The following is a 141,430-nucleotide window of genomic DNA, read 5'->3' as shown; positions in this document are numbered from 1 at the left end:
ATGCCTGCTAGGGTTGTTAGACTGGTTTTTAGTTCATTCCCTTCTCCCTCAACACACACAAACATACACATACATTCACACACATACACACACTTATAGGCATTAACTCCCCTCTGTCAACTAAAATAACCCCAGCATTACCAGACTAAACTTGGTTAATAGATTTGTTCTTTAGGGACATCCTAACCTTTTGAATGCCATCCCCAGCCAGTCATGCATTCTTAGGAAAAAGAAAATTTCCATTGAGCTAAGTTTAATTTTTATCTATGATATATGTTCTTGATCAGTCATCCCATGTGGTGGTGGGGGTAGGGGTCTTTTCTCAACATTTTTTCTTTGAGCTGTGCTCAGCTACATTTCTCAGGAGGCAGGCTGGCATTTAAGATAGCGTTGTGAGGGTTTTTTTTTTTTAAGCCACAGAACATATTGTGCCTCCCACCTCTGGAATGGTAAAGAGAATGACTACCCAGACTGCAAATAACTAGAACAGAACTATTCCTCCAGAGAACTTGCCCAGTAAACAAACGACTTTATTCATTATTTGACTGATTTGTTTTAAAGTGTTCTGCTGTGTCAGATGAGAGACTGGTAATTAGCAGTTCGAGTCTTAGGTTTCTTTTGCTTGTATCTGACCTATGCAGGAATCATTGGCACATTTGAAACCAAATTAAAAATTGCCTTGTAATTCTCTGGGACAGTTTCTTCTGTGATCAGTCTGGGAACTAACCTTTAGCTCCAGTAGTTTGAAGAATGCATATCTCTCTGGCCTGCAGCTTCCCAAAATTATATATATACTGTAAATATTGAAGTTAGCCACACACAAGCTTTTAGTTTCTCTGCTGGTAGATGATGTCATTTCATCTCCTACGGAAATGCTTCTGCCCTGAAAACACAGGGAGAGGCTCCAGTATTAAGGCCAGCTCTGTTTTGCTCTACACATTGAAATAACCCTCAGTGCAGACCTGTCTACTGCCTTTAAAACCATCTTTGTTTCAGTTATCTTTTCTTATGACACTCAATTCCTTTCTTCCCCCTCTTAAGTCTATATTTACCACATCTCTTGATATTACTTTTGAACTTCTTGTTTTCCTCATCACTTTCTCTCCTTTTTCCCAAATCTGAGTCTGAATTTTCAGGAGCTCAGCAACAGTAGGTACATTTATATAGAGTTATGACTGTGACCCTACACAAATACACATTTTGCCAAGTGGCTTGAAACCAGGCCTTCCCTGTGGAAAGTGGCATCTGTTGCTCCACAAACATGGCTCTGGGTGTGGTCAGGAATCAAAATTTAGGTCTTCCTTAAAACTAGGACTAAGTAAATGATTTTTTAAAACTGTCCTGTGATGTGATGATGATGCAGTTTTGTCTTTTAGAGCAAGAATAGAGTAATAACCAGTTTGGGATTTGATCTAGTTGGCACAACTGTTTTCTGGGGTTACATTGGCAACATTTAACAATCCTGTGATATTTGTCCTGGAACACTTAGTCTTACAGTTCAGGAAATATATTGAGACTAAGTGATAGACTTGTTTATCCCTGTTCTGATAGGAAGGTATCAGTGTTGTCCTGATGACTGGGAAGCTCTCTGTGTGTGATGATATACACTTGCAACAACCGTAGTGTGATATTTTACCTGGCATCAAAAGCAGGGTGTTGGGGCGGCCAGGTGGCGCAGCGAGTAAGAGTGCCGGCCCTGGTGTCGGGAGACCCAGGATCAGTTCTGGCCTCAGATACTTGGCACCCACACAAAGTAACTGGCCATGTAACCTTGAGCAAGTTACTTAACCCCAATTGCTTTTTAAAACAAAAAAGCAGGGTGTTGAGTATGTGCAAATCATGTAGTAATGTTGGGCATCTTTGGAGCCCAAAAGTGTCAGTAGAACCTTGGCTGTTTTCTCTTGTTTTTTCCCCCTCCTTGTACCAGCCTTGGAGCAGCAGAGTGGTATAGCAGGCTTAAGAGTTTAGTTTAGTGGAAATGTGCAGCGTAACTGAACGGTGATGGCCTGGTAGAGACGAGTGCTGTGCACAGAGACTTGAGGGCTACCTACAGTGGGAAGCTTCGGTCTACAATTTCTCAAAAGAAAGGTGTGATTCTTGGGTTGGGGTGAGGGCATTGTAGTCTGCTCATGAAGCCTTCTGCCTAAGCTTTTCCTTGTGATCTTTTGAAAATGGCACACTCAATATAAGACATTACTCCATGTCTGAAAATTGGTCTATGGGACTTAATCTATTTACCTTTTAGAATTTTAGAATGTTCATTTTACTATAAGCAAGTAGAAACTCCTCAGTTTATAACTTTCTGTTTTTCCTCATTTAGGTTTCCACTTTCTGTGCTGTGGGGCCACCCGTAAGAGAGGTAGATTTGATGCATATCTGTGCTTATTGAGGCATGAGCTCCCCACAATAACTAGCAAACAGCTCCCCTTCCCTATAACCATCTCAGGTTCCTTGGAATAGGATGGAGTGGAGTATAGTCCTTCCTGAAAGGGCTGTGAATGAAGGGTTTTTGTAAGTACATTTGACTAAAGGTTCCCTACTCTTCTCCCTTCCATCATGCCTCTTGAGGAGGAAAAAAAATCCCCTCCTAATATAGAAGTATCTTTGCTTACAGTTCTCTAATACAATGTGAACTGCTATTCCCAACTCCTCCATCTCCCATCTGCCAGTGCCTCCCTTCTGTTTACCCTGGAGTCTTTTTTGTAGCATCAATTCTTATTGTTACAACAGCCCATTTCTCTGTCCTACCTCTCCTGGCTGTCTAATTTCCCTTGCTCCCCTCATTGCTTAGAAAGGCTTTGTTGGTTTTATTAACAAGAAAATTTGTGTGTCAACTAATTTGGCCTTGAACCCAGTAGTCCGGGGATTGGACCATCCTGGGATTCTAGCTCATTTTAAAAATGTAAAAACCATTCATGGCTCACAGTCCATTCAGAAAAGTCAGCTGAATTTGGCCCTTGAACTATAGTTTGTCAAGCCCTGTCTAGCTGGGGAGGCCTTCTCACCTCCCCATTTTGTAAATGAACTCCCCAGTATAGGATTAGTTGTCTTGCTGACAGTTCCTCTATACACAATGCTCCGACACTAGGGAATAGTGCCAGAGTTTTTTATACTTCACTCAGTCAGTTTTAAGTAATCTGTAAACATCCTGGTATTTAAGATAATATCTCTCTTTTGTGTCTCCTCCACAATAATAAATAAGACTGTGTTGGTAAAATGGTAAAAAGGCTTTTTGATTAAAATTCACTGTTGTTCTATTTGTTATTTGGGGAAGAAGATTGGAAATCATGCTCTGATCAGCAGAAATGCTTCTAGATGTGTGCAAAAGAGCCGAAAGCATTATGCTTTTTGCTGCAGTAAGCAATGAAAACATAGGTACCAAACCCAGGCAGAAATCTGCAATCTCAGAGGAAGGAACTATTCCTATTTAAAAAAAATTTTTTTTTGATCATTCCCATTATAAAGGGAAAAGTTCTTTTCTCCTCTGTGGCACTTTGGAATTTTACTCTCCTTGAGTTGCCAGCTCCAAGACATTCCCTCATTTCTGGAGAAACTTTGTGAAAATGAGAAACTGCCCCCTCGGGTTCAGGAGTGGCAAAAAAATGGCACTTTCTTGTATAATGACAAAGATAGTCTCTCAGTTTAATGGAGGGGAGGAACCCACCAGATTTTCATTCCTTTTGGTTAAAGAAATTACCTGCCATCACACAGGACATATAGGATGTTGGTTGTTGATTTTGTTGAAAACAAATGTTATTCTGTTGCTGAAACTGACCCTCCTCGGGTACTGAGGAGCAAGTACCTTGAAGTGATCAAAAATATGTCATCAACTTATTTATTGCAGTTTTTTTTTTTAATCCCTTGGATAAGGTACTGAATGTATTTGGGCCTCAATTTCATTATATGTAAAATGTAGGCAATGGAGTAGATAATCTCTTAAAGGGGCAGCTGGGTGTCGAAGTGAATAGAGCACCATGTGACCTTGGGCAAGTCACTTAACCCCAATTGTCCTGCCTTCCCCGCTCAAAAAAAAAAAAAGATAATCTCTTAAATTCTCTTCTAGCTTTGTGGTGCAGTGATTTCAAGAATCTTTCTTGTTTTAGCTTAGGAATGGGTAAGCAGCATCATGTGGACCTCATGGAGCCAAACTTCCAACCTGGTATATATTTTTTTAAAAGCCAGTTGTCATTAGCTGATTTAGCTATAGGTAACTGAGAAGTGACATTCTCCTAAAATAAGAGGGTCACAAGAAGGTCACAGACTGCTCATCTAGTTCTTTTTTCTCCTCTGCCCTCTATATTGAGGGCCTGGAACTCTGAATCATTGGGACTGACACTGTGTCATCCACTCCTTTGGCCAAAAGAGGCTATTTGTAGCCACTCCGTGTTTTCTGTAAAGCAGCCAACTTGTCTTAGCTTCATCTTTGTTTCCAATAAAGTTGCTGTATCTAGTCCTCTGAAATGTACTTCAGGGCCTATTAATAAAGTAGGATCCCTGAAGGCATGTTGGGAACAACCAGGAGAGGCAGGGCAAAACAGCCTGTTACACTGAATGGTACGAGACCAGGTTGGTCATATTAACCACCTTGTATAGGTAACTTTAATCTTTCTCCATTTTTTAGCTTCTTTTATTTTTCTCCCTCCCTCCTTCCTTTCCTTTTAAAAAATGTGGTTTGTTATTTTTTCCCCTGCCTTCTTTGCTTACTTCAACAAATATTTATTAAGTTCCTACCATGTGCAGGGTACTATGCTCAGAGCTGGGGGGGGGGGGGGGGGGGGGGAAAGAAATGAATGACACCTTACCCTTACATTCTAGGTCTGTGGGTTGGGGAGAGAGGTGAGAAAACTATATCAACTCAGTAGTAGTAGTCAAAATGAGGTAGGGTTCGAGGGGATGTAGTCAGCAAGCATTTATTAGGTGCCAGGCACTGTCCTAACCGCTGGAGATAACAGGAAAGGCAAACCCCGCTCTGCCCTCGCAGCGCTTACATCCTCATAGGGAAGACAACATGTAAAAAATGAGGTGGTCACAAGATAAAGGAGTTCATGGAAGGAGAATGCTGGGCCTTAATACATGTACCACACAGTTGCAGAGAATGATTGCAGGTTTTTTTTCCCCCTTGCAATTGTCAGAGTACTTCCACAAAAATATTCTAGCTGCTTTAAGCAACTGTAGCATTAGAAGAAGTGCTGGATTGAGCCAAAAGCCTCAGTTCAAGTTCCAGCTCCACCCATTCTTATCTGTGTGATTCAGACAAGCCCTGGAAACTATCAGCTTTTTTTCCTTTTCTGTAAAATGAGTTACTATCACAGAGTTGTTAGACTCAAAGTAGATAAGTGTTTATATTCTTCAAGTTCTAAATATGAGGTTCCTGTTACTGGTACCTCCTTCCCCTGTGAGGTTGTTCCACGTGCCCCAGTGACATCCCGACTTCTTTAGCACCTTCCCTGCCATTTATCTCAGGTGTTGGGGTATAGCCCCTTGCTCAGAGACCGGATGCCACTGACAAAGCACTTGGGACTAGAAGCTCAGGATGTAGTGAACTTGGATACAGTAGCTGGTATCTACTGCATCTCTGTCTTGCAGATGGTATGAAGAATAACACAATTGTGCATCATACTTTTTGGTGAAGGTCAGTGTAGGCTAGATGGATGTAAGGTAGGTAAGGACCTTGCCTGTACCAATGCTGGCTTTTACTGGTACAATTTCAAGAGTTTAGGGAAGCATGTGTAGCCAGGTCTACTGGCTACTGGCAACACCACTACTTTAGAGTCCTATATGAGAGACCTTCATTGTCTCTGTCACTTAATCACTACTTCCTGCCAGTGCTGACGCAACATGAACTCCGTTTTCTACCTGTTTTCCTTCTGTCAGATTTAAGGAGGCAGGGATTCTATCTGTGCTACACAAGCCTTAGTGGAATAGAAATGGAAAGTGTTGGCAGTGGCCTTAGGTGTACCCCAAATACACGTAGGGATGGTAATGAGTCTCACCAGCTGCTATCTTGGTATCTCATTGGCACTGAGGCTCTTAAAGGGTAGAGTTCCTGACTCACTCCTTCTGTTGCCAGTTGTGCTGATTGTGAAGAACTTCATAATTTCTCCCATTTTTGCTTCTCTCTTCTGTGCCTAATTACAATACTCTTAGATGAATGGGTTGTTGATACCCACAAACTCAGTGTTTTAAGGCACCTTCGAAGCTAGTTTTCTCCAAGATCTGTGAACCTACAAAACATCTCCCCAAATCTTACTTCAACACTAATGGTGAGAGTCATTGACCTAAGAATTGTTAGTCTTAAAAAATAAAAAATAATTTTTTAAAAAAGAATTGTCAGTCTTACTGCTGGGATTGTGCTTTCAATTTTGTTTCCTTGCAGCTATATATGCATCCTGATCTCTTTCTTGTCCTATGGGCCATATATTCCATTGGATTAATTGCCCAGAAATTATCTTGGTCATATCTTTTTCTTAAGTTGGTAACTCCCTAAAAGTCTTCTTGAAAACATAGTAAGCTTCCCTCTCATCCTGTTTCCACATATCAGTGTGAAGAAACTGGGTTTGAAAATGTACCAGAGAAGGTCAGTTTAGGAGAGTGATTCAGTTATCACATAGTGGAAGGTTGTAGAGAAGCCACAGTGGTGAAGAGGAGCGTAAGTATTTTATCTTTGAGACTCCTGGGATGTCATGGTAGAATAGAGGGGTGTCAGGCTTTGCTCAGACTTCTTTGCAACCTCCCTGGCTGAACTAGTCTCACTGGTATGTTTGGTTTACCGATGCCCACCTCCTTCGTAGGTTGAAATATGTGCTAAGTTTTTCCAAAGCTTCCCAAGCCTCAGTTTTTGGAGTGATGCTAACCTGAAAAACTTAATAACAATATTTTATCATTTTAGGAGGAAAAAAAATAAGAACTCCTAAGTGCCAGGGAGAAACCTTTCCTACTTGGGAAAAGTCACATCATTTATTTATCTCCATTCCACACTTTCTGGGTTCCCCATTCAATAAGAGGATATACTAGAACGATTGTATCCTTACCAGAAGGTATTTGAGGAAAGGTGTCAGGAAATCCATATCTTACTTAAAGAAATTCGGTCTTATGCAAAGGGATTAAAGTCTCTCCTCTCCTCCCAAGTCAAATGGCATAGTATTTCAGATCAAATACCATCCAGCTGGAAGTATCAAGCTAATATTGCCATGCTGAGTTGGCATTTTTAACAGTTTCTCTTTGAGGTAATTTCCCACACTTATAAAATGCTTAGACAGAGGAAAGAAGGCTCAATTGTGAAGAGGACAGGTGCAGTGATAGTAGCTGCTCCAGCTTGGGGTTTCCTCGATAGACCATCTCAAGTTGGCAGAACCCTAGGGCTAAGTGGGCAGTCCATAGCAGATGGTGGCCAGTGTTGGCACTCTGATGTCCATCAGGCCTCTGCACTAAGCTGGTTTGTAGCATTGAGTCTTTGTTAGCAGCATTAGCAAAATCCTATAAGTTTTCTTTTTTTTTTCCTATCCCTCCCCGGTAGTTTGGCATTCTGATCAGTTTCCTAGGGATATAACTTCCGGCACAGAGAAGAGTCAGTCCTGTTCTCCAAGTGCCATTTGGTCTGAGGGCCATTATTTAGCACCTGGCAGCCCCCCTTTCTTCCCCTTACAGCTGCACACTTCCTGGGATGAACCCCAGCTCTGCAGCTGCAGTATCCCAGCTGAAAAAAGGAGAGAGAAAGGCATCATTGGATGGAGTCCTCCCACCAATCTTAGGCATTGTCTAGGGTTAAACCAGCTCTAGATCTGGTTGGTACATGTTACGTGAATTCAAATGAAAGGGTAAGGACCAGAACCTCTTTTAAGGAGTATATGGAACAAAGTTGGCCTAGAGCCATCAAGTTCTCTCTCTTTTCTGTCATTCCGCTCTCTCTCCTTTTCTCTCCCTCTCTCCCTACTCCCCTCTTTCCTTCTCCTCTTCTTTTCTTTCTCCCTCTTCTTAGAAATAGCATTGTAAAAATTCCTTCTTTTCATTACTTTGGTCTCTATTAATGACTCATCTGTCCATATAATTGGAATATTCTCTCCTCTCATTTCCCCTCCTCCCCCCAGTGAAAGGAAGGAAGGAGGAAAGAAAGAAAAATAAAACCTTTGTAACATGCGTGATCAAACAAAATAAATTTTTGCATTGGCCATGTCTAAAAATTAGATGTTCAGTCTGCATCCTAAGTCTACCACTTACCAAGATGTGGGTAGCATATTTCATCATGATCCTCTGGAATCATAGTTGGGACTAACCAGCTTTTACAGAATTTAGCTCTCCTTTTGTTTGTCTTATTTGGGCATCTGTCTGCAAGCTCAAAGCAGAATAAGTTCTACCTACAGGATTAAGGAATGAGTTTGAGAGAAGCCAAGGCTTTGAGATGCTCAGTATAGATTCATGAGAGTTTACATGGGAGATGAACTTTAGACTTTACTCTTTGACTCATCCTTCCCACATTAGAATTCATGCTCAGTATCTTACTCCTCCCATCCTTCCCATCTAAAAGTTAGAAATAACTTTCATCTCTTTTCAAAGACTAAACCACTAAATTGAGAGAGTCAGTAGCAGGTTTACAATCAAAATGTAAATGTTCTGCCTCACAGCTTTCTTTGGAGTCCTTAATTTAGACCCTCAAGTCTCAAACTAACTTTGGTGTTCGCTCAAGTTGAGTTAATTTTTGTGAAAATTGGCCTTATATTGAAAGGGTAAAGGATTTACAGGGCCGTGGTAAGGGAGAGGTAATAGTTTTCTTTAGATCGGGGGGGGTGAAGGGAGTCTATGTTTTTCATGTTACCATGTTTGATTTTGTGTAGCATGTCTTCTTACCAGCATAGAAATGTTAAGCTTAAGAATTGGTACCAACATTCAACTCTTGGCATTTTTGGGAAGAGAGGAATGAGAACCATCTGTTCCACTTTGTTGGCTTCTAGCCTGTCTATGGGAAGGAAAATTCTGTTGCTGTGCCTTGTGGGACTGTAAACACTTAGCCTGTGGCCAGTATTGAGTCAGAACCTCTTCCCTCAGTCCTGTCTGGTCCTCAAATCTAAATCGTCTGGCTTACATAATTAGATGTAATTTTTTTTGCCCTTAAATATCCCCAAATTTCCCTCTCTCTTCTTTCTCCCGGGTCTTCACTTTCATTCTTGAATTGTCATCATAGTTGGGCTTAGCATTTACTTCTTTTTTAAGGTATTTAAACTTTTCCCCTTCAGATTCTTCAGAAGTAGGCCAAAGAAATGATTGAGTAAACCCTGAAGATAAATGGAGCTTAAAATCTTCTCCCCAAATGCAGAAACTCTCTGTCATCCTAACTTTGCTTTGGCTTCATCCTTTTCCTTGTTGGCATGTGGGTAAGGGTGGCAAAGTTACCTGTTCATAGGTGTAAGACCTGCAGCCATTTTCTAAAGATAATTGCTTCACATTTTTCGTAAATCAAATGGGTGAAAAGCCATAAATTGAAATTTGAATGATGAAGTTTGTCCATAGCAAACACTCAATATTTCTATTAAACTTAAACTACTTATATTTTTTAATTTATTGACATTAACAGCACAATAAACCAGGACAGAATATAGAAATCCTAAACAGTTCGTACATATCCTAGGTTCCTCTACATCATTGGCTTTCAGAGTGAGATCTGGAGGTCCCTGGGGATTCTTTCAGGGGGTCCGTGAAGTCAGAATGGTGTTTTAATTTCTAATGTGGTAAAATATCAGTAAATATAATGCATATGAACAAAAGCTCTTTGAGAGGTAATCAATCATTTTTAAGCATGTAAAGGATTCCTGAGACCTAAAAGTTTGAGAACCAGTGCTTTCCCATTGTACCCTTTCTCTCCTGCAAGTCCTTATTTCTGTTTTGCCATAATCTGTAGTAACCTAACTTTCCTCATATGGAGTGAACATCTTATTCTCATTTGTATTGGACAAAAGATCCTGGATTCTGAAGAAGATACTCTCTGTAGTTCCAAGGGATTTTATCAGAAGACCAATGTGTAATAATGACAGCCTACTTTGAACATGCTCTAGGTTCTCCAGGAGTATTGGTATATTCACTGTCAGTCCCCTTTCCTACTTTAGTGTCAAGTCAGAGCCACTGACTTTGTGTTCAGAGGGAATCTGAGGGGCAGTTAGGTGGCGCTATGAATAGAGCACCCCGCTTGAGTCAGGAGGATCTGAGTTCAAAAGCAGCCTCAGACACTTAACACTTACTAGCCATGTGACCTTGGGCAAGTCACTTAACCCCAATTTCCCTGTCTTCCCCCCTCAAAAAAAAAAGGCAGAATCTGAGCTCACTGTAAGAAGGATATATACTAAGAAGAGAATGAACTAAAAAATATGTGTTGGGTACAAGGTTCCTAAAAAGGAATTAGCGTCTGGAATTAATGAAGAGGTGATTGGAACTTAACTGTCATGCTAGGACCAAACATTGATTTTTAGTGCATTTAAACAAGAAACATTGTGTGTGTATGTAGTCTAACAAGTACTTATGTTTATGTTTTTGTTTTGTATTTTACAGTACAGTCAAACTTCAAAAAATCTTTGACCACTTCCTCTGAGGTGAGTGTCAGAAGATCATGAGAAAGGATTTTTGTACATGGTACCTACCTCTACTAGATAATGCCCTAGATTGGGGCAGAGTGAACTAACTCTCGCCTCTGATAGACAGAAAAGAGGTTCCTAGTGTCTAACCCATGCCACTTCTGCTTTGATTTTATCTTAGTCCTTCAGTGAACATAGAATGCAACTCTTTCCACCATATAGGAGATACTCTTCTTTAAAACTTCCTTCCTGGACTATATTCCTTGCCTTTTCCTAGTTTTTCTGCTTCCTCCGGGAGTCTGTGATAGTTTGTAGAACATACAAGTAGAAAACAACTAAGACCTATATCTTGAGATTTTAGTACCAAGCCTTGAGAGCCTTTGAAGAAACCTTTCTTCTGGGTCATTTTCCAAGATCCCTCTGCTAATGAACCAAGGATATAATGGTAAGAATTCTGGTATTGGGACTCAGGAGGTTTTTGTTTAAGTCCTGACTCAGATACTTATTAACTGTAGGACCCAGAGCAAATCATTAACTTCTAAGCCTCATTTTCATCAACTGTTAAATGGAGATAGAAGTCTACTCATACAACTTATTTTACAGGATAGTTGTTTGAAAAGTGCTTTATAAATCTTAAATCATAAAAATGTGACTAGCTGTGATTATCTTAATGAACCTATGGGCTTGAGAGGAGGCATAGAATTTTATTGTCACATAGTAGAGTAGAGTCTAGGAGACCTAATCTACATTGCTTTCTTCTGACTTTTGAAAGCTCATAGGATTAACCTTATTGGTTCTTCCCTAAATCACCATTCCCTCTTCCTTACTTGTTTTGAGAATAGAAAACTAAGTCAAGACTAAACTCCCAGCAATTTCTCTTACTGTGACTGGAGTGTTCCATCTCAGCCTTATGACTACTAAGCTCTAAATCTGCTCCTGTAAGTGAATTACTGGACTGTCTGGGTAGTGTGTGATCTTTTGATCTGACTTACTAGGGTCCATAATGGTTTGGTGATCATCATTTTAGATACAGAAAATGAGCCTCCTTTTTAATAATTTTAATAACAGCGCTGATATTCACATAGCATGTTAAGGTTTCCAAACATTATCACATTTTATTCTCTAAAAAACCCTGTGAAGTAAGTACTAGAGGTGCCATCCCCATTTTATAGATAAGGAAACTTGAATCTCTAAGAGATTAAGGGACTTGACCATATCACATAGATAGTATTAGAGCTGATAATTGAATCAAGTTGTCTCTCATTTCTAAATCCAAAATACTTTCCATTACTTAGTAATTCATCCTTTTAAAGGTCAGCCAGGGATTTAGCATAGTTTCTGGAATACCTGTTCTACAGTCTCATTTTTTCTTCCTCCCTGTTGACAGTCGAATTGTACAGTTACCCTCTTAAATCAACCTTTCTCTCTGCTTTTGTTAATGTATAAGAAATAAGCATTGATGCTTTGAGGCTTTATTAAATGCCCTTGACCTAGAAAGAAGAGCATCAGTGAGTGCATCTACTTTGGTAATTGCCTTTTGTGAATATTTACTTTTGTCTTCCTTTTCTTTTTAGGTGTCTAGCTCCTCTGGTCCAGTAAAGAAAATAGGACATAGAAGTGTCGATCCCTCTGGAGAGACAACATATAAAAAGGTATATCTAGATTCATGTGTCTCCTCTTAGAACTGGGCAGTGATAGCTCTGTTCACCCTTGTCCCCTTTTCTGATTTCCCTCATCTTCTGCCTTTGTGTAATAGTGTTACACACAGCTAGTGCCATGCAGTCTATCTCACAAAAGATAGACTGTTATTCATTTCTGTATGCTTAAATAAAGATGTTCTTAATCGAAGGTTTACATTTCCGTCCATTTCTTGCAACAGAGTTGGCAACAAGTACCAGCTTATTGTACTAAAGAAATTGGGTTTCTCTGTTCGGGAAAGGCATACAACAAGACCTTCAAGGCTGCTCTCACCTTACCTCAGGGCAAATACATCTGCTACCTTTCCTGTGTTGCCTAATGTACATGGAACTGCATGAAGAGGCCAGCTCCTTATATGGCATTTCCCAGACAGACAGCAGCTGGCCAGCGTTGCAGCCTGTCCCGTCAAGCTCCTTACTTCCAAGTGTTGTCTTTGGAATGAAAGAATTCTCCAAACTGGTGGGAGGAGCCTGAATACCTGCCCTTGAGATACCAAGTGGGATGGAAAGGAACTTGTACAACCAAGAGAGACGTGGATTGGGGCAGGGGCAGGGCAATGGAAGAGAAGATCAGCCACTTCAGGTTTTCTCAGACCTTGGCTGAGCTCCAAGCTATGTTCTTGTTCTGAAGCCCTCCCTAGGAGCTCTGTAGCTAGCTTCCTAATAATAGTACCTACCTCACAGGGATGTCAAGATAAAATGAGATACTCTGTGTAAAGGATTTTGCAAACCTTAAGCACACTATATAAATGCTCACTACCACTATGCCAGAGCTCCTTTGATTAGTATAGGAGGTGCTTAAGGCTGCCAGTCTATTGATTTGGTGGTGCCAGATTCTGCCTTCTGGTCATAATTGTCTCTTCATCTTAGTGGCATTATCTTATATCAGCACTTCAATGCAATGACATACACTTGTCTCTTTGGCTTTTTCAGTAAGGTTTTCACATAGCCAGTTCTTGAAACAGAATTAAGTCAAATCAACAAACATTTACTTACTGCCTCCTGTTTGCCAAGCACTGTGCCAATGCTAGGCACATAAAGAAAGGCAAAAACCAGTCCCTTCTCTCCAGGAGTCCAATGGGGTAGAAAACATACACAGGATAAATCAGAGATAATTGACACAGGGAAGGCACCAGCATTAAGTCGGTGTGTCAAAGACTACTTTTACAAGGTGGAATTTTAGTTGGGATTTGAAAGAAGCCAGGGGTAATTGAATCTGTGGGAGCTGATGAAATCACCAAGTGAAATAGTGTGAAGGAAGAGAAAAAAAGTTGCTTCATTTTATTCTCAGCTTTTTTGTATTGGGTGGTTTGTAGTCTCTCTTCCAGCACTGAGTAAACTGTAGTTCAATTTCCCTAAAGTCTTTAATATCTTAGAACTTTAGAGCTGAAAGGGGTCTGTACAATTATCTAGTTCAGGAGTTAATTTTTTTGTGATGTGGACTCTTTTAGTCTAGTGAAGCCTATACATACCGCAGAATAATGTTTTTAAATGCTCAAAATAAAATACATAGGATTACAAAGGAAACTAATTATATTGAAATAGTTATCAAAATGCTTTTTTAAAAAAAGTTTATGGATTCCATATTAAGAACCCTTGTCCTACTCCTTTATTTTATAGACGAAAATCTCTTAATGCTATGACAGCAGGCAATGTTTATTTTTCATTTTTTTAGTAGACAGTGTTCAGAATGGCTTATGCCACTGTTTCTGCCTCTTTTTCTCTAAAACAAGATACAAAAAGGCAAATTGTTACATAGAATTCTCACTAGAGAAATAACTTCCCCTTGTAATAGGCTCTGGATCTCATAGTACAAAGTCTTTCCTATGGAATTGGGGGGCAGGCTTTGCTTCCTGGATTTAGAATTTTTCTGTGATTTTGGGGAAGATGAGTTTAATTTATTAAGCCCTTCCTTTTTCTTTATGAAGTGATCTACATCTTTTATGTTCTTTTCACCTCCAGCTAAGAATTTTTAGTTTTGGGGGGTCCTAATCAGGTCCTGCTGCGTGCTCCTGTGATGTCTCCATAGCCAACCAGGCACCCACAAAGTGACCATCAGGGATAGAAAGTGCTTGTTGGGGAGGAGGGTGTGTATCTATTGTCTCCAGGGTTGTTAGCTTAAGAGGGTTCCTGAGATCGAAGTCTAAGAGTGAGGAAGAGATAGAATAATGAGCCCTAAAGACAGTGGAGTGAACACAGTTGGAAGGGAGCATTCTGCCTGGAGACCCAGCTCTTGCTATTCAGTCTCGCAGAATGTTCTGCTCCCTCTAGGCACTAGCAGGCCCTGCTGTAGCAGCAAGCCCAGGAGTACATGGGGAGTACGTATTTGTTTCCACCTCTTACCGAGAAGCTCTTTGGTTTCATTTCTTTCTTTAGCACTCTGAATCTGAACTTTCATAGTGTATGCCAGATTTAATAACTTGAATTTATCCTACTTTTCCTTTTTTCCAGACAACCTCTTCAGCCCTGAAAGGTGCCATTCAGCTAGGCATTACCCATACTGTTGGCAGTCTTAGCACCAAACCAGAGCGTGACGTCCTCATGCAAGACTTCTATGTAGTGGAGAGTATCTTCTTCCCAAGGTGAGACAATCTGACATTTAGGGGAACAGATCTGTTCCCTTTCTGCTAATGCACAAAATGAGATTTAGGGGTTCCTCAAGGAGTTTAGATGTGACATTTCCTGACCACCACCAACCTCCCCCAAAAAAACCCCAACCTTAATACTTTCTAATTTACTTAATTGTACACATTATATGCCTCCTGTAGAAAGTAAGCTCCTTGAGGTCAGGGACTGTTTGGTTTTTGTCTCCTGTGTAACCCTGGTGATGAGCACAATGCTTTGCACTTAATATTTTTGGAAGGTTGAACAGTTCAGTGAGACACACAAAGAAAGACCATTTCAGTTAGTTGAGTCTAGTTCACATCCTGACACTGGCCCTTAGAAGTCAAGTACCCTCAACTGTGATCCTTGATCTGGGCAGTGGGGTTTAGTCAGAGCAGAAGCTATCCACTAATGATCCATTAATGATCCTGGTACTTGCTGTACTTTGAGGACAGGAAAAGGAGGGCCTGGTGTGGTACCCACTCCCACCCCTCAGCACTGTGGCCAGAGAGTGTCCTTATTTCTGGTAATCAGTGGCCAGAGTCCCTATTGCTGGTAGTCATACACACTCTGGTTTAAAACCCTTATTTTAGAAGTTTGTGTGATCTTCATACTCTTCATACTGAATGAGGCATTTGGCAGAGGTTACAGAGTCAGGTGTCTCCCCCCAGACCCAGTGAAGGGATCATGGGTCTGACTTGTTCTTGCAGATCTTCTTGTCCTCAGCTGCTACAGAGATTTAGTTTTCCAGGCTTAATGAGCTGAAAACTAAAGCAGCTGCTGCTGTTTTTTTTTTAATTAGTTGAGTATGGGAGTAAAGTGAGCCCTCCCTCAGCCCATGCCTTAATCCCCACATTCAGCCCCTGACTCACCAAGTGACTCAGTCAAAACCTTGATTAATCCCGCTGGGAGAATGATCTTGGCTAGACTCTGGGGGGCACTGAGGGAATTCCTCAGGCTTCCTGACAAATTTTTGCAAATCTTGACTGTTTCTTTTTATCCTGTACAGTGAGGGGAGCAACCTGACCCCTGGCCATCATTATAATGACTTCCGTTTCAAGACTTATGCCCCTGTTGCTTTCCGATATTTCCGAGAGTTATTCGGAATACGGCCTGATGACTACCTGGTAAACTTCTGGAATGCCTTTGTTCCCAATGCTTTTTTAGCCCAGAATTTCATTCCCAGGTTTGCCAAGTCCTGTTGTTTCTAAAACTTTTCCCCCTTTCTTTCTGGATCCCAGTATTCCCTATGTAGTGAGCCACTGATTGAGCTCTGCAACTCCGGAGCCAGTGGCTCCATCTTCTATGTGTCCAGTGATGACGAATTCATCATCAAGACTGTCCAGCACAAAGAGGCCGAGTTTTTACAGAAGCTGCTGCCAGGATACTACATGGTAAGAGAGCTAGGTTATAATTCCCATCCATCTACTCCCAGGCCATGGTACCAGGGAGCAGGAAAAAGCAGCTTTGATGCTTTTTTCCTGAGAACTTGTTTTGGTGCTTTTTGTCCCTCCATTCCTGCCTCAACATGGTTTTAGTTTCTTGTGTCTGGCCTACCTGGAGGCCCAGGTGAGGTGATGCTGTTGAGTTGGAGGTCTTTAAGAAGCAGAAGGCCAAGCCACATGCTCATGTTCAGTTTCTTTAACTTGACTTCTGCTGCCTTTGCCCACTTTGTGTACACTCCCAGGCTTGAGGATGGTCAGGAAGGCTTCCTACTACCTCTTTCCTCCATTTGTCCCCAGGAAATTTCTTTTGTCACAGGATGATCTCATCCTTACTTGGGCAACTCCAGAGAAATATTTCCTCACTCATTCTGTGTCCTGACCTTAAATTACTATTATTGCATGGGTCACCGTATCCACAGCTCCTCTTGGTATAGTGATTTCCATGCAGAATTGAAATAAATGCTGTGGAGGATTTTGGCAAGTAGGAGTAGCTTGAAAATCCCAGGCTGACAGACCCTAAAGATCTGCCTTGGGAAGTAAATACCAGCACTCCCAAGGCAAGAAGGCAGTAGCGATAAAGAGGGTGGTGTCCCTTACCCTGGAGCTTCAATGAAAGTCATCTTTCCCTTTAACACACTTTTGCTGCATCTCTTCTTGTCTCTGCCCACTCAGAACCTGAATCAGAATCCACGGACTCTATTACCCAAATTCTATGGGCTGTACTGTGTACAGGCAGGTGGCAAGAACATTCGAATTGTGGTGATGAACAACCTGCTTCCACGCTCAGTCAAAATGCATGTCAAGTATGACCTTAAGGGCTCAACCTACAAGCGACGAGCTTCACAGAAAGAGCGAGAAAAAGTGTTCCCCACCTTCAAAGATCTGGATTTCTTGCAAGATATGCCAGATGGCCTCTTCTTGGATGCTGACATGTATAATGCTCTCTGCAAAACGCTGCAGCGAGATTGCTTGGTGAGTGCCCCCTCTCCCCTTCAAAAGGAACATCAGGATCATGCCTCAGTCTTGACCTTATGACAAGCAAGGTAGGATGATATTCCTTAAATGTCCCCTCCCTCAAAAAAAAGTCACCAGACTTCCCACTGACACCAAATATCACAATGAGCCCAGCCCTGTGAAGTTTGTAGTTATAGTAACCTCTTCATCACCTTGCTTAGCTCCTCTTTCTCTCCCTGCCACCTGGTAGTGGATTCACAAGAATCTGGTATTATAAAGTGCAGAGGGAAAGGGTGGGCAGAGAGAGGGGGTGAAAGATGGCAAGAAAGACTTGGGAGAAAATGGGGAAAATGGGGTGAGTGGCCCCAGAAGAAATGGAGGATTTAGGGAAAGATGATCTGCCATTCTCTAGAGAAGTCAACAAGGTATATTTGAGTGGAACTTTTGACCCTGAGTTAGGCCAAGAGGAGGGTGAAAGGGGAAGGGTCCCCATCCCCATAAGGCCTTTCTTTATTAGAGTCACAGGAACCCCATCTGTTTATATTGGGAAAAAGGAGAGAAGAGCTTTTTTTCTTTGAACTTTAATTTGCTATTGGTATTTTTTGTTTTTACATTACCTTCATTTCCAAATTTATTCTTCATCCCTCTCCTGTCTGGTGAGCTTGCCTTTGTAACCAAGAGTTAAGAAAGAAAGAAGAAAAAAAGGCACTTTTGGAAAACTAATACACACATCAACCAAGTCCGACAGTAATAGGCAGTGTCTCGTGCCTTCCTTTCACAAAGGAGAAATTCATTTTTTAATTTCCTTTAGGGCCAAACTTGGTGGTCATAATCACACAGCAGTTAGTTTCATTTTGTTGTTCTTTCCATTTACAGTGTTGTCATTGTGTATGTTGTTTTCCTGGCTTTGCTTACTTGACTTTGCACCCGTCCTTTTAAGTCTTCCCATGTTCCTCTGAATTCTTCATAATTGTGGTTTCTTATAGCACAGTGCTATTTTCATTATGGTAAAGTGCCACAATTTATTTAGCTAATTCCATTGTTTCTAGTTCTTTATTTCCCATTATGGTTACAACCAGTTCACAACTTGAAAAAGCAATTCACAGCTTCATCAGCATTGTATTTTAGTATGCCTGTCTTTCCATAATCCTTTCAACATAGACTGTTAGCATCTTTGTCAATTTGCTAACCAGAAAGTGAAAGAGTTGTTTTGATTTTGATTTTTTAAAATTATTTATGATAGTTGGCAATTCTTCTTTTGAGAACCATTTGTTAATAGGATAATTCTAAGAGCCCTTCCAAACTCTACCTGGGGGGGTCCTCTTAATAATTCTCATCCTCATGCTGGAATTTTCATTTCCTTTGTTCCAGTTTGGATTACGTGTGTCTCATAAAGCCTCTGGTCAGAGTTTCTTCCTTGTGCTTCCTAGGTGCTACAAAGCTTCAAGATCATGGACTACAGTCTGCTGGTGGCGATCCACAACATGGAACATGCGCAGCGAGAGCGGCTGCCCACTGAAATGGGCTCTGGGAATGACACCCGAAAACCAGCCCCACAGAAGGCCCTCTATTCCACAGCGATGGAGTCCATCCAGGGGGAGGCCCGGAGGGGAGGCACCATGGAGACAGAGGACCAGTGAGTATATGAAGGCTTCTGGGAAGTTCAGTATAAGGCAGGCCACTGTTGTTGGGAATTCAGTTTAGGACAGGACCATCTTGGGCCCCATCCAAGAAAATCTAGTTATTGAAATACTACTAAGTGAGTTTATAGTATGGGTAAAAATCTAGTGTGATTGTGATATCTATGGGCAGGGTTGGTCATTGTCCAGTGGGGCTTATTAGGGAAGGTTTCCTGAAAGGCAGGTTGGGGAGGGTTGGAAGGAACATGCCTACAAAATGGTTTTTGTAGGGAGAGGATTTCATGATTCTATATATAGAAGTATATATAGACACTTCTACAAAGTATAGTTTGTGCTTTGGTGAGCTCAAGTCCATGCCCAGATTTGACATAGGGATGGGAGGCACCATGCTCTTACCACTCTGTGGATTCCTCATTCTTTTCCCTCTTTGCATTTGTTCCAGGATGGGTGGCATTCCTGCCCGAAACAATAAAGGAGATAGGCTGCTGCTTTATATCGGTATCATTGACATTCTACAGTCTTATAGGTGAGAATCTCTTGGACAGCTAGGACACAGAAACCCTGGGTTTGGGAACTGAGAAGGGATGGGTGTTCAGTCAGATAAATTAGCCTTGCCTCCAAGGTATCTCCTGATTAAGACTCATCATAGGTTTCAGGACATGTGCTTGTTATGCAAGATTTCAGATGAGAGGCTTCATTTCCTCCCCCAGTTCACACATACCTTCTGGTAGAAAGCTAAGTCAGCCCTAAGACCATCTGTCTGCTCTTGCTTTGCATCATGTGAGTCACACTTCACTGCAGACTGTAGCGGGAAGTTACTTCTCTTCCTTTCTCACTTTCCCAGTAGGGAAAAACAAGGGAGTTTCTATAATTGGGCCAAGAGCCCTAGCTTCTGGTCCCAGTGAGAAGAGGTAAGGAGCATCTGCTGCAGCCCAGAGTTCCTCTCTCCCTCCTCCCCTGGGAGACTCTTGCGTTTGAGAATACTGGACAGCTACATAACAAGTATTCAGTATTTATTGATTTTTTTCATGAAAAAAGAATCACCTGTTTTTAGATGCCCACTAGCACCACAACAAACTACAGTCAGATCTACAGAGTCACCTCGGTCCAGATAACTACCTCATTGCTCACATAGATTGTGTTCTTTTTTACATTCTCTGATCTTACACTGTGCGTGTTCCCTCCAGCAGTGCAGATTGCAGCTCATCCGAACCTGCCCATCTTGGCTGACATCTGTGTTTGCCATCAAGCTTCCATCCAACACACTCAGTGCCATTGTTACTTTCTCTCGCCATAGCAGTGGACACAAACAGCCCATGGGGGGAGGTCCCTTGCTCTGGCGAGTGTGGCCAGCCCATCTCCTTTTTTGATCATGCATTTATTTGATGGCATCTTTACTGAAGTTCCCTATTTTGTGTAACAGCCTGTGTGTGATCTCCACAGTCTTATGCTTTTTAATTCTTTGGAGACTATATAGTTTGCTGTGAATTGCAGCCAAACAATGTCACCACTAAAATATTAAAGTTAAAACGAGGCTTTGTTCCTAGGGGAAGGTTGGTGTCATTAAAAGAGCTTTGCAGTTGGTGAAAGCCTATCCAGCCTGCTCTCTTCCTTCCTTATCATTCTGGCCTCAGCTTATTGCCCATTTGCAGTTGTCCAATTGAATTGTTCAATTCTTAGGAAGATTAACAGTTTGGATGGCTTTGTCCTCCTAGCCACCATTTACCCACCCCCCAAAAAACAAATCATAATTAATTTTTTTAGTGAGTCCATGACTCACAGGATGTCATTGCAGTAATAACTCTTTCACAGGTTCATGAAGAAGCTAGAACATTCGTGGAAAGCTCTGGTCCATGATGGGGTAAGTGGGTTGTTTTTACCTGTCTCTTCACCCTTTTGTCCTGCATTTCCCTGCTCAGTTTTCTCTGTAATGAAATGGGTAGAGTTGACTTTGAGTTTGGGAAACCCTGGGTTTGAATTCTGCCTCTGAAATATACTGGCTGTATCACTTAGCCCCTCTGGATCTGTTTCCTTGTGTGTAAAAAGAAGAGATTGGACTCAACTGACTGTCAGACTGCCCAGTTCTGAATTTATGACCCTGTGGTCCTGTGACCTGCTGGCTTTTGAACCTGGGCAGGTCACTTAATTTCTCAGTGCTCCAGGCACATCTCTGACTCTGTGTTTCGGAGAACGTTACAGCCTGGGTTGGTCAACAAATTCCCTCTTTGAAATCACCAGTCCAGTCTCACTCCCAGTTCCCTCTTCTACCTCTGTAGGTGCTTGGCCCAGGGGCAAATGGCATTTAGAACTGGGGAGGTGTCCTATTTTTCAGAGCCTTATTTCCCAAACCTGTTCTACTCCACAGGACACAGTGTCAGTGCACAGGCCGGGTTTCTATGCCGAGCGGTTCCATCGATTCATGTGCCATACAGTATTCAAGAAAATCCCCTGTAAGTGGTTCTTCCTGGATGACCCAACCCCAACACTGTCCCTACACATTGTACCCCTGCGGGCATTTGAGAGGTCTGGGGGAATTACAATTTGCAGCTTGGGTATGTGGTGGCCATGCCAACTGCTGGGTCAGACAACCAACTAGATAAGGAACAATAAGATACCTTCCCTATCTTGGGGTGGGGGTGGGAGGCATGCAAGGAGGGTGTCTTTGTCTCCTGTCCCAGGCCATGCTCAGAGGAGTTACTATGACATAACCTTACTGTGGCTCATATCGTCTCACCAGGGACTCTTCTATTTTTCCCTCTCAACACCAAAGATAGACTAGTTCATCATGGCCTCCATGTTGCTTTAGGCCCTTTCCTTTTACTCCTAAATCTACCGGAACTCATTCAGCAGGGCCTTAGGGACCTAGGAATTTTATGCAACTCTACCAAGTAACCAGGTCTTTGCTTAATTTCTGTTTATGGAATAAAGTTGTCTGGGATGGTGCAAAAGAAATCAAAGACAGCTTCTTCTTTCAAGAGGGACCTAAGTTTGAAAGAACATACAGAAATATAAAGCTTTAGAACTTTTAAGACAATATACCAGAAAAATGCAAGTAGTACTCATTGACAATTTAAGAGGCTGAAAGGGTAATCATTTTCAAGTCTTCTTGAATTTGGAGGGGTGGACAGAGTATGGGGGACAGTCAGAGAATGAACAATGGAGTTAAAATACAAAGATTATTCCATATTAGGGTTTAGGAAAAGCTACATCTCCCTTACCTTTTATTGTCCCATTTTCTTCATCAACGGAGCTGACTACTGAGGGGCCCCAAATAATGATGTATTCCTGTACAAGTTAAACTTGATCTTCCCTTTTCCAGGGATGAGGAGGTGGAGAAAGGGAAGTCAGGTACTTTATACATTTTTTCTTGGTGCTGTGTTGAGTACTAAGCCGGTCTCTCTCTCCCTTTTGAAGTGAAGCTCTCTCCTTCCAAAAAGAGTCGGATCAGTTCATCCCTTCGGCGCATGGGCCCAGGTGGAAACTCCCTCTCCCCTCCCCAGCTGACAGTCCCTGTCTCTGGAGATAACAAGGCAGAAATGACAGCACAGGTGGAAGTGGAACCAGGTTAGCACCGAGAGTGGGGGCCACTTGTTATTAGGAACCTCCCCCCCTTCCTTCCCCAGCATCTTTCAGGTTAGGATGCCTGTGATCCCAGAGATTCTGTGAGCTTCTACCACATCCTGGACTCCTTTAGCTGACCCAGTGGGACACTTGAGTCCCTATAGAGTTTTCCTCTTCTCCTTCCTCACTGGTTCATATTTATTTCATCTTTCACCTTCTAGGCATCTACTTTCGCCGTCCTGATTTACTCCCCCGAACTCCACCAGTGGATGAGACCAATAGTGACTCTGCTGCCACCACCCTTTCTACCTCTCCAGGCAGTGAGAAATTCAGCACACCAGCCAACAGGTTTGTTTCTTGGCCCTCTCTTCCACAGGTCTCTCATCCCTTTCTCCAGTTCTCTGTACTCTTCTGGGAAGGCAGTTGGTGACCCTGAGAGGTCATGGTCTGTCCTCTACTCTCCACTTAGGTTCATGGGCGTGCAGGTTCACCTTCCTGTGGGCTCAAGCTCAGAGATCCTGAGAAGGGCAAGAAACCTCAGCCTTGATCGGTGAGGGGAGGGGCGAGCCCCTAGTGTGTCTGCCTAGTCCTCTCCTTGACTGCTCTGATCTCAAAGCTCAGCTCCCTAGCTCCACTCTCCAACCCTTTCTTTGTTCAGTAACCTTCAGTCCAATACCCTTCCTGTCCCTGCAAAAAAGTGGTTTGGCCTATGTGGGATAGTGTTGTCAACCTTGTGCGAGGGTCCAGAGTGAGGATGCTGGTGCAATTCATGTTACTGTTGAGGAAGCCAAAGACCATAGTAGGGAGCTATCTAGGAAATATTGTTTTGTTTGGCTAGTCTGAGCAAAGTAAATCCCTAACTTAGCTTTACCTTAACCTCTTCCACCTGATGCTCACAAGTGATAACATTGAAATAAATAACTTGGAGGGGTAGGGGGAGCAGGGCAGTCAGGAGGAAAGATAATGAGGCCTGAGCAGAGACAACCCCTTACCCCATCTGACTTTTCTCCCCTAACACTTTTCCTCCCACAGTTCACCTCCATCAGAAAGAATTGACGCGGTAGAGTCAGAATTCAGCTGTGTGAGTGACTGGGATTTGGGGAGGTTGGTGTCCTAAGACAGTAGAGGAATATTATCGAGGTGGGGAGGGCCTGGTTGTGCTGTTAATTGCCATAATCGCTTCCCCCTTTGTGATTTAGCGATGTGGCCCATTTTGGGTGGAGAGCCTTTGTTTCTGCTGCCCAGGCTAAAATGAACTTGAATTAGTCCGAGTTCTGATTCTCTTCTACTCCTCTCCTTCCCCACAATTTTACTTATTTTTTCTTTCCCTCTCCAGTGAGAAAAAACCCAACAGAGGACCTGGCACTTGGAATTAGATTCTTCCATCATTGTGGTCCCAAGGTGTCAGCCCCAATCCCAGCGCTGCTGAGCTTCCCCTTTCCTGGCTATTGAAAAGGAGAATAGTAGAGTCTGGGAGAAGCTTCTCCCCAAACTCCTGAAGAGGAGCCTCTTCCCCACCCCCAGGATGGGCATTAATTAGTGCCTTAGTCAGTCCAGGCAGTGTCATTGTGTGGAGAGCATCCAGGACCCCAAGTTGGGTGGCCCCCATTCTGCACTTCCCAGCTCAGCTTCCAAAGTTGACTTTAGGACTGTACCCTCTCCGAAACTGAAAGTAGGGCTGGTGGACTGTGTGGTTCTCTTCTGCCTTCCTTGCCTCTTTTTTAGCAACTGGACTCTGTTCCTTTGCAGCAGGCTGGCTGACGACCCCCACCTCGGCTCTCTTCTTGGCTTCAGGAGGGGAGGTTCTCTGTAACTTTGGTAAAGGTTTTTTAGGAAATAGGGGTGTTCTACCCCCTCCTTGGCTTGGGTTTTCAGAAGCTCCTCACACTCCTCCCTCCCTTTCTTTTAAAAAAAAAAAAGATTTCAAGCCAATTTCAGAACAAGAAGTTGGACCCTGGCCACCTCAGAGGCCTCAAGCAATGAGACATCGGGGGAAGGAGTGCAGGCTCCCCATAAAGAGAAGAAAAGCTGGTAAAGCACAGGACAGTGACGACTATGACTCCAGGAGAATCCTCATTGCACCCTCTTCTCGGAGCACATTATGAGTTTCTCCTGTCTTAAGAATCTGAGATAGGAGACAAGAGCCTACACATTGCTAAACAAAATACTTACCTTGGAGTGGCCATGGGATAAATGGTCAGAGATCTGACCAGGATCTCTGCTGACTGTCAGGCCACACTGATTATTACTCTCTGCAATTTAAAATATTTTCTGGTTGTTTCCTGAATATAAAGACTTATCAAGTGAATCTTGTATCCTTCTTCAAAGGATTTCCCCTCCTTGCTCTTTCTTACCTGTTACAACAGTGTTCGCTGTCTGGGGAGCCAGGCCGGGAGGGTGGACAGCTTTGTGTATGTAACAGACAGTCCTTGCTGATGAGACGGAAGAATGTAGCGTCTCTCAAATCTGATCCCTGCATCCTCAAGAGAAGAGAAATTGGGGAGAAGGTACTTTAGACCTCTGTTCCCCAGTGACAAGGATCAAAGGTCTCCACTTCGCCACTCTGGTCTTGTGGGGATAATGGGGGCTGGAATCTCAGGCAGACTGTTGAATCCCCATTCCCCTTTTCCTCTCCTTTTCCTCTATCAGGTTAGTCTGTACCCAAGTAACTGTCTATATTAGACACCCCAACCCCCACCTGAAGCCAGTTTCTGGCCTTCTGTCTTTGCTGCCATTTTTTAAATAAGAAGGAAACAGAATTCTTGCTATTTTTTTCATGATTTACTATTTATGAAGTATTTAAGTGTTTTATTCAGGGCAGAGTTATTCTCTAGGGGGTGGGAGGGAAACAGGATATTGGAGGGGAGGGCTGGGCCTCTGTATGGCAGGTGGAATTAGAAGGGATGGGGACTCAACATTTCTATGAAGTGTAGCTATCTGCCTCTACTTTGTATTGTTCAAAAACAGCAAATGCATTATAAAATGATGAGTACCTGGTTTTAATGTATTAAAACTTTTATCAGTTATTTTAATCCCTTTTAAAAAGCTTTTGGTCTTTTTCCTTTCTGGTTCTCTTTTACCACTCTCCCTTCCACACACTTCATTCAGGTGACCCCAAACTGTTGCCTTCTTTTTCTCTGAGACTCACCCTGCCCTCTCCACGTCCCCTTTTCCTGGTCTTAGTTTATTTCCAAACTTATGGTAGAAGCTGCATTATAACCTTGTATTTTATACTCCATTTTATGTCAGGACACAGGTATGTGGGATGGATGGATGGTGGGAGGAAAGTTTACCCCATTAATGCTTGGGTTTCAAATGTTGGAATGCTATCTGGCCTCCTCTAACACTGTCTGCCCTGAATAGTGACCCTTCTCCTCAGCCCAGTTTTCCTTTCCAAGGTGCCCAAAGTATCTTTTTCCTCTGCTGTGCTGAACCTGAGTTCTCACTACTTGCTTAGAATAGGACAGATAGAGTAAAAGGAAAAAGGTGAGTTCCTTCTAATCCATCCTATGGATTGAATGAGCCAGGTTGAAAGCCACCACTTTCTTCTCTACAACACCCTTCAATAAATACTGAACACCTGATTGTTTATCCATCCTTCTGGAAGAGGACCATGACATTAGGAAGGTCATGCCATGACTTGCAAGTGAATTGGATTTAAGTGAGGAAAGGCTATGCAAAATCACCAGCCTCACTTTCTCCTCCAGAGGCATCAAAATCCAGTGACAAGATATAGATCAGGACAACTGGAGATGGCCCAAAGGACAAGTAAGACCTGAGACAAAAGATGGACAAGTTTGCCTCCTTAAAAGAATCAGTCTGAGGGAGTGGCCAGGTGGCGCAGTGAGTAAGAGCACTGGCCCCAGAGTCGGGAGACCTGGGATCGGTTCTGGCCTCAGATACTTAACACCCACACAAAATAACTGCCCGTGGAACCTTGAGCAAGTTACTTAACCCCAGTTGTTTAAAAAAAAAATCAGTCTGGGAGTGTATGTGTAATATACTTGACTTCAAGGATTCTGCCATCTAATTGGGAAGCAGAAGAAAGACAAAAACAACTTTTAAATGATAGAAGGCAGTTTTTAAGTGCCCACACGTCACTTTTATGCACTTTAAATGCCATTATTGATTTTTTTAAATGATTGTTAGGAGTTGATAGAAAGGTAAAGTCTCTGGTTGGGCAAGTTTTATGGCAGAGGTAGATGGGAACTGGGTCTTGACAGACAAGCAGCGTTTGAAGGTGAAGGGGTACCCTGAAAATAGATGTTCAGGGGGAACAATAAATGACACAGAAGAGGCTGATTGGACAGTTGGGAAAAGTAGGCAAGATTATTATGGGCTTCGATGCCAAGCTGTGAAGTTTGAACTTAATCCAGTAGACAAAGGAAGGCTTTTGAGAAAGGAAAGAGGTGTTTCAGGTAACACTTGAGAAAGCTTAATCTTTCAGTGTATTACAAGGCCCAGAAGGAGAGATTACAGTCCAGGATACTTTCATTCAGTGATTTAAGGTTTGCTAAGGACTTTGCTTACAACCCCACGAGTTAAGTGATTGGTATGTTGTCTTCATTTTAAAGATTGGAAACTGACACTCTTAGGAGGTTAAGTCATTTGCCCCATAGCCACACGTCCAGTGGGGGTTCCCAACTCTCAAATCTGTTGCTCTCCCCACTACCCTTTACTACTTTTCAGAAGGGTGCTGCTGTAAAATTCAGGGGAGAGGTGATTAGGGCCTCCAGTGGTGTGGTAGCATTGGTAATGGAAATGAAGGAACAGATTCCAAAAGAATGTGGAGAAGGGGCCGCTTGGAGAACTTTGGAAAACTCAACCACTTACTAAGCATGTGTTCCTGAGCAAGTCACTTAACCCCTCAAGCTTTAGTTTCTTCATCTTAAATTGAGATGATGTATAAATGTCAGTTACTTGTTTCTCTTGGTGCAGTGACAAGGCCACTAAATTGGGGGTCAGAGGACTTGGATTAGATTCTCCAGCTCTGGCACTTACCACCTTTGTGACCGGAGGCAGATCTTGTATTTATACTTCAGTTTCCCTCGTTTTATGGGTGAAAAATGAGTTCTCAACAGCTCAGAACCTATATTCTTTTCATTACCATCCCTTATATTCTTTTCATTACCTCCAGCCAAAGATGATTTGTGAGATTGGAAAAGGCAAAATTCCTGGCCTCAGTCACTCTGATTAGCTAAGGAGAACCATTTTTCACTCTAAAAAAATTAGGCCAAGGAAGTGCACTACTTTCTTCAATCACTTTGACTTGGGTCCCTTATGTTAGTGCTGCTTACACTGAATGGGCAGCTTAAATGGGGTTTGGCCAACTCTTGGGGGTTTCTGCCTTGTGTCGGTGGAGCCCTCCAGTGGTCAGCAATAATACCTGCTTTTTATTCCGCAGTCAGTGCTGTTTGTACAAAGGAGCAAGTCCTAACATGTCATCTTGGAACTGAGTAGGATGTGTAAAAATTAGGAAAATTAACATAAATCATGAAGATAAAAGGGTGGGAAGCCTTTGGAAGATCATCTTGCCTTTATGATGGAAGTTTTACAACTTTTCTGGTGTTTTATATTTAAATTCTTATATCCAACCAAAATTCCTCCTGAATTGACTTAAATCCATTTCCTTTTCAGTTTTTTAGAGACAGAAAACAACTTTTCACCCTCATTAAGATCCCAAAGCAGTACGTATTTCATTATACTTTGAGTTTCTACTTCCAATGAAGATAATAGTCACCCTTCATGTTTCTCTAAATTATTTATTATAAACTTTCTTTCTCTTTATTTTTTAATCTTGTTTTTATTGATTTTTGTTTTCTGCTTTTACATCCCCTTCATTTTAAAAAATTGATCCTTTTCCCTCCTCTACCTTTCATCCCTGGTAACAAAGATTTTAAAGGAAAGAAGGGATAAAAAGCTATTCTGCAAAAGCAACTAACACAATAATAGTTTCTGACAATGTATGCAATATTTCACAACCAGTCACTGTCACTCCATCCCTGCAAAGAGGGGAGGGAGGTGTGTTTTCTTAACCTTTCGCTTGAATGAAGTGAGCAGAAAGAAACAATACTATTCAGAAAGAGAAAAATACTGTTCATAGCAACAATATTGTAAAAACAAACAGCTTTGAAAGAATTAAGAACTCTGATCAATTCAATGTCCAGCCACAATCCTCTTGACGTGACCCTTGATGAAATATACTTCCCAGGTCCTGACAGGCAGGTGGTAAGACTGGAGTATAGATTGAGACATGTATTTTTGGATATATCAGTGTGGAAATTTGTTCTGCTTGACTATCTATAGTATTTGTCACAAGGGGTTTTTCTCCCTTTCTTTTTCAGGGGGACAGTGGTGAGAGGGATAGAAGGTAGATTATGATTAATTGAAAAAAAAAACCTCTGGGGTCAAGTTTGGTGATTATAATTATACAACATTCACTTTTGTTGTCTTTCCCTTTACACTGTTTGTATTGGTAATCATTTAATAATTATTTGAACCTCCATAAGGGCCAGAACCTGAACTAATTAACCATAAGAAGCACCTCAGCTAATGGGTCTGAGTAAACTCGGAGAATGCTTCCTGTGTCAGCAAGGCTGGAGGGAGCTGACCAGAGTCTTCTGCTAATGACTGCCAAGGACTTGAATAATGGGACTTTTTCTTATCTTAATATTACTTTATGGACATATACTATGTTATGTCATGTTAATGGTAAAGAAAACATATCGGGTCATAATTTCAATTGAGACTTTGTCAACTCTCTTATTGTATTTATAGCCTATTAAATTAAGAAAATTCCTTTTCTCATGCTATGGTTAAACATATATGGAGATCATAAATTTGAGTGACACAGACATGCTGAGTTGGGATTGTTCTAAAAACATAATTTAAGGCTGGTCATTCTTTTATCAGTCAGTCAGAACTTATGTTTTGGCTCCGTGCAAGCATGAATATGCTACCTTTAAGGGAATAAACAATATGAATTTATATATTATTTAGCCTGTTTGCCTCTTTTAACTAAATGTTCAGGTCAACAGTATATATTATTTTCTTGGTTTTCTTCACTGTTAGTTCATAAGTCTTCCCATGCTTCTCTGAATTTTTCATATTTGTAGTTTTTAATGATGTAGTAATTACATCCATGTGTCACAGTTTATTTAGACATTCATTTCCCTGATTCATCTCTGATTTAACCTTGGGAAGAAACTAGGTGGGGTAGTGGATTCTGCTGGACTTGGAGTCTAGAAGACTGTTCAAATCCTGCCTCAGGCTGTGACCCTTGACAAATCACTCAACTCTTCTCAGGCTCATATGTAAAATGGGGCTTAATAATAGCACGTCTCAGGTTTTTTTCTGATGATCAAAGAGACATAGGTAAAGCTCTTTGCAAACCTTAGAATGTTATTTAAATGGATGCAGCTAAGTGATATAGTAGAGAGTGCCAGTGGATCCCCTGAGCTTGGAGTCAGGAAGCCCTGATTTCAGATTTGGCCTTGACACTAGCTATGAGCAAGTCACTTAACCTCTGCCTCACTTTCCTCAACTTTACAGTGTGGGACCATAGCCCCCACCTTTCAGGGTTGTTGTATCAGATGAGATAATTGAAATGAGATTAGCACAGTTCCTAGCAAGTAGTAGATGTTAGATAAATGTTCATCCTCTTCTTCTGTCTCCCTAAAATGTTAGCTGTTATTAGTAATAGTAATTTTGGTAGGGGAGCTAGTCATATGCCCTTGACTAAACAATGGCACACCACCTCCATGAAGTCCTCTAGTGCTTCTCCATGGCATGAAGATTCCGAAAGACCATCAATAGCTCTGACAAATTTTACCACAATAGAAAGATTTTGAAGATTGTCCTAGCAATAAGATTGTGTGTGTTCCAAGGACAAAATGGACAGGCTATCATGAGTCATGTGGCAATAATTTTTTTTTTACCATGGCTATCCATTAAAAAAATAAATGGATAAGTAAACTAAATGAATGATAACTAGCATTTTTGTATATTGCTTTACATGTTTTCTCATTTGATTCTCAGACTAACCCTGTGAGATAGGTTGGTAGGTTGGTTGTCTTTTGTTCTGCAAGAAGACCAAAATAACATCACTGGGTTGGAGCCAAGGTGTGATGTGTCCGACTGTGGCTGATCAGACCAATTTGAGCTCAGAAAGCTTTACTTTTACTTTTTTATTTGGGCACAAATAGTCCATGTGAACATTTGGAGTGGGAGGTCTCTAAATTTACACGCTTCACATTTCTTTGAACTACTGCAATTCTGTTTGAGACCACAGCGACTTCTTTGATGTGAGTACAACAGGCTGGTTGGTCCTTTGCCAATGTCTCCCATGTCACTCAAGTGATTCCAGACTTCTTAAGAGAGACCTTGAGAGTGTCCTTGTATTGCTGCTTCTGACCACCAAGTGAGCACTTACGTTGTTTATTTTCCTTAAAATAATGTATCAAATGTACATTTGGCACTGGCTCTCACTGATTGGCCAGTGATAGGTCCCAGCCCAAGTCTCACTTGCTCTTTGTTTGGCTTTTGATGGCTCAGAGTGAGTGTAAATAGCAATTGTTTCTGTTCTGGCCTTACCTTCCCAGATTGATTTCTTTTATGAAGGCCAACTAGGCCATCTCTTGCTTAAATTCTTACCTAGTCTTTAATTAATGAATGAGAGTTGCCTCAGATAAACAGATCTGGGGAAGACTTCAGCTTCAAAAGGCCAAGGTCTCCCACTTCCTTCAGGGCCATGAACGGTCCTCCCAACCTAGGTCTTGCCACTGGACTCTGAATGACTCTGAAGGAGAGAGTGAGGCTGATGACTTTGCATAGCCCTGCCTCACTTGAATCCAATTCACTTTCAAGTCAAGACATCCCCCTTCTGAAGTCATTGGTCCTCTTTCAGAACAAAGGACAGAACCTTTGGCATTTGAACTACGTGGCCAGCCCATCAAAGTTGCTCTCTCTGCAGAAGAGTTTGAATGTTTGGCAGTTCAGGTCAAGAAAGGACCTCAGTGTCCAGTACCTTATCTTGCCAGGTGATTTTCAGAGTCTTCCTAAGACAATTCAAGTGATTGTGGCATGGTGCTGGGAGACTGTCTAGGTTTCACAAGGGTACAACAATGAGGTCAGCACAGAGGCTCTGTAGACCTTCAGTTTGGTAGGCAGCCCAGTACCTCTTCTCTTATACTTTCCCTCAGAGCCTCCCAAACATTGTTAGCTCTGGCAATTCCTATGTCAACCTTACCATCTATGTGTACATAGTATACTGCCAGGTAAGTGAATTTACCCACAGCATCCAATATTTCTCCATTTGCTGCAACTGATGGTTCCATGTATGGAAGGTGTGGTGCTGGTTGGGTTTTCTTGGTGTTAATTTTTAGGCCAAAATTAGTACAAGCAGCAGAGAATCGATCAGCCTCAGAGGCTGCATTGGTAAGTTACTGGTATGTACTATTATCCTCATTCTACAGATGAGAAAACAGGCTGAGAGGGGTTAAGTGATCTGGCCCAGGTCACTTAACTAGTAAGTATTTTCAGTAGAATTCAAACCATATCTTCTAGACTTCAAGTCTAACACTTTGCCCATTGTGCCATCTTACCTGTCTCCACAACATAGAAAATGACCTTCAGTCCTGTGTCACTTCCCCTTCTGTTTCTTCAGTGATATTAACAGTTGTAGAAAATCAGGGCCAAAGGTGCCTCCAATCACAAGGTTTTTAGACTACCTGTAAACTTTATGAAATCCTTGTCCAGTGTACTAGAGAAAAAAACTGAATCAGCCATCTTGACATTCTTGTAAATGAAACCAGAAAACTGTCAAACAGGAGCTAAATGGAAGGGTGATACATAGGTTCTCCTTGGAGAGGTAAATAAAGGTATTTACATTATCACAAATTTTGAACTGGAAGAGACTTTGGAGGTCATTTCCTCAACCCCCTTATCCTACAAATGATGAGCCAGGGTCCTAAAATGACTAAGTGACTTGTCCAAAGTCACCCAGGTTGTAATTTGCAGAGCCAGGACTCTGAATCCAACATAGTGCTATATTACCTGTCTAGATAAAAGCAATCTTAAAATTAATATTCAAGAGTTGCACAGTATTGGGTAGTCAATAAATAATTATTCAGTGCCTATGTTCTGTTTTAGTAGTGTTTTAAGTGCTGGAGTTACAAATCTGAAAAAAGAAAGTTACTGCCCTCAAGGAACTTACAATCTAATTGAGTAGAGACAAAACACACAAGGAAGCTGAAAAAGGTGAGGAGAGAAGGTAGCAGAGTGACATGGTGGAAAAGTCAGAGTAGACTTTTTTTTTTACCAAGGTAGTGTAACCAAGTAGAAAATGAGAAGTCCTTAAATGGGGGTTTGGAGTTCATAGCCCCACTTTCCAGGTGCAAAGGGTAGTGTATGAGATGGTGACCCAAGGCTGATGACATTTGCCTGGTGAGATTAGCCTAAGAATGAGTCTCCAGGTGCATGATAAAGTCAGCCAGGTGAGAACTCTCTTGGAAGGACCATGTCCATAGAGGAGATCACAGAAACCTTTGAGCACTCTATCATCTCCTGTTCCTACGTACACTTTTAAAAGTATGGCAAAAACTAGATAATGATCTAATTAGGATTTAACCAAGAGACAGTGTAATGGAGAGCTGTCATTGCCTTTTTAATGCATTTCAGGCTACAGCAGCCTTTTTTCAGATTTTTCATTAATGTTATTTGCTAACAGCTTCTGAGCGATTTATAATCTCTCGGTTTGGTTTTTTAAACTATGGCTGTACCATCAACGGGAGCTGCGGTGCAATTTGTATTTGTCAGAGGGTTTGCATTTATCTCTACTGAATTCGCATTTTGTCTTACGTAGAGCTACTTTTCTCACTTATCAAGATGATTTTGTATTTATTCTTGATTCATAAATTCCTTATTAAAAAAAAAATCTTCGAGGGCGAAGAATTACTTCTCTTCTTCCAACTTTGAGGGTGAAGAATTTGAAGGAAGGTACCTGCAGCACGGCCTCGGGGAGGGACTCGCTCATTTCGTTTCCTTAGCCGGCAAGCAGTCCCACCTATTGTTTGGTCAGAATTGTGGTGGGGAAGAAGATCCGTATCATTTCCATCCCAGTGGAAATTAATAACCCAGTCACCTATTTAAAAATATAGCTACAGGCTTGGAAAGGTGGCAGACTTCTAGGGCACAAGTTTGTATCAAGGGGTGGTTACTGTATCGATATTTTTTGCCGTTTTCCTTTGCTAAAAGGAAGGTTTCAATCCGGCCTCAGACACTTAACACAAAAACTAGCCCTGTGACCTTGGGCAAGTCACTTAACCCCAATTACCCTCCAAAAAATTAGCAAAAGGTGGTGAAGTGAATAGAGCACCGGCCCTGGAGTCAGGAGGACCTGGGTTGGGATCTGGCCCTCAGACACAACACAGAAACTAGCCATGTGACCTTGGTCAAGTCAACTCCAATTGCCCTCCAAAAAAAAAAAAGCAAAAAATTAGCAAAAAACAAACAAAAAGGAAGGTTTCACTATGAAGGGGAGAAGGACATTTCCATAAATGATTACGATGCAAAAACAAAAGGTATAGAAAAAAAATGTACAATTTTTTGAACCAGAAGTCCTCGCCCAGCCATCATCCTCTCTTCCCTTTCCGTTTTCCACCCCTAGGAAGCACGTTCAATTCGTATAAGCGGGGCAAATCGTAGGGCTTTTGAGTAGGTCCCTACAAGCAGGGTTAGGGCTGGAAACTGCACCATATGGAGCCCTGGGTTCCTGTGCAGTCTCTTACACATGCCGGCTGTGTGACCCGGGACAAGTTACTTAACGTCTCTGTGCCCTATTCAGGTCAACGAAATCCCACGTGCAATTCCCATCCCTCTCCTTCTTAACCATCCACCGCAGCTACCCCAGCCTGGACAGTGCGAGGAGGAGTCCGGCTCCCGGCTCTCGGCTCCCGGTCTCTGGTTACGCCCCGAGCCTCGCTCTGCACCCCTCCCATTCCTGGCCTACAACTCCCAGAGAGCTCCGCGGCTCCCACTGTGCGGCGCAAGCGCCGGACCCGGATAGGACCCTGGGATTGGAGGGGCGGGTTAAGCCAATAGGATAAGGCATTGTTAGGTAGTCCAGAAGAGCCGGTCAGGGAGGGAGGAAGGAGGCAAGATGGTGTTGGAAAGCACTATGGTGTGGTAAGAGACCCGGTCCGGGGCGACGGGAGGGAGTGGGTCCGGGCGGGGGACGCGAAGAGCCGCCACCGGCGCTCCTCGGGAGTGGGGACGAGGCAGTCGCGGCTCGTGCCGCGGCGGCGGCCCCGGCGGCTGCGGCCCCGGGCGGATTCCCTGAGTCATCCCGGGGCCGGGGAGGGCAGGCTAGAGGGGACGGGAGAGGCCGTCCCCGGGACCCGGGGTCCATCGCGGCGCCGCCCGTGCAGCCTGTCCTCTCTCGCTCCTTCCCCGGGCGTCCCTTCCTTGCTTCCAGTGCCCGCTCGGGCGGCAGCTCCGCTCCTGCTGGCGAGGGGCCGTGCCCGCAGAGGCCGGAGGCGCCTCCCTGTCCCGGGGACCTTGTCACTGGATCGCGGGGGACCAGAAACATACCCCGAAGCGCGTCTGCCCGCAGGAACCCTGGACAAGTGCCGAGTGGCAGTTAGAGCGGTGGGTGCGGGGCGGCCGAGGCACCAGACTCGGGCTGGCAGAGATGGAGAAGGCAGGTCCTAGGGCTCCGTGGGGCATTCGAGGCCCCTCTGACCCTTCCACCCTTCTGTCCCGCCTCCCACCAAGTACCGGTGACACTCCATCGCGTGGCTCTGGGCTTTTTCTCTGGCACTGTCCCATATCTGGAGAGCTCTGCCCTCCTCGCTTTAAGCCCCCACTTTTTACAGGAAAACTTCTGTAACTCCTCTTAATTCTAGTGCCTTCCCTCTGTTAATTCCCTCCTGTTTATCCTGTATGTAGCTTGCTTTGTATATTCGTATTTTTGTGTATGTTTTTTCCGTTTAAGATTGTAAGCCCCTTGAAGGCAGGGATTTTTGTGTGCCTCCTTTTGTATCCCTGATACAGGGCCTGGCACAGCGCCTGGCACCTAGTGTGTGCTTAATAAATGTTTACTGAAATGCATTATAGGATGGGGAGGGCCTGGGGGAGAAGGAGGACCTAGCATGAGCAAAAGTGCCAAGGTCAATGTTGTGTTCCGGGAACATTTAAGTAGATCAAATTGATGAGTGTGGTGGGTTCCCGTCGCGAAAGAGTAGTAGAAAAAGGTGAAGAAAGGTCCAGATTGCAGGAGGACTTGCCCGCAAGAGTAAGGAGGTTGGACTTCATCTTACAGGTGATATGAAGTCGTTTGTTTGAAGGTTCTTGATCAAGATGGAATCATAGTGCTAGGTTGCTTTTTAGGAGGATTAATGTAGTAGCAGTTTAGGATGTATTGGAGAAGGGAAGGATTGAAAGCAACAAGACAGTTTACTTCAGTGATATAGGCTTAGAATAGTTTTAACAGGAATGTAAAGGCAGGGACAGATGTGGGAAACCTAAGGGCACATGGATTCCAACATGACATCCACTGATGGGGCAGGAGAGTCAAAGATGGCTTTGAAACTAAGTAACTCAAGGTAATTGACATAAATAGGAAAGTTCAACTTTGTATGTTGGATTTTGAGGAAAGATGAATTTAGTTTCAGGCATCCATAGTTTGAAATTCTACAGGACTCCTCTGGTACAAATTTATAGTGGGTGCAGAAATGAGAAGAGGGATGTCATTTGGTGAAGAATATGTATTTAAGGGGCGGCTAGGTGGCACAGTGAGTAAAACGGCCGCCTGGAGTCAGGAGGACCCGAGTTCGGTTCCACCCTCAGACACATAACACCCACACAAAAAAACTAGCTGTGTAACCTTGGGCAAGTTACTTAACCCCAATCGCCCTCCAAAAGGCAAGAAAAAGAATATGTATTTAATATCTACTGTGTAACTGTAGGAAAATATTTTTTAAAATAGAATCTAGCCCCTGACCTAAAAGAGATTACAAGCTAATTTTCTTTAATGTTAAACCTATCTTCTCCTGCTGTGGCTTTCTTGAAGATAGGAAATGTTTCTGTCTTCATTTTATTGAGCCCCTTGCCTCATTTGACTCTATCTTTTCCATTCCTTCTTCATATGTTGATTTTATTCACAGTCCATTATTTTCCTTATACTTAGTAACCATTTGAGCTATTCTCAAAGCTTTTGTTTCTCCTTTCAAGGAATTTGGATCCAGATTAATCCTGGAAGCTAGAGGAAGAGCTCTTGCTCAAAACACTCTTTACCCTTTTTGTGAGGATATAACTAATCAGGATCGATGAGATCTTCATTATCTTAAAGTGACTTAACTATTTTATGGATTAGGTTCAGCTCATTTTTAGTACTGAAATTATGGATCTCTGAATGAAAGGTTCCCAGAACCTGAGAGGGTCATGTATTCCAGCTTATTCCTAAACAGGAATTCCCTTTATATCATCTTTGATAGGGATCCATTCTCTGCTTAGAGATTCCCATTGATAGCCCATTCTATTTTTGACATTTCTTACTGTTAGGAAGTTTTCCTTCTATCAAACCTAAATTAGCCTCCACAGTTTCCTAGTTTTGTCCTTTATGGCCAAGGAGAACAAGTCACAGGATTTCAGAGTTGGAATGGATCTCAGCTCATATAGTTCAGTGGTTCCCAGATTTTATAATTTAAAAAAAAATTTTGAAATCTACCTCATGATACTAGTTTTACTGCTGTTATGCATTGATTGAAGAAATACATAATGACAGAATGCTACTAGGAATTCCATAGCTTTCAAATTAATTTGTATTGTATTAATAGCAGCATCTACATACATTTAAAAAGTTTTATTTGTGAGACATTCAGCTACAGGAGGTATATTTGCTTTTTGTTTTTTGCTTTTTTGGAGGGGGGAAGGTAGGGCAGTTGGGGTTAAGTGACTTGCATCCGAGTCACATGGCGTGTGTGCGTGTGCATGTGTCTGAAGTGTCTGAGGCCGGATTTGAACTCAGGTCTTCCTGACTCCAAGGTGGGTGCTCTATTCACTGGGCCACCTAGCTGCCCCTTATATTTGCTTTTTTATGATACTAATGCATTTAATGTTGTGACTGGTGCTGTTTTTTAGTTGTCAGAGAAAATTGATTAAAGTGATAAAAGTTTAAACCATAGATTTGGTTCCACAGATAGCTTCTTTCAATATTTAGATTTCAACAATTCAATTTTCAACAAATGCAGAAAGCCCACTTTTGTAAATGTGTGTTGGAAAAAAAGGTATTTCACAGCCTTTTCTGACAGAACTAACATGTAGCCAGAATTCAGCCCAGTAATTTTTTATAAAGATTAATTTTAAAGAATTGTCATGTGAAAGTTCCTTTAGACTGACTTGTTCTTTTGATGTGAGACCTGGCAATATGGTGCTACTAACATTCAGTGTATATTTTTTTTAATAAAGTTGTATCTTGAGTTAGGAGTGGGAAAGTATTTCCACAGCTGTACTTGCAAGTATATCCCTTTATTTGCAGACCCCTTCTGATAACTGGATAATGTTTTGACACACTACAAGGATCTAGAGTCCACAGGTTGGGAATCACTAACTTGAACCTAAACATTATCTACCTAAGAACCTCCTTGAGAATTAGTTATCTATCTTTTGCTTAAATACTTCAAGGAAATCCTGCTACCTTCCAAAGGTGCCCCATGTTGGCCCTTCAGGTATTTGAAGACAAGTGATCATAGCTGCCACCTGCTTAAATGTCTTTTCTCCAGTGAGCTCCTTTATCTTGAGTACCTCTCAGGTAAACCCCTCTCCTGGGCCTCCTTGCTTTCTCTGTTTCTTCTTTCTTCTGTTCCTGTCCCCTCTGAGGCTTCTTCAGCCTCTTTCCCATACCATTAAGTCGGTATGTGCTGACCTAGTAGAAGCATTTTACTGTCATATGAGCCACAACATTAGAACTTGTCCTGGACTCACTTCCATCCAAGACAAATAGAAAGTAATTTTGAATTCTCTTCCTGCAGCATCCTTCAGCTAGCTTGGATCACCAAGTGTAGCCATTCACGTACATGTTCCACCTTGGCCCAGAGCATTTGTGTCCTTCACTGTGCTCGCTCTGTGGCCTTGGAGGATCTAAGGGGAAGCATGGGAAACTCACACCCTTCCAACCTCGTTTTTATGACTGAATTTGTCTGCTTTGTCTGTCCCATCTTCTGTCAAAGCTGCTGACCAAACTCCAAGTGACCAAGTATAGAGAAGCAGTGATGGGACTGCACTTGAAGTTCAGTTAGGACAGTGACTAGGATCGTCAGATGAGAGCTGGCTGCATGAGGTATCCAAGGCCACACATACAGTGGGGGCCAGAGACTGGCTGTGCTACTATCAGGGAGTCAGTTAACCTCTTGGCCTCATTTTCCTCATCAGTAAAATGGGAAGGACAAAATTTTACATCTAGTTCACAGGGGTATGAGAATACCCTCTTTTTTTTTTCTTTTTTTTTTGCCTTTTGGAGGGCAATTGGGGTTAAGTAACTTGCCCAAGGTTACACGGCTAGTTTTTTTTTTTTTTTGTTTTGGTGTTAAGTGTCTGAGGCTGGAATGGAACTCAGGTCCTCTCGACTCCAGGGCCAGCGCTTTACACACTGCGCCACCTAGCCGCCCCTGAGAATACCCTCTTTAAACCTTAAGGCATTGTAGAGATTTGCTATACTATACTTTTCTTCAGCTAGTTTGTATCTTACTTGTTTGCATTGGTATGTATGCTGTTTTGCACATATTCTTAAATTTTGCTCGCCTCTGGGAAGCTTCCAGTTTGATGGGAGACATAGACCGTTAACAAATTAAAGACTTAAAAATACTTAGAAAATAGTACTTGAATTAACACAAACTGTATGTCATAGTACATAGGTGCTTAGGAGATATTGAAGGGTCCCAGGAAGTAAGAAGGGTGATATCTTAGGATACAGACATCCCAGAAACATTGTTCATTCCCGACCCTGTGCCCTGATTCCACAGTGTTGATAACAGCGAGTACATGCGGAATGGGGATTTCCTGCCCACACGGCTACAGGCCCAGCAGGATGCAGTCAACATAGTATGTCATTCCAAGACACGAAGCAACCCCGAGAACAACGTGGGACTCATCACACTGGCCAAGTACGAAAGTTGGACTCGGTGGGCTGTGTTATTTTCCCATGAATCAGTCCATTTGTGGATTTACCTGAAATGGGTTGCGCACACTCAGTACTTCTGTGTGTAAATGTAGAGAATTCCAATTAATTTGAATAGCCTGGACAAAACATAGTAAAGTAAGATAAACTGGATAGGGGAAACCCAAGTTATAGTCTATTTAAGAATCAATTAAGAATGACTTTCAGATTATTGGTGTCACTTTGCGTTGACCACTGACAACTCACCATTTCCCCAAACTAATTGTCTTCTCAAAAATGGGTTTGGAAAAGAAGGTTTAGATTGGGGGGAGGGGGGGACAGGATTGAAACAGAACAGTGGACTGTGGGGCCCCGCCAAGAGATTGGATTGCATTGGGCTGGTTCCCTTGGTCCTGTCAGTGAATCTATGCTCATTAACCTCTGTATCTCTGTACTTGCTCCCTCTTTAGTGGAAGAGATTGCACACATATGCAAATGAAAAATATGTATAAATTATAGTAATCCTAAAAGGAAAAGGTGATTGGAGCAGTTAGGAGGCATGTACGCTGGCCTGGATTTACTTGAACTGTCTATCCCTTCCTAGTGACTGTGAGGTACTAACTACGCTAACCCCTGACACTGGCCGAATTTTGTCCAAGCTCCACACAGTTCAACCCAAGGGCAAGATTACCTTCTGTATTGGTATCCGCGTTGCCCATGTAAGTGTGACAGACTTTCCTGGCTGGTCCCACAGGGCCTTCATACCAGTTTTTCTTTCCTTGGAATAATCTCCTTCTGCCTCCCCAAATCAAACAGGAGTATGGAAGTGATCTAGAGATATTTAGCCTTGAGAATGGAAGAGGCGAGGTGGAGTCCGAGATTGAGGGGATGTGGGAAGGGGGGAGTGACTTTGGAGTACAAATACTAGCTTTTCCCAGTGCCCAAAGCATAAAAAGGATATTGGGGTTCAGACCTTGGGGAGGTCTGGGACTTGGAGGAAGAAGGAGGAGCAAGGCCAATGAGATCTCTTCCTAGAAACCATAAGAAAGGTCTCCTGCTCTGGGCGGGGGGGGGGTGATTCAGTGGGCAGGCAGTGATCCCTGGCTTGTCTCTGAGACTAGGATTCCTCTTTTTTTCCCACAAGTTGGCTCTGAAACACAGACAAGGAAAAAATCACAAGATGCGGATCATTGCTTTTGTGGGCAGCCCGGTAGAAGACAACGAGAAGGACGTGAGTCTCACTAGGGGATGGGACAGGACAGACTTGGAACAGGGAATGGAGATCAGAAAGATCAGAACATTTCTGGGGAAGGGGCTGTTTGCGACTCTGGACCTTAGCATGGATCTTAGATGGAAGTGAGGGATCTCCTTGGATGGTTGGGCCTTCCCTCATGAGGCTGCTCACTGTGTCTCTGGATAGTCACAGTCCCCTCCGTGCTGGAGAAGGAACAGTCCGGGTGAGAGGCTGTGCTTGTCTGGAGTGGCGCTTTTCTTGGGGGTGAGAGGTACAGGTAGCGTGAGGTCAGGGGAAGAGGGCAAGACTTGAAGTGAGGAGATACCAGACCTTGTATCCTAGTGTTGACACTTAGAAGTATGACAGTTAAATCACTCTGAGCCTTAGTTTCCTCATTTTTAATGTAGGGAAAGTAATATAGCTAACATTTATAAAAGACTTTAAGGTTTTATATTATAGCACTTTACGTTTATTATTTAATTTAGTTAGTAATGTTCATATTTCCTACCTCACAGGTTGTTTTGGAGAAAGTACTCTGTAAATCTCAAATTGCTACATAAATGTGAGTTACTATTTAATTTATCTTTCATTTTCCCAACTCTCTTTGTAGCTGGTGAAGCTAGCAAAGCGACTAAAGAAAGAGAAAGTGAATGTTGACATTATCAACTTTGGGGAGGAGGTAAGTGGGGGCCAGTTGGGATCCGAACTTGAACAAACCAAGAAGGAGGAATCTTAGGAGGTAGTGAAAAGAGATCCTTATTTAGAGGGGCACTTTTCCTGCAAGAGCTACAAGGGTGGGAAGAATGATGGTTCCCTACTGAGATTGGCCTTCCGTGTTGTTCTTTCCAGGAAGCAAACACAGACAAACTGACAGCCTTCGTGAACACACTAAATGGCAAGGATGGGACCGGCTCACATTTGGTGACAGTACCCCCTGGGCCCAGCCTGGCTGATGCCCTCATCAGCTCCCCTATCCTGGCTGGAGAAGGTGGCGCCATGCTGGGACTAGGGGCCAGCGACTTCGAGTTTGGGGTGGATCCCAGTGCTGATCCTGAACTGGCTCTGGTGAGGGGAAAAACCCTGATCCCACATGAACCCCCACTGTCCCTCATACTTGCAGCATCTCTAGGACTCCTAGTTATTCATTCAACACATATTCCCTGTAGACCTACGAGGTGCAAGACACTGCTTCTGTTTCTGTCTCTCTCCCCCAAACCCATTAAATCCTCACTCTCTTTCTGCTTATCCAGTCTTTGGAGACTCTAATCTCAGGTTACATCAAAACTGCTTCTTTTTGAACCAGTTTTCTCTGGTCCTCACCATTTGACCCCAAACGCTCTCCTGCTCCCCTTCTCATCACACCATCCAGTTGTCCTTTTCGTCCTTTTCCCTGAAGCATAGACCCAAATCCACTCTTTTATGCTCTTGCTCCAGAGCCCCACCTAATTTTCCTAGAGCTGGAGGAGCTGGGAAACTGACTCCTGCCCTTCCCTCCTCCTCTCAGGCCCTTCGTGTATCCATGGAAGAACAGAGACAGAGGCAAGAGGAAGAGGCAAGACGGGCAGCAGCAGCCTCTGCTGCTGAGGCTGGGATTGCCACAACTGGGACCGAAGGTGGGGGTGAGAAATGGGAACCTAGGGCTGGATAGCCTGAGGTCTAAGACCAGGAAGAGGGCAGCATGACAGAATGAGGGTATGGGGGAAGGGAAGAAGAGATCTCTGACAGCAGAGCAGGGCCCATCCTAAAGGGCCAGGCAAAGGCATGGGAGAAGACCCCCTGCTACCCTCTGGTTTTCTTCCCCAACTCCTCAGATTCAGATGATGCCCTGCTGAAGATGACCATCAGTCAGCAAGAGTTTGGTCGGAGTGGGCTCCCTGACTTAAGCAGCATGACTGAAGAAGAGCAGATTGCATATGCCATGCAGATGTCCTTGCAGGGAGCTGGTGAGTGAAGGCCTGGAAGGAAGGGCACATGGACAAAGGGCATGGGGTGTGTGCTGACCAAAGGGACCTTTCTTTTCCAGAGTTTGGTCAGGCAGAGTCAGGTGACATTGATGCCAGCTCAGCCATGGATACCTCTGAGCCTGCCAAGGTAAGGGTTATATCCCTTCACCTCCAACTCCCCAGAAATGAATTAGCATCTGTCTAGGACTCTGATTCTGGCCCCTCCCTACTGCTAGCCCATAATCATCAGGGCCTACCCCTGGAGAATCCTGTCATTCTCCTAGGGCTTGTGTATTCTTAGTATTCTGACTATGGGAAATCGGTGGAAAAGCAAAGATATTCTTGCTGAGCGGAAAAGACACAGTGAACTCAGTCTTAGGGAAGGGACCAGGAGAATCCTGTTTTCTCTTTTGTTAAGAGGATCAAACTAGATAGTTCTCTAGAAGAGGCAGATTTGTTTGAATATGAAAAGGGAGTCCAGGTAACAAATTATCTAGGTGATATTCTGTGAATTTTGTCTTCCTTTGACCAGGGAATGTCCCTCTTGCCTAGGCACATTCAGGGGCAGGAAAAGAGCCGAGGAAACAGGATGCCCCAAGATTAATATTGTCATTTCCCTAGGAGGAGGATGATTACGATGTGATGCAAGACCCCGAGTTCCTCCAGAGTGTCCTGGAGAATCTGCCAGGTGTGGACCCCAACAACGAGGCCATACGAAATGCCATGGGGTCACTGGCCTCACAAGCTACTAAGGATGGAAAAAAGGAAAAGAAAGAGGAGGACAAGAAGTGAGGCCAGAGGGGAAGGGGTGCTTGGGCTCTTCCCTGAAATGGGGCTAAAAAGGGTGTTGGGGGAGTTGTCACATAGTGTTTAGGTGATGGTCTTGTTTTAACAGTTTAACAGTTACAACTGAAATAAAGTTTGGTGATTTTTTTTTTTCCTTAAAACTCAAAACTACCACTTTGGGTGAGGGGGAAGGACTGTAAACCCAGGGAGAAGGGGATTTTTAGCTCCCTTGGGCCTCTGAGGTATGTTCACTGTCGGAAATAGATAAAGTGCCAGGAAATGAGGGGAGCTGAAGAGAGACCTCTGTTCCTGGGGTAGAAGAAAAGGAAATTTGCCAAATAAGATGGATGTTGGCCTCGAAGTTAAGAGTAGATCCAGTTTTAGGAGGACTAATGGAATTTAGAACTGGAGCCCTTCCTTGTACCAGTGAAGAAACTGAAACCCAGACATATCCAAGGGCTTGCTCAAAATCAGTCATTGAACTAGGATTCACCCTCGGGCCCACTGACCCCAAAGTCTGTGTTCTTTTAGTTACACCATGTTGTCCTTTTTTTCTTCCAACAATGTTACTGGGGACAAAAGTCATCCAGCTTCTGTACCAGAAATACAACTGGAAAGGGTGATAGTTTCCATGTGGCCATCACTGAATGGTCACATCTAGGGATTCTGCCCAACTTAATGCTTCATTCCAGGACTTGGGATTGGTTCAAATTGAGGGCTCAGAACAATTTATTTTTTTTTTTTTTTACAATTTCTGCATCTTAGCTATTGCTGCCCCCTCTCCCCCCACAACCTTTCTCCCCAGTCAGGCAAACTTTAGGATTGGAACGCCTTTACAAAAGCCATTTCCTTGCCTCCCTCCTTTTGCCATTTTCTCACTATTTTTTTTCTTTTCACTCCTCCCTTCTTTGGGCAATGGCTGGCTAAGGTTGGGGGATGGAGAGGTCTGATGGCTTCTTTCAATCTGCTGTGCTATGCTGGGAGGATATGACAGGCATGGCAGTTCCTCTGAGAATGAAAGGAATTGTGGTTTGGGATTGGGAAGCTCTGATCTAGAACACAGGGGCAGTTAACTGGAGTGCTTGGGAATCCTGAAGTAGAGTGGGGAGCCTCAGGTGGGTAGTGAGGTTATTCCTTATGCTGTTGTCTAAGGAATTACTGTATTGTGTTATTCTGGGCTGTCACATGCATGGTTAGTTCTTTCCTTGGGTACTGGAGAAGAACAAGTTTTTGTCTTTGCATCATGATGTAATGCTGCACATTTCCAAACTGGGCTGGAGCTGGATGGTGAGGGCATTTGTCACTTAGGATGACCAATGGGCCATCCCCAGTGCTAAGCACCGTTCCTGGCATGGAGGGAAGTGTGATGTAGTGGACAGTTTGACTCTACTTGCTGGGTGACCCTGAGCAAATCACTCCTGTGCTCAAGCCAACTCAAGCTGGAATTTGCAGAGGAAGTGTTCATTTGCATTAGTAGGAGTTTCCTCCCCACAGAGCTTCCTTTCCCAGGGTTATCAGGATCCAGGCCATAATTCTCCTCTCATTTATCAAAGTGCTAAGTCAGGATATTGGTAGGTTCATGATGGCTTCTCACTAGTCAATCTCACTCCAATCCATGCCTGCCATAAATAACTGACGTTTAGCTAGGGCTTCAAAGTTTGTAAAGAATTTTACACCACCTCTTGATGCTCATCTTGGGAAGTAGGTATAATTGTCATCTTCCATTTTATAGATGAAACAGTCATTGTGGTTGCAGCTTGCCCATGGTCACATATAGTAAGTGGCTGATGGGAAATACGTCCTTATCTCTTAGCAACTACACTGTCAACCTCTACACTCTCCACACCTCGTTCTCCAAGTCCCCATCTCTTCTCTCCTAGGTGCCCCAAATATATACTTCATTCCAGGTATCCAGAGTTGGACTCCATGGAGACTTCCCATTTTGGCTTTTCCATTCCCATCTCTCGAGCCCTTAGTCCCGTCACTGAGGGATTCCCTGAGCCAAAGCCAAACCTTGAGGAGCTAAGGCTCACAGATGGCTTGTTTTCAGGAGGGAAGAGAAAAGGAGCATCATATGTAGCTTACAATGATCTGCATTGGGAGGAGGGAGTCTCAAGGACTCAAACTAAAGGAGAAGTGAAGTGATGGAAGTCTTCTAGTTTTTATCAGCTGTGGATAGAGAAATTCTTTCCAAATTATAAGAAACAAGATTTAATAATATTTTTGCACGAGATACTTGATTATATGATATTTTACGTAGGACAGAAAGTCTTGTGCACAATGTCAAAAAGGAATGGGGAAAATAAATCCTTTGTTGTAAGTACACAGTCCAATTTTTTGTTTTTATAAAGGAGAAAGCTTTATATGGGTTGGACTATAACAGAAAATGACAGTCATCAATAAAATTTTAAAAAAGTCTTTATAGTAATAAATGCTTATTGGATATAGCTGATAAAAACCTGACATCCGGCATATTATCAGCAATTTGCCAACATTTATGTTAAAATCTATTTCTGGGTAGTAAGCAGTTTTTGAAGGAAGAAACAAATTGTCCGTGATCACCTGAAAAAAAAAAAAACCAAATTTAAAACCACTCTGAGCTATCACTTTAATCGTCAACAATTATTTCAAAAAAGTAATTATGGGGATATGGGAAAATGGGCACACTACCCATGGAGTTGTGAAATTAGTGTGATCTTTTTGGAAAGCAGTATGGCATATGACAAATTCCAAAATTGGGCCATTAGGTGGCACAGGTACCAGGCCTTTATTTAGTCAAGAAGACCTGAGTTCAAATGGGTTCAGACATAGCTGTGTAACTGGAAAGTCACTTAACTGTTTGCCTCAATTTTCTCATCTTTAAAATGAGCTGGAAAAGAAAATGGCAAACCATTCCAATTTTTTAGCCAAGAAAACCCCAAAAGGCGTCACAAAGAGTTCATGACTGAACAACAAAAGTTCCAAAACTATTACTACTTTTTGACATAGTGATCCATTAGATTTATACCCTAAATATGTTATTAAAAGGAAAAAAATCCCCTTTATCTACTTACAATAACTTAAAATGGCCGAAATTCGGAACAGTATATATCTCCATTGATTAGGAAATAACTGAAGAAACTGGTATATTAATATGACGCAATGTGCCATTAAGAAATCAGAAGTATGAAGTATATAAAGGTAGGAAGAACATCATGAAGTGACATAAAGTGACATCAGAACATTTACCCTGACTGATAACAAAATTAAAAATCTACAGAAATAAAATATAAGAAGGGGACTTGGTAGCAGGACACATTTTTTTCTTACTGTTTCGTTAAAGTTAATATACACTTTTTAAAGAAAATAAATACAAATGTACAATACTAAGCTTTTGTTTATTCAAAGGTTTGTTGATGGTTACAGTTTGGAATAAAAAAAAATTGTAATGATTTCAGTGAAGATATTACCTCCTTACCCTAATAAGGTCAGGATTCTTTTCAACATATGTTCTAACCTAGGCTCAGGAGTCATCTTAGCTGTTGGTGACAGTCTCAAGATAATTTAATACTCCTCTCAGGACCAGGCCTGGAAACGAGTTTTTTTTTAGATAAGAAACTTGGAAATCTCTAGACTTAGGTTCAATCCGTACTCCCATTCAAATACAATTTGTAAGGACCAACATAAAAACTGGCTAGAATACTAAATAATGGCTACTGATGTTGTATGTCAGGCTTTCATAACAAAGGTGGCTTGAACTGAGCCTTTTGTTTTTACCCCTGGATTCATTTGCATATAAATCTGCTGAGAGCCTAAGGCTTCCTCTTCACCTCAGCCCACACACACAATTCTGGTATGATTTTAAGGGAACTCACTCATCATTCTGTAACCCCAGCACTGAGGACTGTGCCCAGCACAGAGGAGATGCTTAAAATTTATTGATTGAACATTATGTGCCAGGCGCTGTGCTCAGTGCTGGGGATACAAAAAGAGGCAAAGGACAGTCCCTGTCCACAAGGAGCCCACAAGCTAATGACCTGCATACAAACATCCAGAGCCAGCAGTATTTAGGATAAATAGGAAATAATTAACTGAGGGAAGGTACTGGACCAGGCTTCCTACAGAAGGTGGGATTTTGTTGTGACTTAAAAGAAGCTATAGGAGCGGCTAGGTGGCAAAATGAATAGAGCACCAGCCCTGGAGTCCGGAGGACCTGAGTTCAAATGTGGCCCCAGACATTTAACACTTAACTAGCCGTGTGACCTTGGGCAAGTCTCTTAACCCCAATTGCCCTGCCTTCTCCCCTCCAAAAAGAAAAAAAAAAAGATGCCTGAGAGGTCAGTAGTTAAGGTGGAGGAAGGAGAGTGTTCTAGGAACTGGGGACAAGCAGAGAGAATGCCCAGAGCCTTGCTCATGGAACAAGCAAGAGGCCAGTATCATTGGTTCAAAGAGTACTGGGCTGGGAGGAGGGTGTAAGAAGAAGGATAGGGAGGGGGCAAGAAGGGCTTTGAAAGCCAAACAGATCATTGTGCATTTGTTCCTGGAGACAACAGGGAGCCATTAGAGTTTATTGAGTAAGGGGGTGACATGGTCAGCATGTGCTTTAGGAAAATCATTTTAATAGCTAAATGGAGGATGAATTGGAATGGGGAGAGACCTGAGGCAGGCAGACCCTTGAGCAGGCTATTGTAATAATCCAGGCATAAGGTGTTGAGGGTCTGCACTAGAATGGTGCCAGCATCAGAGGGGTGAAAGGGGCATATTCAAGAGGTGTTGTGAAGGTGGAACTGACAGGCTTTGGCGACAGATGATACATGGCAACATGGCAGGTGAGAGGTAGTGAGGAGTCCAGGATGACCCCGAGATTATGAGCCTGAGGGAATGGGAGGATGAAGATGCTCTTTATAGTAATAGGGGAGGTAGGAGGTGGGGAGGATTTAGGAGGAAAGATAATGAATTGAGTTGTTAGAAGAAGGTAGTTGTTGATGCTGACGAACGTCAGTAGAGAGACTGGGGCAGGAAAGGTAGATTTGAGAATCATTAGCATAGAGATGGTAGTTAAATTCACAGAAGCTAACCAGATCACCAAGTGAAGCAGTGTAGAGGAAGAAGAGACGAGGGTCTACGACAGAACCCTAAAGATCATCTATAGAGGGCATGACCTGGATGAGGATCCAGCAAAAGAGACTGAGCAGGAAGCATCAAATAGGTAGGAGGAGAACCAGGAGAGAACAGTATCCTGAAAACCTAGAGAGGTGAAAATATCAAAGAGCAGAGAGAAGTCAATAGTTTCAAAGGTTACAAAGAGGTCAGGGAAAATGAAGGTTGAGAAAAGGTCATTGGATTTGGCAGCTAAGAGATCACTGGTAATTCTGGAGGGGGCAATTAGATTGGTGGATTGATGAGGTCAGAAGCCAAATTGTAAGGAGTTAAGAAGAGAGTGATCAAATGAGGCTTTGGCTGGGGAAGTGCAATTTGAGATGGGAAGGCATAGTCAGGCGATCAGATGGAAGTCCCTTCTTCACTCCTCTTCCCTCCAAAGGGTGGAGATTAGGCAGGAAAAGGGCACAGCAGGAGATGGAAGTCAAACCCACATTGTAGGAGAAAGAAATGCCATTCCCCACCAATTTTGCTCGGCCTCTTCTCTCAAGTGACAGGTGTAGAAGCAGACTGAAGGCCCCAGGTCAAAGGGAGAATGCTTCTCTTTGCCCTGGAGGCTTTCTACATCCTGGCTGGGAGTTGGGGCTGGCAACAAAAGATCTGAGTCATCTTGTGCTGGCACTGATGGAAACTCTTGCTTTGGGGCAGATGGAAGACACCCTGCCCAGCCCCTCGCTGCCTTTCCTCAGTGGATACCCTGTATGCAGCGGAAGGCCCAAAGCTCCTGCATGGTCACAAGAACGTTTGACTCATCTTGAAACATTCTGAGTGGAAGAGTGATATGGAATGAATATGTGTGTGTGTGTGTGTGTGTGTGTGTGTGTGTGTGTGAACCCAGCCGAATGTAAATTCCTTGAAAGAATGAGGAGATTCTTATTAATTAATTAATTGATTGATTAATTAATTTCCCCTTGACTCAGCAGGTCCCCCAAACTACCATCCCCTATATGTCTCAAATCTCTCTCATAGTCATAGAAAAAACTGTCTCTGTGCCTAGTCTCCAATTTCTCTTCTCCTTCCTATTCATTTTTTAATCCTTTGCAACCCTATCAAAGTGTTCTCTAAGCTTACCAAAGACTTCTTAATTGTTAAATTCAATGGCCTCTTCTCAGCCCTTCTTGGACTCTAGCTTTTGACACTGTAGAACATTTCTTCTTTCTTGGTTCTCTCTCCTTTTATCTTTCCCACTCCCTGGGCTCTCCTCCTACTTGCCTGACTATTACTTCTCAATCTTTTTAGCTGAATCATCATTCATATTCTACCTCTAAGGCTCTTGTCCTGGTCTGTCTTCTTTCCTCTCTATGTAACCTTTTTATAAGCTCCCATGGGTTCAAGTATTTTTATGCAGATGATTCCAAAATTTGTATATGCAGCTATTAATGTGATTAATGTAAAATTTGATTTAATTTGAATTATAAAATGATATCAGGTTACATTTAATGCAGGCCAAAATTAAATTAATGTGGTGCATGTGAGCTAGTCAACAGTTTTAACATGCCATTATATGTAATATAATGTCTATTATATTACGTAATATGTATAATGCCAATCTATACCTCCCATTACACTGTATCTTGTATATTTCTGTTTTTGTCATTTTCAGTCATATCTGACTATTCTTGACCCCATTTGGGGTTTTCTTGGCAAAGATACTGGAATGGTTTGCCATTACCTCCTCCAGCTCATTTTACAGATGAGGAAACTGAGGCAAACAGGGTTAAGTGACTTGTCCAGGGTCACACAGCTAGTAAGTGCCTGAGGCCAGATTTGAATTTAGGAAGATGAATCTTCCTGACTCCAGGCCCAGTGTTCTATCCACTGTGCTAACTAGCTGATTGATATCTTAATCTTCCTTATAAAGCACCCTCTTCCGCTTAGCTGTTGTATAGGACCATCTAGATGTCCTATGTAGAAGAACTGGAGAAGTGACCAAGGTCTTGGCATGATAGCTTTGGTGTCAGGGTCAAAAAGCACCTCTCATATCTACATTGTCATTTCCAGGCCTCCTCCTGCTAGGCTTGAAGGTTATGGCAGCAAAGCCTCAGTTTGTGTATTCTGTCCCCTTCAGTGAGCTGATTATGTCCTTATCTTTCCCATGGTCTCTAATCTTGGTTATATCCTTCACTTCCTCTTCCCTTGGCTTTTTTCCTCATGTCATGCCATTCCCTTGGATCCAAGGATGGGCTCCAAACTTATGAGCCAGGGCTACTGGGAGGGCAGTAACATCAGAAATAAGAAAATTTGTAGTAGGGATGAATGTTAGAGAGGAACAGTATGCTGTTGAGTTTGAGATGCTTATATGATATCCAGGAGATGTCCAGAGACAGTTGATAAAGCAGGAGTGAGAAGAGAGATTAGGGCTGCAGTATATAGATTTGGGAATCATCTGCATAGTGTTGATGAAGAAGCTAGGTAGTGCATTGGATAGAGTGCTGCCCTGGAGACACAAAGACTCATCTTCCTCAGTTCAAATCTGGCCTCAGGCAGTTACTTAGCTCTGTGACCCTGGGCAAGTCACTTGTTTGCCTCAGTTCCTCATTTGTCAAATGAACTGGAGAAGGAAATGGCAAACCACTCCAATATCTTTGCCGTCACAAAAAGGCAGACATAACTGAAACCACTGAACAACAACAAACATAGAGTTGAGAGCTGAACCCATGGAACCTGAAGAATTTTCTGAGTGTAGAGAGAAGAGGAACCAGGACAGATTCTCGGCAGAACATTCACTATTGGGGCACAAAACAATAATGCTCCAGTATCATCACTTTCCAAGGCTTGGAGAAACTGAAGGAAGACAGACAGGTAAGAGCATGGTTAGGATGAATAGAGAGGAAAAAGTGACTGGGAGGAAAGGAGTGGTCAAAAGCAACAAAATTTGCAAAAACAGGTTCAGAGGGATGAAGAATGAAAAGAGAATATTGATTTAACAGTTAAGAGTTCAATGACAATATTGGAGAGAACAGTTGTAGGTGAGTAAGGACATTGGAAGCCAGATAGAAAGGGACTGAGTGGATGGGGAGAAAATGGAGGCAGCATTGTAATTAATTCTTCCTAGGTATCTCACAGCAAAGGGAAAGAGAGGGACAGGGTGATACAATGGAAAGATCACATGACTTTAAAGTCTAATGACCTGAGTTTAAACACTTAACTATCTGTGAACAAGTCTCTTTGTTTCTTTGAATTTGTCTCCTCATCTGTAAAATGAGGGGTTGATATATATCAAATAGTGTTCTAGGCCTCAGCTTAATTTGACCTACTGCCTGTGTGTGAGAAGCAAATTCTTTTCTGACCACTTTTTTTTTTTTTTTGCTTTTTGACCCTGATCACTTTCTACCATCCTGAGTATATTTCCTCAGGGTCCCCCTGTCCTTTCGCATTTCTTTAAAACCTTGATCAGGGTGGCTAGGTGGCCCAGTGAATAGAGCACTGGCTCAGGAGTCAAGAGGACCTGAATTCAAATCTAACCTCAGACATTTAACACTTACTAGCCCTGTGACCTTGGGCAAATCAATCCCAATTGCCCTGCCTTCCCCCCTACAAAAAAGCAAAAAAAACAAAACAAAACCCCCAAAACCAAAACCTTGATCTGTGTTATCTTATGGATATTGTTTTTTTAACTTTCTTTTTTTTTACATAATAGTTTTATTTTTTAACATAATTAACTTATTTTTAGTTTTCCACATTCATTTCCATAAGATTTTGAGTTTTACATTTTCTCCCCCTTCCTCCCCAAGGTGGTATGCAATCTGATATAGGCTCTATGTATACATTCATATTAAATATATTTTCATATTAGTCATGATATAAAGAAGAATTAAAATTAATGGGAGGAACCATGAGAAAGAAAAAACAAAAGAACAAAAGAAAAAGAGAGCAAATAGTCTGCTTCCATCTCCATTCAGACTCCCAAGTTCTTTCTCTGGGTGTGGATAACATTTTCTATTGTGAGTCTTTTGGAGTTGCCTTAGATCCTTGCACTGCTGAAAAGAGCTGTTTGTCAAAGTGAGTCATCACACAATGTGGCTATTACTGTGTACAACATTCTCCTGGTTCTGCTCATTTCACTCAGCATCAGTTCATATAAGTTTTTCCAGGTTTTTCTGCTCATCATTTCTTATAGCACAATAGTATTCCATTACATTCGTATACTACAACTTGTTCAGTCATTCCTCAACTTATGGGCATCCTCTTAATTTCCAGTTCTTTGCCAACACAAAAAGAGCTACTATAAATAATTTTGTACATGTGGGTCCTTTTCCTGTTTTTATTCTCTTTTTGGGATACAGACCTAGAAGTGGTATTGCTAGATCAAAGGGTCTTGTGGATATTGTTGAGGTATAACGCTAGCTGATAACTAGGGATCTGTTTTCTGCTCCCAAGGGTTTTCTAATCAATTTTTATTAACTCTCTATATGTTATTGTAAGGGGTGGGGGCTTGGGTTACATTATTTATTGTTTGAAGTTTTATTGGCACCAATATCTTTTTTTTACTCAAATCTAAATTATACTTTACTTTTTCAAAAGATCTAGAATTTGACTGAATGAACATGAGTACTCCTTCTGCTGATGTCAGTTGTTATCTTTCCATGTCTTAGCTGAATCTTTCTGGAGTTGTTGGAGGCTAAAACCTTCATTGCCTTCCAGTCAGCATTCGGTGATAGGCTGTCAGGAAGTTAGTCTGGTACTTAGCAGATGTACAATCTGCCAACAGGTCCCTACTCAAAAGCTTTCTAGCTTGATGTGACCTGCCAGAGTTGATTCTGCTAGCATTGCCTTTAAGAACCCATACAGACATTGATGCCATGATAAAGGCATTGAAGGAGAATTTTAGTGGAGCTCTATTTACCTATAATCTTATTACCAATAGAAACAGTGTTGTTAGTAAATCATCATTATTACAAGGGAGAACTACAAAGGCAAATGTACATTTAAGCATATTAAAATAATTTATTTCAGTAATATAAACAAAAATGTTGTCAACTTTGTACTATAGAAGCTCTGAATATCACATATTAAAGACATTAAAATGAAGATATAGCAAAGCATGTACATTTTAGATATTAATCTAAACATTATTATATAATTATACAATGTAATTGCATAATATAACTATATTAATAGTCTATGACAAATAAAAATTCACATTAGTTATGGACTCTTTAATCAACAAATAGGGGAGGTATGTGGTGAAAAGAATGCTGGCTTTGGAACAACAGGACCCAGACTCAGTTGAAGCCTATATACACTTGATCAATCACTTAATCTATCTGGGCCTCAGCTGACTTGTCTGTAAAAGGAGAGAGTTAGACAAAATTACCTCTAAGGTCCCTTCTGGCTCTAAATTTAAAAGCACCTACTATATGCCAGGCACTGTGCTAGGTACTGAGGATAAAAATACAAAAGCAAGACTGTCTCTGACCTCAAGACCTTATATTCTTGGGGGATACGATAGGCTCATAGAAAGATAAATATAAGATATAAACAAAATGAATACAAAGTGATGTGTATGTGTGGGGACTAACAGCCAGGAGAAATCAGAAAAGTCCTTTTGGAGGAGATGGTACTTGAACTATGCCTTATAGGAAGATAGGGGCTCTAACAAACAAGTATTTTTTCAAAGCTTACCCTGAAGTAAGGCACTGTACTAGGTTCTGAGAATATAAATACAAATAATGAAAAAGTCCTATTCTCAAGGAACTTTTAGTCTAATGGAGAGAAAACAAGTGTATGTATATATATATGTTGACCACAAGTATGGCTTCAACCCTCAATTCTCCTTATGAGCTCTTTTTCTCTGGGTTGGAGCTGGCTTGTTCATCCTACCTGCTCCTTCTTCAGGAGGTTGGGGTTGTCCACGGGTTGTCCACAAAGCTGCTACCCAAACTCTCACTGTCCTAGGACTAAGTAACCCTGTAGGTCATGATTCCTACAAACTATTCCCTTTACTCTCACATTATTCCTTGAGCACCCATTAATATATTTCCATGGTCAAACCAGTCACTAATATTCAATCTTTTATTTCTTCCTGCTACAAACATATATAGTCAAACAAAACAAATTTCCACATTAGCCATGTCCTTTCCATAAAAGTCTTATTCTGAACTTGGAGTCCTTTACCTCTCTATCAGGAGGTGAAATAATACTTAATTAGTCTTCTGGGATTATTGGTCATTAAGTTTATCAGAGTTCCTAAGTCTTTCAAAGTTGTTTGTCTTTATGATTTTTGTTGTCATTGTATAAATTACTTTCCTGGTTTTGCTCATTTCACTTTGAATCAGTTCATATTAGTCTTACAAGTTTCTGATAACATCTCTTTCATTATTTCTTAAAGCATAGTAGTATTCAATCATATTTAAATATCACATATATAATGTGATGTTACATATATCATTATATTCCACATGTTATATGTAACATATTACACATTATGATGTATTATTATATTCTATATGTTACATATAAAATATAATATACATATTATGTAACTTATTCAGTCATTCCCCAATTGATGGGTATCCTTTCAGATTTTTTATAATCCTTAGAATTTATTTTGCTTAGGACTAATGTATCCCTTATTCTTTCTACCCTCCATCTTATTCCCACTTCTCAATTTTCCCTACTATTTCTTTGTTTAGTGAAATGTACTTCTGTAACCAACTCTGTGTATATGTGTGTGTGTGTGTGTGTGTGTGTTTATCCTTCCCTCAGATGAGAGTAAAGTTTAAATATCAGAGGATTCTTTCAATCTCCTTTATTTATATAGACTTCTAACTTACACAGCCTGAGTATGTAAGATAATTTTCTCTACCCTTTTTATCCCTTCCCCTCAGCCCTAGCATATTCCTCTTCTTCTCTCTCTTTTCATTCTTCTTTGTCTTTTTATTTTTTTGGAGGGGGGAAGGCAAGGCAGTTGGGGTTAAGTGACTTGCCCAAGGTCACCCAGCTAAGCATAAGTGTGTCAAGTGTCTGAGGTCAAATTTGAACTCAGGTCCTCCTGACTCCAGGGCAGGTGCTCTATTCACTGTGCCATCTAGCTGCCCTCCATTCTTCTTTTAAGATCATCAAGACATTACAGAACAATTCCCAGGCATTCTGTCTAGTTAGATTCCCTCTATGATCCTGCATGATAATTGGGTTTACAAGCAACACATGTATAATCTCTTCATATTAGAATGTAAACAGTTTATTCTTGTTTGGTTTCTTATGATTGTTTAGATTCCTATGTTTGAGCTTCAAATTTTCTATGCAGCTCTGTCTTTTCATGAGGAATGCTTAAAAGTCTTTTATTATATTAAAGATCAATTTTTTCTCTATAGGATTATACTCAGTTTTATTTTTAAAGCAATTGGCGGTTAAGTAATTTGCTCAAGGTTACACCGCCAGTTATTATGTGTGGGTGCCAAGTATCTGAGGCCGGAACTGATCCTGGGTCTCCTGACACCTGCGCCGGCGCTCTTACTCACTGTGCCACCTGGCTGCCCCGGTTATACTTAGTTTTGCTGGGTAGGTTATTTTTAGTTGTAAGCTTGTATCATTTGCCTTCTGGAATATCATAAGTTCTCTTTTCCTTTATAGTAGTAGCTGCTAAATTATATGTGATTCTGACTGTAGTTCCTTGGTACCTTAATTCTTTCTTTCTGAACACCTGCAGTACTTTTTCTTTGATTTGTAAGCTCTGAATTTTGACTATAATGTTCCTGGAAGTTTTCATTTTGGTGTTTCTTTGAGGAAGATATTAATGGGTTTCTTCTATTTCCCCTTTGTCCTCTAGTTATAAGATGTTTGGGCACTTTTCTTTTATGATTTATTAAAATATGATGTTTATGTTCCTTGTTTCTTTCTTTCTTTTTGGTCATGGCATTCAAATAGTTCTTAAATTGCTTAAAAATTTCTCCTTGATCAGTTTTCCAGTTTCCATTTTTTAATTGTGGAGTAGTGGGATTAGGAGCTCACACTATTTCTTCCTGCCACTCTGCTACCTTGACTTCTCTCTCTCTTTATTTCTTTCTTCCTTCTTTCCTTTCTTTCTTTTCTTTCTCTTTCTTTCCACATAGGATATTATACCCTTGCCTGTGAGTGCTCTTCCCAGAGGGGATGTAAATTTTAATCTTTGAAACGTTTTTCCTTGTTTTTGTTTGTTTGGTCTTAAAGACCAGCCTTAACCCCAAATCACTCTGGTCCCAGACTAAGCCCTACTCGGTCACTGTTTGGGCCCTGACTGGCTCAGAATAAATGTAAACAAACAATTGTTTCTGTTTTCACCAGAAACCCTGAGCTCTTTCCCTCCTAGATCTTCCCCTCCCAGAAGAAAGTGACGCTGGTGACTCTGTACAGCCCTCCAATTCACTTGCATGTCATGGCATCATCTCCCTGATGTCATGGTCCTCTTCCAGAATGAAGGACAAACAGCAGCAGCCTTGGCTCCCACACTCAATCTTAACAAAAACATATCTTTAAAATGCAAAGAAAACACATAACATTTATAAAAACATCTCACCAATAACACTTGTACCAATGCACACAATGTCCTTGGGGAAGAGCTGGCATACACTGAGAGTGCCAAGTAGTGAAGCACACAGGTTGGTTAGGACAACTCACAGTCCTGGGACTGTGGACTAAGACGTGCTCTTTCTGTCTTAGGAGCTGCCCATATTCTGTGCTGAATTGGTGCTCTATGGATAAGCTTAACTAATCCATGCTGTCCCTATGGAATACCCCATTGTTAGCTACTTCACTGGGTGGTCTTTTCCATTTTCTGCTTCAAGCTGCTCTTTGCTTAGCTGAACTTACTCCTCAATGGCAACTGTAGTATCTATCACTTCTAGGTTTCAGCTTAGCTGACACTTTCAGCAAGAGTAATGTCGAAGGGGTAGCCAGGTGGCTCAGCAAGTAAGAGCACCGGCCCCAGTGTAGGGATGACCTGGGGATCTAATCCCGGGCTCAGATACTCAGCACCACACCCAGAAATAACTGGCCACGTAACCTTGAGCAAGTTACTTAACCCCGATTGCTTAAAAAAAAAAAGTAATGTCTTGCTCTGTCAGTAGGCAATGACTTCTATCCTAAAATTGGCAAAAGCTTCTCCAACTCTGTTCCTTTGCAAGATTCTTCTTTACTTTCTCTACCTCTCAACAGCAATAGGTGATAATGTGGAGAAGCATCTTTTCTTTTTCTCAGCAACAAATCACACTTCTGGGAAACAGCATATTCTCCCTATTCCTCATTCTTCTCAGCAGCAGGTGGCAACAGAGCATTCTAGCGTCTTATTGGACAACCAGTCTTCCTGGTAACAATGAATAGTGCAGAGAGAGTTCTCTCTCTTTGACCCAGTTCTGAAATCAGTTCTTTGTTCTTTGGCCTCACTCTCTTCTATAATCTTTTTTGGTTCAGCAGTCGATTTCTCCTCAGCTTACGGTTGGTGATCAATTTCTCATCTTCTGTCTATATTTGGGTAAATTACATTTGTCCCACAATCTTAGAGCAGTTTGGGTGCCCCTATTTGCTCAGATATTAACCTAAAAAGCTCTCTGATTCTTTGATTCTTCCTATGCATGTCCCAGAAACAGACTGGATTCTCCATTTGCTCCAATGTTCTACTACTTGTCATATGCAAATGAGTGACTATAGTCTCATCATTCTGAGTCAGACAATTCAGCAACTGCTTTTCTCTGAAACAGACTTATGTCCAGAGACAAATGAACTGTCCAGGAGAGAGAATAAACATACAAAAGGAAAAGAAATAAATACAAAGTAGTTAAAAGACAAGGTAGTTTGGGAGGGTGGGTAGAAGCTAGTATTTGAGCAGTATCTTGAGGGAAGAAAAAGTTTTTGAGAAGCAAGTGAGGAGGAAGTGCATTTAGCAAAGCATTAGGAGATGGTATGAGGAACCCAGACAAGGCCAGTTTGACTAGATCACGGAATGTGAGAGGGGGAGTAATGTAGGAAGCTGGAGAGATACACAGAGGTCAGGTTGTAAGGAGCTTCAAAAACTAAACAGAGGAATTTATATTTTATCTTCGAGGGGAAGTAAATAGGGAACTGGTGGAGTTTACTGAGTAGGAAGTTACAGTATGGTCATATCTGTGTTTTAGGAAAACAACTTTGGTAATAGTGTGTAGGAAGAACTGGAGTGGGGAGAGATGAGGCAGGGGCACCAGTTGCAATGACACAGGTGAGAGGAGATAAGAGGTAGATGCAACAATATTGATTTGAGAGATGCAAATTAAAACAACTCTGAGGTATCATATTACACCTATCAGAGTGGCTAATAAAACAGAAAAAGAAAATTAGAAATGCTGGAGAATATGTGGGAAATTGGAACATTAATACATTGTTGGTGGAGTTGTAAACTGATCCAACCATTCTGGAGAACAACTTGGAACTGTGCCCAAAGGGCTATAAAACTGTGCATACCCTTTGATTCAGCAATACCATTTCTAGGTTTATATCTCAAAGAGATCATAAAAAGGGAAAAGGACCCAGTACAAAATATTTATAGCAGCACTTTTTTGTGGTAGCAAAGAATTAGAATTTGAGGGCATGCCCATCAGCGGGGGAATGGTTGAATAAGTTGTGGTATATGAATATAATAGAATACTATTGTGCTAAGAAATGAGGAGCAGGGGGCAGCTAGGTGACTCAGTGAATAGAGTACAGGCCCTGGAGTCAGGAGGAACTGAGCTCAAATTCAGCCTCAGATACTTAACACTTACTAGCTGTGTGGCCTTGGACAAGTCACTTAACCCCAACTCCCCTGCCTTTCCTCCTCCAAAAAAGACAAAAAAAAAAAAAGAAATGAGAAGCAGGCAGATTTCAGAAAAACCTTGAAATATTTACACGAAATACTGAGTGAAATGAGGAGAACCAGGAGACTATTATAATACTAACATTATGTGATGATCATCTGTGACAGACTTTCCCCTTCTCGGCAATACCATGATCCAGCATAATTCCAAGACTCGTGATGGAAAATGCCATCCACATCCAGAGAAAGAACTGTGGAGCCTGAATGCAGGGCGAAGCATATTGTTTTCACTTCAGTTTTCTTTTTCTTTCTCTTGGTTTTTCCTTTTTGTTCTGATTCTTCTTTCACAACATGGCAAATGTGGAAATAACGTTTAACATGATTGTATATATATATGGCCTGTATCAGATTGCTTACTGTCTTAGGGAAGGGAAGGGAGGGAGAGATAACTCTGGAACTCAAAATCTTACAAAAATGAATGCTGAAAACTATCTTTACATGTAATTGGAAAAAAAAATGCTATTAAGTGAAAAAAAGATAGGACAATATTTGGTAACAGATTGTATATGTGAGATGGAAAGAGTAAGGAGTTGAGAATAATGCTCTGGGTATGAGACTGGGAGACTGAAAAAAAGAACGGTGGTGCCTTTGGCAGAAAAAGGGAAAACTGATAGAAGGGTGGGGTTTTGTCGGGGAAAGAGAGTGAATTCTGTTTTGGACAGCTGAGTTTAAAATATCTCTAGTCATTAGGTCCAAAATGTCTATGGGCATTTGATGAAGCAAGACTGAAGTTCAGAGAGACTGGGGCTGGCAATAAGGGGGAGATCATTCAAGGCATGGGGGACAGCCTGTCATGGAAACAGGCTATGGAATCTCAAGTCATGGAAGCAGAATATGGAATCTCAAGTATGGGGAAAAGTAAGAAGACCAATTAGGTGAGAGTGTATGAGGAGGAGTAATTTATAATCTGCCTGGAAATAACATCAGATTGTGAAGGAACTTTAATGCCAAACAGAGGGGTTTATATTTTATCCTAGGGCAAGGAGGCGGAGATGAGCTTTTTGAGTATGTTCAGATCTGTGCTTTAGGGATATCATTTTTTCAGTCAGCCAACAATTAAGCACTTACTACATATCAGGCACTGTGATAAACACTGTGGATACAAAGGAAAGCAAAGGCATTCTCCTGCCCTCAAGAAACTCACAGTCTAATGGACAAGTAAACAAATCGTATATAGGAAAAATAGAATGAAGAGGGATTAGGAAAGGCTTCCTGTAGAAGGTGGGATTCAGAGTAGACCTGCTTCACAAACCTCTATTTGTATGTAATAGTGAAAGCACTACATTTCCCAGGATACCTGGGTCCAGAGAACAAGGATGGATTAGAGACATCATTTTGAATGAGGTCTTGGAGAAGACAGGCTTTTGGGAGGAGAGGGACATGCAGGAACACAATAACCATGGAGCACCCCTGAAGCCCCACAGAGCAAGAAGTCATACTAGGTACAGAGAAATACTAAGACCAGCGGCAATCTAAGCAGAAATGTGGGTGCTATATTCAATTAATTTTATAACCTCTCATTTCAGCTACAGAAAGATTTCATTTAAAACCTCCCTACTGGAAATAGGATTGTTTAAAGGAGTTAAAATTCTAGGCTACTTTTGGGGAGGGGGTATGAGACATTTACTGAGAATGTCGGTGGGGACTGCTTTACATCGCTTTATTGCATATTTCTGACCCGAATTAATATTTTTGTTTTTCCAATGCTGTACTGAATGTACTTCATTCAGTAAGTGGTCCAGGAGCTCAGGAAGGATGGGAATGAGGAGAGATTCAAGACTGGTGGTTAGGGAAGGCTTCTCAGAGGAGGAAAAGGGTCTGCTCCTATTGTGGGTCACTTTTTATTTTAATCTGAATTAACATAAAAAGTTCCCAAATTTATCTGAAGTAGTGAGAAAAATCAGCCAGAGAGGTGATTTCAGAATGAGAAGATCCAAGTTGAGAATCTGGATCCATGGAAGTCTAGAGCTGTTCTGAAACACGAGTAGTGTGGTACAGGAAAAAGAACAATGAAATAGGAGGCAGAAGACCTGGATTCAAATCATCCTATTCTGTCATTACTAAATGATTAGTAAAATCACTATCTGTGATTTTGAGCAAGTCATTGTCCTTTCTCAGCCTAAGTTTCCTCATCTGAGGGAAGGATTTTAGAAAGTCCTTCAAATGAGGGATTTGGACTAGATGACTAAAACCCCTTCCAGGCTAGCTGTGCCCCTGACCTGGTACCTTCTGTCACCTTTGGAGAGACAGATTAGTTGAAAACATATTCCAAAGAGCTATGACTATGGCTGGCAGACTAGAGGCTCTGAAAGTCCATACAGGAAAACACACCAGGCATCAGACCCTAACATTGTGTATGTGAAGAGTACCTGCAAAAATAATGGAAGAGAAGGGGAGCAAGGAGGTATTGGTGCCTACTGGGGACCAGACCATAATCTAAACACAAGTGGTACATATGACAGACAAACCAAAGAGCATCATTAGAAGCAGCTACCAAAAGAACTGGGCCAGCAAAGGCCCCAAATAAGGACAGTCTTATTGTTTGCACAGATAACCAACTTATTACCAAAGGTATGAATGAATGAATTGATAACCGGCAAGAAAATGGCTGGAAAATAAGTAAAAATAAAGATGTTGTCCACAGAGATCGATTCACTAAACTGGATAATATGACTCAGGACAAGAATGTTGAGTGGAAGTATGTCCCTGCTCATTCTAAAGTTGAAGGCAATGCTGAAGCTCAAAGATTAGCCAGAGAAGCAACTAGAAAGAAGTAAGAAGACTCAATCAATATTTGCAGATGGTGAAATTTAAAGTGTCACTCTCTTTAACCCTGCAATATAATCTCCAAATCAATCTCTTTACCCTTCCCCCTCTTTGTGTTGGAGCTGTCTTCCATAGCTATCTTTGGTCATTTTCTTCATATGCTTTCTCAGTTTTTCTATGTGCTATTTTAATTTTTCTTCGGTAACATAAACAAAATACTATATACTATGAATATACTACAAAAAACTGTAGAAACTGTTCATACGAGAAAGGCAGATATCCTCATCTCTGTTAGATCCAGCTCAACTCTGACTGGCTCAACTCTTGCCCCAGACCACTTAGAAATCGATCCAGACTACTTGAGTGTGCACATGACTTGGCATAATGGGAGTCACCAACTTTTCCTTTGGGTAAAATGGACTGTGAAACAAATCTTGACATGTGCACTGACACTGCTTTCTAAGGACTTCCTGACTACCATTTTCCCTGCTTGTACATTCTACAGTATCCCAATATCATCTGACATCCTGACAATCTAGAGATGCCTGTCTGGGCTATGCAATCTGCCCCTCTGGTGCATTCTTACACCTTTTAGGACTCAGAACTTTTGAAAGTCTTTTCACTTACCCAGCAAATGAACTCTCTAATATATTGTCTTCCCTGCCCCGTCCTCCCCAATGTGAACTTGACCATAGACTCTCTTTCTGTAGTTGTCATCCATCCCCAGTACTGAGCATAGGACTTGGAACTTAGCAGGAATAGGAATTCAATAAATGTTTTTTCATTAAAAACAAACAAACAAACAAACAAACCCTGCCAACTCTAAATCTGTGATCTGAGATCAAAAGAACTTACAGGAACAGGAGGAAAAGAACTTTTACAATCATTTAATCTAATTCTCTCATTTTACAGATGAGGAAACTGAGATCCAAAGAAGTTAAGCAATTCTTCCAAAGTCACCCTACTGTTTAGCTGGGATGTGAATCCAGGTCATTTAACTCTAAATCTAATGCTCTTTCCATGATACCGTCACTCCATACTCTTTTCATCCATAGCTAAGTGGCACAGTGGATAGAACCTGATGTCAGGAAGATTCAACTTCAGATTAGGCTTCAGATACTTCACACCTGTGTGACCTTTCTCTGCCTCACTTTCCTTGACTGTAAAATGGGGATAATAATAGCACCTACTTCACAGTGTTGTGTATCTCAAATGAAATATTTATAAAATGTGTAAAAGGCACAGTGCCTGGCACATAGTGGGTACTTAACAAATGCCTTTCCCTTTCCCTTCTTGGATTTATAGATACAATCTGGACCAGTTTAGGTTTTACCCTAACACAGAGGTTCTTAACCTTCTTTGTGTCATGGACCAGACCTAGTCTGCTGAAACTTAATGGACACCTCCTTTTCAGAATAATATTTTTAAATGCATGAAATAAAACATAGAGGATTACAAAGGAAAAATTAATTATATTCATAGTTATTCAATTTTTTAAAAAAGACCCTGGGTTAAGAACCTCTGCTATAATACCCTGAAACTATTCAATAGTATTAGGAACATAATAGCAAATTATCCAGATGGGTTGGAATACAGCAATTTCAACTTCATGATGAAATTATTAAAATTTGTAACCTGTGAAGCTTATAAACAGTCCTTTCTCTGGATAGATAAAACTATACTACTGTGTTATGACCAACTTTGATAGACTGGACTCTTCTCAAAAATGCAGGGATATAAGTCAATCCCAAAAGACGCATGATGGAGAGAAAAATGTGCATCCAGAGAAAGAACTAGAAAGAACTAAGTTTATGTCCAGGTGGAAGCAAAATACCTGATCTTTTTCGTTCTCTTATTTGATTTTATGTCCTCTTTACCATTTTTCATTCCAGCTGGTATAATCCATCCTTATAACCTGACCATTGTATAATGTGAAAGTATTTACAGATCCTATACTTGATTATAAGACGGGGGGAGGAGGGGAAGGAGGGGGACAAAATGTGAAATTCAAGGAATTGTGGAATTGAATCCTGTAAACTAAAAGGAAACAAACAAATTAATAAATTAAAAATTGAATTAAAAAAAAGAAAAAAATTATACTACTGATGCATTTTTTTGTGATCTGGTATTGATTTCTGAATATATAACTCACTTTTCAGTTTTCCAAAACATACTACAAGGAATGAAAAACAGGCTGTCATAAATCCACAGGAAGTATCCAAAAACTGTTTTGTACACCTCAGCTCCCTCCAGCAAAAACCATTTGATGGCTTCTCATTGCTTACATGATAAAGACCAGTTATCTTACCTGGCTTCAAGGATCTTCCACAATTTCTCTGCAATCTACATCTTCAATTTGAACAATTCCTCTTTATTCCCACTTTATTTCCTGTCTCTTCTCTGTCCTTTAAACATGACATTCACGTTCCTGCTTTTGGGTCTTTTTTCAACATCTCTTCTTCCTGAAAGGTAACCTCCCTATCTCCTCTTCTTCCTCCTAAGTGGCATCATGCCTCAAGGTCTACAAAGCACTTTACATAAACACATTATCCCATTTGACAATTCTGTGAGGGAAATACAACAGGTATCATAATCCACTTTATCTAGGAGGAAACAGAGACTCCTTTGGCACAATTTACTTAGCCCTGAGTTACAACTACTTAGAGTCAAGGTGGAATTCCAACCCAGACCTTACTTTAAAAGCAGGGGTCAAGCCCAATCAGCTGTTCAAAGTCTTCCTTGCCAATGCAAACCCAGTCTAGGTTTCTCCTGAACCCTTAACAGCTGTAATTTCTGAACTTTGAGTTTGCTCCTTGCCACATGCTCCCTTATGTGGGCTTATGTGCTATCCCCTCAATTGGATTGTAAGCCCTTTGAAGGCAAGGACTCTGTCTCCCCTGAGGAACATTCCCCCAACCATTGTTTGGAGGTCTGGGCACTCAAGCACCTTATGGTATCAGTGATGGGGAAAAGTGGGCATTTTGATGATCAAATTCAATTCCTTTTTCTGTTCCTTAGTTTCTTCTTGCCCAAAAGGAGAGGTCGGATTAGGTGTGTAGAGTTAAATTCAACCCCAAACCCTCTAATGCCCAAAAGTAATTAAGGGGCAGCGCAGTGAGAGGAAGCCAAGCCTTTCTGACTTCACTAAATTGGAGGAGACTCAAGGTGGGTGGTCAGGGGAGGCTTCTCAAAGGAGGCCAAGAGGCTGCCCAATGTCCACAAGCTGGACATAAGGGGCAGGTAGCGTGGTCATTGGACACATACTCCAATCAAGTCAAGCCATACTCCACGTGTCTCCCGCCCCCCACAAAGTCATAGGAAGAAAGGAAAGGCAAGTGAGGCTGTAAGAACATCCCCTAGGCCACGTGTAGTTTAGTGTGACGTCACCACGCTGACAAGGAAAAAGTGGCACTGCACAACACCAGAACCTGTCATGACGACAGGTGACGTATGACGTCGCCATAGTGTCATGGCGCGGCGTACAGTTGCAGAGGTCGTTTGTATGAGAAACTAGCGTGGACAGGGTCTTTCCTATCCGGGTCTCTCTAAGATTCAAGGAGGAGCTGGCCTTCCCTCTCAACCCTCCCTCAAATAGAAACTGAAAACTCTTTCGTATTTGCATACATGAAGACAGGCCAATGGGCTTTAGGAGAACGGAGGGACGTCGGAGAGTAATCTACTCCACCGGAGAAAGAGGGAATCAGGCCGGGCAGTTGGTAAGCGACTGAAGCTTCCTCCAATGAACTTTAAGAAGCTCAGGTAAGAGGGGCGGGCAGGTTTCGTTCAGGATGGTGACCAATGGCGAGCGGGGCCCTCTGAGTGACGAGGCCCCCGGCCCAATGAAGATTGGAGGAGAGCGGAGACCTCGTTCAGAGCGACGTCAGCTGAAGCCAGTAGTATCCGGTTATGGGCGGGGCTAGAAGGCGAACGACGGGCGTGACATCCAATGGCGAGTGCAGGAGCAGGCGGCTCCGGCCAGGAGCGCCGAAAGGGCCGAGGGAGGGGGAAAAGCTCTACAGTGGAGAAGCAGGAAGTAGCCGCGGTGAGAAACGGAGGCTGCGGGAAAGGTGGCGGCAGCATCGGCTGCGGGAGCTGGGCAAAGACCGCACGGTGTCAGCCTGGCCCGGGACCGCAACAAGTAAGCCCGCCCCGGGTAAATACCCGCCTCCGGCCCCGCCCCCTCCTTGGGGGCGGGTAAATACCCTCCCCTCCCCCACTTGGGTAAATCCCCCCTCTCTCGGGGGGAGGCGTCGGGGGGATTGGGGGTGGAAATCGGTTCCGTAAGGATGCTGCTCCGCCGCCGCCGCCGCCCACCTGGGTCCGGCTTGGGGTGGGTGAACCCCCGGCAGAACCGAGCTCCCGGCAAGCCAGGTAAATAAATACCCGGGGGACTGGAGGCACCTCGGTGCCGGCCCCCTCCCCCTAGCCTTCGGCCCAGGGCGGCGACCTGGTCCCGGGAGGCCGCGAGGGAGCACGACCCAACATGGTGCCTGCACCCCCGGGGAGAAGGAGTCGCGGACCGGCAGCTCTCCCTTCCCTCCCGACCCCCGCTGCCTGGCCGCCCTCCCCGAAGACCCGCCAGGGCCGGGTTCAAAGGCTTGAGGCCTGCAGGTCAGCCCTTTCCCCTCCCCCCCCACCCCACCCCTGCTCGCGCCTCCCAGGGAAGCTGATGTCCTGGGGCCCCGCCCCACCCCACCCCTGGGGGCCCCGGGAGAGTCCGGAGCCGGGGAACTGAGAAGGGGTCGGAGGGCCCCAGGAGACCGGGGCCGTGGTCAGTTACGGGCGACCCGGAGGACTGGCCTTGAAAACTCGTGCAGAGGAGAGGAGGGGGGTGCGTCGGCCCCGGGGCGCGAGCCGCTGCCGCTGACCTGCGCTAGCAGCTGGTCCGCAGGGCCGCCCTGCAGCCTCAGTTTACCCTTTCGCCTTTCCACGTCCTTGGACCCGTTCCTTGCCCTGCCTCCGGTCCTGCCTCGCTCCGCGTCTCCGGCCCCGTGCCTCAGCAGATGGCAGAGACTTAATTCCGCCCGCTGCCCAGCTAGTCCGCAGCCTAATCGCCTCCCCGCCCTCCCTGCCCCACCTCAGCCTCAGTACCAGGCGGTGGGAGCCCGTGGAAAGTGGAGCGCTCCTTCCCCTTCCATCGCCACCTCCCCTCCCCCCACACGCTCCGAGTGGGCCGAGAGCTAGGGCCGGAGCTGAACCTCTTCCTGTTCGGCCTTCTCCTTTGGCTTTGGGCAAGAACAGAAGGAAGAACTGAGGGGGGTGGGCAGCAGAAAACCTGGAGACCTGCAGGCAGGAAAGCGCCTCCACCCTTGCGTTCCAGGCTGCTTCTGCCTTTTGGAGAGGATTGCTATCAGATGACCTCAGAAGCCGAGGCTGAGCAACAAACTAGTTGTGGAGAGGGGTGTGTGAATGAGGAGGGGGAGCTGGTCCTTCCTGTATCCTCAGTAGTCGGCCACTCCCTTCCATCGGCCACTTCTGGGCCAGTCACTTATCCCAGCCCAAGGGAGGAATCTGGGGGTCTCCACGAGAAACGGCCAGGCAGCTCTCGTGAGAGCTTCGGGGCCACTTGGATCTTAGCTGAGTTTGAGAGGACTCCCCATTTTGTCTCAAGCTAGATAGGTCCCCCCCCCTCCCCTTTGGCTCCCAAAGGTCCCTCCACTCATACCTGCTGCCACCTGCAGAGACCATCTCCAGTTACCATCCTGGGGCTTGGGGACAGGTGAGGGAACCGGCCCCAAGAGGACGAAAGGCATCTTGAGAGAAGAGAAGGGGGAGGGGATTTGTGGACGCAGAGACTCTCTCAGCCTTGTTTTTGGAGACATTGGCCTAACTTCAATTCTTTACCTCTTTTTTTCTTTTTATGGGGTGGAATGGGGTAAGATTCTGAAGGTTACTACTGTGGTAAGGGCTTGGGGCAGAATGAGGGGACCGTGACTGGATTTGAATGGGATTAGTTGCCACCAGGAGGGTTTGATGGATGTGTGTGCCTGTGTTCGAGAAGCTTTTTACCCTGGCAGCCTAAAGGGGGGAGGGGTTCATGTCCCTCCTCCAACCCCCTCTCCCATCCTAGGTTAGCTTCTTAGGGGAGGTGTCACCGTTAAGTTCTCTTTTTCGTCTTGGTCCCTTGGCCTGGGAAGAAAGAAGAGAGGAATATGAAGAAGAAAAGGAGGGGCAGGCTGAGGGAAGTCTTGTGCCACTCTAGGGAAGACTGGGGAGCTGAGCAGCAGGTGTTTGTGACTGAGAAGAGGCCCAGGGCTGGGACTTTTGTGGCCAGATCTGCTGTCATTGTCTGTGGGTCTCTCTCCTAATCTCTCTGTATCTCTGTTTTCCTGAGGCCATTTTTCACATTGATCAGTTTATATTCCCTTCAAGTTGATAAGAATCATTCCAATTGGCCCAGATTTGAATTTGTGGGATAATCATGGATGGTCTCAAATGGTCCAGACTTCATATTTCCATTGCCCACTTAATCTTAATCCTTAGCAGATCCAAGATGTCCTTATTTGATCTGAATTTGATATCATATTCTTTGTGTAGCACTGTCTGATTTTTATTTGATTTTTATCCTTAAAACAGCGCTGTAGGGAGTTGGAATCATTCTCTGTCATTTGTAGGTGGTAAAACTGGCCAGGTGAAACTTGATGAGGTTGAACCTTTCTTGTCCCAGCCTATTGCTCTGATCACTTGGCCCCATTACCTTCCCCATCTCTGTGGACTTCCTTTGACCCACAGATGACCTTAATTGATCTTGTGGCCAACCTTGAGCCTTAACAGTTATTGATTAATTGTTTTTCTTTGCTGGGTACTGAGCTGAGTGATGGAGTCACTTCAAGGACAGGACCCATATCTGTATCTAAAACCTCAGCTGATTTCAGCCCTCTGTAAACTGTCTGATTTCTTCAAGACCCTGCCTCCTATATACGTACATGCCTATACGCATCCCCATCTCTCTTGACTTTGTGTTTACCTCACACAATTGTCTTCAGTTTCCTTCTCCTGCTATCCCTTTATATTCCTCCCTTCTCTCCCCATCATCTTTACCCAGCATTGGTGGGGGTCATTTGTGTCTCAGCTCAACTCAGCCTCTCTAATAGTTGGGATCCCTGCTCCCCCCATTGACATCAGGCCAGTACATGCTCTCATTACCAATTACCTGGTCTCTTGCAGTAACCTCCTAATTATCTTTCTGCCTCCATTTCCATTCCCTTCCTGGCCTTTAATCCATTCTTCATCTTGCTGGCAGAAACATTTTTCTTAGAGATGGTCATTCCACTCGTGAGAAAACGCTTCCATGGTTTCCTTTCACTTATCAAGTGATATTTAAACTGCATGCCATTCAAAGCTGACCACATTCTGGCCTTTTCCTACTTTTCCAGCCTCATGTCCTATTTCTCCCGTTTCTCTCTGCTCCGTACTTCTGTTAAATCCATGTCAGCTCCAAGCTTTCCCTCTCTTCCACTTCCCGAAATGCCTGACCTCCCTCTCATCTCCCGGTGGATCCCTATGCATGTTTTATAGTCCAAGCCTTCCCTGCTCTCCTGGTTAGTTATTACCTTTTTCCCTCAGGATTTCCTTTTATAATTCTCTTATCTACCCAGAATCATAAGCTCATAGACCTAGACCTGGAAGGGACCTTAGAGGTCATCTAATCCAATCCCTTCATTTTACAGATGAGGAAACTGAGGCCCTGGGAGGTTAATAACTTAGCTAAGTAATCAGGAAAGATTTGAACCCCACTGCTCTGGCTCCAGAGATAGTTTTCTGTACCATTGTACCATAGCTGCCTCCCCTTATGCAATATTGTATATGATAGCAGTCTGAGTTGTTATCTTGTCCTGCCTGCTAGACTGTAAGCTCCTTGAGGGCAGAACTGGAGTCTTATCTAAACCTTGTATCTCCCACAGTGCCTGCCACAATGCTCTGCACACAATAGGCCCTTAATAAATGATTGTTGTATTGCACTGTCCAGTCTGAGGGTTCTTAAAGGAGGCTAAAGAGAGGGGAAAGGATAGGGAAATAAAAAAGGAAGATGTCCCCCTCCCTTAAGTCTCAATGCCTCCCTCTTATTCCCTCTTTCCCCAGGTGTAGGTCCCACCCCCACTATGGGGGACATGAAGACCCCAGACTTTGATGACCTCCTTGCTGCCTTTGACATCCCTGATATTGATGCTAATGAGGCCATACATTCAGGGCCTGAGGAAAGTGAGGGGCCTGGGGCCCAAGGGAAGGCAGAACCCAGTGGTGGGGGATCTTCTGGGGAAGGACCTGGGGCTGCTGGAGATGGGCTGACTGTTCCAGCCCAGCCTTCTGACCATAACCTTCCCCATCCAGACATCTCTGCTGTCAGCGTTATTGTCAAAAACACTGTATGCCCGGAACAGCCTGATTCTGTGGGTGGTGGTCCAGGTGGGGATGGAGCCCGAGCAGGGCCAGGGCCCAAGGAAGGGCCTGTGGGACCCCGACAACTACAAAATGGTTTTGGGGGCCCTGAGCCACCCCCCTCAGGAGCTGCCCGCTCCCCAGTTCCTCCCAAAGGAGAGAGTTGGAAAGACAAAACAGGGGAAGGGAAGCCTTCCTTGGACCTCTTTGCACATTTTGGGCCTGAGCCCCGGGACCCAGGCCCCTTGCCTCCTTCTGCCCCTTCATCCCGTGAGGGGTCCCTGACCTCGCCCTCTTTCTCTACCCCTTTTGAATTGAGCCAGGAAAATGGTCCTTCTCTGCTGCCACCTGATTCTTCCCGAACCTCAGGAACCACAGAGCCAGGCAGTGACAGCCCCCTTCATCTTTCTGGCTCAGGCAGGTCTGGTGTGGCCTCCAGCCCCAAAGAAGTGGGCATTCTTCCTAACAGTTCACCTGTCCAGGTGGGTGGGACCCCCTTTTTTAAGTCATTGCCAGCCTCAGGAAACTCTCCCAGCTCCCCAAAGCCACTGGGCAGCAGCCCACCGAGGGATGAAGATGAAGAAGATGAGGGAGCAGCCGACAAGTCTGCCCCTGATACCCCTCAGAGCCCTTCAAGTGGAGCTGAGGCCGCTGATGAGGACAGCAATGACTCCCCAGCCTCTTCCAGCTCCTCCCGACCTCTCAAAGTTCGTATCAAAACTATTAAAACATCCTGTGGGAATATCACAAGAACAGTGACACGTGTCCCCTCAGACCCTGACCCCCCTCCTGCTGCTGTCCCCCCAACTGAAGGTGCTCTCCCGGCTGAGGCTGGCCTCCCAAAGGTCCCCCCAGTGACCTCTACCCCTGAGAGCCCCAAAGTGGTGAGTGTCCAGCTAGGGAATGGCACAAAGCTGAAGGGCACAGTGCTTCCAGTAGCTACCATCCAGAATGCCAGTACTGCTATGCTGATGGCAGCGAACGTGGCCCGTAAGGCCGTAGTCCTGCCTGCTTCCGCAACCCCCAAGACCGTGGCCAAAAATGTCCTTGGCTTGGCACCCCAGACCCTGCCCAAATCTGAGGGGAGGGTGGCACCAGGGAGCGGGGGGCAGAAGGTCAATGGTGCCTCTGTGGTGATGGTGCAGCCCTCGAGGCCCACGGGGGCCGGGGGTACAGTGATCTCTCGGACCCAGTCTGGGCTGGTGGAGGCTTTCAACAAGGTCCTCAACAGCAAGAACTTGCTGCCGGCGTATCGACCCAATCTGTGCCCGCCAGCAGAGGCCGGGCTGGCTCTGCCTCCTTCTGGGTACCGCTGCCTGGAATGTGGGGACGCCTTCTCTTTGGAGAAGAGCCTGGCAAGACACTATGACCGCCGCAGCATGCGGATCGAAGTCACCTGCAACCACTGTGCCCGCCGCCTCGTCTTCTTCAACAAGTGCAGTCTCCTGCTGCATGCACGCGAGCACAAGGACAGAGGGCTGGTCATGCAGTGCTCCCATCTCGTCATGCGGCCTGTGGCTCTGGATCAGATGGTCGGGCAGCCAGACATCACACCTCTGGTCCCTGTGGCTGTGCCCCCCGCGGCTCCCCCACCCCCAGCTACTCTGGGCACTGGGGAGGGGGCTGCCGAGTGCCTGGTGTCACCCCTGTCGGCTGAGCTGCCGCCAGCTTCTGCTTCTCCCTTTACTTACACCTGCTTTCGCTGCCTCGAGTGCAAGGAGCAGTGTCGAGACAAGGCCGGGATGGCCACTCACTTCCAGCAGGCCGGACCCCCTGCTCCTGGGCTTGCCAGCAACGTGAGTCCACCTTCTCCCAGGGAGAGGGCCCGTGGACAGGAAGGGGGGGTGAGGGGCCCGGTTGATTGTGACTTAGCAGGGCTGGACACTAGCTGGGAGGCCCAAGTCTGGTAGGGAGAAAATTCCAGTGACAAGGGAACTACCTGATTTCTTTCTACCCTAGAACTCTACCTTGGGATATGGTCACGGTTTATTATCAGCATCCTCCCTGGCCTCCAGTCTGGGTAGTATTGCAGTCAGTGTTAACCTTGTGCCCTCTGGATCACCTATGCCTGCCCTTTCCAGGTGTGTTCAACTTGTCCCATGATGCTTCCCAATCGCTGCAGTCTGAGTGCTCACCAGCGCATGCACAAGAACCGCCCCCCCCATGTCTGCCCTGAGTGTGGGGGAAACTTCTTGCTGGCCAACTTCCAAGCCCACCTTCGGGAAGCCTGTCTACACTTCTCCCGCCGTGTCGGATACAGGTGCCCACCATCTCTCTATCTATCTAGCTATCCCCCCTTGCTCTCCGAAGTCCTCTGGGAAAGCTCACAGCGGCAGCCCCTGTCCTCTCCCTAGACTTTCTGTAGATAGAGAGGAGTGGGTCCTTCCTTTGGGAGGCTTCCCCTCTGCCCCCTGCCCACTTGGAATTCTTTCTGCAGGCTGTGACCCTCCCGCCACTTCTTTTCTTCCTCTTCTTGTGTTATCACCTTCCTGGGTTTCCCTTAGTACTCTCCTAGGGGACCAGATTCTTTTCCCCTCAGAGTCCAGATCGCATAGGAGCCTGAAAATGGTACTGTGGGCCGGAAATCCTGGAGGGCTTGGGATGTGCTTTGTCCCCCACTGCTCACCATGGCTCTTTCCCCCAGGTGCCCGAGCTGTTCAGTGGTGTTTGGTGGTGTAAACTCCATCAAGTCCCACATCCAGACATCACACTGCGAAGTTTTCCACAAGTGCCCCATCTGTCCCATGGCTTTCAAGTCTGCACCCAGCGCTCACGCACACCTCTACACTCAGCACCCTGGCTTCAGTGCCCAGGAAGCCAAGTGAGACCTGGGGGAGCTGGAAGTTTGGAGAGGGAGTGGGGAGCAGGGGGGAGCCTCTGTCCCATCCTGACCTGCCCCTTTCCCCTCCACAGGCTGATCTACAAGTGTGCCATGTGTGACACGGTTTTCACCCATAAGCCTCTCCTCTCCTCACACTTTGACCAGCATCTGCTGCCCCAGCGTGTCAGCGTCTTCAAGTGCCCATCCTGCCCCTTACTTTTTGCTCAGAAGAGGACCATGTTGGAACATCTCAAGGTGGCCTTGGGCACTCTAGTTGAGCCCCTTGAGAAGGGCTGGGGCATGGGGTAGGGCTGGCATTGTGAGGGATGGGGAAATTCATGCTGAAATATTTCTGGAGATGGAACACTTAGGAAGTGGGGTTGTGGGGAAAATGAAGTGGGAGGGAGGGTAAACCATAGAGAAGTTCCTCTCCCCGCCATCCCACTCATGGTGACTACCCTCCCTTCTCTCCCTCCCACAGAACAGTCATCAGGCTGGGCGGCTGGGAGAGGAAGCTGGGGGGAAAGGGACTGGGGGTACCCTGCTTACCCCTAAGCCTGAACCTGAGGAATTGGCTCTGTCTCGGGGTAGGGCAGGCCCTCCCACAGAGGAGTCATCTTCCTCTTCAGAAGAAGAGGAACCCCCTAGTTCCCCTGAGCCCCCCCGACCAGCTAAGAGGTCCCGACGTGAACCACGGGGGAACAGGGGCAACAGGGGACGGGGTGGGGGGCTTGGGGGCTGGACCTGCGGCCTCTGCCACTCCTGGTTTCCTGAACAAGATGAGTATGTGGCCCACATGAAGAAGGAACATGGCAAGGTGAGGGGGCAGTAGCACCTGGGAGGCCTGGGGCAGAAGAGGTGGTGGTGGGGAAGATGAACTGGGTGGGGTGGCCCCAGATCACAAAGGAAAAGGTGGATGGCGCGATCCCTGTAAGTCCATGCCGAGCTCTCACCCTGACTGTCCCTCTTCTTCCACCTCTTTCCAGGCAGTGAAAAAGTTTCCCTGCAGACTTTGTGAGCGTTCCTTCTGCTCTGCCCCCAGCCTGAGGCGCCATGTCAGGGTCAACCATGAGGGCATCAAGCGTGTCTACCCCTGCAGGTAACAGCCGGTTTCCAGCAGCTGTCTCCCCATGCAGGTCCCCTGCGCCCTGCAGAGATCCCATGCAGGTCCCCTTGTTCTGCCTGCCCCAGGTACTGCACAGAGGGAAAGCGCACTTTCAGCAGCAGGCTCATCTTGGAGAAGCACATACAGGTCCGACACAGGTTGCGGCTGGGCGCCCAGGCACCCAGTCTGGCAGCTGGACTTGCACGGGGGGGCACCCAGGTACTGAGGGGGCCGATGGGGGGAGGGGTCAGTATGAGGGGGGCCGAGGCTCAAGAGAGGCTAGCTGGACAGATGAGGGAATGGCGCCCAGAAGTGGGGCGGAGCTTGCTTGAAGAGGTCTGTGGTCACTTCCCACTGACCCGTTTTCCTGGCTCTCCACCAGGGTTCTGGGCGTAAGCGTCGCCTGTCCTCGGACTCCTGCAGTGAGGAGCCAGACAGCACCACGCCACCGGCCAAACCCCTCCGAGCAGGGCCCGGGGCCAGTAGCCGGATGCCCCTGCGCTACCGGACCATGGCGGGGGCTGAACAGGGTCATCCGGGAGGGCTTCGGGGCGATGACGGGGCCTCCCAGTGTCGAGACTGTGGCCTCTGCTTTGCATCACCTGGCTCCCTCAACAGACATAGGTTCATCAGCCATAAGAAGAGACGATGTGGAGGGCTTCCTGGTGGGGGAGTGGGGGCTGTGGAGGAGGTGCCTCCCCAGTCAGGGCCTGAACCTGAAGGAGGTGACTCACCTGTGCCTGCTTCTGGGGGTCCTCTGGCATGTAAAGTCTGTGGCAAAGGCTTTGACAGCCCGCTCAACCTCAAGACACATTTTCGAACCCACGGCATGGCTTTTATTCGTGCCCAGCAGGGAGGCAATGGAGACAGCTAGGTCCCATACCCCCTGCAGAAAGCAGGGGGGACCCTGGAGCCATAGGGGTGATTTGGATGGGGCCAGGGTCTCCACTGCACTGCTGTTGGCTCCTTTATGCCCCATACTGGGAAGGGAACCCCATCCCCCACCTTTCATGAGGGACTCTAGTCATTCCTAGCTTCCTTGCCCCATATTGGGTTTGGCACCTGGGTCCTTGATAGGACCTTTTCTTTTCCCGTTTCCCAACCCAACACTAATCATCACCCCCCTCAAGCCTTTAGTGTGTAGTTGGGGGTGGGGGGAGTGGAGGTTAGAAATTTGTCTCTGCTTTGGTTTTGGAGGCACACCTGATATGCCAAGGCCTGGGGATTGATGATTGCTCATACAAATATTCTTTCCCTTTCTTGGTCCTCGCAATCTTAGGCACCAGGAGAGGTGACCCTCCCCCTTTCTCTGGGCCTACCTCCAGCCTCCCCCCAGCTCCAGGCCCAGCCCCTACAGTGCCTTTCACTTCTTTTTTTTTTTTTTTTCTCAGAAACTCCATGGGAGGTTGGTGGGGACCAGGGAGGGAAGAAGGGGTAGGTACTCAGGAATCCTTTATTCTTGTAGTAATAAGAATAATTAATAATATTAACAATGATAAGGGAGGGGAGCACTCAGCCCATTAAAACTGCTAGTGGTTTAATCCTGATTCCAGCTTCTACTTTATTCGTCTTGGGCTTGGTAGGGAATGGGCCATCAACCCAGTGTCATCTTGGATGCCAGAGCTGCTTTTTTACTCCAACCAAGTTCAGTGAGAACACAGGTGGCTAACTAAGGACTTTATTTCAAACAAAAAAAAAAAAATAAAAAATTGAGAGCATTTTCCCTAGGCCAAAGGGAGTGGGGTCAGAACGGACACAGGTATCCCCACCCCCTTTGTGCTTGGGGCAGAACAGGGGATTGGCCCCACGTGTCACGGAAGGAAGCCTGACTGATCGCCTTCCCCTGCTTCCATGATGGGGAGTCCTGGAAGAGGAGGGGCTGGAACCAGATCCCCTTCCAGTAGGGGGAACGCCAGGTGCGTGCTGTGACCCCTTCCCACCAGGGACAGGGTAGAGGTGGGAGACAGGCCAGTGGGGAAATGGTATGGCCGGTCCCCAAGTTCCAAAAATCTCCCTGTGGCCCAGAACAGATTGGAGGAGGGCAAGGAAAACCACAGAGCCCAGAAAGGTCCCCTTTCCCCCAAACTCATCACGTCCATTGGGGGCAGTGGCTCCTGGAGCCTGTCAGGTGGTAATACTGTTACAGAAATGGGGTTCCTCCCCATATACTCCTCTCGCCCCAGGGGCAAGCTCTTTCCTTGTTACCACATGATCCTGGGTAGCACTCTCCCCATTCGTCTCCCTTGGGTGGACACTGACCCTCCCGCCACTCCCTGGGGCCGGTGGTGGGCCATCACATGATGCCATTGGTGAGGTACTGGAAGCCATCGTAGAGCTTGGTGGTGATGGAGCGCATGCTGCCGTCTACCATCTGCTCCACCAGCAGCTGCAGCTGCTCTTCTGTCATGCTCATGTGGAAGCGCTCCTTCAGGTTGCGGATGGTGCTGGAGCCATGGAAGCAGGGCAGCTGGGAGCCTAGGGAGGGAGGATGGTGGGGTCATCATCCCCCCCAACACCTACAGGCACAATGGCACTCCCCCCTCCCCAGTGCTGTTCTCTTGTTCTGCAGTCTGTCTGCCAGCCCTGACATGGTTCCAGTGTGATTCTGCTGGGCAGAGGGGGAGAAGGGAAGAGTTGGGGAGACCTGCCTCAAGGGCATCCTCACTCTGCTGAGGGGGGGGCACAGGTTTCCAACAGGGGGAGGAATGGGAAAGGGAGAGACAGAAGGGTCCCGGGGCTATTAAGAGGAGCCAGGCAAGGAATGCTGGGGCACTGGCACTGATCTGGGCACTTATCTGGCTGTAGTCTCTGCCTATGCTACGTGACACTCACAGATGACCTGGGCCACCGTCATTACGGGGCTGGGCGGGGATTCTCCTGAGCAACGTCGGCAACCTGTAGGGTGGGGCCAGGGGTGGCCCAATTGAATATTGATAGGGAAGATGTGAGTGAACAAGGGAAGGAGAACTTAAAAAGGCAGGCTTAGGTGGAGAATGAAAGCCCAGATTATAGGTGGGAGGAAAGGAGAAGAGTGAAGGGAGAAGGCCTAACTCAGAACCAAGGTGCATGGTGAGTAGGACTGGGGAAGATGAAATAAAATGGGGCTGCTGACTTTCAGGTACGATGGGACAGACTATAACTGGGTGAGAGTAGTGAGCTGCCAAGCTGGAGGAAGAATGAAAGGGTTCAGGAAGAGGCAGAGCTGGGGAGACCCAGGGCTGCCCAAGGGTGGGGAGAAATGCTAGAAGCAGTAATGGCTTGGAGGGGTGGGGTGGGTGCAGGTGGGGTCACTTTCCCCAGGCCACCAGCCAGGATTCAGGCCTACTCCAATCCCTGGGCCCAAGGGCCCCCCACCTTGCTGCATGATTTCCACAATCTGCACCACTTTGTCCATGTGTTTTCGGGCAGCAATGAGCCCCTGCAGCATCAGCATCTTGTAGTAGTTAAACATGTCACCATCCAGCCCTCCCATCACCTGGAGAATGGAGGGGTAAGTGGGAAGGGCAGCTCTGCAGGGGAGGGCTCTGACCTCCTTCCCCAATCACTCTCCATCCATCCTCCCCTCCCTGGGACAGAGCCCACAGCCTCACTTTCAGTGAGGACCTGCCAAGCCCCACTTGTTAGCATGGCCATCTCATTCCATTTTGCAGAACCCTCAAATTCACCCTCCCCCGGCAGGGAGCTTGATGGAGACAGCTTCATAACTCACATCCACAAACTCTGTGGTCAGCTTAAACGCTGAAGTCTCAAAGCCCAGGTTGCGAGGTGAGCTGGACAGGATGAAGCCGAAGTCAATGTGGATGATGTGCCCATCGGCATCTAGAAGGATATTCCCATTGTGCCTGATGAGGAGATAAAGATGGTCCATAAAGGAGGCAGAAGCAGACTGATCCCTCCAGCCCCAAGGTGACAATGTGTTGGCCAAAAGTGTCCCACAAAGCCAGCTCCGCGCTATCTTATCTGTCCTGCCACCAGTAGAGACCATTCCATGAGGACCAGAATGCCAGTTGAGGGCGAAGTGCAAAAATGTCATGAATGAGAAAACTCAGCTAATCCCTCCCTTCCTTAGCAGTGACCATCTAGAACACGGCCCATGAGCCAGAGAGGCCTCTGAACCTAGAGATAACGCACAGGAGACCACCGGGAGGTCAGTCATGTCTCTGTGAACAGCTTTTTGCTTAATCCCTACTATCTAATGAACTTCACAGCTGGGTTTATCAGCCTATAGCAAATGTGCAGCAGCAAACTGTGAGGGGCTGCCAGAAGCAGGAACATGGAGAACAGGGAGGAGTGTTTACATTCAGTTTTTAAAAATAACAAGATAAATTGCAAAAAGAAAATTAATATGGAATACCTTATAACTAGAAATCACATTAGTCACTGGGGGGGGGGGAGTATGAATTAAAGAAAAATTCCAGGTCTTAATGACTTCCAAATGAATGGCACAGACCATGAGAAGGTGAGGAAGGCCTGGACCCATTCAGCATAACATAGCCCAGGCCAGGCAGGCAAGGCAGGGCCTTTGTTAAGTAAAGTGTGCCTATTCAAGGAGGCCTGGGGGGTGGGAGCCTTAAGTCCCACTGGCCAGAGGGGAATCCGGTCTCCTTTCACTCATTTCCAACCAATCCCTGCAGCACTACATAAGGCAGAGCTGGAATTAGCCAAAGATGGGAGCTGTGTGTGGAGAAGCTCTGCAGTCTTCTTCTGTGTTAGTTCCAAGCATGTTAAACCATTACAGGTTGGTACCTTTGTAACACTGCGGCAGCTTTTCTGTTCTTTCCTATATTTGGGGTCTATAAATTGACTCCAACTCTATCATAGATGATTTTTCAAAAAAAGGTGCAGGATTCCTTTATTCAACTAGGAACTGGAAGGGCAGATAGCCATCCCTTTTTAGACATCAGTTTACTCATTCTTATTATGGTTGTGCTTCAGGAAACTGGATTCAAATCCTGACCCTTGGCCCTGAAAAAGGATTTCTAGCAAAAACAACACCCTGCCCCCTCTATATCTGGTCTGCTGTTTGCATGGTTTTGTTGCTTTGAAAATTAAGTTTTTGTAGAGCACAGCTCTGGGAAGCCAGGCTGTTTCCTTTCCCCAAACCACTGACACAGTTTGCCAAACATAGAGTTTCAGACTCTGTGTAAGTTAAGACAAGAGTCCTACTTATTCAACACTCAGCACAACCAGCAAGAATTGCAGCAATGACAAGCTGAGATATGTTTATGTGAGGGGTTGGAGCTGGGGTTCAAAGCTGAGAGTGCCCCAGAAGTCAGGCAGGATGAGGACCTGGGGAGGCAGTCACCTACCTGTCTTTGACCTGGAGCAGGTAGCAGACAAGACAGTAACCAGCACAGCTTTGCACAAAGTTGCGCTGGGCGCTGAGGAACGCCTCAGTGGTATAGCTGCCATGCTCCTGTAGGAAGTAATCGAGCAGGGAGAGCTGTGACTGCTTCTTCACCTGATGGATGGACACAGCATTGACCACAGGCTCTATCATCCCACTGTCTGCAGAAATCACCAGAATCTTGTAGGGCTTGATCCAAAGGGGCACCCGTTCTTGCTCCCAGATGGACTGAGGGGAGAGACAAGGACATAGGAAGATCACCATCACCTCTCTAGTTGGGAAAAGATGATAACTGGGCCAGAGGAAGAGACCTGCATCCCTTCTTAGCCTTCTTTTCTCTGCCCATCACCCTAACCGAGGTTGTCTTGGAACATTATAAATAAAATCTAAAGATCTTGCTGGGGACTAAAAAGCATGGTAGGGAGGTGCAGGAAAAAGAATGGGAGAAGGATGTAGACACGAATACAGCAGCATACCAGCAAGGAGAGACAGGAATGGAGAAAGCTGCTGCTCAGGTACAAAGGGAGGGGGTCACATGTAAAGAGTGGAGCCTCCTGAACGCTTTCTGGGGAATCGGGTAACTAAGGGCAGTCATGTAATTTTAAGGAGTGAGAAAGAAGTAAGAAGGACAAGGTCTTAGATCCCAGCCAATTACAACTCATCTTCCCTCTCACAGACAGAGGCAGGAGCAGCTCTTCCCTGGCCCAACCTCTTCATCCCCTCACCTGCAGCTGTTTCAACACCTGGAAGGCTAAGAGCTCCTGACGCAAGTCATCCCCACACTTGACAATGACCGAGAGAAGCCGCCAGTTGGGGAGGTGGCCATAGGGGGAGCCCTCTCGGATACGCCTGTGAGAGAAGAAAGAAGAGAAGAAGACCAGGAGCTCAGCCTGTCCACCTTCCACTGAAACCCACCACCCAACTCTGTGGTGGGATGCAGGTGGGCCTGCTGGCTTCCCATGCCAATCTTGGTTTGTACCTCTGTACAATGGGAATGTTGGTGGGAAATAAGAAAGGAGAACAGCATATGCTCACCTGACTTTTTCCTGCCAGGGCTCTTTGAGGGCAACTGCTGATGGGTCTTCTGGGTCCCGTTTAAAGGCAGTAGGGGTGTGGGCTAGCTGCTCTGAGAGGCGTCGTCTGGCAGGAGAGAAACTCATCACTTACATGTAAGGTGTTGACCTCTACAGAAGGGACCCCAGCCCGCTCCTGGACCAGCTCAGCCCAAATGAGAATGTTTTTAAAAATCCAAAAAAGGAGGATAGCACATAATTTAGAACCAGGACATGATTAGAGACTGATGCTGACAGAGGCAATGAATGAGAGAATGCAGTGAAAGTGGTCAATGGCTGTACAGAGTGGCCCCCAGACAGGCAGGTCAACTCTAAAGGAAGGAGAGGTGAAGGTAGAAAGGGCAGAGCTTTTAGGGTAGCATACCGGATATCTCCTGCAGCGATGAACACAGGCTCCTTGCTCTCCTGACTGGTGATACTATCCACAGAGAACTGGGAGATGTTGTCACAGCTGTTGGCATGCACTTCGGGGAGCTGGGGGGAGCAGGGAGAGGCAGCCATAGTGAGCAGAGGACCCCTTCTCCCCCACTCTAATTTTCCCTCCCTCTGGGCAGGTCCCTTCCAGACCCTTCACCAGATTCCCACATCAGTCCCACTGTGATCATCACCTTTTGAGTTCCTTTGGCAGTGGGGTATAAACCACAGCAGGGACTAGAGGGACTCACACTGGGCACTTTTTCTTCATAATGTTGGGAGAGTCCTGAGAACAGGTATCCTACATCTACCCTCTGAATTTCCCCTGTGCCTAGAATCTTACTCTTAACAGCCTGGGTGTCAAAGTTAAATGTGGTGATAACTGACTTCCTTGTGCCCCTACTTTCTTCTCTAAGCCTGGTATTCAAAGTCTTCCACAACTGGGACCCAACTGACTTGCCAATGGTTCCATTGCTCTCTTATGTAGATCATCTGCCCTAGCCAGCCTCTTTGCACTGATCATCCCTGGCGGTCCCCACGCATCCTCACCTCCCTCCCTTTGTCCCCTGCAGTTCCCCGCCCTGGAATGCTGTCCCCTTCTTTGGAATGTCACCGACACTGCCCCCAAAGCCCACACTCCAGCTTTACCTCTTTCTCATTCTGACACCATTTCTTGTTTGTCAGTGGGAATGAATGCTGCCTCACTGGGTTACCAGTTAACTTTCAGGTATGTGTGTGTGTGTCTTCTCAACGGCATAATCAGCTTCTTGAGGGCAGGGGCTAGGTCTTGTGTATGTCCCACAGTGCCTAGCCCAATGTTTGGTCCAGACATGGAAGATGCTTACCAAAACGTTTCACACTGTGCAGCGGGGTTGTGGCCTTGGAGGCCGCCTGCTCTGTGCCAACCCTGGCCTTGGTGACTGCCCCTATGGATTAGCGCCAAGGCTCGCTCTCCCTAATCTCTAATCCATCCTTCATCCTGCTGCCAGGCAGACTCCTCAAGGCCTCTATCTGGCCACACACCATCCACTCCTCTGCATAAAACCATCCTGTCTAATGAGCCCAGTTCAGACTCTTGGCCTAGCAATCACAGCACTGCCCCCCAACATCCTTTGGCACCCTTAGGCAATCAAAACTGCTCACATTCCCCAACCCACATTCTGCACTTTGATGCCTGTGACCTTTTGCTCATTGTTCTCTAGGCCTGCAATACACTTCCAAGTCCAACTCAAATGCTGCCATCTTCTCCAGAAAGTCTTCTCTGAACACCAGGGAGTCAAGCCTGGCATCTCCTCCCTTCAACCTTCCACAGAATTTTCTCTGCACCCCTTTAACGTGTTCTTTTATCCTTTAATTATGTGCACACCCCAGCCATGAGGTCTATGTGAGCACTGCATTTTGTCTCAGCACTGTGTCCTGGGCTGTGAAGCGGCTTCATCAAATGTCTACTGCCTGGAACTGTAACTCACTGCCTTCCCTGACCCCTGGGCACCCTCAGATCACTTGGTACTACTTTCTAAACCTGTGTTTTGATGGCCACCTTTTCGAGGGCTGTAGCTGTCAGAGTCCTTCTTAGAATAAATATTTCCCTCTCACCCCTAGCCCAGGGCTGGACACACACCGGATAACGCATATGCTACTCGTGAACATGGATCCTCCAGGATCTCTTACCTCCACCTGCAGCTCTCCTATGTCGTCCACAGACCAGGCTTCATCATCATTGTCATAATTGGGGACAGTGCTGAAGCTGCCTGCCCGCTGTTCATGGGTGATGCCACATTCAGGAAGGTTTTCCACCGACCTTGTACTGCGGATCCGGTTCTCAGGGATCCGAGTTGGGACGCTGGTGGTGTCAAAGTTTTCACACTCAAGAACTTCCACATAAATAAGATAGGGTGCCTGGAGGAAGGGAATGATGGCGTAAAATGCCTGCTCCCCTGATCTCTCCCTCCCCCCGCCATTCTTCCCCGATGACCGTGACACTTGTCTCCCTGCCACTCTCAGCACTACAGATTAACGGAGAAGCAGCAGGTGGAGTGGAAACAGCACTTGCTCTGGAGTCAGAGGGGGCCTGGGCTCAACAACTGGCTCTGCTGCTTGGGCCTGTGACTTTTAGTAAACCGCTCGACCTCTGTGGGCCTCAGTTTTCTTATCTGTAAAATGAGGGAGTTGGACTAGATGGCGGAAGGTCCCATCTGGCTCTACTCCTGTGGTCCAGAGAAAGGAGTCTGCGGTGAAATCACAATAACACCGCATCTTCTAAGTTAACAACAAGGCAAGCCAAAGGGGACGGTCTGCAGGAAGAGTTCTGGTGGCTATGTGAGGGGGCAGACAAGTGGTTGTAGGAGTCAGACAGTGGATTTAAGCCGAGCTTCTGGACCATGAGCTGGACAGACATTCCACAAGACACTGACCCAGTGTGCAGTGGCACCCCCAGATGCCAACCAAATAGCATTTGTCAATATGGGTGTGAGAGACAAACCCAACAAACTCCCTAGGAATCCTATTAAGTAATTCTGATTCCTGAACATCAAGAAAGGAGTGACTGAGGTGGATAAAGGCCGGGGAAGGGCAATACAATGATGTAAGAGAAAGGGGTGTGGGAGGCTGCTTCTTCAAGACTGGAAACAGGAAAGCTAGGAGGGGACACATCAAGGTGACTTTAGGGAAAATAAAAAAGGGACATTTATTAAAAGGAACAAATGTAGAACATTTGTTCTACATTTTATAGAGCAGATATTAAATTTACAGAACTCGTTATGCTAAAAAGTGATACTGGTTAAGAAATGAAATCGCTTCCCAAAAGGCTCAGAAAAATTGTTAGGTGGCAGCCATAATGGATGACAAAGGAAAAGACGCTGTTCTGGTGACACCCCTAGCCTTCTGCGCTCAGTCACAGGACACAGCATACTCTCTGGTACCCTATCAAGAAACAGATTCTGTGTGTGTGTGGGTAGGGGAAACTCCAGCCTTGAGGGTTGGCTTCCGTCAAACAGCTGCCCTTGAGAGCCTAGAGGGCCACTTGTGGCCTTGAGGCTGCAGGTTCCCCACCCCTGAGCTACGTGGAATAGTAAAGAGAACACATGATCGAGGCCTAGAAGGCCCAGGTCCTGCCAACAACTTTGCTAGTAATTTACTATGTGAACTTGAACAAGTTGCTTCAGCTTTCCCCAGACTCCACTTAGTTCTTTCTAAGTGAGATTAAAACTACCTGTCCTCCCTACTTTCCAAACTTTTTGAAGTTCAAGTAAGAAAATTCATGTGAACTATGTTGCAGAAGTACAAAAAGCTATGCGAATTTAAGGTGCCATGTCAGTAAGAATATTAGTAAATGACTGGGATGTGATGATCTGGCAGTTCTTACTGTGATTCTCCTTCTCCTTTGTCCCCTGGCCCCCGGTGCCCCTGGCCTTTTAATCTCTTCTCTTCACCCAAATCCAAGCCTACCCTCCTGTAAGCTTTTTCATACTGAACCCAAGTAAAAGACTTAAGTTCCTTACCCAGAGCTTACCTTAGGGCTTTCAAACTGCAAACACGGAGGAGAAAGGAGAAGGCCCTAGGTTTTATCTAAGCTCTGCATGTGACTAGCAACAATGTTCTACATGTTTGCTGTATAAATAGGAGAAAGTGAGGTCGGCTTCTGGGCGGTGAGGGGGGACAAGTGGGAGCTTACCTACCTTATCCTTAGAGTTGAGGACAACTGCCTGAGTGTGGGGTACTCGAACCACATGATGGTCGAAGCCAGCAGTTGGCAGCCAGACTCGGGCAGGGAGCTTGTGGTTGAGGAGGGACAGCTCAGAGATCAGCCTCTGGGTCTTCTGCTCCTTGGTGGGCAGTGTGGCCAGTCGCTTGCCAATTGCCATCAGAGATTTGATGAATTCTCGCTCAGGAGCCAGTCTGACCGGCTATGAAGTATCAGGATAAGAGATTAGAGGGAGTTATATAGCTTCCAGACATGCCCTACTCATCAAAGACCCTTTTGATCACCTCAGGCCAAAGCTCCCTCATGTCCAGGGAGCAGCAGGATTTGGGGGATGGTTTTTGGTCCAATGGCGAGAACCTTCCCATCACCCCAGTGATCTCTGTGGACGTTCTGAGAGGCCAGAGGGAATGTCAGGACTCTCCCTGTTTCAGGAGTCTTTAAGAGATATCCCCAGGATGCAGTGTACAAAGAGAGGGTATGGGGAGAGGTATCTGAGGTTTTCCAGAACATCCTTTGGGGAGAAGTGCCTCTTTCTCACTAAACACATCTCATTCTGACTTACTGGGCTACCTGACTCTCGCGAGTGTGGAGGCAGCTGGCACCTACCAGCTCGCTTAGGGATTGTGACAAGGAGATTTTGGTGGATATTTTCTCAGTAAAAATGGTTACTCCTCCCAAATCCCACCCCAAGCCCTTGCAAATGACACTTTTCCTTTCCCCCTCTCCCTCCCATCACTCCACATGCAAACAATAAACATGCAGGGGTGGGAGGGAGCAGAATTTGTATAATGGGTGAAAAATCAACAGGGAAAAGCAATAGCAGCTAAAGGGAGGATCAAGAAAGTGTAGGGAGAGGGGGCAGCCCCTCTCAGCCCCTGACCCAAGGGCTGAGTTGTTGCCTCACTCTCAATCCTTAGGGGAGTCCCCATGTTTTCCGAGATGCTGGCCCCTCTCCAGCTCTGATCCAGCACCAGTCTCAAGCTGGCCAGTTCTGCCCATGTCTAGAAATGGCTCATCTACTATTAAAGAGGCTTTCCATACCCTGGTGTGGGATTATCTAGCCATCTCAAAAAGATAGAGGTAGTCTGGGTGGGAAGGGAGGGACTGGGCTAGACAGTGAAAAGGGGCTTCTTTAGCCTGGCCCCGCCCCCCACCAGCTCAGCTTCCTATCCTATGTGCTTAGTGCTTGGCACATGGTAGACATTTAATAAATGTTTACTGATTGATTTCATTCACTCTCAATAGGCCATTCCTTCACATGAATAACATTTCACTCACCAGACTTTTTCTCAGGATTATTTTCCCTAAATGAGAATTTCTAACTTAAAACTGTAAGACTGACCTTCCTGGGAAAGGCACATGGTACAGGCCCTGCCTTTACATATCCACTAAGACTAGGAAGTACAGAAGGAATTCTCAGGAATCCCAGTCAAGAACTAAACTGAGTTCTTTTCATGAATTTAGAATGTTGAGCATGAGGAATACAAAAGACTGGGGGGCTTCCAGTTCTCAAAGACACCCCCAAATGTGAGGGAAGCAGGATGAAAGGAAGAATGAACTTAGAAATTCACCCTGACTCTGACCCCTCTGATGTGGTCACTCAAGTGGAAAGACTAGCACTAATTTGGACTTTGTGTTCATAAGAGTCATCTCAGAAAAGAGGGTGGGACTCTCCCTGATCCTCAAATCAGGAGAATCAGCCAAGCTAGCTGATTACGTGGTATATATCACCTCATAGGGGAGACAGGAATCCTGATTGAGAAAGGAACAGCACAGAACACAGAAAACTGATTGGGGAGACAAGTAAAAAATCAAAATGCAAAAAAAAAAAAATCATCCAAACCCCCAGAGGGTCCAGCATTTCCTCTCACGTCTCTGGCCATAGATAGGGTCTTTGATCCTGTACAAGTCTTGGGGTAGGGAATGCACCGGAGCTTCAACCAAAGGAACTTATGGCAACACAGACGAGGTAAGGAAGATGATGACTAAGAAACATTCTTGCTACTAAACTGGGAAAATGGGGTTATTTGGTTCTAGAAGAAATGAGGCTGTAGTTGAGAAATAGTCTATGGGCAAGTGAACATTTTTTTTCAAGCTAAGTCCTTTTGTCATATGTACTGGGTGCTCATTGGAGGAACCCCGGTGACGGGGAGGAGATAAGATGGGAGGTGTGTGTGGGAAAGAAGAGTCCTTTTCAGGGTACACACTTCTACCAAGTAGTTCCTAGAGCTCGCTCCAATGGCCAATTCCCACCAATACCTCTTGGGTGCTTGTTCCAGAGACCTTCGATGGGCAAAAAGAACAGTTCCCCTGCTCTCACTGACTTATGTGAGAAGAAAAAAGAACTGGACCTAATTCAGCTAGGGCTCAGGACAAATGGCAGCATGGTGAAAGGCAGATCCTCTCTGAGGGTCTGGGACCCCTGGAGCCCTTTAAAAGCTGGCCTTGGTATTTGGGCAAAGGTGAAAATACTAAAAGGAGATCTGGGGACGGAGAGGAAATGCTGCCATGGGCGGACATGGGGAGTCAGCCACCCAGCCCCAGCCTGGCCCCACTTACGGAACTGAATGACTTATCAACACTCTCGGTACTGGAGGAGAGTTCCTGGGAAAGGGGCCGGGAGGGCAAGGGGAGAGAGGGGGTGGGGGGAGGGAGAGAGAAAAAGGCAAAGAATTTAGCTCCCATTTGATTACAACCACTTCTCTTTCATATCTCCATTATTATATTTTTCTTTAAATAATTAAACCTGATTATGGAGTTTGACCCTAACACTATAATCAGAAACGACAAGAAGTAGGTTCAGATCCTCAAAGAGTCAGTGGGAGGTACAAAAGACCAATATGGTTTGTAGGAAAGTAATATGTTTCTCTGTTCCATTTTTCCCCCTCTTGCTCTCACTTATTCAGCCCTTATTTCAAAGAAAAAACTCCAGAAATGAGTCCCAGAAGGGGACAGCTTTTCCCAGTCTAACACTCTCAGTCAAGGCCCCAAGGCTTAGCGATTTCCAAAGTCCCAGGTCCTAATTCAGGTCAGGCTTTACAAGATATGTGGCCCTCAAATTAGGGCTCCCTGGCTCTACTGTTATCAGGGGATACAGTGAAGAAAAAGAGCCAAGTTTAAAAACTGATGGTTGAATCAGAAACCTCTAATTCCACATCACGTCACAAGTTCCATACAATACTGGATGCTAGAGGGAGCAGAGGACACACAAGGCCCCCAAACCATCGTGTCCTCGCCAGTCTGCTCAGCACTAAGTCCTAGTTATTAACCCCAGCACTGAACATATATGCATCTGTTGATTTGATTTTGCTCCTAGCTGCAAGATGCAACTTGAAACTAAGTCTGACAGAGGGCACAGGATTGGCTGAAAAGGAAGGGATGATATCTAAAAAATAAAATTAAGAGGTGAGAGAGGAATCTACTGGGAAGAGAAAGGGAGAGACAGAATAGGGTAAATTATCTCATATAAAAGAGACAAGAGAAAACTGTTACAATGGAGGGGAAGAACAGGAAAGTGAAAGGGAATGGGTCAACCTTACTCTCAACTGAATTTGGGTCAAGGATGGAATAACATACATACTCAATTGGATATCTTACTCTCCAGGAAAGTAGGGGGGAAGGGGATAAGAGGGGAAATGATAGAAGGGAGGGCAGACTGGGGGAGAGGGTAGATAGAAGCAAACTTTTAAAAAGGGGCAGGGTCAAAGGAGAAAATAGAACAAGTGGGGGTTGGGATAGGATGGAGGGAAATATAGTTAGTCTTTCACAATATAACTACTATGGAAATGTTTTTCGTAGATATACATGTACAACCTATATTGAAATGTTTGCTTCCCAGTGGGGATGGGTGAGGAGAGAAGAGAAAGTATCTGGAAATCAAAGTTTTAGAAAAAATGTTTTAAAAATTGTTTCTTTTACATGCAAATGGGAAATAAGATATATAGGCACTGGAGTATAGAAATTCATTTTGCTAGAAAGTTAGGGGGGGGAATTGGGGAGGATATAAGAGAGAACAGATTGGGGGAAGGCTTATTCAATAGGCTCCATATCTTGGGGGTGGGGGGTAGGGAAAAGTCAAGGAGAAATTTGTAACTCAAAATCTTGTGAAAATGAATGTTGAAAACTAAAAATAAATAAATTGGGGAAAAAAAAACTTAAGTCTGAGACAAAGCTGTTGTTCTGAGACAATCTATACCTTTCCCAGCTCTGGGGGCTCTAAGGAGGTCCCTGTATGGCTTAGGCAGAATCAGACTGGGGAAGGGTAGGGTATTTGTGGCTCCTCTTTCACAAAGCCCCAGTGGCCCTCAGAATAGCGCCATTTTGTGGCCCACATGATGAGGTCTTTCAGAGCTTTGGAAGGTGGTGGAGAGGCAAAGGTGCAGATGACTGCCTTGGGCTTGAGGGACAGGGTCCTACTTCCTCCCTCCTCAGCAAAGACTAATGAGTAATCACTTAGAAGTCTTAATTTTTACTTGAATATTTAACTCACTGAATTCTGAGTATTTAACTGCCCCATTCTAACCTGAAGACTGTTTCAACTCTTGCCTCTTTCCTTGGAGAACCTGAGGAGTGATGAAGAAGATAGGAGGTTGGGGAAGTCAGGGGGACATTTAGGAAAAATGGGAACAAAGGAGGGCACAGAGTAGTCAGCCCTAGAAATCTCACCTTTCACGTTTTCCAGGCTGAGGAGAGGGTTTGTGAGGCAGTGAGACTGCCAAGGCCAGACCTATGAGGCCTCCTTTTATCAGCAGATAGAATGACTTGTACCATAAAGCTGGCTGGGAATAGCCTGCCCTCATATCTCGCATCCATCTCCTCTCCCCCATTCCTACTCTGTTTCAGGGCCACCCTATGGGGAAGGTTGTTCCACTTGGTTACGGTGACCTCCTCTACTCTCTGGGCCTTCGTTCCTCACACTGAGTCAGCTCCAAGGAGCAAGGCTGGGCCAAGAGGCTGACATCAGAACAATATCATGCTGGCAGGCTGGCTGGGGCTCCCAGCATGACATGAAACAGATTTCTCTGTACAAAGGTTGAGATAGTCCCAAGAAAGCCAGACAGATCCACCAAAAATGTTGCTACTGTGGTGGTAAGGGAATCAATCTAGTTAGAAATGGGAAAGAAAATTGCCTGGTGGTTAGCAGCTGAGCAAAGTTAACTTAGCTCGGTTTCTCTGACCTGTCATTTTCTGTGGGTAGGAGATGAAGGAAGCCAGGTTCCAAGTCTGTTCCACTATTCCACTTTACATAATCCCCATTTGAATTAAGAGATAGGTAGTGAAAATAAAGGGAAGGATATGGGTTAGAACAGAGCCAGCAAAATTTGGATAAACAGAAGGCAGAGAGAAATGGAAAATATGGAAGCTGTGCCTAATCTTCCTGGAGGGGGGGAGGGGAGAGAAGGGAGAGAAGTAGTCCTTCCATAACCTTAACTGCTTCCCCAGACAATGGGGCTTTGCATATTAAACCACAAGCTCCAGAAGGGCAAGGAGCAGCTAGGAGGCAAAGTGGATAGAACACTGAGCCTGGAGTCAGAAAGACCTGAGTTCAAATCCAGCCTCAGCCATGTACAAGCTGTGTAAACCCGGGCAAGTCATTTAACTCTTCTTCCTCAGTTTCCTCATCTGTAAAACGAGCAGGAGAAGAAAATGGCAAACCTCTCCAGCATCTCTGCCAAGAAAATCCCAAATGGGGTCACGAAGAGTTGGACGTGACTGAAATCAATGAATGACCACCACTTCAAGGGCAGAATTTTTCTCTTCTTCATCTTTATGTGTTCACACCACTGGCACAGTGCTCTGTGTACAGTAGGTGCTTGACAAATATTTGCTGAACAAATGAATGAAACAATAAATGATAAAGGAAAGGGAGGATGAAGGAGAGCTGGGTTGGGGCTGAGTTCCTTTCCCACTTATTTTAAAATGGGAAGAGGTGGGAAGGAGAAGAACCACTATTTATTTCCTTTAGATCTTGAAACACTATGCCAGAATGCACCTGGCAAGTGAGTGCTGAGGGAGCAGCACTCAGGTACAGAGACTCCAAAGTGGAGATGAAATTCCCTTCTCTAGCAGTAGGGATCAGGTCTCTATCTCGTACTCAGGATCACATTTCCCTCAGGGAAGGGAAGGGAATCAGATGTCTAATCCTTTTAGCACTGGATGGCCAGTGAGTGTTTGAAGATCTGGTATTCCCTCCCTTCTCCCAAGATACAGTGACCTTTGGGACAGAGAGCCAAGACAGGAAAATGAGTTACCTGGAAGGCCAGCCTCTACAAGATGCCCACAACTCTAGCCTAGAGAGGACCAGCAAGAGAAAGGGCACCAGCTATAGCCACTGCCTAAGGAAAGAAACAAGGTCAAAATATGTCCAGCCTTAAGACAGGAGCTACAAGTAGGGGAGAAAAGTCCAGGCCTGTAAAGTGGCCTTGTGAGGTCTGTACATGTTTTTGGGGAAGGTCAAATAAGAACATGGAGAGGCCTAAAATCTGTATGTTTTTGAACTCCCTGGGGTCAAGGGACCTGAAATCTAGCTGGTTCTTCTCAGGTCTACAACCTTGCCCCTGCATTCTTTAACTTCATGGCCACCTGATCAAGTCAGCACTACTGCTGCTTCTGAAAACAGCCTAGTAGCCAATTTCCATATGGTTTTGTCCACCACACTTGTAACTCCCCAGAGGGGGGAGAAACCCTTCACTAACTACCACACTCCCTTTCATACGGTCTCTAACTATTAGAATGTAGCAGTTTCTTGAGGGCAGAAACTGTTTCCATCCCTGGTGTGGTTTAGCAGAGCCTATTGCCTAACAGAAGCCCTCCAGCTCAGCATCCCAAGAGGAAGGAAACAGTTTCATCTTAGAATGTGAACATGGTGATGTAGATACTAGAAGCATAATCTGTCCAAAGGCCACTTCTATGGCCAGAAAGCACAGGTGACAATCCCAGGAGGGAGTCTCTGGGAAATGATTCTGGACTAGAGCCTATGAATTCACTCTGCCTCACTCACATGATCAGGGACAAGCTGGCCTACAGAGTCTAATTCCCAGAGATAGTAGGTTCAGGATCAGCTTCACAGTTTCCTTCCTCCCAACACAGACAGGTTGAAAGGATCCTTACTGTGTTAGAAACATGGGATGTGGCACTTCCCCATGTGGGCAGATGCCAAGACTCCAGCCACATGGGGTTTCCAACAAGGGCCAATTCCTTAGTCTTTTTTCTCTTCCTTTCCAAACTGGGCTGGAAGCCAGTCTGGGAGCCTGGCCAGTGGTGAGTCTGTGGTGGAGAACTGAGGCACCATTGTCTGGCTGGGACACCAGGTCACCAACAGTCGGCTGTCCACTGGGGTAGCTTCCCTTGCCAATGACCCAACGGGGGCCTGGAAGGTAGGTGTGGATTGCTGGTCCAGGCCCCCACCTTTAGGTCACATACCTATCCCAATATTGTCTTCTCACAGTCTCTGGTCTTACACCAAGAACTTCTGAGACCCACTCCCGGCTAGCTTGCTTACTCCATCTTGTTTTCTCTCAGAAGGAAAACGGGAAACAGCAGGGAAGCCAGCTTTTACCCTCACTTTATTATCTGAGAGCTAACATGTGATAAGAGCATTCTGATTGAATGCTGAAATAACAACAAATGAAATCTGCCCTTGAATCTATAAGGAGGGGAAGGAGCGACTGTGATGACAGAGGGAGAATGATGACGCCTATTAAACATCTTTCCACATTGTCTATGACATACACAATTCTTCGTTCTTTTCCTTTCCCAACAGACTCTGTCACTCCCTAGGGATTTGAAGCAGACAGCCCAGACCTTAAGTGGAGGTGAGGAGGAATCCATGCCACCCGAAGTTCATCCTCCACAATCTTGGCTTTCAGGGTCTTCCTAGCAAGAAGAGGATAGAGTGAGAGCACAGTGGAAAGGGGAGATACCAGAGACTCACAAGACCTGGGCTGCTCACTAACTAGCTGTGTGACCTTGGGCAAATTAGGGAAGAGCTCAAGAGTTTCACTTTTCTTCATCTATCAAATAAGACAGGTAGATGAGATACTTTCTAATCTTTCAGGCTCCTGAGTGTGAAATGAAAGATCTGAAGGAAGAGGATATGGGAAATAATACCCCCAGGCAGAAGCCCTATCCCCATGCAGTCCTGCACAACACTGCTCTGGACCCAATCCTTGCATTTTACCTCCTCCTCATTCTCCACTTTGGGGTTGCTGGCTGTTCGTTTCAAATTGCTGCCGAGGCTGATGCTGGCAGTGGCGTCTGATTTGGAGCGCTGGTGAGTCCTTTTGGAGGGGGACAACCCTGTATCAGGAGCTGGGCTCAGGGAGGGCAGCTCTCTCTTCCGATGAGCTGGCTTCAGCTCATCAGAAAGGATGAGCTTGCGGAGCTTGGTCCCCCGGGAGTGTCGCTGGGTGGAGATGTGCATGTCTGAAGAGTAGGCCCCAAGCAGCAGGGCACACTGCAAGGAAAAATTAATGCTCTGGCGGCAGCGGTGCACAATGTAGGGCTTGATGGCATCCCCAACATCTTCGTCCATGTGGATGTACATGTTTAGCAGCTGGGGCAGATAGAAGTCAACGTCTTCATTGCGGAAATAGAAGAGCCGATTGCCTATGTAAGCCTGAACGCCGGGCTCCTTGGAGTTGTACAGGTACGAGATGGCCATGGAGATGTCAAACAGCTTTGACTCAAACAGCCTCAGCAGCCACGACTGCTTGGCTGAGTTGTTCTGCCGCCGCCTCCTTGCCCCCTTAGCTGAGCTGGAGGTCCCCACCTCATCCTCCTCTTGGATGCGGCTGGGTGGCTCATCCAGGCAGCGAAGTTCATTGCCCGTGCTGTCCCCATTGACAAGCTCAAGGGTGGGCCCCTCTGGGGAGCTAGTTGCACCCCCATGCAAAAGTTTTACTTTCTCCAACACCTTCTCGCAGGCCTTTTGGGCCACTTCTGGGTCAATGACTGCCAGCTCCCCAACCCCCTCAGTGATGACACTGAGCAGGGCACCCCCATTATTTCCTGGTGGGCTTGGAGTGGACTCTGAAGAGGCGTTCAGTGGGGCTGGCTCCACTGCCGTGTCTCCCATGGCCACAGCCGAACACAGCGCTTCCAAGCTGGGGAGGGAGGGAAGGAAAAGGAGAAACACAAACCAGTTAGCTTTTCTCCCACCTACATGAAGCTCTCCCTAGAATTTGCTTTTCTTCCCTGAGTGTTCCTTAGCTCCAACATCATCATCACCTCCCTATGTCCATCCCACACTAGGCACTCCTTTGTCTTTATGGACTTTAGCATGCACTGTAATCTGCATTGGCTAACATGTTGCTCTGTAACTGTATTTACCATGATTTCACATGTGTACATACACTGTTTTCCTAAGCAGACTGTGTCCCCTCTAAAGGCATACACCTTTCTCCTTGTCATCTCTCCAAAGTTTATTCTCTGGCCCTCCCCATTTTCCCTTTCATACCCCCTCCCTTGGTGGCCCTTTAAACTGCAGATTTCTAAGCCTTAGCATGCACTATGCTTTCACATGCTCTTTGACTCTGACAGACTCCCCTGACCTCCAATTTCTACCTACTTGTGATACTCCCTTCCCTTTAAGACCTAGTTTAGGTGCCACCTTCTCCATGAAACCTTTCCTTATTCTCTCAAGAAAGACATGACAGCTTTTCCTTTAAGACCCTCAAGCCACTGAACCTGACCTCTCCTATGAATATAATCATTTTAAGATATGTTTTATGGTGTTGTTTTCATCTTCTCATTCCACTCTTTTTTTTTTTTGCTTTTTTTTGGGGGGGGGAGGGCAACTGGAGTTAAGTGACTGGCCCAAGGTCACATGGCTAGTTTTTGTATTAAGTGTCTGAGGCTGGATTTGAACTCAGGTCCTCCTCATCCCACTCCTGATCCACTATAAGCTCTTTGAGGGTAGAAACTTGTCAATTTCCAACTTAGTAACTTAAGCAGATGCCTAATAAAGATGTGGGGAACTGACAGGAGTAGTTCTGTCTTCTCTAGGAAGCTGTCCTCATTTATCACTCCTCCCACAATCCCTTATAAAGGCACAGATAGATTTCTGTTGTTTCCATGTGTGTTCTTACCTGCCCCTTTAGCCTGTAAACTCTCTGATGGCCATCAGAAACCATGCCAGGCCGGGTTAAGAGAAAACCATTCTAGAATGATTCTCAGTCTTTGGCTTTTCACCATCTTGTTGTTTGTCTGCTCTCGTGAAACCCTATCCTATTTCTGAAGAAGCTGGAGCACATGTATGTCATGTTTTATTGAAATAGATGAGAATTTGGAGTTGAGAAGCTTTCTCTCAAGATAACTAGTAATATTTTAGGGTACCAAAAATCAACCACGGCTACCACTAGGGCTAAGAATCTTGGCTCTAGAACTTAGAGGGGGAAGGGAAGGGGGAGAGGAGGAATAAGATCCCCATAATCCAGACCTCTCTTCTGGAGAGATTCCTGGGGAAAATCTCAAGGAAAAGAACACCAAGGATGAAAGACGGCTTGCTTCCCCTCTCTCTGGTCCCCAAACAGAATCATCTTTTAGACTTCTCTCCAACTAGAGATACTGGTTAGGCCTGTAGAAACCGGAGACCCACACAATGATCCTACTGGATGAGGGGTGGGAGAGGCACACTGTTAATTCTAGATTAACCAGGGTTCAGGAGTCAGCAATGGCTACAAGTCTATGAACAGAATAAGACTACAGTACATTAAAAGAACATAGGCCAGTCAGAGGGCACTGGATGATCAGAATGGAGGTGAATTCCGAGTATTAGCAACAACTTTTAAGCCCAGGCCTAGGCATATACATTTGGAAGGCCTGGGAGGTAGCTTAGACTCTCTAAGCAGTCATGAAAACTTACTCCTCAGACAACATAAAGAGTAAAAGACAGCCCCACCTGACTAAAGTTTTCTGGTCTGCATCTCTGTGTCTCCTGAGGCACCAATCAAGCAGAACTGGAGGGTATCTCAGGGACATCTAGTCCAGTCTATATCTCTATAAAACAGTGGGTCTTCCCCCACTGACCAAGCAGTCCATTTCACTTCTGGAAAGCTCCACTTTAGGAAGTTTTGAACTTCCATTTATCAGTTTTAGTTTCCATGTCCAGGGCTAAAGAGAACAAATCTAAATCTCTTCAAATCCTTGAATAAAACCAGTATGTGCACCCCATGTTTTACCCTGCCCCCCACTTTCCTTCTGCAGGCTAAAAATTCCTAGTTTCTTTTAAGAGTTTTTCATGTCTAAGTCCATGGTCTTCTTTGATTTTTCCTGAGAGGTCCAAGGAATGTCCTAAGCACAATCTTCTTGATGCCAATGAATTCTGGTGGAGGCTGGGGGTGGCAGTTCTACTCTGCCCCCTCCCAAAGCTGGGCAGGGCCCCTGGGGGCCTTGCTTTCTGAGCAGCATAACCAGCACTACGACTTGTATGGATCTGTCTCTACTCGTACTCATACAACATAAGCATATGAAGAAAACCACACCTCTGAAGGGCTCTCAGTCCTTTCTACTGTAACTATGGTTCAGCTAGATAGGACCACCTGCCTTGCCTTATATCATCATGGTATTCATTCTAGGCCAGAAAAAAAACTGACAACAGCAGCCAAAAGTTTTTTATTCAGCAGCCATTATTCACATTTCTTTTCTCATAATCCCTCTCCTTCCACTTTTTTCTGCCTCACTGATTCTTTAAATCCCCTCCCAAGCTTCCCCAGAGCCCATCTGCTCCCCAAAACTTCTAGTGAAAGTGAGCTCCACTCATTCTCTTACATACAAAACTTCAGATTTCACTCAGAGGCTTAGCAAATACATGGCAGCTTAACCTTATTAGTGGCTAGAGAGAGAGAAGAGGGAAGGGTATAAGCTTCAGGATAGGGGCTTCATAGGCCTCTCTTTATCCTCAGTACAAGCCGGAACCCTTCCAAAGAACAGCTGAGGACCTCACTTCACCAGTTTCCAAGGGTCTTCCTTGCTGATAGCCAGGCTCTATCTGGTGGCCACTCCTTCCAACTCTTCCAGAAGACCAGGCTTGCCAAGGGGTGTGGAGCTAGACTCCTCTACTACCAAGATATGAAAGGTTCCCTGTGGCATATACTGAACCAGAGATGGATTTCCTAAACTGGGTTTGGGGAGGGGTGTAGAGAGGTGGGTATGAAACCAACTTCCTAATTTCTCTGGTAATTAAGGATTGTTAGGGTGTAGTTTTAAGGCCAGGACTGGGAGGTTGGGAACAATGGAGGGGTTAGATGGGGAAAGATAGAGAAGGGAATATAATTAGATTGTTTCCATATTTTGGGGAATGTCAAGGGGAGTAGGGGATTCTCTGTTCCCACAAGTCCAACACAGTCCCAAATATGGACTGTACTGGTTTCAAAGGATAAATTTTAAAATTAGGAGCTTTAGGCAGCAGTTTGATGAGGAAACGACAACCATAAGGCAGTTCAGTGAAAGGACTAGGTCATCATGTCCTGAATCTATTCTCTTTGCCCCACCCATCTCTGTCGGAGGGGAAGAGAAAAAGGAAAAAAAAAAACCAGTGAGGGAAGAAAATCCAGTTTGGTTTGCAATTTCTGTGGCTTTAAGGGTCATACCATCCCCATTTCTATCTGACCATTAAAACTCTGACTGTCCTGCTTGGACAGTCCTGCTCCTTACCTCAAACCTATTGGAGCCTGACATAACTTGAGAACTGGATGGAAAAGAAAATTGGGGAGGTCTTTGCTACTCTGTCTATACAAATGGCTTGGAAGCACTGATAACAGAATGTGGGCTCCAAAACTCACGTCTGGGCAGCATCTGATGAGCTGGGCTGAGCATCCAGGCTTATTACAGGGCAAAGGGAAGACTGTGCATACGTGCAACAGAAGTAAGTTGCTCACACTTGTCTGGCTTATCTCTGGTACCTCACCTTTGAGGACCCACAAGTTTTCTTATTCTCAGCTACGCCCCCCTATTCTATTCCACCGATGCATTTACTGAGAGTCTGTGCCTAAAGCTGTCTTTCCCCTCATTTCCTCATCATGCCTCTCTTTAGTGGGACAGTAGGAAGGGTACTACACTTAGATACATGTTCTCTCTCATTTCCTTGTTAGCTATGTGACTCTGGGCAAGTCCCCTCTCTTCTTTGGGCCCACTTTCCTGATCTCTAATATATGGGTTGGCTTAGATGGCCTCTAAGACAACTTCTAGTTCTAAATCAAGGAACCCATGAAGTAGATGATGTTCTACTTTGAGTCAATGATGGCCTTCCTGTACCTGATGATTCTGAGTTACTTCCTCTGAACATGTTCTACTCCCCAGCAGAGCACATGCTCAAGGGAAGGAGCTGTTTTGTTTTTGTATCCCTAAGGAGCACAGTGCTCTGCACACAGAAGGCATTTCATGTTTCCAGAATGGAATGGAATTCTGAGACTTTCTGAAGTAAAGGTTGTGCATTCTTCACTTCTGAACCTTTAAGATGTCATTAAATTCAGACCTCTGCCTCTAAGCAAATCACTTCCTCTGTCCAGGCTTCTAGAATGTCACTGAAGAAAGAGACACAACAATACTAGTGGTCGCTTGTTCCACTAATAGAAGGCAGGATGATACACTGGAGAGAGCACTTGCTCTGGAGTCAGAAGACTTGGGTTCAAATCCTCTTTCTAGGGTCAAAGAGAACCAATCTAACTTTTCAAATCTTTGAATAAAACTAGTGTGTGCTCCCTATGCCCTAACCCCCTTCCCTTTTGAAGGCTAAAAAACCCTAGTTTCTCTTAAAGATTTCGAAAGTTAAGTCCAGGCCTTTTTGATTTCTCCTGGGAGGTCCAAGGAATGTCCTAACCACAATCTTCCTGATGCCAATGAATTCTGGTGGAGGCAGTTCTTCTATTTTGCCAATTTTGGACAAGCTGCTATTCATTCCTGTGCCTCAGTTGCCTTGTCTGCAAAACTAGGACACTGGACTGGATGTCCCAAGAGCCCTCCTAGCTCTAGGTCTCTGGATCCTATGAACTTGTGAGCAACAGGGATCTGAAGATAGAGAGAAAATGGACCTGCAGTCAGGAAGCCTCAGAAGCTTAAAGATGGGACCTTGGGGGAATCCCTTAACCTCCTCATTCTGTAATGGTGGTAATGATAGCACCTGCCTCACAAGGTTGTTGTGGCAATCCAATGAGATAATGTGTAGATACTGCCTTGTAAATTTTAAAAAGTTCTGGATCAGTATCCTTACATCCAATGTCAAACTTAAACTGTGACAGTTTCAGCCCACCTTACCCCTCGGATACTACTGCTAAAAGTGGAAGCTGGGACCTCTCACTTTCCTAGGTTACAACTCAGCTTCCAGGATCATATAGTTAAGCAAGCTTAAGCCCCATCAAGAACCAAGTAAAAGTCACAGCAATGGTCCCAAGAGAATACTGAACTTTGAGCAGGGTTTCTCTCAGGACCATCAAGTGGAGGGATGGCAGTGAGCTAAATATGGCCGAATCAATAATGAATCAGGCTGGGAGCTCCTTGAGCTGCATCTGAGAGAACGGGGCCAAGGAGCCAGTATTGGCAGATTCTGGGCAGAAGCCTCAGCCAGTTCTGGGAGCACCAAATGGAAAAGACACATGGCAAGGAAAAGCAGCCTGGCTACTCTTTTCTAACTGAGTTCTCTCCACCCAATCCCGTTGGTTATTTGGGTGACTCCCCATTCCCCTGTGTGGTTTCCATCAAAGCTCTTACCAGAAAAGAGGTTGTCCTCCCCTGTTCAAGAGCTTTCTATGCTCACCTAAAATATTCTTCCCATGAAGAAGAACTAGCATGGAAAAGGGAATTGGGGAAAAAAGGCTGGAGCAAAAGTGGTGGTGCAGCTGAACTTAAATTTTAGTTTCAAACCCTTCTAGGTAATCAATGCTTCTGGAAAAGGATCAGGAGCAGCTCCTAGTTGGGAAATGGACAAGAGGGAAGATAAAAAACCAGGTCCTTTAAATTATCACAGAACCAGGTGTGAGCCTGAAATCACCTGATCTACTAAGTCTCTCTTCACTAGGATGACCATAACAGAGTCAGGTGGCCAATAAAGCAGCCAACTCTCAAGCTTCACTGGAGGGTCTATTTCCACTTCAGTCTACGTCTATTGGAAATGTGGGTTTACAGTTATGCAGGGGAGAGGCCTTAGACAGCACTCTGGGGTAAATGAGAAGTGAAGTGGAGCTGGGGGCTTGTCTTTTCAGCATGTTAATGTGATAGACTGTAGGCCATGGACATATCAGAGAAAGGAGACAAGAAAGCAAATTCCCAGGAAGAGAGCATTACTACTATTAATAAATGCCTTTAGGTTATAGTCCCCAAAATGTTTTATAAACAAACAAGGTGGGTCTGATTCTATCCTTCACCCAGTCACTGCTATTACTATTACAGAGCTGACTTGTACAAAGTAAACCAATATTCCTAAGGTTACTCTGGGGGTCATATAAGGAAGTCACAAACTGAACCCAGGAGTCTTACCTCGCCATGGCTGTCTCCACTGTCCCATGCTCCTTGGTTATGATGGCTACCTTTCAGTGTCTCACACACGCTGCACTCTTATGGAGTCAACAAAACTATTTTTCTAGTGAACCACAGACAAGTTAAACAATTCTGCCCTGGATGAGGTCAGAAAGATACTTCTCCAGTATCTTTAAAGCAACAAAGCTAAAATTAAATAGACCATATCAAGATTTCCCACAACCTCATCCATAGTGACTTGTCAATCATTTAGTGCCTGCTTTTTGAGCTAAGGAAGTGAGAGGAAAGAAGCATTTATGCGCACCTATCAAGTGCTAAGAACTTTATGAATATCTCACTTGATACTAGAAACAAACCCGAAGGTAGTGACTTGCTCAGGATCAAACAGCTGGTAAATGTCTAAGATGATTTGCTTATGGTCACACAGCTCCTAAGTGCATGAGGACAAATTTGAACTCAGGTCTTTTGGGTTCCAGGCCCAGTGCTCTATCCATCAGCTGTTCTCACCGCAAAGGGAAGCCTAGAAAGACTTCTTCAAAATTTCTAAACCCAAGACTGGGCTCAAAAGCTGCTGCTGACACTTGGAAATCACCTCCAGTTTGACTCTCACCACTCCCCAGCCTTTCAGGGAAGCATATTTTCTTCTGCCCAGGAAAATCAGCAGCATCTTTCTAAGATGTTTATCGTTTGGTTCAAGACTTTTTGGATCTTGAAATAAGAGAGGATTAGTTAGGTGGGGGAGAACACGACAGAGGATATCAAGGACACGTCCTGAAATCGGATTCAAGTGTCCCGACTATCCAACCCCATGGCTAAGGCCCTGAGAAGCTGGGAGGAATTCACACTGGAATCTCTCAGTAGAGAGGAGGTCATCCCTCTTACATCTCTTCTCTCCACCGCCAGTCAATGCGACTGCCACTGGAAGCTGCTTTGGGGGTGGTATGTGTGGGGGTGGGGAAGGGGAGAATCCAAAAAGTATTTCGGAAATGATAAACGGGGGGAGGGGCGTTACCAAATCTATTCATGATGTAAGGCCACAGTTCACCACCCCGGGGTGAAAGCCCAGGACTCTAGGGGAAGGGGAGGACTAGGGGGTCAACAGAGCGGGGAAGGGAGAAGCAAGCACGGGACCATAAAGGAAGGAGGACACGGGGTGGCAGGGGCCCAAGATAGCAAAGAAGAAAAATAAGTGGATGGGGGTGGGTTCAAGAGGAGGAAAGAGGTCTGGGGGAAACCCTGGAGTTAGGGGGAGGAGCTAAGCAGAGGAGGAAGGCAAAGTACGTGGGAGGATCCCAAGCTTGAGGGAAAAGTTGAGAGGGAACCTGATATGCAGGTGTTCCCAGGGGCAGGGGGGGCAAGTTTAGTAGTCGGACCGGGGGTGGGGAAGGAGGGTGGGGGAGCCAGGAGAGGGAAAGAGGAACCCTGGAGTAGGGGAAGGGGGGAGGGGCACCTTACCTCCGGGGACCCCCGCGGAGGGGACGAGGTGTGGGGTAGGTGTCGGGCCGCCGGCGCCGCCGCCTCAGCAGCAGCAGCCGCTCCCGGACTCCATCGGCCGCCTCCGCTTCCCTGACAGCAGCGGCGGCGGCGGCGGCGGCGGCGGCGGCGGCGGCTGCACCAGGCCCCGGCTGCGAGGCTGCCCTTGGCACTGCCTGCGGGGGCCTTTGAACCGCCTAGACTCCGTCCAGCCCGCACAACTTCTGATCCCCGCGACCGAAACGGACAAACAAAAATAGTCTTCCCCCACACCGGATTCCGACGAGTGGTATCTGCTTCAGAGTCTGAGTCCTCGCTCCCTGGGATTTTCCTCCGCGCGTCCCCGGTGCTCAGGACCCCACTGAGCCCATAGTAACCTATGGAGGCGACTGAGGTGTCTAATGCATGCCTATCCAGAAATAGAAAAGGGGGTGTGTGTGGGTGGGAGGGCAGAGTAAGCTACCTTAGGCCAAAGGGGCGGGGCCAGGAGTGGGCGGGGCGTCCAGCTGAAGGGGAGGGGTCAACCTTTGGGGACTCTAAGGGAGCCGAGAAGGAAAAATCTGAAAGTCCTAAGTAGGGGCTGGGTTTGGGATGCTCATAGACTGAAACCGCTCTGGGACTCTGTGCAAGAAAAGGAGTAGAGAGTGGGGTCAGTTCCGGGAGGAGGGGGCAAGGGGGGGGGTGTTTGGTATTAAATGATTATGCAAACTATATGTAAATGAGGAACAGGCATTTCGACCACGGTGACTGGTAGGTCATTCATTGAATGTCAACCTCTCTATCCCATCCTGACCCGCGCAGGGTGAAGTCAACTCCCGGCCCGTTTTGGGGGCTCAGCATAGGGCTCTTTAAATATCCCCTAGTTGCGGAGGAGGGGGACGGAAAAGTCCACAACCGTTCTCCCTGGAAGGGCCGGGCTGCGGGCTCAAACCTTCTCTGGGAAGAGAGAGGAGTTTCCGGAGGCGCCGTTACCGGACCTCCCGCGAGCCCTCCGTTTCCCGCGCTTTCACCCGCAGCTCCCGTAGAGGTGATTTCCCTCCCCTCTCTCCCACCCTTCCGTAGTGGATCCTTCAGCTCGCCCTGCCCACTCTCCCTTCGTCCCCTCCCCGCCTGGCCGCGGGCTCAGGGTGAGCGAGGGGCGGGGCACTCCGCCTCCAGACTGTGGGAGGGTCACGTGACACAGGGTCCATTCATTCCTCCCCTCCCCCAACCAAAGCCCGCTGCAGCTCATCTGTTGTAGCCTTTGGGGCGCGCTCCCCCCGGAGAGCTCAGGGTAACCTGCCATGGTCCCCCGCTTTCGGCAGAGCTTTTCTCTAACCCCAGCCCAAGAAAGTGGGCGGGGCACGCCCTGTAGCCTCCTTTTCCCAGGTAAGCCGGGATTGCGGGGACCCGCCTCGGGCCATGGGAGACTTCCCCTCCTCGGACTCCGCGTCTCTCCTCTGGAAGTGAAGGTCCTTGTATCCAACCCTGCATCCAGGGGCCGCAGCTCGCATCTGCCGCGGATTTGTCAGTTGAAACACCTCTCACGTGGGCGTATGTACACAGACACGCACGTGCTTGCCCACGCACGCCGGGGAGGTTCCGTCACCCGACTTAACAGATCGGCAGGCGGGCTTGGGGGGGGGGGGGGAGGTTGCCTGATGTCGCGCGGGGGCAGCGACCCGGAGGGCTGGACTTGTCAGGAGGCCCCCTCCGCCGCCTCGGTCCGGTAGCTAGCCACCTTACAGAGTGGTTGGGAACTTGCGATTGCCCTTGCTAGCTGTCAACATGGTCCTTAATGAGGCCATTGCTAGTAGTGGAGCTGCACGTTCGGCTCGTTCATGTCTGGCCCCCTGACAGCTTTCCATGAGCGCACAGTGCTTCATCGGAGGCACTCCGCGGCCGCTTTTGAATGAGTACTAGATGTGGAGGGAAATAGAGAAGAAACAGCAAGTGGGATCACTTCCTCCTGGGCTAGTTGGGTGCCTTCCTCCCGATGCCTTCTGTGACGTATGGCTCTCCCGATTTTCCTCTCACCTTTGGACCAGTGCTGGCTGGTTTCCTCCTTTTGTTGTTCAGTAGTGTCCCACTCTTCTCGAGTTTTTCTTGGTAAAGATCCTGGAGTGGTTTGCCATTTCTTCCTCCAGGTTATTTGACTAATGAGGAAGCGGAGGCAAACATGGTTAAATGACTTGCCCAGGATCCCACAGCTCATAATTGTCTGAGGCCAGATTTGAATCTGGTCTCCCTGGCTCCCCTTTGCCACCTAGCTGCCAACGTTTCTTTCAGCCACCCTCTAAATGTCAGTATCCTCTAAATCTGTATGTGTGTGTGTTAGTGCCTGTGCGATCAGGTGCCATGGGTCCCTTTGACAGCCTGGTGAAGCCTGTGGACCCCTTCTCAGAATATTATTATTATTATTATTGTCTTTTTGGAGGGGGGAAGGCAGGGCAATTGGGGTTAAGTGATTTGCCTAAGGTCACACAGCCAGTAAGTGTTAAGCACCTGAGGTTGGATTGGACTCAGGTCCTCCTGACTCCAGAGTGGGTACATTACTCACTGCACCGCCTAGCTACCCCTTAGAATAATATTCTTAAAAACGTAAAATACGCTCCGGGGGTCCAGGTATCTGCGTCGGGATGACCTGGAGATCGAATCCAGGGCTCAAGACACTTAGCACCCACCCAGAAACACCTGGCCGTGTAACCTTGAGCAAGTTACTTAACCCCGATTGCTTTAAAAAAAAAAAAAGCATAAAATACATAGAATTACAAAAGAAACCAATCACATTAAAATAAAGTTATCAAAGTATTTAAGCATTTAAGAACCCCAGATCTAGTCAGTACTGGTTTAACCATTATGTTGATGCAGAAAGGGAACATCCAGATCTCTTTTTTGGTTCCAGCCTTTATTTGGAGTTCTAGACCTGTTTTTAACTTCCTGGTTGTTTCATTGGCACCTCAAACCTGACATCTGAAATTGAAATCCTTCCCTTGGCCTTTCCACACTGTTAATGGCACTACCACTTTAAGGAATGTTTAATTCAAGATTAATTCAGTATATACTTTGTGAAATACCCTGTGTCAGAAACTGAGGATACAAAAAGAAAAATGAAACCGTCTCTGCTGTCAAAGACTCTATATTATGTTTCCAACTGGGAGATAAACATATACACACATAAATATAATGTAAATATATACCAAGTAAATACAAGGTAATTTCAGGAGGGGGATGAAAAAAAGGCCTCATGTGGGAGGTGTTACTTGAGTCATGCTTTGGAGGATTCTAAGAGGCAGAGCTAGGGAGATGACATTCCAGACATGGAGGACAGACTGGACAAAGGCAGAGAGGTGGGAGATACAATGTTGTATATGGGAATACCTGATAAGTCTGTTTTACTGCAATAAAAATGCATGAAAGGGAGTAATATGCAAGTAAACCTGGAAAGGTGGGTGGAAGCCCAGTTGTAGAGGTTTTGAAACGAAGATGGCAACATGGGGCAGTGGAGAGTTTTGGATTTAGAGTCAAAGGACCTGGGTTTGAATCCTGGCTCTTGCCACTAGCTTGCCCTGTGACCTTGGGCAAGTCACTTAACCTCTATGGGTCTCAGTTTCCTTATCTATAAAATGGAGAAGTTGAACTAGTTGACAATAAATGCTCCTAATTCTGTGAGATGCCAGACTGAGAATTTCGTATTTTATCCTAGTGGTAATAGGGACCCACTAAAGATCCTTGAGTTGTAGAGCTGAGACCTGTGCTTGAGGAAGATTATTTTGGAAATAAAGATGAGAGAAGGGAGAGACCATAAATAGGGAGGCTAATAAATCAGGATGGTTTCCCTTATATCCTTAAACCTAAATCTTCAATTTTCATTCATTGGGCTAAGTTCTTTCTTTTAAGTCTTCTGACAAGGGAAAAATTCCCCTTCTATATAATAGTCCTTAAACACTTGATTTTTTTTTAATTAATGAAATTCCACCCTTCTTCTACCTCCTCCTTTGCCCCATTGAAAAAACAAACATATCTATCTATCTATCCATCTATATCTATCTATCCATCCTATTTATCTATTTCTTATCTATCTATCTGTGTGCAGGCAAAATAATTTCCAGTGTTGGCAACCAGCATCAAATAGTTGAAGACAACTATATTCATACCTCCCTTAAATCTCTTCAGGCTAAATATTCCCCAGTTCTCTCAATGCTACTTGAGAACCTCTACCATCCCGGTCACCAAATTCTGGATGCCCTTCACTTTATTGATTCCCTCTCCGATTATCCTCTGCACGACTGCCAAGCTGATATTTCTAATTCACAGGTCTGGCCATGTCATTCTCATGCTCAGTAAATTCTAGGGTCTGCCTGTTAACCCTGTGATCAAATACAAACTGTTCTGTCATTTAAAGCCTTTCACAACATGACTTCAGCCTATCTTTCCGGGCTTATACCTGATTCTCCTTCACTCACCATGAAGTCTGGCCAAACTGGGCATCTTGTTGTTCTTGACATATCACATGACATTTACTCCTGTAAGTCTTTAAGATTGTCTCCTTACTTGAAATGTACTACCTCCTCAATTCCTCTGCTTAGAATCCCTAATTTCTTTTAAAACTCAGCTTAAATATCACTTAGTGTACGCCTCACACATCTTTCCTGATCACTAGGAGTTCCTTCCCCCCAAATAATCTTGGGTTGAGTTACAGTCTCAGAGGGAAGTCACCTAGATTAAGGAGGACAGAGAGAGGCTTCTTGTAGAAAGTGAGACTTCAGCTGAGGTATGAAGGGAGCCAGGAGGCAAAATGTTCCATGCATGCTGGACAACCAGTGAAAATGCTTGGAGTGTCCAACTTTATTGATAGACTTAGCTCTTCTCAGCAATATAGTGATCTAAGACAATTCGAAAGACTCAAGATGGAATATGCTTTACACATCCAGAGAAAGAACTGTGGAGTCTGAATGCAGATTGAAGCAAACTATTTTCTCTTTTTTTTCCCTTTCTTGTGTTTTTTTGTTCTGGTTGTGTGTGTGTATGTGTGTGTGGGTGTGTGTGGGTGTGGGTTTTGTTCTGATTCTTCTTTCACAACATGACTATTGTGGAAATAGATTTCATATGATTGTACATGTTAGCCTATATCAGATTGCATGCCATCTTGGGGAAGGGAGAGAGGAGGGAGGGAGAAAAAAGAAATTGGAACTCAGAATCTTATAAAAGTGAATGTTGAAAACTAAAAAAAAATGAAAATTTAAGTTAAAAAGAAAAAGAAAATTCTTGGAGTCTCAAGATGGAGTGTCATATGTGAGGGGCTGCTGGTGTTACTGGATCACAGAGTACATGTGAGATGCAGGAAAACTGGAAGGATGAGGGGGAAGGGAGTAATAGAGAGCCACCGGGGTTAATTGAAAATTGAGGGTGAAATGGTCTTAATTGCCCTGTAGAATTTTTGTCCGTGGGAGCCTACCTAGCCTTTCTTCAAAGCCTTTGGAATCTGCTCTCTCTGTATCTAGAGTGTATGGCAAACAATGCCCAGATTTCTTCTCCTTCTTTTGCATATATTCTAAGATGGGATGATCACTTCTATCTAAGGGTTCGTATCATTTCCGTCCTAGCAGCCAACCCTATTGGGGAAAATCAGGATTAGCAGAGCAGTTTTCCTTATTGCTTCCTCTACCTTTAGAAGGATAGAATGATCATGAAGGTAAATCAGGAAATTATTAGTTGCTCTTTTGCCATCGAGCTATAGCAGATGTATAGGTCCTCCCTCAGCCTTTTATATCACGCCTACTTTCCATGGGATCTGTTTCCCAAACTTCTCACCTTTCTGTTCAGGTGATATACTCCAATGTCAATTCATGTGTGTTTCTGCCACTTTAAATGTCACCTAGATGCTCTCCATCATGCTTCCCCATTCTGGGTCCTGGATTTACTCCAGTAGCTGTATGCTCTCATTATATAGTATAAATCTGTCCCAGTTGTCCCTTGCACTGATTTTACTCATTTTGAATAAAGTGTACCTTTCCACTGCCATAATCCAGTCCTAGGTCTTATCCCACCAAGTCTGAGTCATATCTGTGGGGTCCAGTTTGCTTTTTTACATTCACATCTTCAGTTCACTAGCTTGTTACTTATATATAAGTCAAGGGTAGTCGTGGGTTATGTTACTGGGTCCTTTCTTGAATCCTATTTTGTATCCTAGGAATTTGTGGGCCTGTCTGTGAACATATTCTCTCTACATTCTAGGCAGAAAGAATATTTCTCTTGTATCTAGCTTGGTGGATATACATAGATAATTTTCCCTTTCTCCCTTTCCTTTTTAGGCTGAATCTCTTTTGAATGGATATACAAGTCATCAGGCAAATAACATTTTTACTGGCATTTGTTTTGGTTTACTCCACTCTGGCCGAGTCCTTCATCCTTATATTTGTAGTTGTGGTCCAGAAATCCAAACCCCATTCTTTTTTTTTTTTTTGGCCTTTTGGAGGGCAATTGGGGTTAAGTAACTTGCCCAAGGTTACACAGCTAGTTTTTTTTTGTGTGGGTGTTAAGTGTCTGAGGCTGGAACCGAACTCCTGACTCCGGGCCGGTGCTTTACTCACTGCACCACCTAGCCGCCCCTAAACCCCATTCTTAAACACTAATTTTTTTTTTAAACGAACTTTTCACTTCCCAGATCTGTAATTTCCTTTTGAAGCTTTGCCTTTGATTAGTAACAATGATGAAAAGGCCACATGTCCATCTAAGGTTTTTAGTTTTTTTGCCTGAGACTTTGCAATATTAGCCTTGCTTTTAATATTTTTTCCAAAGCATCATTTGTCGCCACATGAATAACCAAAGTGGGTAGTTGTCATCCAGTTTGACAGGTCTTGGGAGGCTTTTCATTGAGAATTGGATGTGTACTCCAGGAATTACAGCAGGCATTTCTTTGTTGTTACATCAGGTCAACAAATAGCTTTTTCAGTACCCCATGTAGGAGTCACCAGCTGCTATCACTACTCTTTTCTTCCTTTGACCTTTATGGAATCAGTGAATATCTGATGCCATGTGTGAACCCACAGCACCATTTCTTGGAGGACGTGTGTCTGCTTCCTCTTTAAGAGAGTCCATCTTTCTCTTTGAAAATAGCCTCAGGTCTCTTTCTCAGCTTCTAGTGTTCAGGTGTCTTTCTGCAAACTCTCCTGTGAGAAGCGGCATAATCACAGGACTGGAAGGGACCTCCAAGTCCAACTAGTTTAACCTATAATGAGACAAAAATGCCCTCTTTGATATAAGTACAGTGTGGTTGTCCTCTTTTTCTGTGAAAACCTCTAGTGAGCTTAAACCACTTTTGCAAAGTTAAAATGGTTAAGAAGTTTTCTTTACAATAAGCCTAAAGGCCACCCATCATTCTTAGTTCTGCTCCTTTAGACTGTGCCGAGTCTGATCCCTGTTCTGTAAGATAACCCTTTTAATCTTTTTCAGATAGTCCTCATGTGTTCCCCATCCACCCCCCCCCCCAAGTCTTCTCTTCTTTAGGCTAAACTTCTCCATTTCCTTTAATCCATCCTCATAGAGCATGAACTTGAGGCCCTTTCCCATTCTGGGCACCTTCTAGATGCTCTCCACCTTTCCCTAAAATGTGACATCCAGAACTGAATATAGAACTCCACATGTTTTCTTACCAAGCCAAAGTCTTCTTCTCTTCTTTCTCCTCCAGTTATATGATGAAATTAAAATTTCTGATCCTAACATTCAAGACCCTCTACAGTTGGGTTCTAACTTTGCTTTTCCAGTTTTGCAGCTCCCTATTCCCTTTTATTTACTTTGTACTTCAGGCAGAATGAACTATTTATCTTCCTGTCTTGGAAATATGCCCTATATATATGCCTGTCTCCATGACTTTGTTTCTGCCATTCCCTGTATCTGGATTGCCTCCTTCCATCTTGACTTATTGACAGCTTGTATCAGTCAGTCCTTCAAGGCCTACTTAAAAGCCACCTCTTCCATGAAGCCTTGCCTGATTCTTCTTAGCAGAAATAATTTTCACCTTATCTGAATTCTCATAGCAATTCAGTTCTCATATATTTCTCCCACTCTATATATTGTTTCATTTGTTTGTGCATGTCTTATCCCTCTAACAAGATTATTAGATTCCTATAATTCTAATTATTAGATTATTAGAGAATGTTTTATTCATCTCTTAATCTCAGTGCCCAGTGGCTTATCTACAATAGATGCTTATTCAGTATCATTTCAACTGAAACACAGTATTTGGGAGTTGGAAGGTACTTCATTGGTCATCTCCTCTAACCCGTACATGGAAGGAACCCTGACTCTGACATACCTAATAAGTGCTCATTCAGCCTTTGCTTGATCTAAAGTTTTAGACCTGAAAAGAAACCTTAAAGACCATCTAGTCTAATCTTAGTTTGACAGATGAGAGCATTCTGGCCCAAAGAGATTAAATGACTCACTTAGTCACATAGCTGTTGAGGGGCAGAGTAGGAAATCAAAACACACATGTCCCTTCCAGCTCTAAATCCATGATCCTTTTCCTCCCAGACTCTTTAGTTGTCTTTTTTTTTTTTTTTAAGCAATTGGGGTTAAGTAACTTGCTCAAGGTTACACGGCCAGGTGTTTCTGGGTAGGTGCTAAGTGTCTGAGCCCGGATTCGATCCCCAGGTCATCCCGACACTGGAGCTGGTGCTCTTACTCTCTGTGCTACCTGGCTGCCCCTTTATTTGTCTTTTTTTATCATATTGATTTTCCCAGAATTAAGACATATCTATTGGTGAAATGTGGATTGGAATCAGGACAACAGCACACTGGTAAGAAACGTCTTGAAATCACCTTCATGTCAGATGTTGACAAAAAGGCATACACATCCCACAGTCCCCCAACTTGGTTAAAGGAAAGCTTTTCAGAGGTGTTTTGAGGCAGGTCTTGAAAGAAGTGATGGTCATGGATGTCTTAGTGGAGGGGACTTCAGGAGACCCGGGATTTAGGTGGCTTGGCTGCAACCTCCCCAGCTGATAGCAATTCTTCTATAACTTTCTAGATCATTATATAAACTTTTGTGCCAAAAAAACCAACCAAACAAACAAAAAAGACTTCATATTTCTTGATGGTGAACTTTCTGGGGGTGAGCCTCACTCAACTAGACTAGGTAGATGTGACACAATCTGTCTTGAGGCCCATGCTTGCTGCCTTTTGTTTTTACACCATTGTCGACCTCTCCATTGAACTCTCCCTGATCATTAAGAAAAGCCAATTCACATGGTAGCTGCACCTGATAGTGTTGGCAGCGTTCCTCACCCTTAGTCATCCACCTTTCTCTATAAAGATCAGAGATGTATTTTATCATCTGTTCTATAACTAGATAAGTCCTTTTAATTAGAGTTTGGCTGCCTTTCCTTGCTTTTGTTGAAGCTACTGCAATCATGGACCTTGTTCTCCAAGTTCTGCTTGCTTTGCTCTGTATCAGATCATTTTAGTCTTTCATACGTCTCTAAATTATTCATATTTGTTATTTTTGTGGTACAATAGTATTGCATTATGTTCATATATCACTATCTGTTTTGTCATTTTCCAGGTGATAAGTACTCAGAATCACAGAATGTGAGAATTGGGAGGGACCTTATTGGCCATCTAATCTCACCCATACATACTGTAAGGTACTCAACAAGCAGCTGTCTACCCTTGGCTTGAAGGCTCCTCTAGGCAGTGCGTTCCATTTTTGAATTGTTCAGATTGTTAGGAAGTTTGTTTTGATGTTGAGGGTAAATGTTCTTCTTTGCAACTTCCTGATCTGCCCTCTGAGGACAAAGAGCAAGTATAATTCCTCTTCCAGGTTATTGCAAACAGTTATCATGTGCCCCATGAGTCTTCTCTTCCAAAGGCTAAACATCCATGTCTTTAGCTGATCTTCAGATGTCATGGACTCAAAGTCTTGACCATCTTGGATGAATTCCTCTGGACACACACTTTGTTCCCAACTTTTTTTGTGACCACACAAAAAATAGTTCTGTGGACATTTTGGTATATATTTATCAGATCTGTCTTTCCTTCTTTGATCTGTTTGAGATCTATGCTTAATAGTAGATTTGTTTGTGTAGTAGTTATTGTTTGTCCTTTGTTCTCTAAGAGGACCATGACATCAGGAAGGTGATGCCATGACTTGCAAGTGAATTGGATTTAAGTGAGGGAGGGAAGTGGAAAGTCACCAGCCTCATTTTCTCCTCCAGAGTCATCTGGGTTCAGTGGCCATAGATCATGACAACTAGAGATGGTCCAATGCAGTGGGAGACCTTGGCCTTTTTAAGCTAAGATCTTTCCGGGTTCTCACTTTGACTGAGGCAGTACCCATTTGGTTATTAAGACTAGGGAAGAAAGGAGCGTAGGAATGGCCCCTTTTACCTAATTAAAAAAAAAAAGTCATTCTGGGAGGGGAAGATTCAGCATTTCTGGACCAAACAGAAACTTTTACTATTTACGTTTACTCTGAGCTTTGTTGGTGGTGGGGAGGGAGGCAGCAAACCCATGACCACTAAATGGGGCTTGGACTGGGACCTATTGTTGACCAAATCAATGAGAACCAGAATAAATTGGGTTTAAGGCATGATCTTTAAAGGAATCAAGCCTGTAAACCCCAAGGTATCTTGCTCTGTTTCAGTCATCACAATTTTTATCCATTTGGGCAGAAAAACCCACAGGTAAGGGTAAGATACCCTGTGAAAGAGGTAGAGGAAAGAGAGGAGAGGAGGGGAGGAGGAAGGAGGGAAGGAAAGAAAGAAGATGTGTTACATAACTGGAACTGGCTGGTTAGGTCCCCAGTGGGCAGCTCAGACTTCAATAGTGAATGACTACATCAAATGATTTAGTGACTTTAGTAATTTCAAATTATTTTCTACATTGGTTAGAACAGCTCACAACTCTTCCAGCAGAGTATAATATTTCAAGTCCTATGCTTGGTCTTTCTATCTTTGTAGAATCTTCCAGAGCTTCAGCTCTTATTGGCATGGTCTCCAAGAACTAAAGTCACCTCTCTGCCATAATAAGGCATCATAGTGGGACTTCAGTGGTGGCTTATAAAGATATAGAGTTATAAATTTGCTTTTCATTATAGAGGGAATGGCAAATTCATTTAGCTAGAAGAGGTTACAGTGGAGAACAGTGAGGTTAGATCTGATATCATAAGGCATTAATCTGCATCTTTTGACAGTTTCCATACCAGGAGTTCCCACACTAATGAAATCATAGGACATGTGGTTTTTTAAGGGATTCTAGGTATTGAGTTTTCTGGCTTACTTTTAACCCACCTTGAAGCAAGTACCAACAGGTAATGAACATTGTTAATTAGGCATTAGTTCAAATGATAGAAATGCAGCTTTAAGAGTTCATTATGGCAGTGTTCTAAAAGACCACAAGATGGGGATATGAATCCATGAAAGAAGACTTTTTTTTCTTTTAAAAAAGAAAATTTGATACTCTACTAATCCATAGTTGGAAATCTGTTTTTTCCATTGCTAATGATGAAAACAGAATTTCAAGAGTACTTTTGCTTTCACACTAGAAGTAGTAATGAAAGCACTTAAAAAAAAAACTAATTCTGATGATATTTGCCATCTATGAAATCTAGAAATTTTTCTTCTTCAAAATAAAAACAGCATTAGTATAAAAATTAAGCCTTTACTGTGGTCTTCATTGCCCTGTTTATCTCTTTCTATGTCTCTTCAGTGACAAACATAAACACAAATAACTTTGTGGTATGACATGCTAGGCATCTGGGATATTAAGCAAATCAGTTCCTGGATTTTATATAGGTAAACTGGACTCAAGTTCTTTCTCTCTTTCCCTAAGATTGGGGAAGGCGTTTGTGTTTTCAGCATTTAACACAGCATAATGAGTTTAAACAGTACAAGGTGACAGACCAAAAAGTTAATTTGACCTTAGTCTGTATAGTGTAAGGAATGAAGGAAGTTGATGGTTCCACTCACTGGACTTGGTCAGACTTAGTCACTAAGTATTTATTGAGTGCCTACTGTATGTTAGTGACTGTGGCCAAGCATGGGGGACACAAAGAAAGGTAAAAGGCAGTCCGTACTTTCAAGGAGCTCAGAGTCTAATAGGAGAGATAATATGCAAACAACTATGTACAAACAAGATATATAAAGGATAAATCAGAAATAATCGATAGGAGGGAGGCGGCACTAGACTTAAGCGAGAATCAGAAAAAGCTCCAGGTAGAAAGTGAGATTTTAATCGGAACTTGAAAAAAGCCAGAGTCCAGGAAGTGGAGATGAGGAAGGAGAACATTCCAGGCTTGGGGGAAAGCCAGTGAAAATGCCTGGAGTAGCGAGATACAGTGTCTTGTTTAAAGACTCATAAGGAGGCCAGTGTCTCTGGAACGAGGTTAGAGGATGGGTGTAGTGAAAGGGGTAAGATTGCTAAGGTAAGAGGTAGCTAAGTTGTGAAGGCTGTTGACATCAAATAGAGGATTTTCTATTTGATCCCACAGGTGTAGGGAGCCACTGGAGTATATTATGTTGAGATTTGGCACAATTATACTTGGACTTTAGGAAGATCACTTTGACAGACGAGTGGAGGAGTAGGTAGGAAAGTGGCAGGGAGGCCAGGAAGCAGGCTGTTAGCAGGTATGAAGTGAGGACGTGGTGGGAGCAGTGTCAGAGAAGAGAAGGAGCGTGAATGGGAGAAATGTTATGGAGGTAACATTGATAGGCCTTGACAACAGATTGAATATGGGGGGTGAGAGAGAGTGAAGAGTCCAGGATGATGCTAGGTTGCAAGCTGGATGACTGAGTAGATGGTGCCACCCTTGACAATAACCGGGAAGTTGGAAGAGAAAAGACAGTGGGTTCAGTTTTGGACATGTTGATTTTAAAATGTCTAATATTAATTAGGACACCCGATAAAAAAAAAAAATCCCAGTAGGTAGTGGGAGATGTGAGACTAGAGGTCGGTAGGGAGGGTAGGGCTAGATGAAGTAGATTTGAGAATCATCTGCATTTTGATGATATTAAATCTATGGGAGCAGATGAGATCCCCAAGTGAAATAGTATAGTGCAGCCTCGAGGCCACATGTGGCCCTCTGGGTCCTCAAAGTGCAGCTCTTTGACTGAATCCAAACTTCACAGGACACATCCCATTAATAAAAGGATTTGTTCTGTAGAGCTTGTACTCAGTCAGAAGGCCAAACGCAAGGACCTAGAAGGCCACAGGTTCCCCACCCTGGGTATAAAGCAGACCTGTACAACTTGGCAGTAGATAGGAGCTAAAATGAAAAATAGGTGAAACTTCTTTTAGCCACATAGAAGTTTTTAGCAGCTCACTTTCCAAGTAAAGGTATAATTGATGATTAAACTATTTTACAAATAAACTATATTTTTAAAAAGGGAAATTTCAGGTAATTACACTTATTAAGATTTTTATCATGAAATTGCTCCTTTCAGACTAGAGACAGACTGATGATGGTTGGTTGCCGTGGGTCACATAACAAATAGGAGAGAGTGCCCAGTGGCAACCCACCCACCAAGTTACATGACAGGCACAATAGTGACTAGTGGAAGGCAAGTTAAGCAGGGCATGGACAAAGCATTCGTTGCATCTTTACTTTCTTTTTTGGAGGGGGGAAGGCAGGGCAATTGGGGTTAAGTGACTTGCCCAAGGTCACACAGCGTGTCAAGTGTCTGAGAATGGATTTGAACTCAGGTCCTCCTGAATCCAAGGCCGGTGCTCTATTCACTGTGCCACCTAGTTGCCCCTGCATCTTTACTTTCTTTCATATCTACATTTTTCATGGGTCGTCTAAAATTGTCTAGTGGGCCAGAGTGGCATGTGGGCCATGTGTTGTGCAGGCCTAGCATAGAGGAAGATGAGAAGAGGATGCAGGACAGAGCCCTGTGGGATACCCATGGTTAGATGGTGTAACTTGGATAAAAATCCAGCTAGGACTTAGAGAAGAAGCAGCCAGACAAGTAGAAGGAGAACCAGATCATGAAAACCTGGAGAGAAGACAATATCCAATAGAAGAGGGTGATCAACAGTGTCAAAGACCAGAGCAAGATCAGGAAAGACAAGAATTAGATCTGGCCAATAAGGGATCATTGGTAACTTTGGAGAGAGCAGTTTCAGTTGAATGATGACATTGGAAGCCAGACTGTAGAAAGTTAAGAGAGTGAGAGGAAAGCCAGTGGAGGCACCTACTCTAGATGGCCTTCTCAAAGTGTTTAGCAACAAAGGGGAAAATAATATGGCATGGTAACAGGGATAGCTGGATCAGGTGAGAGATTTCTGAGTATGGCGTAGAGACCTAGGCTGTCCAGTCACGGGGAGTGATTTAAGATAAGGTCAAGGTGGGCAGTCTGCCAGAGAAGATTGGATGAAATGGTATCACATGTTCACTTAGAAGGGTTTATCTTGGCAAGAAGAAGTGAGAGAGAGTATGGAGGAGAGTGTGGCAGAAGGCATCTGAGTAATGAGATGAAGAAAGAGGAGAAGAGGGAACTCGAATGTGTTCGACTTTCAGTGAAAAGTATGAGGCAAGGTCCTCAGCAGAGAGTGGAGGGAGGGGGAGCCTCGGGAGGCCTGAGGAGGGATGACAAGGTTTGGAAGAGTCACTGCGAAGAGTGAGAGAGTGAGTTCATTAGGGAGATGTAGAAGGATGGTCAAGCAGCAGGGAGGGCCCAGTTGAGGTTATGTAATGTAAATTTGTAGTGGACCCAAGCAGCGCAGTCTCATTATTTTTTCTAGCTTCATTCAGCAGCACATATGTAGGCATGAAGGCAGCAGATGATGGGAGGGATCCAAGGCTGCAGCTTGAAAGGGAAAGATCGTCATTAGGATAAAGGGGAAGGGGCCATATAGATGAATAACGGGGTTTAAGGGTTACGAGGCAGAAGGAGAAGGAGAATGACAAGAGTGTCATTGAATAGGGAAATTTCGGAGATCGTAATCTAGAAGTGATGTATTTATGAGGGATGACAAGTTCTAGATAGGGTCATATTGGTGTGTGGCTGAGATGTGGAGGAGTAGCTCACGTGCAGTGACTAAGGTTTGGTGAGGTCGATGAATCCCATGAGATCGGAACTTCGAGGTTAGTATTTTAGAGGGAGTCCCTTAAAATGAGGGCAGGAGTTGGGAAGGAGGAAAAGACTGTGAGCCAGGGACTGAACTCATGGAGGAAAGAAGGGAAGTGTACTGGAGGTTGGTTGACAACAGTGACCAGAATTTTGATTGGATGACAGATAGAGATTAAATAAACCTCAAAGGAGGAGACTGATGACTATGGGAATCAAGGAGTATTCCAAACCTTTCAACTTGACCAGAGAGATGAAGGGGAAGGAGTAAAAGTACAGCCAGTGCAGGAAAAGGTTGTATCATCAAGGAGGGATCCAGGGCTCAGTGAGAACCAGAATATAGGAGTAGGAAAAGAAGGCATTTAAAATGAAGCAAGATTGTTGCCCATGGAGCCAACATTCCAAAGAACCCATTAGAATGGGTGAGTAGCTTTAACATGAGGGGGTAGGGTGGGGTTGGGTTTAGGGGAATGAGAATAAAAGATCGGCCAGTGTGGGGACAAAGAACAGGGTTTGAATCATGACAGGCAGGAGTTCAGAATCACTGGTAGGGTAGAGCATGAGGAGGGGGACAGTTTGTAGACTTTACAAATATCCTATTGAATTTCATCTTATTAGAACTAGACTAATGCTGTATCCCAGGAGTTCTGAACCTGGGAATGTTAGACTACCAACGAGTCTATGAATGGATTTTAGGCAGTCTGTGAACTTAGATAAGAAAAAAAAAAGTTGAATCTTTTCTTCCATTATACTTTTAAATTTTTATTTCTTCAGGACTTTTTTTAAATACATGGGTAGCTGGAATAGCCAGGACACATCCAGAGTGCTGTGGGGAGACCAGTGGTGGGTGGAAGGGGCCAGAGGCAGATGGTTAATGGTGTACTTGGCCTGAGCACCATCAGGGCCCTTAAGGAGTGCTGGTGGAACCTAAATGGGCAGAGGTCCCCCCACCTCCAAGCCTTAAAACCTTAAAACCATGCCGTAAAACCCAAGAGGATGGAGTTGGTTGGAGACATACTACTGGGAGGGGTCAGCTGATTAGACATGGGCCAGGATTGGGGGTCATGGTCCCTGATGCTGAAGGGGTTGGCAGGAGGGTGTCTAGTCACTGGAAGCCTCTGGCTCAGGGGTGATCTCTTCACTTATTCTTCTGGAGGTGAGTTGCCTGCTTGGTTGTTTCCCTGGGGAAACTGTGTCCAGGGCCTGTCTATCCATGTCAGTCACCAGGTTGTCTGTGGAAACCTGGTGCCTCAGGAAGATGGGGCAGATCAGGTGATGATACAGGCCACTGGAAGCATGCACCATGGCAAGAAGACACACTTCCCTGCATAGTAGAAGGGGAACCAGAAAAGCAAGATGTCAGAGAACAGCCAGGCCAGATATGCCATATACCATGCAGCAGGTTCTCCATCTTTGTTCGGGTTTTCAGTGGCCTTGATGGAGGCATATCCTGGGTAGGTGAATCTGATTAGATTGCAGAACAGGGAGGCACCAAATATGAGATATAAGGCCAGGAAGGCAATGGAACCTATAGCCAGGTAGTACTTTTTGATATTGGAGATCTCTGGCTTCCACAGGACATTGGTGACAATGTTTTTCTGCTCCAGAAACCTCTGGAAGTGCTGCCTCAAGCTATCCATGGCTCCTGGGACCTAGTGGGGAGGAGAGGGGACAGAGGATGACTGGACCCAGGTCCAAGGGGCGACCTCCTGGGCTCCCCTACTGCTCTGCAGTGGTGCTGGTGGTGTCTCCCTCTCCAGGCTCTCAGGACCTCCACTCCTCTGCTCTCTCAGTCCCTCCTCTTCCCTCCCTCCCACCTCATGGTCCTGCAACTGCTCCCACTGTAAATTTTAAAAAACATTGTTCTAAAGCGTGGTCCATAGACTTTACCAAACTACAAAAGGACTCCTGGGTCTGTGCAGAGAGCACTGAGCCTAGTGTTAGGAAGTTCAAATCTGGCCTCACAGACTTAGTAGTTGTGTGATTCTGGGTAAGTCACTAGAGTTCTGTGTGCCTTAGTTTCCTTAACTGTAAAATGGGGATCACCCTGGCACCTATCTCACTGGGTTGTTATAAGTCTCCATTGAGGTAATAGTTGTAAAGTGCTTAATGCAGAGCCCAACCCATAGTAAGCACCTAATAAATGCTTGTTCCTTTCCCTTTGCCTGTCCTGGGCTTCTTAAACTTTTTTCACTCCCGATAATCCTTTCTGGTAGCATTCCTTGGTGCTGTGTGGCCAGAGGGCATGCCCAGTGCAAAGTGCTCATCCTTTGTGTTCAGAACCAAGGCTGCAGTCAAGTTGTACAGCACAGGCACACTCTGCCAGAAACACCTTGGACTCATTACATGTTTGATTTTTAATTAACTTTTGGTTGTTGTGCATTCAGAAACCTTTTACTATTGCCAGTATGGGGTCACAACCCACAGTTTAAGAAGTGCTGGATCTCTTTCAGATCTGTGTCATCTGAACATTTGATGCAACATCTCTATACCGTCATTGATAAAAATGTTAAGCAGCCTAGGTCCCAGTGTCCCGTCCAGCAGGACTAGTTCATTCGTGGGGCCGAGGAGGACCCAGCCTGCAAAGGAATGGGTGGGAAGGAAGGAGTGAGACCAAGCGAGTTTGTGTCAAGGTCTCAATTTTATTGCAGGTTAGCATAACATATATATGCTCTTCATATAAGGAAGTAGGAGGGGAGGGGAATTCTCATGAACAACGGCTAGAACATTTGCAGTTAGGACATCTGGTACTGGAACATTTCGTGGTCGGCCGATTCTCAGAACATGGTACTCGGGGGTGTGGTTTTCTCATGGAAAAAAGGGACACCCAGCCTAAAGGCGTTGGCTCCCAACATTTCCCCCCTTCTTCTTTAAAAAGGAGAGAAACACTTAAACAAAAGACCGGTGAAAGGCTTGTCTTAGGCTATAGGGCTGGTGTCCACGTCCAGTACCTACAAGGCAGAGCCCCTGTCTTAGGCTATGTGGGTGGCCCCGTCTCTAGCACCTCGTATATGAAACTAACAAGGATTTAATCCTAGAGACGGACCCACAATAATCCTGTCATTGGGTTCATCTGCAGCCACAAGGTCTGATGTTCCTGGACCGTGGGGCCCCACTATTCCCGTCATGGGCTCTTTCACAGTGTTGGTCAAAACCTTATAATCTACGAAAATATTTCCACACCCTTGAGTACCATGGGTCGGCATCTGCACCAACAAGAGTAGAAAATTGAAGGCCTTCGAGGGTGATCATGGAAGGAAGGTCGTCACAAGACCCACCGGAACTAAGCCGATGATAGTGAACAGCAATGGGTTTCCTAAGAGCCGAGTCAATCTGTGATTTGACAAAAGTGGTTAATTTGTTAAAGGCCCATGGCACAAAGGAGAGGAGCAACAGAATCCCCAAGAGGGGTCCCAAAAGAGTGGGGAGCAAGGTAGTCAGCCAGGGGGATGTAGAGAACCAATTTTGATACCAGGATTCCTTCTGATCCCTTTCCCTCTTCCTTTTTTCCAAACTTTCTTTAACCCTTTTTAAACTATCTCCTACAAGGCCAAGCTTGTTAGTATAAAAACAGCATTCTTCTTTTAAAGCAGCGCAAAGGCCGCCTTGCTGTAAAAAAAAGGAAATCTAGGCCTCGCCTATTTTGCAAGACCACCTCGGCCAAGGAGGCCACAGAATCTTTAAGATTTTCAAGACCTGCTTGGAGTTCCTGAAGGTCCCTATCAATAGTTGCGCTAAGCTGAGCATATTGCATATTTGAATTGACCAAGGAGGCAATCCCGGTCCCAGTGCCAACGGACCCAAGACCTATGAGGACAGCCAAGGTAAGTGCGGTCAGGGGTTCTCTTTCAGTTCTACTGTGTGGATTGGAGCCTTGCTCCCAGAACCGGAGGAATTCGTCTGGGTAATGGACGGTGAGGTGAGGAAGAAGGGAAACCTCCACACAGTAATCTTTATTTTTCAAAAAGGAGGTCGTAATCACAAAGGTGGTAAGTCCAGAGGAACAGGCAAGATAGGAATTATTTGGTGCTGCAATATAATGAAATGAGGCATTAACTATAATGGAATGCTTGCAAACCTCTTCAAGTTGCCTGGGAGGGAGCATAAGCGGTCCCAAAAGACAGAGGCCCAGGCCAGAAATGCGACTGAGGGTAAGGCCATGTTTATGCTTTGTTCCCCAGCTCAGGGAAGAGGTGTCATTAGTAAAGGTAAGGTTCCCAAAATGGGCAACCCCTTCATAAAAGGGGGGAGCTGAGGAATAACAGACCCAACAATCTTCTAAGGAATGGTTAGTCATCTTGCTAATTGCATGTACAGAGGCGTTAACCAAAGAAAGAATAAGTTCAGCAGAGGAAGGGGGTCCATTGGGAAGTGTGGACCGAAAGGGTTCACTTACTGGTGCTCTAGGTGTAGGGGAAAATGGGCAGGGGATTAGGCTTGATTCTGCGCCCCTGAGAAGATCCCGAGTGAAGCTCAGTATTGGGACCAACAGCCACAGGCTTATTTTGGTTAGGGATGCTCTTACCGAGCTTGATGGTAAAAGTCAACCCATCGTCATACCGTTCTTTGTAAAGCCGTAGACCCCAAGACACACCCCGGTCCCAGTGAGTATATTTTTTACCGGGTTCTGTAAATTGGATGTACAGGGGATGGCACCAACCTGAGCACTCCTGGATATATGTCCATCCTGCACTACCGGGGGAATGGTGTGTATAGTTAGCTTTAACCGTAATAAAATCCCAGGAGGAGGAGGGATGCCAGTAGGTGTCCCCAGTGGTTTCGCAGCTCCAGCTGTAGCAGTAGTAGTCTGCCAAGCCTCCGCACTTGGAGTTTATGGCGCGATCTCTATGATAACTGGGGCAGACATAGAAGGGAAGTGCCCTTAACATACTCCTTTGGCTAGGTGAGCCACAGCCTCCCCATGGGTCAAGGCCCCATCTCCCAGGAGGGGAGGGAGACACGGGGGCTCTCTGTTGGTCGTGATACCCTTCCAAATCCCAATTGGCTGGTGCTCCCAGTGCCAATTTGCAAAGGTCTGGATATAGGGTAGGCCACCAGTCCTCAGATGTTATTTTTGACTCACTCCACACTGTATCACCTGCTCCATTTATTACCAGCCACGTATGGTTGAGAAGCTGGTACAAAGTGCCAGGGATGGCCCCGAAGGTGACAAACAGGCAAAGGATCATTGCGATGTCTGGCAGGCTCGTCTGGTTCATGGCGTCTCCTGAAACAAAGCACAGTTAGAAGACTTCTCAGGGGATCCCTGGGCGAGTTGTGAAGTTTTATCAGGCGCTCTGGAAGCCATCTGGCGTTTTGTGCTTGTGTATCATAGGCGCAGGCATGTCCTTTGCCCCAGATAAGGACCGGGTCGGGGCCCTGCCATTTATTGGACAGTGGATCTTTCCACATGGCCTGTGCATAAGTGCTTGCCATGGATGAATGCCAGAGGCGGTCGGCAGCGGTTTTGCCATTAGCATCATAAGTGAGGAAATTCAAAACGAACATTGCATGGTTTAGGAGGGTCTTAAAATTCCCTGCTCTGGGTTATAACATATCCCCCCCTGATTGTAGTTTTAAGATCATATTTTTTAATGTTTGATGAGCTCTTTCAACTATGCCTTGGCCTTGAGGGTTATATGGGATGCCTGTGATGTGCTTAATCCCCATTTGGGCGCAGAACTGTCGGAAAGCAATGCTAGTGTAACCAGGCCCGTTATCAGTTTTGATAGTTTGGGGTTGTGGGAGGACCGCTAGGGAGGCAAGAATGTGATAAATCACGTGTTTAGAAGCTTCACCCGTTTGGAGGGACGCAAATGGGCCCAAACGTGACCAATGAAAAAAGGGGCGGTTCGGGCAAGAATGAGACGTTGAAGTTCTGCAAATAAGGGAGAGGCTATGTAAGCACTATCAGTATACAAATTAAAAGGCTCTTGCAAGAGCTCAAAGACCTTAATAATGGCTACAAGCTCAACTAATTGTGCAGATAAAAAATGGGTATTAAAGTGGGATACCTGACCATCAATGCTAAATGCAGCAACACCTGTGGAGGAGCCCTCGGTAAAAACCAAACGGGCTCCTTGAATTGGTGTTGTTTTTGTTCCTTTGGGGAAAACCACAGGCATCCTTTGCAGAAAATGAATCAGTCTGTTTGAAGGAAAATGATTATCAATAGTGCCATGAAAGGAAATAGAACTAATAGCCCAATCATCATCATTCTGAATGAGCTACTGTACTTGTGCAGCAGTATAGGGGGATACAATATGATCAGGGTCTTTACCAAAAAGTTTTAAGGCAGCCCCCCTGCCAAGGCGCAAGAGGGTAGCAACCAAATGGGGATAGGTGGGTAAAATCTTAGAGGGGGATGCGGGCAAATGGATCCAAAAAAGCGGTTCTCATTGCCAAAGCAATCCCGTGGGCGCAAAGGGGGTGGGAAATATGAGGAGCCAAAGGGGTTGTAGGGGTGCATAATACCCTATGCGCTGATCACGAATGGCGCGTTCAACCGTAATAAGAGCTTTGCGCGCCTCAGGAGTAAGGTGGCAGGGGAGGATGGGTCAGAGTCCCCTTTCAAAATGTCAAACAGGGGCCTTAACTCCCCTGTAGTGAGTTTCAAATAAGATCTCAACCAGTTGATATCTCCAAGGAGCTTCTGGAAGTCATTAAGTATGTGAAGGCAGTCTACCCTTAATTGGAGTTTTTGTGAGAGGACATGATTAGTGAGGAGCTCAAAACCCAGAAATAACTGGGGAGGCTGGGTTTGGATCTTTTCAGGGGAAATAAAGAGCCCGCGGGACTGTAGAGCCACAACGAGCGATTGGCAGATTTTGGACAGGTGCGGCTCATCAGGTGCTGCTAGGAGGATGTCGTCCATATAGTGGATGATATAAATCTCCGGGTGGCGCAACTGGAATGGATCTATAGTCTGGGCCACAAATTTCTGGCAAAGAGTAGGGCTATTGGCCATGCCTTGGGGGAGGACCCTCCATTGGAAACGGGGAGAAGGGCCCACACAATTAACTATAGGGAGGCTAAAGTTTGCAATCATCAGGATGTAAGGGGATGGAAAAGAAACAATCCTTTAAATCAATAATGATCTTAGAAAATCCTTTCGGAATGGCTACAGGGGAGGGGAGCCCCGGTTGAAGTGCTCCCATAGGGACCATGGTTTTATTAACTGCCCTAAGATCATGTAATAAGCGCCACTTTCCTGAACGCTTTTGTATAACAAAAATGGGGGTATTCCAAGGTGATGTGGAGGGCTCAATGTGCCCAGCAGCCAGTTGTTCCTGCACCAATTCCACAGCTGCAGCTAGCTTTGTTGTGGTTAAGGGCCACTGGTCGATCCAGACGGGAAGTTCATCCTTCCAAGTGATTTTGTCTGCCTGGCGTGCAGGGGGACCAGTGGCCCTTACAAAAAATGGTTGTGGAAGCCCAAGCCTGCATGACCCACCTTAGGGGCAGTCGATATGGAGGTCAAACGTCCCTGTTTGTTTTTTCCAAGACCTTGTCCTGGAAGGAATCCCTGGGAGAGCATCTGCTGGGCCACAATCGCATTGGGGCTGCACATAATGACTCCCATCTAAGAAAGGATGTCCCTACCCCAGAGATTAACAGGCAGTCCGGGGACCACAAATGGCCAGACGGTGCCGGCATTTCCTTCATTATCCTTCCAGGGTAACCTTTGGGACCTTTGGAGGGTGTTCCTGGACTGACCAATGCCTTGTAAGTGGGTCATGGAGGCCTGCAAGGGCCAAGCAGTGGGCCAGGCTTCTTGTGACAAAACGGTAGAGTCAGCCCCAGAATCTAGAATACTTTCAAAAATCTTACCCTGTATTGTGAGCTTAAGAGTAGGGTGTTCCTGAGAGATGGCCTGGACCCAGTACAGGTCGGATGATCCGGGCCGGGATACTCCGCTCCTTTTGACAGGGGCAGGGTAAGCAGTATCCAGGGGGAGCGGCAAGGCCTGGGCCAAGCGTTGTCCCTTATCAATCTAGACGGGGCCATAGGGGGCGGTAGCAAGCAGCTGTATCTCCCTGGTATAGTCATTATCAATCAGGGAGGGGTGAATCATCAGGCCAGCAAGGGTGGAGGACGCGCGGCCCATAATAAAGAAATAAGAATTCGGTGGAGGAGGGCCAAAGACACCCATAGGAATGGTCTGCACCCCATCTTCCGGATTCAATATTGTGGGGGAGGCGGCACACAGGTCCACCCCTGCGCTTCCTGTTGTTGCTCGGCAGAGGCGGGGTGCTGGGCGGATGGGCTGTTCCCCGAGGCTCGTACAAAGGGAATGGGTTGAGGGGCCCGGGGCTGGCCCCTCCAGCCATTTCCCAGATGGGAGGGTAAGGGTTGGCCATCCATGTCAGTGGCAGACCGACAGGTGTTGGCCCAATGTTTCCCCTTTCGACAACAAGGGCAAACAGTAGAGGGTTGATTTAGCTGTTTTGGAGGGCCTGCAGAGGGTGGGGTGTCACCAGGGCATTGGCGGGCAAAATGACCGGGCTGGCCGCACCGGAAACAATTTCTAGGAGGCCCGCCTGCTTGGAATGCTGCTCCTATAGCTAAATGCACGGCATGTGACATTTTGGAGGCGAGGGGATCTATATCGCAGCACAAACGAACCATTTCATCAAGGGATTTATCTCTCCATTTGCTGCGTAGTACAGCTCGGCAGGCATTATTAGCATTCTCATAAGCTAAGCGCTTAACAAGTTGGTCATTAGCAGCCTCCTGCCCCAGGTTCCTCTCGGTGGCTTCTAATAGGCGGCTGACATATTCAGAAAAATCTTCCTGCCCTCCTTGGACGATCTTATTAAGGGGGGCAAAGGGGGAGCCAGTGTTGGGCAGGGATCGCCACGCGGCAAGGGCTGCGTTGGCGGTCTGGGCCAAAAGCCCCATGGGGAAACGCCGCTGTAGGTCTTCTGCCGCATACTTCCTTTGTCCACTAAGTTTCTCATAAGTCCAGTTCGCAGAAGGCGAACGTGGAGATTTCAAGTTAGCAGCGGCAGTGGACTGGCAGCGATCGAAAAAATCTGCTTTCCAGGTTAGGAATTGCCCGCGTGAGAGGATCGCTTGGACTACTTGGATCCAGTCTGCAGGGAGCATGTGGCCTCCAGGACGGAAAGGGTAAAGGGTGCAGTAGGTCCATAGGATTTGACTGCAGCATTTAAATCTTTTAAGGTTTTGAAATGAAGTTTGCGAAATTCTGCCTTGCCTCGTGCTGCATGATTCTCATTATCACTTTCATTTTCATTTTCATCCTCCTCATCATTCTCCTCCTCATCCTCCCCCTCGCTAGCCAAATTACCTTGGGAGCCAGCATTTGTAGAGGGCTGCGCAGTAGGGGAAGGGGGGGGATCATCAGGGGGAGAAGTAGACCTATTAGACTGGGTCATTACAGGGAAGGTCATTCGTACATCTTGTACATTTTTGGTGCTGGGCTTTTTTATCTTGGGCTTGCGGGGAGGCCCCTTTTGGCGCGGGGCAAAAAGGGGGGGGGGGCAACTGCAGGGCCAGAAGGTGAAAGGAGGACAGAATTGTGAAGCGTTTTTTGCAGGGAAGAGAGCTCAGTGGAAAGCTGGACAAACTGCTTCTGGAGGTCAAGGACCTCGCGGAGATCATTAACCTGAGTGGAAAGTTGATTCCTAGCAGCCGTCAGGATAGAAGGGGATAAAGCAGGCGGGAAAAGAGCAGGTGCGCAGGTCTGGACTGCATAAGGGGGGGGGCGTTCTGCAAAGGGCTTGAGTTGAGGAGGGGCCGGTCTGGGTCATTATAATGAGCCGCCTCGTCTTCTAGATCTGCCACATCTTCAGGATCTAGGGTGTCGTTGGATGTTTTCGTGAATATGGGAAAGTTCAGGGAGTCGGCTGCTGGCCGTGTCTCCTCAGGGAGAGAGGGATAAAGGGGTTCTTTTGGGGCTACGGGCATGTCTATCACTTACAGACGGGGGCCGAGATACATTTAACGCCACCGTCTGTGGTAATAGACACGCCCGCCCCTCTTTATTGGCGGAGGGCAAGGAGGCCGAGGATGCTCTTCGGGACAAGGGGCGGAGGCAGGACTCCGCAACTGACAGTAATTGTTGCTTATTTGGGTCCTTGTGGGCTGCTTCTACAATATCCCTGATGAGGCCCCAATAAGAGAAGACAGTCACAGGGACCGCTTCCGGACCTTCTGTTTGTAATTTTCTGTTTAGATCTTTACCAACTTTCTGCCACTTGCCAGGGTGAATCTCTGGCCCATTTACAATGAACCAAGGGCAAACATTATCCACAAATAAAAAAAAACTTTACTAAATCTTTTTTCTTAACTCTAACTCCCCTTTCCCTGAGTAAAGATTTAAGGTCCTTTATAAAGACCTGTTCTTTAGATAATTTTTGACTCATGAATGTGAGACGGACGAATTCAACTTACCGAGGACGGGGGCTCTTAGGCAGCTGGGGGGTTCTTCACCGAAAAAGGGGTCGCGACGACTTCTCTGCTAGGTACTGGTCCGTCTGGCGAGGGTCCATGCCTCGGGCCCCACGTTGCGCGCCACTTGTCCCGTCCAGCGGGACTAGTTCATTCATGGGGCCGAGGAGGACCCAGCCTGCAAAGGAATGGGTGGGAAGGAAGGAGTGAGATCAAGCGAGTTTGTGTCAAGATCTCAATTTTATTGCAGGTTAGCATAACATATATATGCTCTTCATATAAGGAAGTAGGAGGGGAGGGGAATTCTCATGAACAACGGCTGGAACATTTGCAGTTAGGACATCTGGTACTGGAACATTTCGTGGTCGGCCGACTCTCGGAACATGGTACTCGGGGGTGTAGTTTTCTCGCGGAAAAAAGGGACCCCCAGCCTAAAGGCGTTGGCTCCCAACATCCCAGGACCAAGCACAGATATCTGGGGTGCTACATTGGATACCTCTTACCAGACTGACACCGAACCATTAACAACTGTTCTTTGAGTCTGGCCATTCAGCCATTTCTCAGATTGTGTTATTGTCTAACTCATATCCCCTAATATTCTCCACAAGAATAATATAAGAAACTTTATCAAAATATTTGCTGTGATCTAGGTAAACTATACACAGTACTCCCCTTATCCTTTAATTTAGTAATACTGTCAAAAAAGGAAATGAGGTTAGTTTGTCATGACTTTTTCTTGTTGAAACCATACTTTCTCTTTGTTATGACCAGCCCCTTTTCTAGATGTTAGCCTAACATCTCTAAATTTTTTTTTTCAAACATCAAAATTCCACCTTCTTTCCCTCCTTCCCCAATTGAGGAAGAAAGAACAATAAAACTACTATTACACATATTCACAGACAAGCAAACAAATTTCCATATTGACCATGTACAGAAAAATATGTATGTCTCAATTTTCACTTCTCAGGAGATAGGTAGCATGTTTCATTATTAGTCTTCAGAAGTTGTGGTTGATTATTGGGCTGATCAGAGTTGCTAAATCTTTCTAAGTTGTTGTCTTTACAGTTGTTTACAATCTTTACAATTGTTGTCTTTGTATAAATTGTTCTTGTTCTGCTCACTTCACTCTGTATTGGTTCATACAGATCTGCTTAGGTTTTTCTGAAACCATCACTTTCATAATTTCTTTTAACATGATAGTATTCCATCATCTTAACATATGGTAATTTATCCATTCTCCAGTTAATGGACACTCCTTCACTTTTCAGTTCTTTGTCACCTCGGAAAGAACTAAATATTTTTGTAAATCCTTAGTTTTGCTTAGGAGTTAGTTTTGCTTAAGGCTAATTTCTCCCCTAATCTGCCTTCCCTCTAATTCTCCCTTCCCTTTTCTCCCCTTTCCCTTCTATTTTGCTGTTGAATGAAATGTATTTCTCTACCCAGCTCAGTGTGTGTGTGTGTGTGTGTGTGTGTGTGTGTGTGTGCTCTCTCTCCTTTGACCAGTTCAGATGAGGGTTTTTAAGTGTCAGCCACTTGAAAGAAGCCCCCACTTCTTCCTTCTTGTTTGTAGTCTAATACTTTAGCATTCTGGTTATGTGATATATTTCCCTAGCTTTCTTTTCCTTTCTTCCCCCCCACATCTTTGCCCTAATATTTTCTTCTCTTCCTTCTCCATTCTTCTTTAAGATCATTAAGATATAACAGAACCACTCCCAGACTTTCTGTCTAATTAAATTCCCTCTCTGGCCTTTAATGATAATAAAGTTTAGAGGGGACCCATGTATTATTTCCCCATGTTACAATATCAGCAGTTTACTCATGTTTAGTCCCTTCTGATTGTTTATGTTTACTTTTTGTGTTTCTCTTAACTCTTTTTTTTTTGTACTTCAGGCTTCCTGTGTGGCTCTGGTCTTTTTATCAGGAATGTTTGGAAGTTCTCTTTTTCATTAAAAATTCAATTTTAACCCTGTAGGATTATACTTAATTTTGCTGGGGAAGTTATTCTTAGTTGTGGGCCTATGTCCTTTGTATAATGGATTATTATAAACCAAACACTTGGGACTGAGTCAAGATGGCAGAGTAGAAGCTGGGCTCCGGCTTCCACCTTTCCCAGTCCATGTAAAAGGGGACTCTAAACAAACTTTGGAGCTGCAGAACCCACAAAATGACACAGAGAAGCTAACCTCCCGCTGAGGACAGCTGGGCAGGCCCACTCCAAGGCTTTAGCCCCAGGGCGGGCCTGACCAGCCGCCAGCCAGTGGGACCCTAGATCAGCAGCAGCTGTGGCCGTTTCCAGATTTGTCAACACATAGATGAGGAAGACAAAGTGAGAGGTCAGTGCAGTCTGGACTTTGGGACCCAGTAAGTGGGAGTGCATGGCTTTTGCCCCCGGGGTGAGAAGCTGCTGAGATGCTGGCACAGCCAGCCAGTGAAATGTGGCATCTTCAGCTCCTGGCCTATAGAGTGTAGGGAGACCAAGCACCAGTCTGAGGGGTAATCGCTCTTGCTTTAACCTTTTTGGATCTGGATTGCAGTCTAGGGTGGAGGTCCTGGGGTGTGTGTCCAGCCTACCAGAGCATGTGGAGACCTCAGAGAAGGCACCCATCTAATAACTTCGGCAGCTGAGGAAACCCCAGTATTTGCGACAAAAGCTCCCCTTTCTGGTGGCAGAGTCCTACTGTGGCAAAAAGCCCAGGGGTCAAGTGACTGAGGGGCGACATGACCAGGCAAAGGAAACAAAGCAGACAGAAGATTCCAACATTACACTCCTATTTGGGGGAAAAAAGGAGCAAAGCATGGAGGAGGAGGAAGACAGTGAAGTCAGAACTACTGCACCAAAAGCTTCTAAGGAAAATAAATACTAGCTGGTTACAGGCCATAGAGGACTTTAAGAAGCAGATAAGAGAAATGGAAGAAAAATTGGGAAGAGAAATGAGAACAATGCAAGAAAATTACAAAATGAGAGTCAACAGCCTGACTGAGGAAAATACTACCTTAAAAAACAGACTAATTCAAATGGCAAAAGAGACTCAAAAAGGCAATGAGGAGAAGAATGCCTTAAAAAGCTGAATTTGCCAGAAAAAGAAGCTCAAAAGCTCAATGAGGAGAATCATTGCTTCAGAATTAGATTAGAGCAAATGGAAGCTAATGACTTTATAAGAAATCGAGATGCTATTAAACAGATCCAAACAAATGAAAGAATAGAAGGCAATGTGAAATATCTCATGGGAAAAACCACTGACCTGGAAAATAGATCCAGGAGAGATAATTTTAAAATTATTGGGCTACCTGAAATCCATGATCAAAGTAAGAACCTAGAAATCATCCTCCAGGAAGTTCTCAAAGAAAACTGCCCTGATGTTTTAGAACCAGAGGGCAAAATAGAGGTTGAAAGTATCTACTGATCACCTCCTGAAAAAGATCCCAAAAAGAAAACTCCTAGGAATATTATAGCCAGGTTCCAGAATTACCAGATTAAGGAGAGATTATTACAAGCAGCCAGGAAGAAACAATTTGAATATCGTGGAAACACAATCAGGATAACCCAGGATCTGGCAGCTTCTACACTGAGGGATCGAAGGGCTTGGAATATGATATTCCGGAGGTGCAAGGAGCTGGGATTAAAACCAAGAGTCATCTACCCAGCAAAACTGAGTAACATGTTTCAGGGGAAAATATGGTCATTCAGTGGCATAGAGGACTTCCAAGCATTCTTGCTGAAAAAACCAGAGTTGAATAGAAAATTTGACATTCAGATACAAGAAGCAAGAGAAGCATGAGAAGGTAAATAGGGAAAAGAAATCATAAGGAACTTATCAAAGTTGAACTATTTATATTCCTACATGGAAAAACAATAATTGTAACTTATGAAACTTTTCTCAGTAGTTGAAGGGAAGATATATATATATATACATATGGGGATATGAATACATATGTGAATGTGTGTATATATGTTTACAAGTATACATAGATAGAGGGCACAGGACCAATTTAACAGGAAGGGATGATACTTAAAAGGTGAAATTAAGGATGAGAGAGGAATATAATGAGAGGAGATGAGGAGAGACAGAATGGGGTAAACTCTCTCATATAGAAGAGGCAAGGGAAAATGGTTACAATGGAGGGGAAGAATAGGAAGGCAAAGGGAATAGGTCAACCTTATTCCCATTGAATTTGGCTTGAGGAAGGAATGAAATACACACTAAATAGTGTATCTCACCTTCCAGGAGAGTAGGGGGTAAGGGGATGAGAGGGGGAATGATGGAAGGGAGGGTAGGCTGGGGGGGAGGGAAGTTGGGAGCACCCATTTTTGAAAAGGGACAGGATCAAAGTAGAAAATAGAACAAGTAGGAAGTGGTATGGGAGGGAGGGAAATATAGTCAGTCTTTTACAATATATCTACTATGTTATTGTTTTGCATTAGCCACACATTTACAACCTATACTGAACTGCTTATCTTCCCAGTAAGGGTGGGTGACAAGGGAGGAAGGGAATGAATCTGGAAATCAAAGTTTTAAAATCAAATACTCAAATAAATATATATACATGTATACTATTATTAATACTAATTTACATGTAATTGGGAAATAAGATATACAGGCACTGGGGCATAGAGATCCACTGGAAAAGTTGAAAGGGGTATGGGAGAAAATATGGGAGAGAGCAGATTGGAGGAGGGGATATCCTGTGGGACTGCTATTTTGGGGGGTGGGTAGGGAAAAAACGGGGAGAAAATTTGTAACTCAAAATCTGGCGCAAATGAATGATGTAAATCAGAAGTTAATAAAGCATTTGAAAAAAATAATAACAAATAAACCAAATACTCTGTTCCTTAATAGTCTTGGCCGCTACATCACTTCACTGTGCCTCCTCAGTATCTGAATTATTTCTGGCAACTTGCAGTGTTTTATTTTTTTTTTCCAACCTGGAAGCTTTGGATTTGCTCTGTAATGTTCCTTTGGAGTTTGTTTTTTGGCATTTCTTTCAGGAAATGACCAGTTTTCTTTTATAATTTGAAATATTGTGTCTAGGTTATTTTTTATTTGGGGCTTTCCAAGGATTCTTAAATTATTTCTCCTTGTCCTCTTTTGTAGGTCAGTTGTTTTTATGTGAGACATTTTAAATTTCCTTCTACTTTTCAGCCTTTTGATTTTTAAAAATATTTTTCATTATCTTATGAAGTAATTAAATCTCTTTGATCTGTTGTAATTTTCAGGGATTTATTTCAGGCACATTTATTTGTTGCTTGGGCAAAATTTTTATACCTATTGTGCAATGCAAATTGTCTCTCCATATCTCTTTCCCATTTTTTCCCTCTAGTGCACTCATTTAATTTATAAAAACAAAACAAAACATCTTTAACTCCTTTTACAACTCTTTATTTCTTCCAGGAATTCTAGAATTTATATATAAGCTCTATGTGTTTGTGTGTGTGTGTGTGTGTGTTTTGTTTTTTGAAGCTTTGCTTCTAGACATTTTGGAATCATTTTCTCCTTCAGTCTTTGTGTCTTGATTATCCCTGTCACCATAATAGCTTTTTATGGTGGGATTATTTTTTTTTGTTTACTCATTGTGTGGGATACAGAGACCCTAACCCAAATTGACTGCTCGGAGAACTCTCAAAGTGAAGGTAGAAAGATTTATTAGAATCTCGGGAGAAGCAGGCCGGTCCAGTCTCTGGGACAGCACCCAGAGAGAGGAGGCAGAGGTACAGAAGCCAAAGCTGGGTTAAATAAGCAAGGGTTACTCACCCCTCCCAAACATTAACCTAATTATTACTAATGAGGCTCTAATCTTGTTAGATAACATACATAATACATGAGGTCCACTATGAAAGCAAGTGAAGTAACAACCTCAGAATACTGTACCTCCTTCAGTCTAACCTAGATACACCCTTATCTGTGCATGGGTGCCCCAAGGCCACTGCCTGTTCCCTGATTGGTCAGATCTGCCTGCTGCTGTCATCTCCTTCTGTTCTACATTGTTTCATTTTTGTATTATCTAGGAGTTCTCTGGGAACTCAACTGGCTTCCAAGGCTACTGCCTCAACTCCCCCAAGGACCAAGAACTCAAATTCCTCCCAAGGCTACTGCCTGTTACTTTTTATCAGTAGTCTCCTTCAGCAATTCTTGCAGTTCTGTAGAAATTTAACTCTTTGTTACCTTTCACACTACCATTACTTTCCCCAAACTCCCCAATCTAGAAACACCTCTGATTTGGTCTCAATAGTTGATCCAGTCAATTGTAGTAATACTCAGTAGCTCTTACATTACCATGAAATATACAATGACTTACATATATATGAGGAAACAATACTGAACTTAGTTACAAAATACAAGGAAGTAATAAGAATGTATATATGATATTCAGAATGGGGAAACTTCACTGTAAGTCATATCCACACAAACCCCACTTTTTTTTTATACCTTTGAAGTTTCCCCACTTAATTCTAATTCCTGTCATTGCAATGACAACAGACAAGGGGGCAGTCCCCTTTATGAGTGCAGATACAGAGATTCAAAAGAAAACAATAACAAACAATTGTCCTTTCCAAAGTCCAAAAGTCCCTTTCCATGCTGTTGTCTGACTAGGGTATACCATCTGATGGAAGCCCTTTGGTTGTTTTCCATCCATCCATCCTCAGCATCGAATTCCAGGCTCTTTCTCTTCTGCCTTCTTTCATTCACTTTTCCACAAAAGTAACCTTGAAACCAAATTACCCGTCCTGAACCTTTATCATTTTTTTTTTAAGCAACTGGGGTTAAGTAACTTGCTCAAGGTTACACGGCCAGGTGTTTCTTGGTGGGTGCTAAGTGTCAGAGCCTGGATTCAATCCCAGATCATCCCGACTCTGGGGCTGGTGCTCTTACTTGCTGTGCTACCTGGATGCCCCAACCCTTATCATTCTTACAAAATTAAAATTGGAGTCTTGGGGCGGCCAGGTAGCACAGCAAGTAAGAGCACCGGCTCCAGTGTTGAGAAGACCTGGAGATCGAATCCCGGGCTCGGACACTTAGCACCCACCCAGAAACACCTGGCCGTGTAACCTTGAGCAAGTTACTTAACCCCAATTGCTTAGGGGCGGCCAGGTGGTTCAGCGAGTAAGAGCACCGGCTCCAGTGTTGGGACGACCTGGAGATCAAATCCCGGGCTCAGACACTCAGCACCACACCCAGAAATAACTGGCCGTGTAACCTTGAGCAAGTTACTTAACCCCGATTGCTTTAAAAAAAAAAAAATTGGAGTCTTGGTCAATTGTCATGATCATACATTAAAACTAGTTTCTTATATTTTTGCATTAATCCATTATTAATTCCTCCACCAGGAGGATAAGATTTGACTAAGGGATTTACATTATACTAACAATTAAAATATTTACTATGTAGTCCAGAAACTATTCTCCTTTTAATATTAACTAATTATGAGAAAGCTGAGACAAGTGTGATACTAACAGAATAATATTCCTACAAATCCTTGACCTACTTGCCCTCACATTATTACAAAGAGCTAAAGAACCCTGATTTATGCTGGAATATTTATCCTAAATCCTGATCCTAATAGCTTAATCTTATAGTAACTTAAGATGTTCCAGAGTCAAGTATTTAATAGATTTGTTATTGTATTTTCAAAACTTTTGATTATTGAAACTTGCCACCAAGAATAGGGACAAAACTGTAATGAGAGAACCATTTTCCCAACTTCAGAATGTCAATTTCAGGCAAAATGTATACCAAGCTGCAACCTGCATTGAGCCAAGCTCAGAGTCTGCCAGGTGTCACTTGGAGGGTCGAGTCAAGAGAATCCTTCCTCGCCTCATGCGGAACAGTCGTTCTCCTGACCTTCCATACCCATACTTCACAGGCCTTCCATACCTGTACCTCATAGGGTCTGGCATCAGGGATCAGTGGCTCAGATAGCTTGGATAGCCTTTTTTAATATCCATACCTGTAGTTAGACTCAGAGGACTAGTCAGTTAACAGTCCCATCAAATCTTAAGTAACAATCTCCAATAATCAACTCAAAATATGCTTTTAATCTCCCATAGGTTAAGGAACATCTCTAAAGTGAGCCTCAAATAGCCTGTATTCATTTCTATATTTATTCTTCTTTATAAAAATCAAATCTCTCATCAGGATTATAAATTATTGCTCTAATAGATTTGCATCTACTTCCCAAGCTTCCCTATCTTCCTGGAACTATGCTTAGTTTGAGCTCACACTAAAATTTCTTTTCTCTCAACTAAAAATGTTCCTGATTTAATCCCAACAATTAATTCAGTCAAGTACATTAATATCCAATTACACTTTGAAATACACTGGGATCCCATTCCACACATATACACAGATATAACTTTTCTACAGTAACTTTATAATCCCAATCTCAGTCCATGGGATAATGATTCAATATTGCATTTGTATCCTTATTTCCTTTTTCTTTTCAAATATGATTGAGCTATTAATTATAAAATCTAGTTACAAATCTTTCTGTCTTCCTAAATACTTCCTCACACCCTTCTCAACATACTTAAACCATGTGATACAAAGGTATCCATACCACTATTTAGAGACAGGAGGGGTTTGGAAAACCCCATTTGTCCCCAAACCTTCTTATCTGCCTTCCATATTTCTAATCAAGCCTTTATTCATCCTTCCAAATCTTTCAAATCCATTATCCAGATTATTCAGTTTTCCTTTACATTTTTAACCATAAAACAAGATAGCTCATAAGTTATTATCCGTTTGCTAACATAACTGTTCTGCTTAAAGAAAGCAAAGAGGTTAATGGCTAAACCCCACAATTCTTCCCTAATTATACTCAGTCTGGAACAGTGAGATACTTCAGGAATCTAAATCTTTTACTTATTCATTCAATTACAAATGTTAGCTTTGCTTATGCCATGCAATAACCACAAATTCAGATTACAACAGCAAGATCTCTTCTGCAAAACATCTTTTCTAAAAGTATTTCCTTTAAAAACAGTTTGAATTTATCCTCCTGTTAAGGGGAATAAAGACTTGCATTATGCCTAACTTTCCATTGATTACCAAGCTCTGCCATAAAGATGAAAAGCAGGGACATGATTGGATAAAGCATGCAGTGTAGTCCCCAAACCTTTTTTACCTTAACATCAAATTACTCTTATTGAGTTGCAATATACCACAAAGATTTACCAGTACTCACATACATAAGGGATTCCCTTTAACAACTTTCCCTTCATAATTTTTTTTAACTCATCCTGGTGAAGCCAATTGTTAGAGATCCTTTTTAATCTTTTGTATGTAGACTTTGCTGCCTCTCAACAAGTCCAATTTATTGTTGAGGAGCTTCACAATTAAAACAAGCTCGCTTTCCCAGGCTGAATGACCTTGCCTAATAGAGAGAATTTCTGGGGACTTTGGCAGTTTTACAACATCATACAGTAGCAGGAGGACTGTTCTGAATGAACAGAACTAGTCAAAATAAAGTTTTCATCCAGCCTTCCCCTTCCACATACAATAATCAATTAACAATTTTAATTTTTAGCATTAAAACAATATCCCACAGTTTCATCAAATCATTCTGATTATAAGCAATTCACTACAGACAATATCTCATGCACAAATGGGTAGATTTCTCTGCCTGCTGTCCCTCTCTCCCTGCTTCCTTTCCCAGGACTAATAAGATTGCTTCTCCATCCTGGATTATAAAATTTTCCTTGTCTCTCTCATCTTTCCCATAAAACTTCTGAAACTACTTTATTATTTTGGAACCCATAAATACCACTCTCCAAATCTTGGGGTCTGTCTTTCCTAGCTTTTCTGCCAGGAGACTCACACTGCTTTCTTAATACCCTTTTGTTTACTTCCTTGCATATAAGACACTTCACAGATTTGTTTAGCAACTATATGTATGCATATTTATTTATTTATACATCTATATTTCTTTAAAGCTAGAACACATATTACTCATACTCCCCAATGGACTTGATATAAAAATCGACAGAATTTTCCTCATGATTTGTTAATTAGCCATTTCTCTCCCATCAAGCAATAACCAATGGTTTTGCTCAGTTTCAATCTTCCCAAACTTAATTAAATTTTCCTTTTCATCTTCTCTGATTGCTTTTGTTTCAGGGACTCGGGGATTTATGAACAGGGCAGTCTCCTTAACTTTCTTATCTGTTAGTCTGTTCCCCATCATCTCATACCAAAGATCTTATAAAACATTTCTTTATAAGAATATTTCTCTTTTTCAAAAACAGTTTATCCTGATATCATTAACTACTATACAATTCCTAAATTCTCTGGTGATAAAAACTTTCCCAAATAATTAACAGAATTTATACAAGGAGGTTTAACAGGTCTTTTCTTCACATAATACCAATAATTACCTTTCACAAGCATACTTTTGTAAATATTTGATCTATGTAATAACTCCAAATGTCTTGGTTAACAATCTTACAAGTTTAAACAATCTTAACTGAATCTTTCTTTTAATACAACTGTTTACCAGTAACAATATCATAAATAAGTATCATGTACATAAATTTAGACTTTGAAATCAAAATCAAGTAATTACCAATCTGGTGATCTTAATTTAGTCATTTCCAAATTGCTTTGCACAGAAAATAATTCATCCTATTACCATTGGCATAAAATTCACATTTAAGGAAACAATTAGTTTTTAGCTTACAGTTTACACTCAAATAGCACTGTTATTTTGTACCAGGCATTGTGCCAAGTACCTTTACAATTATATCAGTCCCATAGAATCCCTAGGATGTGGATTCCACCACCATCCCCTTACTGAACAGTAAACTAAGGTAAATAAAACTTTGGGGGTGGGGGAGGGGAGGACATACAGTGAATCACTTTCTTAATGCCAAATAACAGTATGTACCTTTTGATCATTTAACCAAATATTTCTAAGTTCTAATACATTTGGTCCTCAGAAAGGAAATATATATCCATAAATTTATTTCTTTCCTTACTATTCCAATTACCCATTCACATTCATATCTTCCAAAAAGTTTATTACTACCTGTTTGTATCCCAAATGTAACAGTTTTAAATCATCAGATTTTATAACATAAAAATCCAATTCAAATTCAATAAACATAAAATAGGGTTAACAGAATTGATAAAGTAACATAGCTGGTTCTACACAACTTATTTTTTCATCTTTTAGTTTCAGCAAAATTCAGATTAAAAACTGCTTTATCTAATACCATTTCTGGCTCACAATGGTCACTCAATTTTTACAGTGTAAGAGGATTTTACACTTTAGAGATACCATAATTACACAATGACATTAATTGCATTTCCAGATCATCACATACAAAAATTATTGATGGAAAATTAGCCTTACCAAGTGCAGAGGCTTTTCTCTTCTCCCCACAGTTGCAGAGTCTGGTTGTGGACCCAGGGGTTTGAAAGGAGAGGGAGGGTCATCTGTATGCCTAGAGGTGGGGGCTTTTTACGATACCCAGGGGCCCAGGACTGTTTCCAGTAGGGCCCCTCAATATAGCTTTCAAGTGGGGGAGGATAACTCAAATTCCCTACTATTCTTCAGCACCCTCTTTCCTTAATCTGATCTGGTGGGAGAGGCTTTAACAAAATCTGCTCAAATGTTTTTGGCTATTCTAACTTTCACTCCCATAAATTTCACTTATATGTTCACTCCTTAGAAACTTCTTTGAAAGTGAGAGCTTTATCTGCCAGTCGAGTGAGTTGGGACCCTGGTGTCCCCTGCTGTACTGGAGAGCTCAAAGCTTCACCTCTGAGGTATCTCTTTCACAGATCTATGTATTTTCCTAATTTGCCCTCAGTGCCAAATAATATTTATCTTTAGCATTGAATCAGGAGTGACACTCTTCAAAAATGACCAGAATGCATTCAGTTGCCTTTCAGTTGCATTCTGATACACAAAATTTTCCTCTTTTAGATGAGGCAGGAAATAGTTAAATGTTTGTCTGCCTGCCTCTTTGACCTGAGGGGAAAAGATTCCCTCCCTTTCTTATCGCCTTCTTGTCTCTCCACTTGGCCCAGTGGAATGAAGAGGAGATTTTCAAACTTAAAAAAAAAAAAATCATAACTTCTGTTCACAATTTCCAATAGCAAATAACTTATACCTATCTTCACTTCCTATCCATGCTCCTTCCTTTGCTACATGCTTAAACTTTCTTGCTTTCCTTACTGTCTACTCATCCTTCTGTTGGATTTTAATTAAAGCCCCTTTAAAACCACACATATCTTATTTCTTTCTAATTTTGACATGACACTTCTCCTACACTTTTTGACTTGCATTTACCATCATATAACCTAAACAAGACAATATTTGCCTCTCTTTCTCTCCTTCTCCAGTCTGCATTCCAAAGAGGGAGAAGAGAGGAGGAGGGAAAGAGATAACATCATTCCAAAGAAATGTCCAGCAGTCCAGCTGCAGTTTAAACCTTACACTCAACACTCAATCACACAGCAACACAAAAACAGAACAGATAGAGAAACTGACAGGAAAGTTCCAAAAGCTCCCAGAGGATTGTCAGAAATCCTCAGCACAAATCACATATTTGCTTTAATAACCTAGGCATAGATCCCCAGGTGTAGGGGGAAACTGGCCCATCCCTTCTCCCTGCCCTTGAACCCACAGAGGCTGTTAATTACACAGAGACTTTACACAGAAACACAAAGAGTGAATATACAAGCCAATTTCACTTGATCATTTTTTCCCCTTTCCTTTTTATTTTGGTAATTCATTCCAGTTTTGTAATCTATTTCCCAAGGGACTATCAGCCCGCACTTCCTGAATCTGCTCCGATTTTCTTTGGGCTTTGGACTGTACTTTCCCCAGGTCACCCACCTGCCAGCAGTCACCAGGTAGCGTTCTTAAAGAGTCCTTCACCGTGGAGCCTGCAGTCCGATTCACCACACACAATTTCACATGAGAGGCTCTTCCTCGTGGGTCTCCCACGACCCAGCCAATTGGCTGCCAGACTCGTGAGGATTGCTCACCATCCAAGGAGCAGTGGATCCATTCCCTTTCTTTCTCCTTCACTGAGTTTCTCCGCTTGGGGCACTTTGCTCCGTGAGGAAGAGAAACACCACCCTGCTTTGGAGACCACAGAACAAAATGTCCCACGGGCGCCTGCCTCCAAATGGGGGTGATGATCAGTCCCCACCTAGTCACATGATCCCGGTACACGAGCCCCCAGCTGTGTGGGATACAGAGACCCTAACCCAAATTGACTGCTCGGAGAACTCTCAAAGTGAAGGTAGAAATATTTATTAGAATCTCGGGAGAAGCAGGCGGTCCAGTCTCTGGGACAGCACCCAGAGAGAGGAGGCAGAGGTACAGAAGCCAAAGCTGGGTTAAATAAGCAAGGATTACTCGCCCCTCCCAAACATTAACCTAATTATTACTAATGAGGCTCTAATCTTGTTAGATAACATACATAATACATGAGGTCCACTATGAAAGCAAGTGAAGTAACAACCTCAGAATACTGTACCTCCTTCAGTCTAACCTAGATACACCCTTATCTGGGCATGGGTGCCCCAAGGCCACTGCCAGTTCCCTGATTGGTCAAATCTGCCTGCTGCTATCAGCTCCTTCTGTTCTACATTGTTTCATTTTAGTATTATCTAGGAGTTCTCTGGGAACTCAGCTGGCTTCCAAGGCTACTGCCTCAACTCCCCCAAGGACCAGGAACTCAACTTCCTCCCAAGGCTACTGCCTGTTACTTTTTATCTGTAGTCTTGTTCAGCAATTCTTGCAGTTCTGTAGAAACTTAACCCTTTGTTACCTTTCACACCACCATTACTTTCCCCAAACTCCCCAATCTAGAAACACCTCTGATTTGGTCTCAATAGTTGATCCAGTCAATTGTAGTAATACTCAGTAGCTCTTACATTACCATGAAATA

General features: G+C 44.5%; 3 protein-coding genes, 2 long non-coding RNA genes and 1 pseudogene across 12 annotated transcripts in view; 3 read left to right on the top strand and 3 right to left on the bottom strand.

Annotated features, from left to right (window-relative positions):
* The window catches only part of LOC138162229 (putative PIP5K1A and PSMD4-like protein), a 49,587-nt gene extending 5,844 nt beyond the window's left edge, over nt 1-43,743 (top strand). Inside the window, exons 2-28 of the mRNA XM_069089263.1 lie at nt 10,537-10,577; nt 12,134-12,201; nt 14,713-14,838; nt 15,870-15,987; nt 16,102-16,254; nt 16,978-17,277; nt 18,690-18,895; nt 19,342-19,425; nt 20,712-20,760; nt 21,265-21,349; nt 22,314-22,463; nt 22,682-22,808; nt 22,930-23,010; nt 23,493-23,541; nt 31,661-31,735; nt 31,844-31,895; nt 34,360-34,496; nt 34,576-34,643; nt 39,479-39,619; nt 40,217-40,331; nt 40,757-40,843; nt 41,457-41,525; nt 41,696-41,911; nt 42,351-42,459; nt 42,658-42,789; nt 42,870-42,937; nt 43,411-43,743. Coding sequence (XP_068945364.1) covers nt 10,537-10,577; nt 12,134-12,201; nt 14,713-14,838; nt 15,870-15,987; nt 16,102-16,254; nt 16,978-17,277; nt 18,690-18,895; nt 19,342-19,425; nt 20,712-20,760; nt 21,265-21,349; nt 22,314-22,463; nt 22,682-22,808; nt 22,930-23,010; nt 23,493-23,541; nt 31,661-31,735; nt 31,844-31,895; nt 34,360-34,496; nt 34,576-34,643; nt 39,479-39,619; nt 40,217-40,331; nt 40,757-40,843; nt 41,457-41,525; nt 41,696-41,911; nt 42,351-42,459; nt 42,658-42,789; nt 42,870-42,937; nt 43,411-43,581 — 3,077 coding nt within the window. The 3' untranslated portion in view covers nt 43,582-43,743. The remainder of the gene's footprint in view (nt 1-10,536; nt 10,578-12,133; nt 12,202-14,712; nt 14,839-15,869; nt 15,988-16,101; nt 16,255-16,977; nt 17,278-18,689; nt 18,896-19,341; nt 19,426-20,711; nt 20,761-21,264; nt 21,350-22,313; nt 22,464-22,681; nt 22,809-22,929; nt 23,011-23,492; nt 23,542-31,660; nt 31,736-31,843; nt 31,896-34,359; nt 34,497-34,575; nt 34,644-39,478; nt 39,620-40,216; nt 40,332-40,756; nt 40,844-41,456; nt 41,526-41,695; nt 41,912-42,350; nt 42,460-42,657; nt 42,790-42,869; nt 42,938-43,410) is intronic.
* Nucleotides 43,744-64,937: 21,194 nt separating this feature from the next.
* ZNF687 (zinc finger protein 687) lies at nt 64,938-76,136 on the top strand. Of its 4 annotated transcripts, none has more exons than XM_069090026.1 (9): nt 64,938-66,422; nt 70,987-72,459; nt 72,745-72,923; nt 73,308-73,484; nt 73,577-73,739; nt 73,966-74,301; nt 74,471-74,583; nt 74,676-74,808; nt 74,972-76,136. In XM_069090026.1, the coding sequence occupies exons 1-9, from the start codon at nt 66,231-66,233 to the stop codon at nt 75,461-75,463; spliced, it is 3,258 nt and encodes a 1,085-aa protein (XP_068946127.1). In that variant the 5' UTR covers nt 64,938-66,230; the 3' UTR covers nt 75,464-76,136. The 4 variants fall into 4 exon arrangements, with proteins under 4 accessions (XP_068946127.1, XP_068946124.1, XP_068946123.1 ...); XM_069090023.1 differs by having other exon boundaries at nt 64,940-66,422; nt 70,367-72,459; XM_069090022.1 differs by having other exon boundaries at nt 64,940-66,437; nt 70,367-72,459.
* Nucleotides 76,025-102,242, bottom strand: PI4KB (phosphatidylinositol 4-kinase beta). Of its 4 annotated transcripts, XM_069090027.1 has the most exons (13): nt 102,053-102,234; nt 93,306-94,230; nt 87,686-87,730; nt 85,101-85,328; nt 83,095-83,322; nt 81,374-81,483; nt 80,972-81,076; nt 80,662-80,785; nt 79,899-80,164; nt 78,299-78,431; nt 77,944-78,064; nt 77,422-77,484; nt 76,025-77,064 (listed from the first exon to the last, which is right to left on the bottom strand). In XM_069090027.1, exons 2-13 carry the CDS (start codon nt 94,200-94,202, stop codon nt 76,883-76,885), a joined length of 2,502 nt encoding a protein of 833 aa, XP_068946128.1. In that variant the 5' UTR covers nt 94,203-94,230; nt 102,053-102,234; the 3' UTR covers nt 76,025-76,882. The 4 variants fall into 4 exon arrangements, with proteins under 4 accessions (XP_068946128.1, XP_068946130.1, XP_068946129.1 ...); XM_069090029.1 differs by lacking the exon at nt 77,422-77,484; XM_069090028.1 differs by lacking the exon at nt 87,686-87,730.
* Nucleotides 78,438-80,736, top strand: LOC138162675 (uncharacterized). The gene is made up of 3 exons (XR_011168694.1): nt 78,438-78,736; nt 79,224-79,327; nt 80,613-80,736. It is a non-coding gene; the product is annotated as an uncharacterized lncRNA (long non-coding RNA).
* A 15,565-nt stretch (nt 102,243-117,807) lies between the features above and the next one.
* Nucleotides 117,808-119,051, bottom strand: LOC138162135 (receptor expression-enhancing protein 6 pseudogene; annotated as a pseudogene).
* Nucleotides 119,052-119,739: 688 nt separating this feature from the next.
* On the bottom strand, nt 119,740-141,204 carry LOC138162673 (uncharacterized). 2 transcript variants are annotated; one of them, XR_011168692.1, is made up of 4 exons: nt 140,368-141,204; nt 127,534-127,708; nt 121,778-122,344; nt 119,740-120,450 (listed from the first exon to the last, which is right to left on the bottom strand). It is a non-coding gene; the product is annotated as an uncharacterized lncRNA (long non-coding RNA). The 2 variants fall into 2 exon arrangements; XR_011168691.1 differs by having other exon boundaries at nt 119,740-122,344; nt 140,368-141,185.
* Nucleotides 141,205-141,430: the final 226 nt, after the last annotated feature.

This window comes from Petaurus breviceps, unplaced genomic scaffold (genome assembly GCF_028583685.1).
Source record: "Petaurus breviceps papuanus isolate PSGF00001 unplaced genomic scaffold, PetGlider_PUasm1.0 186, whole genome shotgun sequence".
In the NCBI taxonomy this organism is placed as follows: Eukaryota; Metazoa; Chordata; class Mammalia; order Diprotodontia; family Petauridae; genus Petaurus; species Petaurus breviceps.
Note: the sequence above shows the minus strand (reverse complement) of the source record. Positions and strands in the feature narration are given on the sequence as shown.

Excerpts from the sequence above, each read along its gene's own strand:
- PI4KB (XM_069090027.1), bottom strand. The coding sequence starts at position 94,202 with ATGGGAGACACGGCAGTGGAGCCAGCCCCACTGAACGCCTCTTCAGAG. Across the intron at positions 87,731-93,305 it reads AAGTGGAGAATGAGGAGGAG|GAACTCTCCTCCAGTACCGA; the intron begins GTAAAATGCAAG and ends CCCCTTTCCCAG. Across the intron at positions 85,329-87,685 it reads TTGATAAGTCATTCAGTTCC|CCGGTCAGACTGGCTCCTGA; the intron begins GTAAGTGGGGCC and ends GATACTTCATAG.
- ZNF687 (XM_069090022.1), top strand. The coding sequence starts at position 66,191 with ATGGGCGGGGCTAGAAGGCGAACGACGGGCGTGACATCCAATGGCGAG. Across the intron at positions 66,438-70,366 it reads AACAAGTAAGCCCGCCCCGG|GTGTAGGTCCCACCCCCACT; the intron begins GTAAATACCCGC and ends CTCTTTCCCCAG. Across the intron at positions 72,460-72,744 it reads CTCCTGGGCTTGCCAGCAAC|GTGTGTTCAACTTGTCCCAT; the intron begins GTGAGTCCACCT and ends TGCCCTTTCCAG.